Source organism: Triturus cristatus, chromosome 7 (assembly GCF_964204655.1).
Source record: "Triturus cristatus chromosome 7, aTriCri1.1, whole genome shotgun sequence".
In the NCBI taxonomy this organism is placed as follows: domain Eukaryota; kingdom Metazoa; phylum Chordata; class Amphibia; order Caudata; family Salamandridae; genus Triturus; species Triturus cristatus.
In genome coordinates this window covers 30,629,277-30,773,455 of record NC_140590.1, presented here as the reverse complement: position 1 = coordinate 30,773,455, position 144,179 = coordinate 30,629,277, and the positions used below count along the sequence as shown (strand labels likewise).

At 46.5% G+C, this 144,179-nt stretch overlaps 1 protein-coding gene across 1 annotated transcript; it reads left to right on the top strand.

Moving 5' to 3' along the window:
* Nucleotides 1–26,913: 26,913 nt before the first annotated feature.
* On the top strand, nucleotides 26,914–130,572 carry LOC146808736 (cell adhesion molecule CEACAM6-like). The gene is made up of 5 exons (XM_085614785.1): nucleotides 26,914–27,219; nucleotides 103,616–103,891; nucleotides 103,980–104,240; nucleotides 130,221–130,361; nucleotides 130,466–130,572. The coding sequence occupies exons 1-5, from the start codon at nucleotides 27,033–27,035 to the stop codon at nucleotides 130,570–130,572; spliced, it is 972 nt and encodes a 323-aa protein (XP_085470911.1). The 5' UTR covers nucleotides 26,914–27,032.
* The last annotated feature ends 13,607 nt before the right edge of the window (nucleotides 130,573–144,179 follow it).

Below are 144,179 nucleotides of genomic sequence, written 5' to 3'. Positions count from 1 at the left end.
TGACTTGGAGGGCCACACCCAACATGGCACACGAGTCAGACACATGTGCAATGTTGCAGGTGTGCTGAGCTTGCTGTCGGCATGCTTACTTTGCACATGATCAGTCACATTCACACTGCATACTCATTTTGGCACATGGGAGATGCGGCCTTGTGAAGATGATTTGGATATGTGTGGTGATGAGGCAAGGGGGACATTGTGACAACCCCATGCATGTACTACAAAAATGCCCCCTTGCCTGTACATGCTATGCAGTACTGCGTACAGCAAGATGAGAAAGTAACGAGTGACTCTGCATACCGACAACACATGCAATGTCACAACAAAAATACAGATTTAGTCGTGTGCCCTCCATTGCAAATTGTGATGCAGGGCGCACCATGAAATCCATTCAGTCACCCAAAGTCTACTTACCTGCATTCACACATATCCCTGTCCATACTACCCACCACCCTCCCCCATCCCACGTCAACGCCTGGCATGTACTATTTCCTCTTGCAAATTCAAAAACTCATTAGGTCTGAAAAAGCTAGATCTTGACATCTACCAGTATCACCAACCTAGTCCCTCTCCCCTCACTATGATGTGCAAGTGTCCGAGCATAGGATCCTTGGCTCGTTACTATGACATTTCTCCTCTACTACCTTTAAGATGAAGAACCATGTAATAAGGGAAATAACAACCAATATTCAACACAGGCCATATAAACAAACATCATTATCACAAATAAATCCATCCTAATGTCAATTTTACACTCCCTCAAGGCATGTCACAACCCATGTTGCTTTGTACTCTTTGATATCCACTAGCAGTGCGTACTCTGTGGTATCCAGAAGTTAAACACTAAAAACACAATATACAGGCTGCCGCTTTAGATTCTCCCATCATGCATGTCTACAATGGTGTCGAATGGTTACATCTACTTGCTATAAAGGCCCTACCCTGGTACCAGCTCACCTGGCTCAGTGTTGACATCGCTCTCACTGGCTTGGTCTACCAATAGTCCAAATAAATGTTACCATGCCCTAGCCGCCTCAAGTGATCCCTTGCTCACCGTACCCTTGACCAGTAGTAGCCTAACTTGTAGTAATTGAAATTGTCATTCTCAGGGTAATATAACAAAGAACTTGGCAAAGAAGCTGAAATATGAAAAGACATCTTTATTAAACTCAAATGAGTGAGACTACGTCTCCCAGAAGCTGACCTATAGCAACTGAAAGAGGCAGTCTCGAGAATGGTCTTAGCTCACACCTTTTATACCATTTATTATGCCCTAGGCATGCAAGGGAGTTGTACCAGTCACATTCCTAAACAAATGAAAAAGCTAGAGAGGCAACAGGTCAGTAGCCTTTGGGGTTTTAGCAGGATATGGGCATCACATTATAATTACAGGGTTTCATAAAGGTTACAGTTGACAAAGGTAAAAAGCCGGACAAAACCAACATTCTTCTTTAGACAAGCTGGACAAATCCATAATAAAATGGTCACCTCCCCATCGTAAATAGACCATAAAAGCAGGAACAGAAACAGATAGGAATAGGATAAGGCATGTTTGTGTGTAATAAATATTTACAATGTCCTGTGCTCTGATCCTTAATCTTGATCAGCTAAAGGGAAGGAACTGGCTTGGCAAGGTCGGCCTCAGGCCATAGAGCCAGCTTTCGCCAGGTCATGCAGGAGTCAGCACAAACCCAAGCTAAGGTGTATGTGTCCTAAATACTTGTTCAGCCACAGTCAGGGCCTATGTAAAGGGCAACCACAAAATGGCTGCCATGCACAAAATGGAACTCAAGGGTTCAGAACAAAACCTTCAAATACACAGTGAATCCATTGGTGTAACATGATGAAAACACTCATGCATACCGCACTTGTCATTTGCGGTTCGCTGACACCAAAATCGTCATGATACGACAACCTTTAACATGGGTCCGGAATTTTCAGTACCACAGACCCTCCTTTTGCCCTTACATAGGCAATAACCTATACTCACGCTAATCTGAATCCAGGTCTATATTCATCAGATCATCAAGATGTTGCTGGAGCATAATCCCATTACTTAGCAACTCTCTCTGGACACGTCTCCTTACACATGTAGTAGCACAAAGGCCACATATGGCAGGACAAAATAAAGAATACCTCTATCTGTAGTAGGTGGCATAAGATCACACACCCAACAATTAGTGATGTTTACTACTAACTAGTGTTGATGCAGAAGCTGTACAAAAGAATTGTGTACGAATTCTGATCTTCTAACCTGCTCATGTTCAGGAAAAGGGTGAAAAGAGTGCAAAGAAGCAGTAGTAGGAAAAAAAACATAGGTTGGGAAGTGGGTGCAGAAGTCAATTGAGTAGAGAAAAACAATCCCTCCCATAAATGACAACGTCATGTTTAAAAAAAAACACTAGAAAACACGTTATTAAGAACATATAGACAACGGGAGAAAGTAGTGACCACTATTACAAATGAAATAATGATTTTTCACAACCCTAAGCAAAAAGCAAATCCTAAAATTATCTAGTAACATTTTTAGGGCTCCTATACATTTCAGTCATTTTTGTATGTTCAGGTGAAACAGTGGTGACCCTCATCAATGCTCTGAGGTGAAAAGGGGGTACTCTTCCACAGAAAATGGACTTTATTCTGCTTTTACTAAACAGAAAAGTACTTTAAAACGATGCCAGCAAAACAATCAGTCTCCTAACACCTAGTCTATACAATCACACGGAAACCTCTTGTGAAACCAACTATGCCCAGAGTCCGTTCAAAAAGCCTCTCTGGCAGGCTTCTATTGTCCATCAAATCTTCTTTTGTTGTTTTCTCCCGCATGGGCCTCTTCATTCAAGCCTTTCATGATCCGTTGGAGTGCCCTCCTGGCAAACACTCATAGCTCATTCAAAAGTCTCAATGTCTCAAGGCAGTGCACCAGTATCTTTCCTTTGCGGCAGGCACTACAGGTAGTGTGCTCTCCATTGATCAAGGGCACAGGTCATCTCGTGCAGACCCGGGACCATTCTCAGACTCCAACACTCGTCATTCAGTGTCAGAGGACGCTCAGGCTGCTCTTTCATGGGCACCAGAATGTAGTGCCTTTTGTCAATCTTGGATCCGCCGGTGCACTGCCCTTCCATTGGAGCAAAGAAAAGGGGGGGTGTGGCCAAAACTCAGGCCAAGGGGTTCAAGGGACTGCACACTGTCAGAGGTTACCAGCACATGACAGGCGCTCTTTTGCACTGAAATTCTGGTTCTGTGGCAAAACCAGCTCCTCCTTCTTTTCTGATGTTGAACGCCTTCTGATGAAGCAAGTGCGATGCTTTAAACAGTTCATTGTATAACAAGGGGGCTGCAAACAGGTGGCCTGCGATCTTCAAAGGAGTGGCCACACGCCATGGGACAATTTTGGTTTAGAACACACTGTCATTCTCAAAAAGCAATACAAATATAAAGGCAGTAGGCAAAACAGTGCCTCTAGGCTTTTCAGTTGGGTTTCCGTGTGAGAGCCTCCATCATCTAAGGGTAGGTAACTACACGAGAATTCTATCTAAATGGATGTCTTCACATATGGTGGCATTGTCTAATGGGGCAAACACATTTTTTTCTCAATGATTACATATAGGTGTTTCTAAATTCCTTATCTAGAAAACCTCAAAAGAAAGATCACAAGGTACATTTTATCAGAGACATGTAGATACCTTCCTTTAATAATTGTGCATTAGGTGGACTATGCAATACAAAAGCTAATGATCAAGATGTGAAAACAAAAGACAAGAACTAGAGAGTCCTGGTATTTCCATTATTTAAAATACATCTGGGTCATCAAAAATTAAAGCAGCAGAAAAAGGAACTAAAAACCAAATTAGAATAGGCATTGAATTTGTCATATTCAAAAAAAAAAAACGGAAGGTGTCTCCTATTGAGGTGGAAAACTTATCTTACTATAATATTGAGTCAGTTAACCAGTCTATCGCTACCCTGACAGTCAGGCTGGAAAACATTGAAGCAGGCCTAAGGAAAATTCTTGAAAACCAGTCTGGTCATACAAAAGGGAATTATACATAACATGGGGGTCCCTGGTGCATCACTGCAGTCTGGAAGTGTGTACCTGAACAATACACCTACAATAATAAATGGGCTGACTGGTGAAAGGAATACGGAAAAGGGAATTGGAACTAGGACACAACTAAAATCCCCAATAACTAAGCATGATGCGACATCGTTCAGGGAAGTAGCAACAAAAGAAAAAAAAAATCTATAGGAAGAACAAGAATTTACTTGGGTGATAGTCAGGCATGTGACACAACACCAAGAGTACGGGTGATACACAAAAGGACAAAGTTACACACATTTTAACTCTACCGCTGGCGACTACACCATATACGATAATCCTAGGTAATGTTCCAGTTCCTTCTTCAGGGAAAAATGAAAACCTGGTTTTCTTTTAAGGAACAAAAGCCATATGCTACTTAGGAAGCAAAACATCATTAACTAATGTAATATAGAAATTAGGCCACCTTGAGTCACAGATCTATAATTTCATCCTTAGGTCCAATCAAGGATACATAAATGTAGGGCTGCCTGTTCCTTTAAGGGAAGGGGCAGTAACGTGACTAACTGCAGGTGACACACTTTGATCCTGTATATCTCTTTTTTTTTCCTTCAATACGATTATAGCCAAATAGACATGCACTGGTGAAGTGTTGTCTCTCATGTTCACAACATGAAATATCATTATCTGTGGAATTTAGTAACCATAACAAGTTCAACCAACTGTTGCGTAGCGATGGGCATCGTCATGACCATCCCCTCACAACACAGGTAAACTTGTAATAGTATCAAAGGCAGCAACAAAAAAACAAAAACATGCATAAAAAATAAAAAATAATAAAAACGCACAAAACGTCAAGCCATCAGATATACTTGCTGTATATCAAGCACAAAAAAAGCACAGACAAAACAATAGCATATGTGAATAAGCGGTGACACACAACACCATGTCATGTACTTTATGCACTGTAAACCTGCAGCCCAAAACCCAATATTTGGGCTTGTTTAATTTGTCAGGTTTAAAATCCTTACCCTCCTTTTGACAGTAGATCACCAGGCAATGGAAATCTGCTGTCAAATATAACTTTACTGTCTCTCTTCTAACATACAGGACCAGCAAGAACAATTCATGATAGGACCAAATACACAAAAATAAATTTCCATTACTTAACTGTTACCCTCTTGTCAGTTTTTGCAACATCAAGCCACCTTAGTTTTACCTTTCTAAAAGTAAAAAATTGTTACACTGACACTCCATATTAATTTGGCACCTACAATTTCCACTGTGAAAAATAATCCTTAATTGGCAAAATCGTTCTCACTGAGGCATGTAGCCTTCAAAATTTTAGAAAAGGGCTGCATTTTATTTTCTGTCTAAGACTTAATGCAACACTTCGTTTTCTGTCAAATAAAAGCAACTAGCAGGCATTATATATATTTTTTTTTAGAGCGGAGACACAAATGTATCAGTTCTGCAGAGCATTTAACATGATGTTGGGACTTTCAAAGAAACCCTTTTTCTATATTTTCCTTTTGGAAGTAAGTTCTGTAATTTTATTGATGTTCTTATGGAATAACCAGAAAGCCCACTTTTTAGAGGCCCGTAAGGTCATTCTGTATTTCACAGAGACAAGGCCCTAATTTAAAAGGTCACATGTGTCAACATGACAGCCTCCTCCATTGTTTACAGGAAAACTAAAGATAGCATCTCAGCAGCGCGACTTGAGCCAGCCTCTGCAGCTCTCCTAGCCCCCAGCTTCTGCCACTCTAAATTTGTCAAAGCCAGAAGGCCTTCCTAATTCCTCCTAGCTTGCAATAATTTACTCTATTTTGAAAAGTAATTTCTCCTTTTTAGGCGCTAACATTTTTTTATCTCTATCCCACATTATTAAACTACATTTACTGTGAATAATTCACAAAACTTAATAACACACATACCAGTTTTTAGAATAAATGCTTGTTACAATCCTATGCAATGGTACACATTTCATCAACCTTAAATGAATGAACGTCTCAGTAGGCCCAGCTGAAGTTAGAACCTTCAACCCTGATATTAAAACAAGCCTTTGTACTGGCACATTGACTCATTGAATCATAAGAAGGCACAACCTGTAAATATATATCAAACCTAAATGTATGCATTTACTGAAGCCTGAGACACTTTAAAAAGTACTCTGAATGAAAGAAAATGCATTTTAAACAGTGCTTTTACCCATATTCGACTTTGATATTTTAGGCATTAAAAAATGAATATCCTACAATTTTCTTGCATAATATGCATTACCAGAATGTCTATTACATAACCCATGAGTCAGGCATTGGAAATAATAACTTATACTTTATAAAAATGAGCTTGTTTGCGCCTGCGCCAAGGGAAAATTGTACACACGAATGCTTGTCATTTTAGTGATGCAACACAACTTAAATCAAATTTTGATGCTAGGAGGTCATAGTATGAGTATTAAGCTTTATAAATATTAAAAAACGATTTTGAAAAGCACTTTTTTTTTTTTTTAAATAATTTTTCCATGATTAATATTTTTCTTTAAAAAAAACAATTATTCGTTTTTGTGATAATTCCACATATAAAAGCAAGCTGCATCCCTTGCCTATCATTTTGGACACATTAACTCACAAGCCTAAGCGCATAAGCCCAACTTGAAACGCGTCACATTTTTGCGCCACTTTCATTTAAAAGGACGGTTATGCAAAATTCCACCCGTGTTTAACTGGGGAAAGTGCTGGTTGAATGAACATTCCTATCAAATATACTGCAGCTGAAAAGTTTGCCTGTGAACATCTAATACAATGCATCTAAGGAAAATGCTGTAAATTTATTTATTCTTCCAAAAATAGATAATTTCGTTTTTGGGGCCTTATTTATATCTATTGAATGTGTTTTCTAATTTTATCCTTTAAGCATTTAACGGCAGTTTTGTATATGTGCACAATTGCTCATTCTATAAATTAAAGAGCAACATATAGCTATTTTAGCACATCACATGGTTCATTTCTGGATTTGTTCCTAAGTTTCTACTTAATATTAATTAACCAACATTTTACTTAACAGACTGACCCACAAACACACATTGAGCTCATTTCAGACATAAACAGAAAGGGGTCAAAAACACAATACAGCACGCTTTAGCCATTTTTCATAAATAGCGCCGTCGCAATTTACTTACAGAAGTTACACAAATGGGAAAAAAAAACACAAACCAAATGGACATTTAACACACGTTTTAACCCATAAACCAACGCTTAGGACAGGTACAAGGGACAGCCCGCAGACTGTGCTTAAACCAAACCATTTGTTACTGGTTGTAAGTCATATTTACAAGAAAAAAAACTTTTTTAAATAGTTTTCTAAAAAAGCTGCAAAAAAAAAAAACAGCCTCACAGACCTTTATTTCCAAGAATAGCGGACCCATACTTTATTAAACGTGATGGGGCCCACGCCGTGTTTAAAATAGAGCTCATAAGTTGGAGTTCCAATCGGAGGTATCAGACATGAATCCTCCAATCGGGAATCGCTGTTGCAACAAAAACCAAACCAAGTACCTAATTTGCTATGATTAGGCATCTTCGCTCACTAACCGAGCTTCAAACTTCAAGGGGCTATCTCTATCGATACACTCGCAAATGTACGAGACCCTCGGTTTTTGAAAATTGCAATCTTCAAATAAAACTAAGGACCAATACTAAGAACCAATACTAAGGACCAAAGAACCAAACTAAGAACCACTGCAGAACCAAGAACCAAAAACTAAGAACCAAAGGACCAAAGAACTAAGGACTGGGAGCGACCCACTTATACTTCAACTAAAGCAGATGGAGAAAAAGTCTCTTCATTACCTGCCTACAAAAATTGCAATTCGCGTATACAAACCTATACAAACATATCAAAGCTATACCAAACAAAAAGTTGTCCAAATTCTAATTGCCAAGTTCTAACTGCCAAGTTCTAAATGACCTAACAGTCTTTTTTTTAAAATACTTACGCCAAAAACTTACGCCAAAAAGGTTCTCAGTCAGGAGTGACATCTTTTGGAGAGTCAAAGTCAGAAAGATCAGAGATATACTGGGCTGCAGAGACAAAGAATCCCCCTGAACCTCTGTGCACAGAGTACCTGCTTAGTGGATTTCTGTCCTGTTCTCCCCAGTAGATTTCTGTCCTCTGACAAGATCACTCCTCCAGATAGCCACTTCTGATGATGCCTCGCTGTGGGCGCCAACTGTAGTAAGTAAAATTGTCATTCTCAGGGTAATATAACAAAGAACTTGGCAAAGAAGCTGAAATATGAAAAGACATCTTTATTAAACTCAAATGAGTGAGACTACGTCTCCCAGAAGCTGACCTATATCAACTGAAAGAGGCAGTCTCCAGAATGGTCTTAGCTCAGACCTTTTATACCATTTATTATGCCCTAGGCATGCAAGGGAGTTGTACCAGTCACATTCCTAAACAAATGAAAAAGCTAGAGAGGCAACAGATGAGTAGCCTTTGGGGTTTTAGCAGGATATGGGCAACACATTATAATTACAGGGTTTCATAAAGGTTACAGTTGATAAAGGTAAAAAGCCGGACAAAACCAACATTCTTCTTTAGACAAGCTGGACAAACCCATAATAAAAATGGTCACCTCCCCATCGTAAATAGACCATTAAAGCAGGAACAGAAACAGATAGGAATAGGATAAGGCATGTTTGTGTGTAAAAAATATTTACAATGTCCTGTGCTCTGATCCTTAATCTTGATCAGCTAAAGGGAAGGAACTGGCTTGGCAAGGTCGGCCTCAGGCCATAGAGTCAGCTTTCGCCAGGTCATGCAGGAGTCAGCACAAACCCAAGCTAAGGTGTATGTGTCCTAAATACTTGTTCAGCCACAGTCAGGGCCTATGTAAAAGGCAACCACAAAATGGCTGCCATGCACAAAATGGAACCCAAGGGTTCAGAACAAAACCTTCAAATACACAGTGAATCCATTGGTGTAACATGATGAAAACACTCAGGCATACCGCACTCGTCATTTGCGGTTCGCTGACACCAAAATCGTCATGATACGACAACCTTTAACATGGGTCCGGAATTTTCAGTACCACAAACTATCCCATCACACTCTGCCCATTTGGTGATCTCTCACTTCCATTGATCTAAACTCGTGGCCCCACTTGCCTTCCAGTTCATCGTAATATCCTCTCATGGCCACTAATAATTTCCTATCCATAAACTTGCTGCGATCTCACTTTGAGCTGTGTGTGGGAAGCAATGCAGGATACAAGCCCCTAATGCCAGATCTACCTCCCTGTCCGTCAACACCTTCAAGAGTGCCATCACTACGGTCCAATAAGTAGCCCAAATTGGTCACCCCCAAATCATGTTAGGGAAGTTTGCTCCCTCTCCCCGAACCCTTGGGCATTCGTATGAGTCAGTGTTGAAACATGCATTGACTCTTTGCCGGTGTGAGGTAAGGCAATGTAAAACATTAAAAAGAAGCCATTGAAAGCGGGCGTGCCTGGTGCACCTCCACACTTACTTTACAATCTCAGCACAAGCCCTTTCCGGTATCTCTCTCCCTACATCTGCCTCCCATTTCAATTAAGTATGTCCAAAGGGGGCAGCTTCTCAAGATTCATGCGCATGTACAGGCATGTGACTGCCTTAAACTTTACAGCTGCTGTCAATATGTATTGGCACCCTAAAGAAACCTCAGGTTCTGCTTGGTCCCCTTTACAATGCGCACAAATATCTGCAGTGATCGCTGCATGGAGTAGGAAGTCCCCCCCTCTTAAATCAAATCGCTTATGCAGAGTACAGAAGGTCACCGCCTGGTATGATGCACAAAACGGCCCACCACTGCCACACACACTCCACATTTGGGCCCGAATTTGTGGGTAATGGGTGTGGACACTGTCTGCTCAGGCAGCAACAACAATTGCTATACATGCTGCACCATACTCTGAAAGGGTAATACAAAAGAAGTGCAGGAAGCAAACCATGCAAGATTAAACATGAGAGACGCAATGCACACAACACAAATCACAAGGAGCCAAAGCCACTTAGAGGCACATGTCTCCTATGCAGTGCAGCTGCGTAGAAAAAACACGGTGCATATAATCAAGGACGGTCTTAAAATTATCGCTGCTTCAGCGGCAGGAAACTGCCGCTAAAGCGGTGATAATGTGCCTGATAACATGCTGCAGAGAATTCCAATAGAAGACCATGTTCACACCAGAACATTTGCTTCTATTGGAATTCTATGCAGCATATTATCAAGCATATCATCGCCGCTTGTAGCGGAAGTTTCCTGCCGCTAAAGCAGCGATAATTTTAAGGCCGTCCCTGATAATATGCCCCCAAGTAGGCTCCCATTGTCAATATGCCAAAAGTGGGCCCTCCTCACACATAACTAATTGCACACAAAACACATGCACATGTGCAAGCCCCTGCAAAGCTGCAACTCCTTGACACACTGTCAAGGCAAGTGATAGGACATGATGGATAGCATGCCTGCAGGACAAAAAAATTTACATGGTGCAGGACACCTCACTGATGTTGCGGAGTGTGGAACACATCTTCAAGGGAGCATGTCACACCCTGACACAACCTTATGTACACACAACCCCTGATGTGAACAAGACACTTGATGACCTACAATACACAAGTGTCACAACTATGACAAGGACACACAATCCACACAGCTTTCCACATGACTGCATTGTACATACACAGAAGTCAAAGGCCCATTTCATGAAAGGGACAAGGGACAGCTAAACAAAAGCAGCAGGTGCCACCATCATACAATGCAGTGTACACACATACCAATCTGAGTACATCAACATTGCCTAATAGGTGTTCCGGACTGCATAAGTCACATAACACAAACCAGGATACAACAGGTAGCATTTGTGTGTAGACACTGTCAAGACACATTTCTCACATAGGTAACTTGTGATATTACAATGTACAAGTACATCCTCACATCCGTGATGTCTCAGAAATAATCACCATCCAGAAAATACCATGCATATTGTACAAAATATCTATAATGTACAGTCTCCCGCAGCCTGCTTGTTAAGTCAAATAATGCATGCCCATACATGTAAACCACTGTTAAACTGTATCTCCCATGAACATTGCAGAGGGAGAGACAACACCTCCTGGACAGCAGAACGACCCACTACGCCACGATGACTTGTCTGAAAACCCCACCATCAATGTGGATGAATTCCAACGTATCCTGGATTCCCTTGCCACACCAACTCCAGGAGCAGGGCCACCCAGCAGCATTGCACCAAACCCACCCCCTGCACAAACCACCCAGCAGCAAGCACCTCCCACCTCAGCTTCCTCACAGGACCCTGTTAACCCATATGTGGCCTTTCACCGCATGGTGCTTGAGGTCCAGCGTGAGACACGTGACTATGTGCGGGTGGGGTTGGAGAGCCTGGCAGCCAAATTTGACGACCTACGTGGGTGTCTGATTTTCATGCACGACAACATGCAGAGGATATCAGACATCCACATACCCCTCAATAATATCCAACGCACCGTGGATGACATTGCTGGGGTCATGATACGGAGAGCTGACACACTGTCCCAGCAGGCTGGCTCCAGTAGTGTCTGTGCCGAATTATCCAGACTTTCACAGATAATGGAGGTCAGGGAGCGGAGTGAACTCCAACAGATGGCTGCCACGGCTGAACACCAGCGCAATCTTGCAGGGATATGCCAGGCCCTGCTACATCATATCACATCTGCGCCTCCCCACAGTCTTGCGCCAACATCTGCTGCTGCTGGTGCATCCACATCCTCAGCTCTGCACCCTGATGTGTCTGTGCCTCACAGTGCTGCTCCCACCGTACCACCAACCACATGTGAGACACATGACACATCAGAGGACGAATCTGAGGATGAAACTGCCACACTGGTAAGGCGCAAGTACACCTACCAGTGACGTACAAAGGCCTGCCTCACCATTGGATTCTTCATAACATCATTTCACTGACCTTCCCCTTCCACTGTCTTCCGACGTCCACCAACACTCAGCTTGGACCCACACATGGACCTGCAGCAAATCTTCTTTTCATTGACAATGGCACTGCAAACTCCGCCTCTTCCCCAGGCTCTGTCACTCCCAATGGACTCTGCCTGCCACTCTAACGGGCATCCATCCAATCCTGTGTTGTATGGGCTACTTCTGGTCCAGTCTAACTCTTGTATTGTAAATAAATTCCCTAAAATCACACAGATGCGTTTTTCCATGACCAATCAAGTATTTAACTAAGGCAATACGTAAGGGGCTGTGAATACACAAGAAGGTCCAGCAAGGGAAATAAAATCAATGTACATGTGTCACCTGACACGGATAGGCAGGGAGATGACCGTGTATGTGCAAAAGAAATCAATCAATTATTTCAATCACAACATCTTTAAAGTGCACTACTAACCCGTGAGTGTCTCAAGGAGCGGGGGAGTCTGCCTCTCATTGAAAATCCCGGTTATGAGGAGTCTTATTAAGGTTAGCATGTCCTGGGTGTGCTGTAGGAGGGTGGGGAGAGTGTTCCAGTTCTTAGTGGCGAGCTGGCATACCGATCTTCCGCAGGAGCTCGCTCTTTAGATGCGGGGGACTGTGGCGAGTGCGATGTCAGCGGAGCGGACCTGCCGGTTTGGGGTGCAGAAGCTGAGTCATATGTTGAGGTATGCAGGTCCGGTGTTGTGGAGTGGCTTGTGTGCATGGTTCAGGATTGTGAAGGTGATCCACTTGTTGGCGGTGAGCCAGTGCAGGTCTCCCAGGTGGGGTGCTATGGATCTGATGGATGAGATAGTGACTTATATATCAGAAAACACCAATGATATAAGTCCTGTACCAGCAAATCGTACCGACCCAACGAGCGAACCCAATAATGAACCTATGAACTCTGCTCAAGATGAGCAACAGACTGCCTCTGTACAAAACAAGATACCAAAGAAAGATAAGAAAAATGGAAGGCTCAATCAGACACACAAGAAAAACTATGCAAAAGCAAAGGGCAGCTACAAAGAATACCAGGCAATGTTTCAACAAGACAAAAAGAAAATTGCCAGGATAATCACTGATGGGGCAGAAGATGCCATCTGCCAAATCAGTGCTGATGAAATCTTCCAACACTATAAAGACATAATTGAAAAAGAAAACAAGAAAAATCCCAAATTCATCCCAATTGATCGGATACCAGATGAATGGGAAATTTGAAGTCTGTGTAAAGAAATTACACTGCTCGAAATAACTAAAGCCTTCGATGAATCAGATTTAAAGAAAGCAGTGGGGCCTGATAAGATTGGTCTGAATGACTTATATAAAGTGCATAGCAGGCAACCAAGACTGCTGCCCAGAATCTTATCATCTTGGTTATCGATGAGAAGAGTACCAGACAGTATTAAAAAGAACCGGTTGATACTAATACCTAAGAATGTACCGATCAGCGAACTAAAAAAAAAACAGTAATTGGCGTCCAATTACCATCGGTACGGCATTCATGAAGTTGTTCACAAAAATATTAACTAAAAGACTCACATTTTTCGTTGAAATAAATACGAGACAAAAAGGCTTCATGAAGGTGAGAGGTTGTCTCGAAAATCTGACTCTTCTGCAAAACATTATAAAAGGGGCACGAATGAAGAGAAGCTCGTTGGCAGTGGTGTTCATAGATATCTCAAAAGCTTTTGACTCTGTCAGCCATGGTCATATTCTACAGAGTCTTGAAAGACACAGAGTTCCATCATGCATCAGAGACATAATAAAAGACTTATACACTGACTCAACAACATTTTTCAAGGGAAAAACAATGAAGCAACTCCAGAAATAACAATGAAGTCAGGAGTTAAGCAAGGTGACTCTTTATCCCCACTGCTGTTTACTATTGCCATGATCTGTGATCTTCAGAAAGACGGCAAGGGCTTCACATTCGGCTCCGATGATCTCATTAAGCAAATCACCGCTCTTGCCTTTGCCAATGACATCGCAGTACTCAGCAACACCTGGGAAGGAATGAGTACAAATCTGAAAATCATTGAAAAATTCAGTAAAACAACAGGATTAAAACTTAATGTGAAAAAAAAACATGGATTTTATATAAGTCACCATAAAGTGAAGATCCTGGTTACCAACTGTAAACCATGGCAATTTGAAAAACAAAATATTGAAAACATTCATCCAGGAGAAAGTGAGAGATACCTCGGACCGAACTTTGATCCACACACCGGTCACTCAAGCAACAATAAAATTAATGAGGTTCTTGTTGACTGGGCTCAAAAAGTCGACAATCTACCACTTAAGCCCACACAGAAAATAGAAATATTGGGGCAGATTTATGTTTCCTGGCGCATCCCTGCAAATCAGCAGGGATGCGCCAGGAAAGATGCGTCACACAAGTTTACCCTTGCGCCACCACAGATGCGTGGCATTTACAATGCAGCGCATCGTGGCACAAGGATAAAGAGATGCGTGACGCATCTGATGGAGTAAGGGTGGCGCATTGCTGGAGTCGTGTCGCAAGCACAACGCAACTCCAGCAATGTTTAGGGGCTGCCCATACCTAACATGCTGCGTCATGCCTTACGCCTGCTTCAAGCAGGCGCAAGGTTTTGACACAGCAGCGTCGGAAAAGTGACTCAGTGAAATCTTGTAGATTTCACTGCGTCACTTTTCCGAGGCTTTTTCCGATGGAACGCCCACCCTGCATACATTAAACCTGAAGCAGGTTTAATGTGGCGCAGGGCTTTACACCGTGACGCATTTCTATAGATGCGTCACGATGTAAATAGTGCGCAACGTGGCGCAGGGTTTACGCCGCTGCTGCGTCAAAAAGTGACGCAACAACGGCGTAAAAGAGGTGCAAGTCTAACATAAATCTGCCCCATTGTGTCAATATTTGATCCCTAAACTGTCATTTAAACTGGAAATGACAGGAACAGAAGCTAAAACTTTAAACATTCTGTATCAAACAATTAAAAAGTATGTCAAACATTTTCTACACCTACCTGCATACACATGTGATGGTGTCCTGTATTCAAAAAGATCCTTTGGGGGCCTCAGTATACCAAAGTTATGTACGACAATTGGTCTGAACAAAGTTAATAACTTATTGTATCTCAGGGAAGCTCCAGATCTGTACATAGCTCATTCATTCATGTATGCAGGAGAAGTAATCAATGAAAAAATGGATAGCATCATCAAAACACACAAACTGAACATTTTAGACAGTAGATTTCTGAGTCATGAATTGAATTTGGTAGCAACATATGATTGAAGGAAAGAGGAATTTGAGAAATGGGCAAATCTCCCTGTCCAAGGTGATGGTATAACATACTTAGCAAGTAATCCAACCTCAAATTTTTGGATCAGCAAACATACTAAAATAAAAGAAAATCAATACATAGCTACACTGATGTTGAGAGCAAATGTTCTGTATACTAGAGAAACCATCACTAGGGGAAGAAATCGTACATTTGCCACTTGTAGGTACTGCAAAGATGTATGGGAAACAATTTCACATATTTCAGGTGCATGTCCTAAAATCAAGGACATAAGGATAAAAAGGCATAACAAAGTGTTGGAATTGCTAATTGACAGAGCAAAAAGGTGTGGGTGGATGACAGACAGGGAACCTCATGTCAAAAATAGTCAAGGTGAACTAAGAAAACCAGATGTAGTGTTCACCAAAAATGGTACTGCTGTAGTGGTTGATGTTTCAATTTGTTATGAAAACTCACAGAATTCCCTTGAATTAGCGTATGGGAGTAAAGTTAAATACTATCAGGATCTAAAACAGCAAATCAATGATCTTACCAACTGTAAAATCTCATGGCTTTATTGTCGGATGTCGGGGTATTTGGCCTCAATGTAATGATGTTGCTCTGGCTGATCTTGGTCTGCAAATGTCGTTTCCATTCAAGAAGAATGTTTGCCTGACTACTTTAATGGACACTCTCAAAATGTGCCAAGTATTCATGGACAATTAAATTTCAAGCCAAACACAGAGATGTACACTATCGTACAGCACACATGTCACTCTTATATAAAAAGGAATTAGCCTAAAATGTTGATTCACTAATATTTACATGTGGTTCAACAGTTACATAATAGCTAATAGTTGACACAAGAATTAGTATAGATGTGGATTTTATAGATGTGAATTTTTATAGAGATGTATTTTCTAACTAGATGTGCAATTTATAGATGTGTATTTTTATAGTTGTGTGCTTATATTATAATAATTTAGATACAAATGTGTACATCATGACTATTGAAATGTCTTGAATGAAAAATAGGTCTCAAATAACTACATACACATAGTCACTACATATTGCATTGATTATTGATGTCCTGCTAAACAGGACTGTTCGTAGACAATTTTATATTGTTGGAATAGTCCTGCAGGGTGTACTATCTCTGGCCTATGCGTGATCTCAGGTCCAGTGAGGACAGCTTAACCCCTTCGCTGCTAGGCCTTTTCCCACCCTGTGCTAAGCCTTTTTTGGGCTATTTGGGGCAGTGCACGCTTAGGCCCCTGTAATTTTTTGACCACATAAGGTATCCACGCCAAATTTGCGTCCTTTTCTTCCAACATCATGGGGATTCTAAAGGTACCCAGGGTTTGTGGATTCCCCTGGAGGGGTCCCAGAAATTCGCCAAAAAACAGCAATTTTTTTTTTGGGGGGGAAATGGGAAAAACAGCCTGCAAATTAAAGCGTCTGGGTTTTTCTCTGCAAATGGTATCAAAAAGGGTTTGTGGGACTTTTGTCAAAAAACCAACATTTTTTACACAGTTTTGGCATTTTTCTGGGATATAGCTTATTTTTGATATTTTTTGTGCTTTCAACCTCCTTCCAGTTAATGGTAGAAATGGGTCTGAAAGCAATAATGGATCCTGGAAAACTATACGTTTTTGAAAAGTAGACAAAATTCTGAATTCAGCAAGGGGTCATTTGTGTAGATCGATCAAGGTTTCTTTATAGAAACTAACAGTTAAATATAGGAAAAATGAAAATTAGTTGAAAAAAACAGCCTATTGTGTTTTCACCTGTAACTTCTTCTAATTATGACAGCTCTTTAAAAGCAATATACCGTTACATCCGCTGGACCTTCCTGGTTGTGGGGATATATAGGACTTGTAGGTTCACCAAGAACCCGACGAACCTAGAGTCAAAAACTGAGCAGCAATTTGCAATGGTTTTTTATTATGTTCCGGGTATATAGCAATTATTGTGTGAAAATGTATACATGGAAAAATCGGTATGAAAGACACCTATGTATTTCTGAAATGGGAACAAATTATGGAGTTTAGAAACAGTACATATTTGCACATTTTCGAAATTGGGAACATTCATACTAGAATGAGAATTATCGGTCATTTTTCAAAATGACTTCTTTTATACCCAAAGTCTTTCATTTGGAAGGCAGAAATGCGTCAAAAATCAATAGGTAATAACAGTTGCTTTACAAATCTGAATTACCCCAAGTCTCCCAATAAAAATGGTACCTCACTTGTGTGGGTAGGCATAGTGCCCACGACAGGAAACGGCTCAAAACCCAACGTGAACACACCACATTTTCACAATGAAAATTTACCCTTTTTTTGCGAAGTGTCTAGCTGTAGTTTTTTAACACTAGCTCTGCCGGCACCTAGTGAAATGTTGCAAACCTATACATTTTTTAAAACTAGACACCCAGGAGAATCCAGGATGGGGTAACTTGACTGCCTCCCACCAGGTTCTGTTACCCAAAATCCCTTGCAAACCTAAAAAATTGTCAAAAAACCAAATATCCCCCACATTTCTTTGGTGGAAAGTTCTGGAATCTGCGTGGATCCACAAATTTCCACCCACCTCACGTTCCTCAAAGTCTTACGAGAAAAATAGTACCTCATTTGTGTGGGTCGGCCTAGTGCCCGCGACAGGAAACGGCGCAAAACGCAACGTGGTCACACCTCAGTTTCGCAGTGAAAAATGACCCTTTTTTGGCAAAGTGCCTAGCTGTAGTTTTTGAACCCTAGCTCTGCGGGCACCTTGAGAAACCTAGCAAACCTATACATTTTTTAAAACTAGACACCCAGGGGAATTCAGGGTGGGGTGACTTGACTGCCTCCCAAAAGGGTCTGCTACCCAGAATCCCTTGCAAACCTAAAAAATTATCAAAAAAAACACATTTTCCCCACATTTCTGTGGTGAAAAGTTCTGGAATCTTCGTGGATCCACAAATTTCCACTTACCCCGCATTTCCCAAAGTCTTACGAGAAAAACGGTACCTCACTTGTGCGGGTCGGCCTAGTGCTCGCGACAGGAAACGGCACAAAACGCAATGTGGTCACACCTCAATTTCGCAGTGAAAAATGACCCTTTTTTGGCAAAGTGTCTAGCTGTAGTTTTTGAACCCTAGCTCTGCGGGCATTTTGGGAAACCTAGCAAACCTATACATTTTTTAAAACTAGACACCCAGGGGAATCCAGGATGGGGTGACTTGACTGCCTCCCACCAGGATCTGTTACCCAGAATCCCTTGCAAACCTAAAAAATTGCCAAAAAAAACAAATTTTCCTCACATTTCTGTGGTGGAAAGTTCCGGAATCTGTGTGGATCCACAATTTTCCACCCGCCCCGCGTTCTCCAAAGTCTTACAAAAAAAACGGTATCTCACTTGTGCGGGTCAGCCTAGTGCCCGCGACAGGAAACAGCGCAAAAAGCAATGTGTTCACACCTCAATTTTGCAGTGAAAAATTACCCTTTTTTGGCAAAGAGCCTAGCTGTAGTTTTTGAACCCTAGCTCTGCGGGCACCTTGGGGAACCTAGCAAACCTATACAATTTTGAAAACTAGACACCCAGGGGGATCCAGGATGGGGTGACTTGACTGCCTCCAACCAGGGTCTGTTACCCAGAATCCCTTGCAAAACTAAAAAAAAAATTAAAAAACCATCTTTTCTCCACATTTCTGTGGTGGAAAGTTCCGGAATGTGCGTGGATCCACAAATTTCCACCCACCCCGCGATCCCCAAAGACTTACGAGAAAAACTGTACCTCACTTGTGTGGGTCGGCCTAGTGCCCGCGACAGGAAACGGCGCAAAATGCAACGTGGTCACACCTCAATATCGCAGTGAAAAATGACCCTTTTTTGGCAAAGTGCCTAGCTGTAGTTTTTGAACCCTAGCTCTGCGGGCACCTTGGGAAACCTAGCAAACCTATACATTTTTGAAAACTAGACACCCAGGGGAATCCAGGATGGGGTGATTTGACTGCCTCCCACTAGGGTCCGTTACCCAGAATCCCTTGCAGACCTAACAAATTGTCAAACAAAACACATTTTCCCCACATTTCTGTGGTGGAAAGTGTTGGAATCTGCGTGGATCCACACATTTCCACCCACCTCGCGTTCCCCAAAGTCTTACGAGAAAAACGGTACCTTACTTGTGCGGGTCTGCCTAGGGCCCGCGACAGGAAACGGCGCAAAACGCAACGTGGTCACACCTCAATTTCACAGTGAAAAATTACCCTTTTTTAGCAAAGTGCCTAGCTGTAGTTTTCGAACCCTAGCTCTGCGGGCACCTTGGGAAACCTAGCAAACTTATACATTTCTGAAAACTAGATACGCGTGGGCTTCCTGGGAGCTATGGCTTGTGTGGATCCCCCAATGTTTCCTTAGCCAGAATCCCCTGCAAACCTCAATTTTAGCTGAAAAAATCTAATTTTTCACACATTATTGTGTGGGAAAGTTGTGGCATCACCTGGCTCACTCAAGTACCAATGTAGTGAGGCGAAATCAACATTGCCTATCAAAAAATATTTTGGGCTCTTGCCTGTCACGGGTACTTGGGCCTCCCACACAAGTGAGGCACCATTTTTACCGGGAGACCTGGGGGAATACTGGGTGGTGGTAAATTTGTGTGAGCCTGGTGATGCCACAAATTTCCCACACAAAAAGGAGTGAAAAAAGTGATTTTTTCAACTAAAATTGATGTTTGCAGGGAATTCTGGGTAAGGAAACGTTGGAGGATCCACGCAAGCCATACCTCCCTGAAAGCCCCTGGGTGTCTAGTTTTCAGAAATTTATGGGTTTAGTAGGTTTCCCTAGATGGCCGCCGAGCACCGGGCCAAAAACCCAGGTGACCCCCCTTGCAAAACCAGGTGGTTTTGCGATAGGCAATGTTGATGTCGCCTCACTAAGTTTTGGGCCCTTGCTTGTGACGGGTACTTGGGCCTCCCACACAAGTGAGGCACCATTTTTACCGGGAGACCTGGGGGAATGCTGGGTGGTGGTAAATATTTGTGTGCCCTGTGATGCCACAACATTCCCACACAAAAATGTGTGAAAAAAGTGATTTTTTCAGCTAAAATTGAGGTTTGCAGGGGATTCTGGGTAAGGAAACGTTGGGGGATCCACACAAGCCATACCTCCCTGGAAGCCGCCGGGTGTCTAGTTTTCAGAAATGTATGGGTTTAGTAGGTTTCCCTAGATGGTCGCCGAGCACGGGGCCAAAAACCTAGATGACCCCCCTTGCAAAACCAGATCGTTTTGACATAATTAATTGTTTGTTTCTACAGCGTGAAAATTTCGGCACAATATTGCAAGGGAAATGTGAGAGACATTTTGTGGTTTGCAGGACATTGTGGATAAAATAACTTTTTGGAATTCAGAAGAAAGACATCACCATGAACTCCCAAGGGTTTACGACAATATCTACAGTTGGTGGGTTAATCTTACATGGAAAGTACACCTTGGCAGAGAAACTAAAAAGACAAAGATTCCTGCACAGCCATCTGTTCCTCAAACACACACACATACTGGTTGGATTTAGCACGAGGGCGAGTGATGGTTCAGTATATTAAATTTTATTAATAAGAGATTTCACAAAAATGAAATGCACTGTCAATAATTAAATGGACAAAAAACCGAACCAATGACTCGCAGCTTGTGAGCTGTAAAGCCACGGCAAGGCACCAAGCGCTTTACAGGCCATTCACACACCTTTCATACGTGATACACACAAGACCATTCACACCACCAGGCACAAAAACAACACATTACAACATTCACAAAAAGGGAAAAGGTACACCCGGCTTCAGAAAGACAAATATTACTGCACAGCCATCTAATCCTCAAGCACACACACACATACTGGTTGGATTTGGCACGAGGGTGAGTGATGGTTCAGGATATTCAATTGTATAAGCAAGTGATTTCACAAAAATGAAATGCACTGTTAATAATTGAAAGGGCGAGAAACTGAACCACTGACTCACAGCTCATGAGCTGTAAAGCCACGACAAGGCATCAACCTCTTTACAGGCCATTCATACACCTTTCATACGTGTGACACAAACAAAACCATTCCAACCGCCAGCCGCGGGCCCATCACATTACAACAATCACACCAGCAGACAGCGCCATTCAAGGGCCCATCACTTTCACACGCCCACATTCCAGACACAGCAACTACACAAGCTGACGGATTGCGTGGAGTGGCACTCAGCTAGCAGTGTGTGTAGTGACCAGCAGCAAGTCACTACTCACACACAGCCAGCCGAGCGCCAGTCCATGCACACCGCTAGCCGAGCGCCAGTCCATGCACACCGCTAGCCAAACCCCAGTCCACGCACACAGCTAGCCGAGCGCCAGTCCACGCACACCGCCAGCCAAGCGCCAGTCCAGGCACACCGCTAGCCAATCGCCAATCCACGCACACCGCCAGCCAATCGCCTATCCACGCACACCACCAGCCAATCACCAATCCACGCACACCGCCAGCCAAGCATCAGTCCACGCACACCGCCAGCCAAGCACCAGTCCACGCACACCGCCAGCCAAGCGCCAGTCCACACACACCAACAGCCAAGTGCCAGCCTACACACACCGCCATCACATTTAGGATTTTTTTTAGACAAAAATAAAAACACAAACAAATTGCAAATAGATACAAATTTACTAACACAAAATCAGAAACTAAATACATTGCACTAATGCCAACCTTGAAACAGAATCAAATTTTTTAAAGAATACAGACCAGGCAGTTCCCTTTACCACTCATGGATGCTCCCAAAAATTATTTTGCGTGTGGCACGCTCTAAAACAAGCAGGGACACACAGCCTAGGGTTAGAAGGACACTCGGGGCAGTACATACGAGTCTCCTTCCACGTGCCTCTTCGCCAACAGACTCTACATCTCCTACTGGGAAAGTCTTTTGAGTGTGCGGGAGGAATGTGATCAGGAAAGTGGCAATCTTTCAATCTAGCAACATACTCCACCACTCCAACTCTAGGAACACTTACCTGTTCCACTAAAACAAGGCAGCCTATTACAGACTCCTGAAACTTAGCAAAAGTCATCTTTGACTCAGGACAAGAATCCTGGAACACAACAAAAGCATTAAAGGTTGCCAAGTAGAAAAGATGGATAGCCAACTTCTTGTACCAAATGTAAGCCTTACGAAGAGCAGCGTAAGGTTCCAACCTCTGATCTACTCTGTCAACACCACCCATGTGCCTATTATAGTCTAAAATGCACACAGGTTTGCGCGCTTCAGCAACCTGACCCCAAACAGTCACAGGTGCAGTGCTTTCATCATGGATGGTAGTCAGCATGTAGACATCTCTCCTGTCTGAAAACTTCACAGCTAGAAGCTCCTCGCAACGCAATGCACTTGCACTGTCCCCGCACAAGCTTTTGACAAACAAGTTCTTTTGGGAAACCTTTACGGTTAGAGCAGATTGTGTCACAAACATCAGTGTCCACTTTGGACAGGTTGGTTTTACCCTACTGATGATGTGTTGTTGCAATAGTAATCCTGCTCAGTATGAGAGGAACCGCAGTTTCAGACATTTGGTGTATGTGCTTGGCTGAGAAGCCAATGGGGCGAAGCTACCATCTGTGCGATTATGACTGAACGCCTCTAAGTCAGAATCCCCCCTAAACCGTAACCATACCGCAGTGCCGTGGAGCCTCGGTTGGCCTGGGATAGCCGGCCTCTCTTGGGGGGGCCGGTGCCTAGAGCCGCTCGCTTTGGGACCAGAGCGTGGACAGAAGGGGGCCGCCTCCATCGCCCTTAGTTCACCACATGTTCGTGGGGCACCTGGTGCTAAATCAATCGTAGACGACCTGATTCTGGGTCCTTCTGACCTCCCCCTCCCATCCCTGCCCCACCGCGCAAGTTGTGCAGGGAGGCGAGGAGCAGCCCCAGGACAGGAGCCTCCCAAGCAGCTGGACAGCAAGGGCGACTGGGCACGGCACCCTCTCAGGCCACCTGGGTGCTGGGTCGTCCTGGGCCATCTGGTCGCCTGGCTTGGAAACAGGGGTCCACTGGGGCCCGGGGAGGCTCTCCCCGGCCTGGCTGCTTTCAGAAGTAAGGACCAGGCTGGAGAGCTGGGGTGGCTGGCTTTACCGCTACGCTGGCGGAGCGAAGTTTTCTGCCCACCCCTAATCACTACACTGGCTGCGGGTGTGACATCACTGCAAATGCTGCTGGTGTGTACTCTGGTTGCTGGTGACGGGGGTCCACCGGGGCCCTGGGAGGCTCTCCCTGGCCTGGCTAGGGTTCGGAAGCTGAGACCGGGCCCAGGGCTCGTACTCCGTCCGGCGGGCCCAGGTGTGCAGGAACCCCCTGTCCTGCAAGCCAGCCGTGGGTCTTGGCGCTGGGAAAGGGTGTCCAAAGGGGCCCGGGTAGGCTCTCCCTGGCCTGGCTAGGGTTTGGAAGCTGGGACCGGGCCCGGGGCTCGTGCTCTGTCCGGCGGGGTGCGGAAGCCCCCCATCTTGCAAGCCAGCCGAGGGTCTGGGCACTGGGAAAGGGTGTCCACCGGGGCCCGGGGAGGCTCTCCCCAGCCTGGCTAGGGTTCGGAAGCTGGGACTGGGCCCGGGGCTCGTGCTCCATCCAGCTGGCCCCGGGGTGCGGGAGCCCCCAGTCCTGCAAGCCAGCCGAGGGTCCGGGTGCTGGGAATGGGGGTCCACCGGTGCCCGGGGAAGCTCACCCCGGCCTGGCTGCTTTCAGAAGCAGGGACCAGCCCAGAGAGCAGGGGTGGCTGGCTTTATCCGCTACGCTGGCAGAGCGGAGTTTTCTGCCCACCCCTAATCACTACACTGGCTGTGGGTGTGACATCACTGCAATTGCTGCTGGTGTGTACTCTGGTTGCTGGTGTCAAATCATAACCCAACCTGACAGTGCATAACTTTGAAGATCCTATGTATCCTGTCAGCTGCCCCTTCCATGCCCATCTGTCCAGAGCAGTTGGTATATTCCCATCCCCATCCCTTGACATGAGGTATATTCCCATCCCCATCCTCTGACTTGTGGTATATTCCCGTCCCCATCCTCTGTATTATAATTAAGGCTCCCTATTTTCCATTTTTATGGATTTTTACAGATAAATACAGACAGAAAACAAAGTGTTTTCTGTCTGCATTTATTTTTAAAAGGGGATAAATACAGAAACGTGTGCTGCTTTAAAGTGACTCTCCGTGCTGTCTTTCATGATTTATAGCCCAGCAGCTGAGCAGATGGACAGCATGGGAAATTAAAAAACAGGTGGAAATTTCTTTAAATAACAACTGGTGTCAATATACATTTGAGTTATAATTCCAGTATTTACCAGTATTGTATTTATGTAATATTTGACGGCTTAAATAGGTAAAACACGACAGATATCAAAGTATGAGTGTGTGTCTCGCAATTAAATAAATATGGAAATGTACAGTTTTACAACTTAATTTAAAAGCAAAACATAAAATAAAATTGGATAAGTACAGATAAAATGGGCAAAAATTAAATATGGATAAATACAGACGGAAATGTTAAAAAAATAAATACCTTAAAACCGAGAACCCTAATTATAATCCCCATCCTCCGACATCAGGTATATTCCCATTCCCATCCTCCGACATCAGGTATATTCCCATCCCCATCCTCTGACATCAGGTATATTCCCATCCCCATCCTCAAACGTGAGGTATATTCCCATCCCTATACTCTGACATGAGGTATATTCCCATCCCCATCCTCTGACATGAGGTACATTCCCATCCCCATCCGCTGACATGAGGTATATTATAATCCCCATCCTCCGACATCAGGTATATTCCCATCCCCATCCTCCGACATCAGGTATATTCCCATCCCTATACTCTGACATGAGGTATAGCCCCATCCCCATCCTCTGACATGAGGTATATTTCCATCCCCATCCTCTGACATGAGGTATAGCCCCATCCCCATGCTCTGACATGAGGTATATTTCCATCCCTATACTCTGACATGAGGTATATTCCCATCCCCATCCTCGGACATGAGGTATAGCCCCATCCCCATCCTCTGACATGAGGTATATTTCCATCCCTATACTCTGCCATGAGGTATATTCCCATCCCCATCCTCTGACATGAGGTATAGCCCCATCCCCATCCTCTGACATGAAGTATATTCCCATCCCCATCCTCTGACGTGAGGTATATTCCCATCCCCATCCTCTGACATGAGGTATAGCCCATCCCCATCCTCTGACGTGAGGTATATTTCCATCCCCATCCTCTGACGTGAGGTATATTCCCATCCCCATCCTCTGACATGAGGTATATTCCCATCCCCATCCTCTGACATCAGGTATATTCCCATCTCCATCCTCTGACATCAGGTATGTTCCCATCCCCATCCTCTGACGTGAGGTATATTCCCATCCCTATACTCTGACATGAGGTATAGCCCCATCCCCATCCTCTGACATGAGGTATATTCCCAACCCCATCCTCTGACATGAGGTATATTTCCATCCCTATACTCTGACATGAGGTATAGCCCCATCCCCATCCTCTGACGTGAGGTATATTCCCATCCCAATACAGAGGGAGGGACAAACAGATGAAGTAGAGACAGGAAAAGAGAAAGAGAGACATGGAGAGAGAAATTGAGAGACAGATACAGACTAAGATAGTGAGAAAAATGGAGAGAGTGAGTAAAAGACATAGAGTAACAGAGAAAGAATGAGACATGAAGAGAGAGCCTCTAAGAGACAGGCAGAGACAGCCAGTGAGACTAAAAGAGAGCGAACGAGTAAGAATGGAAAGGGGGTGGGCTGCTCTGGACTTGTGTGCCTCGGGGGCATTCAGCTCCCACTTCGACTTTAGGGTCATTGTCCAGGATGTTCAGTCAATCATTCAATCACTCAAACAATCAATCAATCAATCAATCAATCAATATTTCTACACTGTGGCTTATCACCAGTGAAGGTGTGCTGAACTCTACAGGTAACCTATGACCTTCAGGAAGGCGCTGGAGACCGTCTGTGATTGGCCAGGCCTCATTTAAGATGAGTGTGAGACCCCCAAGTGTGGTGGGTGTGTATGCCGGCAGTCAGTCAGGACAGAGGTTCAGTGACCAGGTGTCTGCAGCTGCAGAAGAGAGAGGAGAGTTGGGGTCTCTTCCCTTCTTGTAAATAACTAGAAGCCAGGGCTGGTGTTAGTGCAGGTGACGCGTCTGCCTTGGATGGAGGGGGCAGGGTGGGGTCTACTTCTGAATAATGCAACCATTTCTAATATTTGACCTCACCCTCCAGCACATTTGTTCTAATCTCATCTCATCTCTTCTCTTCTCTTCTCATCTCTCCTCCTCCTCCTTCTCCCCCTCCTCCTCCCCACCCCCCTCGCCTCTCCTCTCCTCTTCTCATCTCTTCTCTTCTTTTCTCTTCTCTTCTCTGTTTCTTCTCTTCTCGTCTCTTCTCATCTCATCTCTTCTCTTCTCGCCTCTTCTCTTCTCTTTTCTTTTTTTCTCTTCTCTTCCCTCCTCCTTTTCACCTCTTCTCTTCTCCCTTGCAGCCTGGCTCAGTGTCTGGACCCAGTGGACAGCGGGTCAGGCGCCCTGGCCAGAGGCGTTCAATGCTGCGGTGGGACAGACAGTCGCCTTCGCTTCCCCGCTTACTACGGATATACTGGATTTTTCCTGGTACGCAGGGACAAGGGTGAATCCGTCACAAAAGATCATGGGTTACTTTTCGCCGACTTCCAGACAGACCGCTGGCCCCCTGTCCACGGGCCGGGAGAGCGTGAGCACCGACGGGACCCTGTTCATCCGAGACCTGCGGACGAACGACACCGGGAACTACACACTGTTTGTGTCACCAAATAATGCATCACCGAGAAAAGTCTACAGCCAGCTGCGAGTGTACGGTGAGTGCCACACTGGACGGGGTATTCACTCACTCCCTTCCTCCTCCTCCTCCCGGGGACAGCCCGAGAGGAGATCCGTGTCTGACGAGGCCCCGGGGTAGGGCTGCTCGTGCCCATTGTCCACCAACAATCTCTCACCACCCCCGCGTTGGGACCAGTGGGCGGGGTATCTCCACTTTTGTATACCTGGGGCGAGTCACAGCCAGTACTCTAAAAGTGCACACAGAGCTTGAAAGTACTTTTAGACTTTTTTATACTTCAGAAACATTCACGCCTATAGTGCTACACCAGGAGTAGAGTTCGATTCGCACACCTCGAGATGTCATGCGAGAGGGATTTTCCCCACTTTCGAATTGTAACTACTGTAAAGACACACACAGGGGAAATGACGTCACGTGTAAAAAAAACTTTTTTTCTCTTCTTTTTATTTCTCCACACAAAATTAATTTCCCATTGGTAAAACGTCTCCCCTTACGTAACCGCCAAGCTGCAGGGAGAGCCCTTTGCTGGCTGAATCTAGATCATTTCCATAGTGAGAAAGGGCTGGATCAAAGTTCGGAATGACCACAAACATGCATTTTAGGGGACTTTACCCAAGACTAACTGCACCCTGTTCAGGACCATAGGAAATAATAATACATTAAATTATTTAAAAAAATTAGAATTATAAGTACATATAATTTATTGTTAAAAACAGTACATATTTTTAACATGTTTCTAAAATATTTCAATATCCTTTTTTGCATGAAAAAATTGATGAAACAATACACTGTATTATATATAATCAAATTACTTTTAATTAAATTCATGACTCACTTTTATTATTTAATGCATAAGAATATGTTTTTACTCGGGTGAGAATGTATTTTTAATGTATATTTGGTGCAACTAATTAAAATGCTATTGAGAATATTTTAAATCATTTAAATTCTTAATCAAAATGTTGGGAATAGTGCTGTAGCATGTCTCCTCACTTTACATTTAAAGTAAATAAATGAAATAATTGACATTATTATTTAACATAAGAAAATATTTTAACATACTTTTCCAAGTTGAATAAACTTGTTTTACTTTGCCCCATACTTTACCACAGAGATATTCAACCGTCAGGGTGGATATCTCAACATGATAAAATATGTGCAAATTTTCCCCACTTCACCATAGAGCGAGCTAATCCCCATTGGCAGAAATCTCTTCATGATATAGGGAAAAGTAAAGAAAGTTTATAGGAATATTTTAATGTTCAATAGTAATGTAAAATAATGTTATATATGTATGATAAATGTAAATATATAAAATTACATTGAAAATATTTTATCATGTTTAAATAAAAATACTTCGTAACCAAAAGAACAAAACCTTTGCATTGATAATAAAGTGATTGTACATAAATAATTGCTAGTGATTTTTGCCTTTTTGAAATAATTTATTTTCAAATTAACATTATTTAATAGGGGTTTACATTGAAGTCCATTTTTCCATTCTGTTATATGGAGCTGTTTTTTTCTTGTAGGAGTTGGTCATGTGTGGTAGTAGATGCACTACTGTTTCTTTTTTTTTGTAGTGATTCACTTATGCAAGTTAGGCTCCTCCTCTTTTTCAGGAGGTGGAGACGTGCAACCTACACTTTTTAGTAACTTTGCACTCAGATTTTGTTAATAGCAGGCAGTAATAAAGTTACTTAACAGTGTAGGATTAAATGTATACGTGTAAATTACCCACAAGTGTAACTTCCTTTTGTGACTGGTCCTTATTCTGTTTGGCACCATACAATTGCATCTCAAAAATGTGACACCCCTATCCATAACCGCTGGAACTGACAACATGATTCAAGCAATTCTGCAGTAATGGCTGAGAGGTCCAGATGAGAAGGGAAACCTCTGTGTCACTGCAAAATAGGCCCACACAGGCTCCGGCAAAGTTGAGCGGTCAGGAATGGTCAATGGCGATGTAGGTATGGGAGCGTGCGGTACCCCCTAATGTTACACCTCAAAAGAATGCCCTCAGGTGGTAGATTGGGGATCTTTTTAGACCTCCACTTTGTGTGGCAATGTGTCTCAGAGACAAGGTATCAAACAGTAATTCAAAATACAGCCAATAAAGAAAGGACTGACACAGTACATCAGTTCCTGATGGGAATTTTAAAAAAAACAGAAGGTTTATTACAAAAATCATAAGAGTACAACTGAGAAATAATGACATGCAAACGCTGCTGGGTTACATAAAATCGAGTCCCATAAAAGTACTTAATGCAGAATAATAAAAAATAGTGACCATAAAAACTGAGAAATGCTTTAAGGCCCATAAGTTAAGGCCCATAAGTGCAGCAAAATCAGTAAGAAATTGGTCAATATCCCTAGTAGAACCCAAAGATCACCCGTTTCACCCAAATTCGAGGGTTTATATAGTAAATTTAAGTAAACAAAAATATGCAAAGTGCATCACGGTGATCTGAGTGAAACATTTTTTGAATAAACCAGAATAAAGACTTTATAATCGGCTTACGACCTTACTAGGAATGAATATTGATTCAGGCCTTCTGACCTAATATAATCTAGTGGTGTCAGAATAAATTAGTTACATAAAAGAATGAGAACCATTGTGAATAAATGCAATACTGTTTGCAAACTGAAGATCCTTGGAAAACTGTCCCAACAGTGAGCCCTGCGTGTGAGTCTTCTTTGAGAAGAGTGCCATCTACTGTTTGCTTTGGTACGTGCAGCAGAAACAATAACAAAGCATGAACATGATGAGACATCCATTGTGGGCAAGATTCCGTTGAGTCCTAACTGAGGCCTAGTTGGCACTTAGCCAAATAACAACTGTTAGAAATGGGGGTCTGAGGAAATTCGATTTTAGATCGCGATCGAATCGACCCGCCATTTTGTGCTCCGCCGCCATTTTGTGTTGCCCTCACTCAGGCAGCACGGCGAACAAAGTCATTTCTGCATTTCTGCTTTTTCTGCAACATCGTGTCGAAATAAGCCTTCTGCCTCTGTTTACAAAGCTGGTGTCAGGGACCGGCCGAGTGCACTAATCCCCGTCTGGTTTCCTTAATCCCTGTCTCAACTATCTGTTTGTTCACACTATTCTTTTTCTGACTCTATTTTATCATCTAGCCTTCGCTGTCCTCTGCTCGTATTCTCTCATTTCACAACTGTCCTCTAAAACACACAAATGTGTCTCGCCATCTGCAAAGTCAGTTACAGGCCCTTAGATTGATTAACTTGTGGGGAGGGGTGACAAACACGCATGGAGGAGAGGTTTCCCCGAGTTACATGACACTTCTGTTTACCAACTATCCCTATTGGTTCTGGTCTATTTTCTGACTTTTCTTACTGGCTATCCCTGTATGTTTTAGGTGTGTTCTTGGTTAATGTATATATCACCAATGTACTATAAAAGACTGTGCGCCACGCAGGAGAACCCCGGAGATTAAGGCGTACCCTGCGCCGCCAGGCCCATAAGGTTCTGGTTCTTCAACTGGCGCCCAATGTGGGGCGGCTTCAGTGGTAGTGGTTCTGCCTGAAGGTCGTGAGGAACCCCGCAAGAAAATTCTGGAGGAATCGCGAGCCACGTCAAGTGACCCCTGTATGTCGAAGTGGTCCGAAAGTCTTTTGCAGCGTGGTTACTCCTTCCTGACGGCTACTGAAGACTGCTGCCCTGACTGCCGCCCTGCCTCGGCCCTTCCTTTGGTGATGTATGGTAAAGCGAGACGATAGACGGACCTCTGTTGGCGTAAGAAGACGTCCTTAGTTAAGTATATTTTGGTGGGTCGCTCCCACAATTTTGGTTCTTAGTTTTGTTACTTTGGTTTCTTAGATTCGACTATTGCAATAGACGAAGCCGAGGGGTAAGTGCATTTGTACTGCGTAAATTGAAATTTACCCCCTTGAAGTTTGTGAACAGTCCGGAGACATTGCGAGATGTCTGGTCTGACTAAGTTTGGAAGATGTTGTTGCCTTGGTTGTAATAGGGATTTCCGACTTGAGGACTCTTGTCCGATTCCTTCGGTTGGAACTCCCACTTATGAGCTCTATTCAAAACATGGTGTTGGCCCCATTGCTTTTAACAAGGCACGGACCCGATACACGAAAAAAGATGGTGTTTTAAAATGGCCAGAAAATGGTAGTTTCGAGACTATTATTTTAGATAATTTGGAGACAGCGTTATTTAAAAGAAAAGCCCGGCCGGCAATGTATGACTCTTTCCGCCTTTGGCGTAAGGAAGCCAAACAGAGAGAAATTAAGCAAGCAAAGCGAGATAGGAAAACACAGGGTATGACGATTATACAGGCTGCCCAACAATTTAAAGATGACGAAATAAATAATGCAATGAAAATTTCAGAGAGACAGCATCGTATGGTGATAGATAAATGCTATCCAGTGTTGCCTATTTCCCCTCCCGATAAAAAGAAAGATCTAGAAGAAGATCCCCTGATGTCTCACCTATTGAGATTGCCTCCGCCCTATGTACAAGGTGCTAATGCACTTCCGTTGTTACAGCCTGTTCAGCCGCCAGCAGTACCTCCGCCTGCTCCGGCTCTTCCGAATTTGCCCCTTCCAGTATTACCGCCCCTACCAGCTTTACTTCTTTGCCCTCATCTCCTGAACTTCGATCTCCCTTGCCTTCTGCTCCTCCGGCAATTACTGGTTCTCTTTCTGTTAGTTCGCCTAATACCTTGTCCCCTTTCTTTATGTCCAATTCTCCGTCTGTGCGTAAATTGTAAATTGATACTTGTATAGCGCACTACTCACCCGCAAGGGTCTCAAGGCGCTTGTACGAATACCGCTGTGGAACCCATCCTGGCTTTCCCTGTGAGGCGTCCACTCCTGGGCACCCCCAAGGTGGAGGCCAGGCATCCTTAGCGTTGTGGGGGCCGTTGTGGAGATTAAGCAAGCTATTGCCCAGAGTTGCAGAGTGGGACTCCATGATTGGAATGGCACCTAGGCGAGAATTATCAGGTCCGTGGAATTTATGAGCCCAAGACCCGCCGAGGCGGGGAATTGAACCCTGGTCCCGGCTAGACCTCTGCATCAGGGTCTGCCGCTCTAATCATTGAGCCACACTTCTCCACAGAAGTAAGCGGCTCACAGACACTGTCACTGGTATCATATCTCCTTTCTTTGAAGCTTTAAATGTGTCTCCGGCTTTTGCTCGAAGACAGTCTCGTAGTCAGTTCCCAGCTTCTGAGGAACGAGAAAAATTGGACTCTCTCGCACGTAAATGGATCGAGAGGGGTCCCCAATATAGTGTGCTTGATATTATGTCCACCTTTTCACAATTGAATGCGCCTACGCAAAGATATGTTTTTAATTTAATGTGTGATATTCTTGCTAAAGAGTGGGAGGATATGAATTTAAGTTCGGTACCACAGGGTCTGTTAGATATTCAGGCTGACTTTGATAAAGGTCTTATTGTGGGTTCCAAGGTAGAGAATGCTGTAAGGACACTTGTTACCTTTAGAACTTTATTGTCCTCTCAGACTTTCCTTGATTCCGATCCTTCGGTTAGATTGACACTGAAAAATTACCCGATGAGAGAGGTTCCTCATCGGGAAGGAAGCGGTTGCAGCACAGGGTAATAATCCAGCTGTTCCTGCCCACTTCCAGCGTATATGGGTAAATGTCCCCTGGAAGAGATCTGAAGTTTTAGCACTCAAACAGTCTCTACCGGATCCACGGGAAAATCCTGCGGGTTATTATAAAGAATTGTCACAAACTGTTGACGCTTGCATCATGAACTTAGCTGATATCGATATGTTGATGGGAAATATAGTTCCACAAGCATTATGGGCTAAGATTCGTAAAGAAGATCACGTTCAAGAATTGGGTGGTGATTGGAATGCTATAATTGCCGTAGATGCAGCTCAAGTGGGTGGTGCGAAGCCTGGTGGTTTGATTACGGAACTCCCTGGTAGGATTATTACATTAATGAAAACGATGCAGCCTGCCTTGAGAGTAAATTGGGATAAACTGGCAGCATGTAAACAAAAGAGAGATGAGAGTGTCTCCGATTTCTTCACTCGTTTTGAGGAGACATTTATTGATCATAGTGGTCAAGATATGGCTACAGAGGGTGGACAGCGATTATTTGTAGACAAGTTTGTATTTAATTTGCTTCCTGAGCTATCACACAAATTAAAAGACTCCGAAAGTTCATGGGCTGTTTCTTCTTCAGCCCAGATATTGGCTACTGCTCAATATTATGAAAACAGAGATAAAGAAGAAAAAGAAAAACAAGAGAAAAAGACGAAAGAAGTAAAAACAAAGGTTCTCTTGCAACAGGCTTATCCTCCTCGCTATGTTCAGCCTCAGTTTCAACAGCCTCAGCAGTTTCAAAGGTTGTATCAAAAGCCTGAACCGTATGTTCCGCGACGTTTGTTAGGCCCTAATCAATGTGCCTATTGTAAGGAAGAAGGTCACTTTAAGAATAGTTGTCCAGTTTTATTGCAGCGCAATGGAGCACCATCTGCTTCACGAGGTCGTGGTGGCCTCCAGTCAGCAAACAGAGGTAGAGGTCGAGGTATGTTGACTCAAGAACAACGTTCCCTTCCTCCTCCAAATTCCGTGAACTACTTCGATCAGCAAAATGTTAGGTCTACACAATATTACAATGAAGATCATTATATTGAAGGCCAGAGTGAAAGTCTTCATGCTAACTAGGACAGCCATGGACAAAGTAAGGGAGTTGTGTCGATTCCAGTAGATCAGAATGGACCTTATGTTGATGTCACTACAATGGGTGTTTCAGAGCCATTTCTTTTAGATACTGGTTCGATGAGAAGTTCTATCATTCATTCTAAACTCCCTGGGGCACCTTTGTCTGGCTTAACGAATGTATCCGTAGGATTTTCTGGCGCCCCAGTTCGTAATCTTGTCTCTATCCCTTTGCCTATTTCAATTGGCCCTTATGATCTGGAAGCTACGCTTCTGTTAACGAATGGTTGTGGTGAGAATCTGTTGGGCTTGGACTTGTTGAAAAGAATGCATGCTACGATATATTGTTCTCCATCTGGTGTACATCTCACTTTAGGACAGAAACTGACTTCCCCAATGTATTTGTCTAAAGTCCAATTCCCACCTGAATTGCTTTCTCTCCCTACAACGCTTTGGGCTACAGGTCCGAACGATGTTGGTTGTCTTGAAATTCCACCTTATGTTGTCACTCTCAAACCTAATGTTGAATTGCCACGTATTCCCCAGTATAGAATTTCCACTGAAGGTGAAAAAGCGCTTTTAGAAATCATCCATGATTTGATTCAGAAGGGTGTGGTTGAAGAAACAAGGGGAAACATATGTAACAGTCCTATTCTTCCTGTTCTTAAACGTACTGATCCTTCTCAACCTCCAGTTTACCGTTTTGTAATTGATCTTCGAGAGGTAAACAAAATTGTCGTACCAAAGTTTCCGGTGGTCCCGGATATTACTGCTTTGTTGACGATGATACCTTCCACAGCGACTTGGTTTTCTGTTATCGATCTAAAGAATGCCTTCTTTAGTATTCCTATTGCAGAAGAAAGTAGGGATATTTTTGGTTTCTCTCTTGGAGGCCGAAGCTTCCGGTTCAAACGCACACCACAAGGCTATTGTGAAAGTCCCTCTATTTACAGTCAAGCTTTAAAGAGTCATCTGGATACCTTTCATTTACCGTCCGGTGCTGCTCTTTTACAGTACATGGATGACTTATTAATAGCTGCTGATTCAGAGGAGATTTGCAAAAATGTGACTGTTGCATTGTTACAACACCTGTTTGATCTGAATCACAAAGTTTCACCCTCCAAATTACAATATGTTCGTCAAGAAGTTACTTACTTGGGTCATCTCTTATCAAAGGAGGGAAGACGATTAACCCCAGAGCGCATTCAAGCGATTGCGCAGTTGTCTGTGCCATCCACACAAAGAGAAGTACGTGCCTTCTTAGGCATCACTTCTTATTGTAGGCAGTGGATTCCGAATTTCTCCTTGATAGCCAAACCACTATTGACACTTACATTAAAAGATACGCCTCAGCCTCTTCCATGGACTGACGAATGTCAGAAGAGTTTCACTAATTTACGCACTGCCTTATGCTCTGCTCCTGTGTTGGGTACTCCCGATTACAATAAGCCTTTCACGCTCTATGTCCATGAGAGAGAGGGTTGTGCATTATCAGTTTTAACACAGCGTTTTGGAGACAAACAGCGACCATGTGCTTATTTCTCAGCTACGTTGGATCCAGTAGCCAAAGCATTGCCAAGTTGTCTTAGAGCAACAGCAGCAGCAGCAATTTCTATTCGACAGTCTGCTGGAGTGGTGTTAGATAACACTCTTATTGTTATGGTCCCACATGCTGTGGATACCTTATTAAACAGAACGAAACACAGCATCTGACTAGTGCTCGTCTATCTGGATACGAGCTGACGCTCTTGGCTAGTCACGTGCATATCAAACGATGTAACACCTTGAATCCAGCTACATTATTGCCTCTTCCAGAAGAGAATGGTGTTCAAGAACAGCATGATTGTTTTGTCCGTACTGAGGAAGAGACAAAAGGAAGGATTGACTTGAGAGATACACCACTAGAAAATCCAGATGGGATTCTATGGGTGGATGGTTCTTGTTTCAAACTTCCTAGTGGAGAGACAGTATCAGCTTATGCAGTCACTAGTTTACATACAATTGTAGAAACAGCACGTGTTAGACACAATTCAGCTCAAGCAGCAGAGCTAATAGCCTTAACAAGAGAGTGTGTGTTATCAAAAGGGAAGAAAGTAAACGTATACACTGACAGTCAATACGCGTTTGGTGTAGCGTTTAATTTCGGGCGCTTATGGAAGAAAAGGGGATTCCTTACCTCACATGGCACTAAAATACAACATGGCCAGTTAGTGACTGATCTTCTTGAGTCACTTACTTTACCTGCTCAGATAGCTATCATAAAGTGTAGTGCACACAAGAAAATTACAGACAATGTTGGCCAAGGAAATGCATTTGCAGATGAGATAGCGAAAAAGACAACGAGAGATGTGACGAGTCGAATGTATGTTGCGGGTCCTGCGAATTGGGTCAGAGAGAGAGGAATGTACGAGGATACAGTGGAAAGCGTGAAAGCGATTCAGAAAGAGGCTACAGAGAAAGAATTGAGAAAGTGGAAAGAAAGTACGGGAATGTTAGATGAGATGGGATGTTGGGTGGAATTGTCCGAGCACCAACGTTGGTTGTTACCAGACGCCTATGTACTACCAGTAGTTACTATGGCGCATGGTCCAGCTCACCTAGGTGCAAAAGGCATATGCAAGCTTCTAGCTCCAGTGTGGCAAAACAAAGGAATTCCAAAGTGTGCAGACAATGTAGTAAAACATTGTATTGTCTGTCTGATGTATAATCCGGGTAAGGGAACTCCAACTCCAGCAGGTCATTTTGCTCCTCCAACATATCCATTTGAGGTAATACAAATTGATTACATTCATATGGAAAGGTGTAACAACCTCAAATATGTTCTGGTGGTAGTTTGTACTTTTTCAAGATGGATAGAGGCCTACCCCTTAAAAGATAACACAGCCCTGTCAACTGCTAAAATACTCTTGAAAGAATTCTTCCCCAGGTTTGGTTTGCCGCGCATTGTCTGGAGTGACAATGGGAGCGAATTTGTGGGCCAGGTTATGCAAAAAGTTTGTGCGGGACTTGGTATTAAGCAAAAGTTCCATGCGGCAAACCATCCACAATCAGCGGGTCTAGTGGAATGCTACAATGGTACTTTAAAGCTAAAGCTTGCAAAAGTGCAGGCTAGTACAGGACTAAATTGGCCCGATGCTCTACCACTAGCTCTTCTATCCACCAGAACAGCAGTACACTCTCGTTTGGGGCTTAGCCCTTACGAGGTGGTTTTTGGATGCCCAGCTAATATATGGGGAGTCCCTCGCCCTAAGAAATACTCAGACTTGCCATATCCAATGTTGGTTGATTACTTGCATGACCTGACGACAAAATTGCGTGTTCTCCATCAACAGGTTCAGAGTGCTTTGCCAGAGGCCTCCACAGACCCAGGTCATTCCATCCAACCAGGTGACTGGGTCTGCGTGAAGAATTTCCAGAGGACAAAGAACTTGGAGCCTCGCTGGAGAGAGCCTCGGTTGGTACTCCTTACCACAAGAACAGCAGTAAAAGTCGAAGGGAAGAAAAACTGGATTCACGGCGTGCATTGTAAGAAAGTGCCTTTGCCTTTACCGTTTGATCAGTGGGTACGTAAGGGCATTAGTGACTCAGAAAGCGAGAAGGTTCCACGTTTTGTACCTTTTAGTGATGCACGCCTGAATGGAACACTGTCAGAGAAAGAGGACGACGACATTCTCCAGGAAGCAATACCATCACATCGTCGTTTAGACACTACAAACCCACGAACATTGTTTCAAGAACAAATTGTCCCGAACAAGGAAAGATATAACCTGAGATCCCGACTAAATAAGAACACTTAAGATTCTCTCTCCTATGTAGTCTTCTGTCCCGGTTGCAGGGTCACGGTAGGAGTCTTAGTTGCGACCTGAGTAGTGGCAATAGGTCTGCAGGACTTGCAGTGTCATAGGACGGCAGACAATCATGACTTAAGTGATTGAGGAAGATTGCCGTGAGCATCCATTTAGAAAGATGGAAGCTACATTAGGTGAAAGAGAGAGAGAGAATGGAATCAAAAAGAAACAATGTAGATCTATGTACAATCGTTTTAGTATTGCTTTATGTATCTTTATATTATTGTGTATTCTTTTGGCGTGTATAGGTTGGATTGTTCATGCCATGCAGCAAAAAGTTGTCCCTCCTTCTATCTCTTTGTCTTTTACTGTCTCTCCGCATCTATTTCATACACTTCCTAATCATGAATTCGTTCGACGAACCGAGTATTATAATAATTCATTTATTCAATTATTGCATCAACACCAATTAGTAATAAATACAACCAACTGTTGGGTATGTGGAATTATGCCACAAACCACAGAAAATGGGATGCCGTATTTGGTTCTTCCATTCTCCTATGAGGGTTCTGCTTGGGCTTACGTCGTTATATTCTCTAATGCTTATCAAAGTAAATTTAGGCGACCTGTTAGCTCATATATTGGTGGTCCAGATTTCAGCCATAGTTCATTGATGAAGGGTATGGTGGCTATGGCTAAAATCATGGAAAATAGGAACATTTCTATTGATGAAAGAAATGCATACACCAATTGGAACGTCTTGCATTATATCACTAGCCTTAGTGATAAGGTTAAGCAGGGAAAGTCACTACCAATATGGACTATACCTCATCAGGGCAATTTCTGTCTACAGATAAATGACCGGTCTGCTGACACCAAACACAGAAATAGCTGTTCTCACACATACAGCTTCTCTTCTCAGAATTTACCGCCGTTAGTACCATCCCAGGGCACGTATTTTATCTGCCATGATTGTGCTTACACGTGGTTGCCGACTGGTTTCTCCGGTACTTGTTATATAGCTTTTCTTCTTCCCCCTACATATACTGCTTCTCCAAATCATCATCGGAACAGGTATGGCAGAGGGATTATTGATTCAAAGGACACAGCAGGACAAGAGGGAGGAGATTTCCTCAAAGGATTTCTTCCTTTTTAGGGTCCTATGGCCAATAGCAGAAATATAAGGCAACTGGTTTGTGTCGTAGAAACCACCAAAGACATCACTGTAGGAGCCTTGAGTAATATTACGGCAGAACTACAGGCGAATCGTCTTATGACTTTGCAGAACCGAGTTGCCTTTGTTCTTGCAGATCGCGGTGGAGTGTGTAGATTGATCGGGTCAAGTTGCTGTATTTTCATACCTGATGACCCTCCGACAGTATACCAAGCCATTTCTAAGTTACATATAATCTCCGAGTCTATTCATCAAGATGAAGGAGATTGGTCAGTATTGGAATGGTTTTGGGGACTACTGTCCAAATGGGGTTGGAAAATATTAACGTTCTTTGGAGTAGTTTTAGCAGTTATATTCTCTTGTTGCCTTTGTATGCACTGCGGGCCCGCTATCTGCGACCTCTGTGCTACAGTATGCATCCCTACACCCAAACCACAAAGAACAGAGAATATTAGAATGATGCTACAGCAACAGCTCGATGACCTCATGGCTATCGACATTGATTCAGATTGACATGAGTCTATGTACCTTGCCTGAGTTCTGGCAAAAGGAGGGTCTGAGGAAATTCGATTTTCGATCGCGATCGAATCGACCCGCCATTTTGTGCTCCGCCGCCATTTTGTGTTGCCCTCACTCAGGCAGCACGGCGAACGAAGTCATTTCTGCTTTTTCTGCAACATCGTGTCGAAATAAGCCTTCTGCCTCTGTTTACGAAGCTGGTGTCAGGGACCGTCCGAGTGCACTAATCCCCGTCTGGTTTCCTTAATCCCTGTCTCAACTATCTGTTGGTTCACACTATTCTTTTTCTGACTCTATCTTATCATCTGGCCTTCGCTGTCCTCTGCTCGTATTCTCTCGTTTCACAACTGTCCTCTAAAACACACAAATGTGTCTCGCCATCTGCAAAGTCAGTTACAGGCCCTTAGATTGATTAACTTGTGGGGAGGGGTGACAAACACGCATGGAGGAGAGGTTTCCCCCAGTTACATGACACTTCTGTTTACCAACTATCCCTATTGGTTCTGGTCTATTTACTGACTTTTCTTACTGGCTATCCCTGTATGTTTTAGGTGTGTTCTTGGTTAATGTATATATCACCAATGTACTATAAAAGACTGTGCGCCACGGAGTGAAGTGGCAGTCTCCTGGGAACCTACCTCGTGTACTTCTGGGATAACTGTACTAGCTGCAGCTAAATAAATCCGATCTTTTACGCCAAACAGAGTGTCCAGTGTCTCTGTGCAGCTAAGCACTCAGGGAATGTAATGCGTCAGTTCCTTGCTCCAGGGGAGGTGATGCATCTGTTCCTTACTGCTGCGCAGGGGAGGTGATGCGTCGGTTCCTTACCGCAGAGTAAGTTATGCATCTGTTTCTTACTGCGTGGGGAGGTGATGCGTCGGTTTCTTACTGCATCTCCCAATGATGCTACAGACTTGGTGCCTCGATGTGATGCTACGATCCGGGACGATGCGTGAGTTCTTGCAGTTGCACAACAGGGCTTGCGTCGGAATCGCTACGTGATCTTGGACTTCAGAGACCGGTGCACTTGATGCGGCGTGCAGCGATTTCTCGAGCTGCAGGCAGGCGCTGCATTGGTTACTTTTGCAATGCATTGGAAACAGAAGCGGATGTGTCACGCTTCTCATTGTTGTGTTGCTTTTCCAGCTCCCAATGTCCAGAACAACCTCCGGAGGCCCAGAACAGCTACAGGCGCCTCTTGGCAGGTCATAACTCCCAGCAAGGAAGTTCAAGGGAGCGGGGGTGAAGTCTTCATGTCCCTGAGACTTCAGAACAGGAGGCAAGCTCTTCTTCAAGCCCTTGGAGATCTTCCTCAAGTAGGGGACACAGCAAACAGCAAAGTCCTTGTTAGACCTGGCACCTTGGCGAGAGTCTCCCACTTTTTATCGCTGTGCCTCATGTGTTTTGCTGGTGTTAGCTTCTCAGAGCACTGTGCCCCTGTGCCATTCTGACTGACCAAGTGCACCCACTTGCCAGTCCCTAAACCTTCCCTTAACTTCATATTAGTCACCACTATGGTAGGCCTAAGGGCAGGGTGCATTGTAAGCATAAGGTAGGACAAGCCCTGATGTGTGTGGCATGTCCTAATAGTGAATTACAGCCATTTTCGTTTTTCACTATTGCAAGGCTACCTGTTCCCATAGGCCAGAATGGGCTGTTAGAATTGTTACATCCTATGATCCTAACAGGCCCAGGGAACATGGTAGAAATTCGAGTTTAGTATGCCTGAACTCAGAATAATAAAATACATCTTTTAGTAAAGGTTATTTTAATATTCTGGGTTTGCAAATACCACTTTTAGAAAGTTGGCATTTGCTTGCCTAACCATTCCAGCCCGCCTCTGCGATGATGTGTATCTGCCTGTCTGGTTTGTGTGAGTGACAGGGCTGGGGAAACCCAGAGGGGCAGGGCTAGGTAGCCTGGTGGTGAATAGAGAGATTGACATCCAGATGGGTGGGAGGAGTGCACCTGGACTCTGAATAGGGCTGTGCTCTGCCACCACAATGCTGGCTCCACCTCCTGTGGAGCGGCTGATGTCTCTGCCCTGCACCCTGAATAGAAAGTCAGAGTCATGTCAACAAAGTGCTCAGGAAGTGGTTTGGACTGGGGAAAGGCCCCTCTACACCAGATGAACAAAGGAATTAGGGGTATAAGTATTGGGACCCTGCTCCCAAGAAATTAGATCCTGCTTGACAAGAAGAACCTCTGCCTGAGGAGAAGGAACCGGGAAAGCTGTAAGGGGGAGTACTGTCCCTGACCTGGGGGATTGGCCTTTAGTGGTTGTCGTGCTGCTGAAAGGAGAGGAGAAAGACTACAAAGACTTTATTTCAACTTGTGCTTCAAAAGATCTCCAAGGGCTTGGAATAGAGCTTGCCTCCTGCTGAAGTCTCAGGAACAACAGACTTCACCCCCCAGCTCCCCAAAGTTCTATGGAAGTGCCTGCTGCTGTTGTTAGGCCTTCTGAGGGACTGCGTGTCGCAAGGAGCTGGAAGCGCAACTCAAGAAGGAGAAGCGTGCCGCCGTCAGAGCTGCTGTCGTTGCATCTCGTAAAGTGTGTCGCCGCTGCCGCATCGCCTCGAGCGGAAGCGTCTCGCATCATCCAAGAAGTGTCTCGCAACGCCGAAGAAGCGTGTCGCCTTCGCAGCCATCGTAGCTGATGCATCGCACCGCATCAAGAGAAGAGTTTCGCATTGAGAAAGAAGCGTGTTGCCATCGCAGCCATCGTAGCTGTCGCATTGCACCGCATCAAGAAAAGCGCCTCGCATCCACGGAGAAGCGTGCCGCTGTCGGAGCTGCTGTCGGAGCATCGCGTAAAGGGGTGTTGCCGCTGCAACATCGCATCGAGCGGAAGCGTCTCGCAAACGTCGCTGCCAAGGCCGCTGTCATCGCATCGCGTAAAGGGTGACGCCGCTGCAGCTGACGCGTCGAGTCTTCTCGCAACATCGGAGAAGCGTAACGCATCCAGAAGATCTTCACGTCTTTATTTCTTTGCACCAAAAACTTCATCGCCTAAGCATCGTTGCAACACTTTCGTTGCCCTGCGTGTCGCATTAAAAGTAGGGGTGGGCGGAATTTGCGTAATCGCGTTACGCAAATCTCCGCGAAACGGTAAAAATCTCCGAACACGCATAAAATCCGCGAACACGCGGAATTGCTTGTTCGCGAAACTTTTTTCCTGTTCGCGATCGCTGTTTGCGTGCTCGGGGTGAAATATCTCGCGAACACGCATATTGAGAACGCGAACAAGCAAAAAATTTCGCGAAGTCGCGGACCGCAGATTTTTGGGCAATTTCGTGTTCTCCGCGGAACGCGAAATTACCCTAATTACGCAAATTACGCGAACGGAACGGAATTTGCCGCCCAGGCCTAATTAAAAGGTACATTGACTTAAAGTGTCGCATTTAAGAACTTAAGAGAACTAAGCAAACTTCTACCATTTAAAAGTAACAGTATTGTGTATTTTTGTCGTTTAATGGTCTTGTGGTAACTCTATATAAAGAATCCTTATTTTTAATATAAAAACCTGTGTGCTGTCCATTTGTAGTGTTGTCACTTGGTTACTGTATGTGTTCACAAATGCTTAACCTATAACGCTCTGAGATAAGCCTTGTCTGCTCGCGCCAAGCTACTTAGAGGGTGAGCAGGGGTTATTTTAGGAGTGTAACCCCTTACTCTGAATAGAGGAAAGGTTCCCTGCTTGTCACAAGTACCTACCTGTGCCAACCAGAGAACCCGGATTCTAACAGACCTTTTCCATTTCCTTGGCAGAAAGTAGCCACTGCAGGCAAATCCCAGACAGCAAACAGCACAGGGTAGTATTCCTCCTCAGCTTCTCCTTGGCAAAGGTTCCTCTTGATTCCCAGAAGTGTTCTAAAAGTCAAGGGTCTGGGCCCCTCTTTTTATAGAGCAAATTCTGTTGTTGTCGGGTAGCAGAGAAGTCCAGTGCTCAGTCAAAACAGGTTTGTCCTCTCTGGTGCAGCTTCCTGGCAGGATTTGGAGACAGCAGTGTGGAAGGTAGACCAGGCTCATTCAGGGGAAAGGAAATCTCCTCCCCCTACTCTAAATGCAGCCCAGGTATATTTTGCACAGCCACGACTCTTCCACACTCTCCGGATCCACTGCACCTCCCCAGCTCCTGTCACTCCAAAGCCAGACAGTCAATACACATCCTAGCAGTGCATGGCTATGCAAGAAAATACCTATTTTCTAAAAGTAGTATTTCCAAACAAAGAATGCAAAAATCACCCTCACTAAAAGATGCATTTTAATTGTCTGAGTTCAGACAGACTAAACATTATTTTCCTACGTTGTTTCCAGGGGTAGTTATGTTTATAAGATGTCATGAGCAAACTCTCCATTCTATCCTATGAGAACAGGTAGCCTTGCAATAGTGAAAAATGAAATTGGCAGTATTTCACTATTGGGACATGCCACACACACCAGGGCATGTCCTACCTTTTACTTTGAGTGCACCCTGCCCACAAGGGTACTTTGGGCCTACCTTAGAGGTGACTAACATGAAAGAAAAGGGAAGATTAGGGCATGGCAAGTGGGTACACTTGCAAAGTCAACATTGCAGTACCAGACTACACACAGGCTCTGCAATGGCAGGCCTGAGTGACATTTACAGGCTGCTTATGTGGGTGGCACAATCAGTGTTGCAGGCCCACTAGCAACATTTTATTTACAGGCCGTGGGCACACACAGTGCACTGCACTAGGGACTAACTAGTAAATCAAATCAGCCAATAATGGAAACACCAATCTGTACATACATTTAACAGGGAGAACATGTGCACTTTAGCACCGATCAGCAGTGGTAAAATGCCCAGAGTCATAAAACCAACAAAAACAGGTTAGAAACAGAAAGCCAGAAAGCAAAAAATCTATAGATAAACCTGCTGTAAAAGCCAGGTCTAATAAACACACTTTAACAAGTGGTAGAAAATTGTTTTATCAACAATAGTTTTATTTTAACATATGTATGTGAAATCAACTGTAAATGAATATTCTGCTTGCATTTTTAATAATGTACATATATGATTAATGGGCAGAAGATCCCTCATAAGTGTTTAAAGCTTGCAATCTGTAATAATCTCTACATTTAGGTCAGTTGTGTCAAAGTGGGTTGAAAGATCCGTGTCACTTCTTTGATGTTACATGTTCTGGGCACTTTGTACCCTAACTTCAGTCTAATAGGCCTAGATCTTGTCTTTCTGATCAGGGAGCTGATCCTCTCCTCTATGGGAAGTGCTTATCCTGCTTCTTCCGTGGCAGGATACAGCAGTAGACCTCCTCAAAATCATCTGCCAGACCCAGGGACAAACAGCAACGAGAAGCTTCTAACTCTGGCCCTAGGTCTTCCAAAGCTTTCACACAAAGCCTACTTCTCAGTCAAGACTCATTGAAAAGCTACTGATTAAGGGGTGAGGTTCAGTATTTGTACTACTTTGTTGGCATTGACAGTGAAGGAGGCGGGTTCCACATTCTAGATCTGCTCTGGAGCCTCAGGTGGATGGTACTTTTTGTCAGCATGGAGGTGTGGAGGGGAGAGAAATCGTTAGCCAATCGAACATTTCAGGACCAATTTACCATGACTCCTAAGAATCACAGACTCCCAATTAGGTTTTGTTAGTTTATTACAAAGCCAGGAAGAGATGAGGTTAAGGCGATGCAGCATGCACAGGATGATTAGTTCGAGAATCAGAATACAGAAAATAACAGAGCAGAAATCGAGATTTCCCTTCATTGGAAGTTTGTGGGTATAAAGCATTAATCAGTCTCTATACTACCACCAGCGTTGCATCCCTACATAGCGTTTCCCAAGGCAAGTTTCATTAAGGTGTCAGCCTGTGAAGCCTTCCTAAGAAGTCTCTTCATGTCAGATGGGTCAAGTATTCTAAGATGTAAACTCAAGGCAAGGCAGACATCCCCAGACGCTTTCCCTAACTATGGTACTTCACTACCACAGGTAGTATCCCAAGATGCATTGCAACATCACGCCATCCGGTCAAGCCACCTCCTCATAGGTGATTTTCCATTATGCAGCAATGCTTTCAGGCCTTGGTGAGTTGGCCTTGATTTCCAAGTTCACTCCTATTCAAAAACAACTTAGAACTATGGTCCCCAATTCTCACCAGGGTCTTCGAAGCAGCCACTAAAATCGGCCCACCAGAGTCCTGGACAACTTCTATTCTTCTTCCTATCTTTAAGAAGGGCGACCGTAATAGTCCTGCCTGTTACCGACCCATTTCCCTCTTGGATTCTACCAGCAAGGTGATGGGTCGGCTGCTTCTTAAAAGACTCCAGGATTGGGCTGAAAGCAATCAAGTGGTTTCCGACCTACAGTACGGCTTTCGAGAGGAACTTGGGACAGTGGAGCAGGCACTAAACCTTTCCCTACTGATAGGTAAATACGTTGGGGCTAAAAAAGGGGAGGTTGCATTTAGCATACGTCGACTTATCGGCGGCATTCGATTGTGTTTCCCATAGTAAGTTATGGAAACTCCTTTTGGCTATGGGGATAGATCCTCTTCTGGTGAATTTTATTCGGAATCTCTATTCAGGGGCCTCAGCTAAAGTACGGTACGGTCTGGGGGGGGAAGTCACAGCATCATTTCCAGTACTTAAGGGTGTCAGACAGGGATGCGTTTTGGCCCCCTTTCTTTTTAATCTATATACAAACGGTTTAGAAGCTGCGATGTTGGCAGGAAGCCAGGACTTACCAGCGATTGGTCACCGTTCAATACCCGCGTTGCTTTACGCGGATGACGCGGTGATCATGGCCAGGACCCCACGCCAACTCCAACTTCTCCTCGATAGATACTGTTACTTCATGGCAGCCCTCGACTTAAAAGTAAACATAAAGAAAACGTTTGCCATGCACATGGGGAAACGCCTTAGACATTCCGGCTGTATCCAGATAAACAATACCATCCTGGAGACTGTTACTGCATACCCCTACTTAGGTATTCTGATAGACAATACCTCTAGTTGGGGTCCCACCCTCCAGGCCAGAAAGTTGGGGCTCCTCAGGACTACAACAGCTTTGGTCACATTCGCACAAAAACTAGGCCAGCGCCCTTCCCGGGAGTTGATTCAGATTTATGGGGCCAAGTGCCGTCCAGTGGCAATGTATGGGGCAGGGGTCTGGGGTTACATCGACACGGAACCTATCCAAAAAATAGAAAATGCTTTCTTGCGGTACCTTTTGGCCGCCCCCAAAAGTTCACCAATTTACGGTTGCCACATGGAGTTGGGGGAAGATTACATTTCGGATCTTATTGCAATCCAACCAATTCTTTTATGGCATCGTCTTTGGGTTACTCCAGAATGCAAACTGACTCGGCAGCTCATCTCTGACTGTCTCACCTTAGACGGTTGGAAAAATATCTTGTGGCTGCTGTATGTTTATAAATTTCTGAAAGATGTAAACCTGGAATCTCTTTTCATACTTCCTGAGTCTTCAGCGGACATTTCACGCAAAAATCTGAAAACCGCGTGCTTATCTCATCTACGTGAGCTGCGCCTAACATCAGAGATCTCAAAGCCCACAAATCTCCATCTTGCCGCTGCACAAGTCTCATTAGGAATTCAGCCATATTTACTAACCAGTGCCACCCATTATGAAAAATATCTTTTAACACGATTCCGGTTTAACACTTTCTATCGGTTGATTACCTTCCCGAAGACAAAAGATTGGTCCAGAAAATTAATTCCGTGTCCCTGTGATGGCCAATCTGAACAATCATTATTGCACGTAGTCCTATTTTGTAGTTATTATGATTTTCCACGTCATAAGTGGATTTTACCTTTACTAAAAGTCATAGGCTTACGCCAGTGTCGTCCGGCCCTTCTTGCATTACAACGTTTGGACACTGAGCATAGCATCTTTTTAATATCCAGTTTTTTAAAAGCTTGCGTTAAATATCGTGAAAACTATGACCTTTCTTAATTCGCTAGATTGTAATGAATTAAAAGTAATTATGTGTTATATACCTGTTGTATTTACAATCAATGCATATTAATTTTTTCATGATTTACTTGAACATTTTAAATTTCAAAACTTTGTTTTTAATTCTTGTATACTTTTATGGTTACAAATTTTGTATCCGAATAAAGTTTTAATTGATTGATTGATTGATTGACATATGTATGTGAAATCAACTGTAAATGAATATTCTGCTTGCATTTTTAATAATGTACATATATGATTAATGGGCAGAAGATCTCTCATAAGTGTTTAAAGCTTGCAATCTGTAATAATCTCTACATTTAGGTCAGTTGTGTCAAAGTGGGTTGAAAGATCCGTGTCACTTCTTTGATGTTACATGTTCTGGGCACTTTGTACCCTAACTTCAGTCTAATAGGCCTAGATCTTGTCTTTCTGATCAGGGAGCTGATCCTCTCCTCTATGGGAAGTGCTTATCCTGCTTCTTCCGTGGCAGGATACAGCAGTAGACCTCCTCAAAATCATCTGCCAGACCCAGGGACAAACAGCAACGAGAAGCTTCTAACTCTGGCCCTAGGTCTTCCAAAGCTTTCACACAAAGCCTACTTCTCAGTCAAGACTCATTGAAAAGCTACTGATTAAGGGGTGAGGTTCAGTATTTGTACTACTTTGTTGGCATTGACAGTGAAGGAGGCGGGTTCCACATTCTAGATCTGCTCTGGAGCCTCAGGTGGATGGTACTTTTTGTCAGCATGGAGGTGTGGAGGGGAGAGAAATCGTTAGCCAATCGAACATTTCAGGACCAATTTACCATGACTCCTAAGAATCACAGACTCCCAATTAGGTTTTGTTAGTTTATTACAAAGCCAGGAAGAGATGAGGTTAAGGCGATGCAGCATGCACAGGATGATTAGTTCGAGAATCAGAATACAGAAAATAACAGAGCAGAAATCGAGATTTCCCTTCATTGGAAGTTTGTGGGTATAAAGCATTAATCAGTCTCTATACTACCACCAGCGTTGCATCCCTACATAGCGTTTCCCAAGGCAAGTTTCATTAAGGTGTCAGCCTGTGAAGCCTTCCTAAGAAGTCTCTTCATGTCAGATGGGTCAAGTATTCTAAGATGTAAACTCAAGGCAAGGCAGACATCCCCAGACGCTTTCCCTAACTATGGTACTTCACTACCACAGGTAGTATCCCAAGATGCATTGCAACATCACGCCATCCGGTCAAGCCACCTCCTCATAGGTGATTTTCCATTATGCAGCGATGCTCTCAGGCCTTGGTGAGTTGACCTTGATTTCCAAGCTCACTCTGGTGAGAAAGTACAACAGCTCTTCACTATCAGTATCAGTGTTAAATGTATCCTCTTCACCCTGAGCCTAACTCCTAAAACAAAGACATTATTCTACCTAGAAAGGATGATTCTTCCACCTGCAACAGAAAATGTGAGAAAGAACAAATCCAACATGCACATTAATGCGAGAGCTTCCAGGAAAAATGCATTTCTGGCTCACAGGAATCGGCTAACATAAGAAATAGCACACAGGCCTTTTGAAACTACATATAAATGAAAACCTTTTACTGAGCACTTCTATAATAACATGTTACATAAGCACATCAAATACGTGAATAATTGTCAGCAGCATACACAATGTTTGCATGTTATAAAACATGTATGAGTTTCAACGTTAATTTCTTTACGTTTATGATAATATCTCTTATACACCACAATTCACGTTATTTTAGTTCACGGTTTACTGTCCCATGTTAATACGACAAAGGAATATATGAGGGGTGTTAGACCTGGCACCTTGGCGTGAGTTTCCCTTCCACTTTTTGATGGTGTGCCTCGATTGTTTTGCTGGTGTTGTCCGCTCAGGGCACTGCGCCACGGCTAATCCGTGCCGCAGTGCAAGTGCTCCCTAGGTAAAGTGTACCTGTAATTGATGTTCACGATTGGTTTATTGGATTCACTGTCGGTCCCCAGTAAAGTGTACCAGGGGTGCCAGGGCTCGTGAATGCCAATGCCGCTGGTGGGCTTGCAGCGCTGGTTGCGCCACCCACAGAAGCGGCCTTGTAAAATGTGTCTAGGGTCTGCCACCGCAGACCCTGTGCGCGTTCCGGGACCGTCGCGCTGACTGCGCAAGTGCCCCCACTTGCCAGTCCCTAAACCTTCCCTTACCTACATATTAGCCACCCCTCTGGCAGGCCCAAGGGCAGGGTGCATTGTAGGCATAAGGTAAGACATGCCCTGGTGTGTGCGGCATGTCTTAGTAGTGAATTACAGCCCTTTCCGTTCTTCACTATTGAAGGCTACCTGCTCTCCATAGGCCAGGATGGGCTGCTGGGATCACGCCAACGCTGTGACCCCAGTGGACTCAGAGAGCATGGTAGAGTGTCAAGTTTAGTATGCCTGAACTCAGGATAATAAAATACTTCTTGTAGTCAAGTTTATTTTGATATCCTGGGTTTGTAAATACTACTTTTAGAAAGTTACTATTTACTGACCTGACCATCTCAGTCCGCCTCTGCTGTGTGTGTGTGTGTGTTCTGCCGAGCAACAGTAAGGAGCAGGGTGGGGGGATCCCCAGAGACAGGTTGGCTGCCAGGTGGTGGGTAGAGAGATTACACCAGATTGGGTGGGAGGAGTACACCTTGACTCTTGAATAGACCTGTGCTCTGCCACCACAAAGCCGGCGCCGCCCCCTGTGGGGCGGCTGATGTCTCTGCCCTGCTGCTGAAAGGAAAGAGCAGAGTCACCATAACAAAGTGCTCCAGAACTGGACTGAGCCAGGCCTAGGCCCCCTGGCGCTAAAGAACAAAAGAATCATGGTATAAAAGTAGGAGCCTGGCTCCTAAGAAATCAGAATCCTGTTTACCACAAAGAACCTCTGCCCGACTAGAAGGAGAAGGAGACGCTGGAGGAGCTGGCCTGCTGCCTGCCTTGCTGAGAAAGGAGAGTAAGAGACTACTGAAAAGACTTTGCTACTTTGTGCTTGAACATTCTCCAAGGGCTTGATCTGAGCTTGCCCCCTGAACTGAACCCCAGGACCAGTGGGTTCTCTGTGCTTCTTGCTCGTCCTCCAATTCGAGCCGTGTGTGCATCCCGCTGGAAAAGAGACTGCGCCCCTCCTCGCCCCTCCTAGGGCCGTGACACTCAGGAGCTCGCCTGCCGCAATCCCGTGAGAGCCCCGCTCCGTCCGGAGCCGCTCTCTGTCCCCGGGCCAGGCCGCCTGCACCCCTGTCACCGCCTGCCATTGGAGTGCGCTGAACGCGCTATCACCCCTCCTGCCGGAAGCCGTCCGACGACTGTGATCTACGCCGGGTCATCCAGCTGCACTGACTGTGCCCTGTGACCCCGCTTCGCTATCCCCGGACATCTCAGGCCGCGCCGCCCCCGCTGTGGAGACCCTCCTGCACCGCCCTGCCAAAGGGTCGCGGGCCGCGCCTGCCTACTTGCCCACACCTGCTGATTGAGGACCCAAGAACACTTCACGAAGTTGAGAGTCGCACCGACTTGTGCCGACTCTCCTAATCACGAAAGAAGTCCAGTATCGGGCTCGGGGCCCGCAACGCCTTATTTCCCCGTTCGCAGGAACCGATCTCTGTGAGTACTGGAACTACAAGTAAAGAGACTACAAACTATCCATTTGAAACTACGAACCAAGAACATTTGCCTGCTGTATAACCTGGTGGCCTAGCGAAAACGTTATTGGTCTTGTGATAAGTCTGCTGAGATATATATACCTTATTTTTACATAAAGAAACGTATTTTTATATATATCCAAGTCTGGTGTCCGTTTCTGGGGGGATTGATGTATTTACTGTGTGTATGATTGTAAGTGCTTAACCAACAACGCCTGAGGAATCGCCTTGGCTGCTCACGCCACGCACCTAGAGGGTGAGCAAGGGTAATTCGCAAGGGGTTATCCTGCGCCCTGACGTGGAGGAGAGGGTTCCTGCTTGACACAAGGGCAACCTTGCGCCAACCAGAGATCCCCGACTCTAACATTGCTGGCAGCGGTTGGGATTTCGGATTTGCACTTGTAGTTTGCATACAGTGAATTATTAATCACCAGATAGTGAGAGCAGACCAAATAACGCAGCCACAGGTTTTCATTTGTTGAACTTTGTTGAGACATCTGCCGTTACTGCAACCATGCCTAGCTCACTCTCCGCTGGGAGAGCACTCTCTGTGATTTCTGGAATAGATGAGGTGGATTGGGAGAGACTGGAAGGCTACACGATAGAGCAATTGAAAGGCTACAGTGTAAAATTCCGAGTCCCCCATGCTGGATTCAAGAGGAGAACCCAGTACGCCAAGGCGCTGAGAGCCTGGAAGGAGTCACGAGACCCACGGAATGCGGGGGACATCGTTCCGCCCGACAACCTTGAGGAGCCCAGCAGAGTCCGGTCGCCAGAGGAGCTGGCAGACAGGGCAGCAGACAGGGCGCATGCAATGGAGATGGCAAAGTTGGCAGGACAAATGGAAATGGAAAAGCAGAAGTTGGCCCTGGAGGCACAACAACGCCAAATGGATCATGATATCAGATTGAAGGAGTTGGAGCTGAAGGCGAAAAGTTTGGACACCGCTCCTTTTGGTGGCAACACTCCACCAGTGCAGGTAGAGTCCAAGGTGTACATCCCCAAAGATGTAGTAAAGGAGTATTTTAGAAAGGATGACATAGGGCAGTGGTTTAGGGCCTACGAGGTGGCCATGTCCTCACACCGGGTCCCTGAGAAAGACTGGGGAGCGGGGTTGTGGGGAAGGTTCCTTGCTGAAGGGCGTGACACACTGTTAGATTTACCCTTAGATCTCCAAACCTCATACCCCCATATGAAGGAAGCTTTAATGACCAGGTATGGGTTTACTCCGGAGCTATATAGACAGCGGTTCAGGGAGACGAAGAATATCCCTGAGAGTACGTATGTGGAGTATGTGACCTTTTTCTGCAGAGCGCTGGATGGTTGGGTGAAGGGTAGCAAAGTGAATGATTATCAAGGGCTGCTTGATTTAATTGCATGGGAGCACTTGTCCAGTCAATGTTTTCCTGAGCTACGCCAGCACCTGATTGATAGCAAGCTGTCCAACCCGAGGAAGCTTGCTGAGGAGGCGGACCGCTGGCTCAGCACCAGGGTCCACAAGGGTCAAGTGGGAGACTCCGCCAAAGGTGGGCAGGGTCCCCAGCAGAAGAGTGGGGGGGACAAGGGTAAACAGAAGGGGTTCCAAAAAGGCCCCCAAAGTAATTCCCAAGGGAACCAGCAGAAGGGTTCTCAGCCTCCCCCACCCCCGCAGCAGAACGGGGCCCCGACAGGTAGACCTGTTCCAAAGGGGCCCTTCAATTGTTATAAGTGTGGTGACCCGGGTCACATTGCCTCTGATCCTAAGTGTCGCCTGTTTGGTAAGACCGCACCCACTGGTGCTCCCCCCGGCAAGTAGCTAGTGTTAACTTTGGGGAGGAAGTAGCAGTCCAGGAGGGTGGGGGTCCCGGGCAGATGACCCTAGTCTCGCTAGGAGACAGTGAGATGGTCCCTGTAACCTACCTGCCCTCTAACACTAAGAAATATGGGCAGGTGGTGACCATCAATGGAAGGAAGGTGGAGGCTCTTCGAGATACAGGAGCCAGCGTGACCTCGGTGAGGCAACACCTGGTGTCTCAAGAGCAGATTGTACCCAATGCCTACTGTAGGGTTGTCAATGCTGACAACGTAGAGAGTCGTTGTCCAATGGCTCAAGTTCCCTTTGAGTGGGGGGAGGTCTCTGGTACTCTTCAAGTCGCTGTGAGAACTGACATGCCTGTAGATTGTCTGCTAGGGAACGACCTGGAGAGCTCCCCTTGGGAAAAGGTGGAGAAGACCACGCATCTGAGGATGGTGGGTCTACCCGACTGGGCGTGCGTGACCACCCGGTCCATGGCAGCCGGTAGGGGTGTTGAGAGGGTCCTGGAGCCTGAGGGAGAGGTCCAGGAACCGGCCTTAGGGAGAAGGCGCAGGAGGCGCGGGAAACCGGCCCCCGAAGTTCCCACTGCCCAGGAGGAAGTAGACCCTGAGGGGGATGCTCTGGAGCCTACCGGGGAACAGATTGCCGAACTGGGAGACTTGCCTGAGCTGACCCATTGGCAGCAAGAAGGAGGTCCCTCCAGGGAGGAATTCTGCAGGGAGCAGAAAGAATGCCCTTCTCTCGTGGGTATGCGGCAACAGGCTGCAGACCAGGCCAATGGTGTTCAGGCCAAAACACACTACGTGTACTGGGAGAGTGACCTCCTGTATTCCGAGCCTAAGGCTGCTGAACCTGGGTCAGCCCGTGTGCTGGTGGTACCCCAGAAGTTCAGAACCTTCCTACTGGGGCTGGCTCATGATGTGCCGTTAGCAGGACATTTGGGGATGGGCAAGACCTATGACAGGCTTGTCACCCACTTTTACTGGCCCCAAATGCACAAGAATTCAGATTCCTACTGCAGAACCTGTCAGACTTGCCAGGCAAGTGGTAAGAGCGGAGGGAAGCACAAGGCTCCTCTGCAACCTTTCCCTGTGGTCGGTACGCCATTCCAACGAGTGGGTATTGACATTGTGGGGCCTCTGGACCCCAAGACAGCCCTGGGCAACAGGTTCATCCTGGTCTTGGTGGACCATGCCGCCCGGTACCCTGAAGCCATCCCTCTGAGGACAGTGATGGCCCCCGTGGTGGGACGGGCACTGATGGGAATCTTCTCCCGAGTGGGATTCCCTCTAGAGGTGGTGAGCGACAGGGGGACCAATTTCATATCCACGTATATGAAATCCCTGTGGAAGGAGTGTGGGGTAACTTACAAGTTCACCACTCCTTACCACCCCCAAGGAAACGGGTTGGTTGAGAGATTCAACCGAACCCTCAAAGGCATGATCATGGGCCTGGACGGTCCAATGAGGCGTAAGTGGGACGTCCTCTTGCCATGCCTGCTCTTCGCTTACCGAGAGGTGCCACAGAAGTCTCTAGGATTCAGCCCCTTTGAGCTTCTGTATGGTCACCCGGTAAGAGGACCTCTGAGTTTGGTGAAGGAAGGCTGGGAGCAATCTCCCAGGAAACCTCCCCAGAATGTATATAGTTACATGCTGGCCTTCCGAAACCAGACTCGGCGTTTCAGGCAACTTGCTGAGGCAAATCTGGAAGCCAGCCAGGAGGAGATGAAGCGGTGGTACGACCGGAATGCCACTCTGGTAGAGCTTCAACCTGGACAAAAGGTGTGGGTCTTGGCCCCAGTGGAGCCTTGTGCACTTCAGGATAAGTGGACAGGTCCATTTGAGGTTGTGGAGCGCAAAAGTCCTATCACCTACTTGGTGGACATGCAGACTCCCAGGAACCCTTTGAGGGTCCTACATGTTAACCGCCTTAAGCCCCACTTAGAGAGGACCGAAGTGGGCATGCTGCTGGCCACTGATGATGGAATGGAAGAGGAGACCGAGCCTCTTCCTGACCTCTTAGTGGCCTCTGAGAAAGATGGGTCAGTGGATGGAGTTAACCTCTCACCCACCCTGACGCCCGAACAACAGGAAGATTGCCGCCACTTGCTGGGACAATTTTCCGACCGATTCTCCCTGGTTCCTGGTGTCACAGATTGGTGCGTCCATGATGTGGACACAGGAGACAGCTTACCTGTGAAGCACAAGGCTTACAGGGTAACTGACAGGGTCAGAGCTTGCATCAAGGAGGAGGTCTCCAAAATGCTTGCGCTAGGGGTGGTTGAGTCCTCCCGCAGTCCTTGGTCCAGCCCCGTGGTCTTGGTCCCAAAGGCTGCTGCGCCGGGAGCCACACCTGAACTCCGGTTCTGTGTGGACTACAGAGGACTCAATTCAGTCACGAAGACTGACGCGCACCCCATCCCCAGAGCTGATGAGCTCATTGATCGGCTGGGGGCTGCCCGGTTCCTCAGTACGTTTGATTTAACGTCTGGGTACTGGCAGATCGCCTTGACCGATGGGGCCAAAGAGAGGTCAGCATTCTCTACACCAGATGGGCACTTCCAGTTCCGAGTCATGCCATTTGGGATGAAGAATGCCCCTGCCACCTTTCAGAGGTTGGTCAACCAGGTACTGGTTGGGCTGGATGCGTTCAGTGCCGCCTACCTGGATGACATCGCAGTGTTCAGTGCCACCTGGCCTGAACACCTGCGCCACCTCTGGGAAGTGTTGATGGCGCTGCGCCGAGCAGGCCTCACGATCAAGGCAAGCAAGTGCCAGATCGGGCAGGGTTCCGTGGTGTACTTGGGACACCAAGTGGGGAGTGGCAAGGTGGCACCCTTGCAACCCAAAATTGAGACCATCCTGGCTTGGGAACCCCCCAAGACGCAGACCGCAGTGAGGGCCTTCCTGGGGCTCACTGGGTACTACAGGAGGTTTGTCAAGGGCTATGGAACGATCGTTGCCCCCTTGACAGAGCTGACTTCGAAGAAGCAGCCCAGGAACGTGATTTGGACTGACACCTGTCAGAAAGCTTTCGACTCCCTGAAGACTGCCATGTGCACGGCGCCCGTGCTCTTGGCCCCTGACTTCTCCAAGGAATTCCTAGTGCAGACAGACGCTTCAGAGCATGGTGTAGGGGCTGTTCTTTCACAAATGACTGAGGAGGGCTGGGACCAACCCGTAGCCTTCATCAGTAGGAGGTTACTTCCACGGGAAAGTAGGTGGAGTGCAATTGAGCGAGAAGCATTTGCTGTGGTCTGGGCGCTGAAGAAGCTAAGACCCTACTTGTTTGGGTCTCACTTCCGGGTTCAGACGGACCACAGGCCCCTCAGATGGTTGATGCAAATGAGGGGTGAAAACCCGAAGCTGTTGAGGTGGTCCATCTCCCTACAGGGTATGGACTTCACGGTGGAACACCGTCCTGGTACAGATCACGCCAACGCTGACGGTCTGTCCAGGTATTTCCGCCTTAGTGAAGAGGAACCCCCTGGGCAAGGGTAGTTCTCCCCACATTTCAGCTGGAGGGGACACGTGTTAGACCTGGCACCTTGGCGTGAGTTTCCCTACCACTTTTTGATGGTGTGCCTCGATTGTTTTGCTGGTGTTGTCCGCTCAGGGCACTGCGCCACGGCTAATCCGTGCCGCAGTGCAAGTGCTCCCTAGGTAAAGTGTACCTGTAATTGATGTTCACGATTGGTTTATTGGATTCACTGTCAGTCCCCAGTAAAGTGCACCAGGGGTGCCAGGGCTCGTGAATGCCAATGCCGCTGGTGGGCTTGCAGCGCTGGTTGCGCCACCCACAGAAGCGGCCTTGTAAAATGTGTCTAGGGTCTGCCACCGCAGACCCTGTGCGCGTTCCGGGACCGTCGCGCTGACTGCGCAAGTGCCCCCACTTGCCAGTCCCTAAACCTTCCCTTACCTACATATTAGCCACCCCTCTGGTAGGCCCAAGGGCAGGGTGCATTGTAGGCATAAGGTAAGACATGCCCTGGTGTGTGTGGCATGTCTTAGTAGTGAATTACAGCCCTTTCCGTTCTTCACTATTGAAGGCTACCTGCTCTCCATAGGCCAGGATGGGCTGCTGGGATCACGCCAACGCTGTGACCCCAGTGGACTCAGAGAGCATGGTAGAGTGTCAAGTTTAGTATGCCTGAACTCAGGATAATAAAATACTTCTTGTAGTCAAGTTTATTTTGATATCCTGGGTTTGTAAATACTACTTTTAGAAAGTTACTATTTACTGACCTGACCATCTCAGTCCGCCTCTGCTGTGTGTGTGTGTGTGTTCTGCCGAGCAACAGTAAGGAGCAGGGTGGGGGGATCCCCAGAGACAGGTTGGCTGCCAGGTGGTGGGTAGAGAGATTACACCAGGATGGGTGGGAGGAGTACACCTTGACTCTTGAATAGACCTGTGCTCTGCCACCACAAAGCCGGCGCCGCCCCCTGTGGGGCGGCTGATGTCTCTGCCCTGCTGCTGAAAGGAAAGAGCAGAGTCACCATAACAAAGTGCTCCAGAACTGGACTGAGCCAGGCCTAGGCCCCCTGGCGCTAAAGAACAAAAGAATCATGGTATAAAAGTAGGAGCCTGGCTCCTAAGAAATCAGAATCCTGTTTACCACAAAGAACCTCTGCCCGACTAGAAGGAGAAGGAGACGCTGGAGGAGCTGGCCTGCTGCCTGCCTTGCTGAGAAAGGAGAGTAAGAGACTACTGAAAAGACTTTGCTACTTTGTGCTTGAACATTCTCCAAGGGCTTGATCTGAGCTTGCCCCCTGAACTGAACCCCAGGACCAGTGGGTTCTCTGTGCTTCTTGCTCGTCCTCCAATTCGAGCCGTGTGTGCATCCCGCTGGAAAAGAGACTGCGCCCCTCCTCGCCCCTCCTAGGGCCGTGACACTCAGGAGCTCGCCTGCCGCAATCCCGTGAGAGCTCCGCTCCGTCCGGAGCCGCTCTCTGTCCCCGGGCCAGGCCGCCTGCACCCCTGTCACCGCCTGCCATTGGAGTGCGCTGAACGCGCTATCACCCCTCCTGCCGGAAGCCGTCCGACGACTGTGATCTACGCCGGGTCATCCAGCTGCACTGACTGTGCCCTGTGACCCCGCTTCGCTATCCCCGGACATCTCAGGCCGCGCCGCCCCCGCTGTGGAGACCCTCCTGCACCGCCGTGCCAAAGGGTCGCGGGCCGCGCCTGCCTACTTGCCCACACCTGCTGATTGAGGACCCAAGAACACTTCACGAAGTTGAGAGTCGCACCGACTTGTGCCGACTCTCCTAATCACGAAAGAAGTCCAGTATCGGGCTCGGGGCCCGCAACGCCTTATTTCCCCGTTCGCAGGAACCGATCTCTGTGAGTACTGGAACTACAAGTAAAGAGACTACAAACTATCCATTTGAAACTACGAACCAAGAACATTTGCCTGCTGTATAACCTGGTGGCCTAGCGAAAACGTTATTGGTCTTGTGATAAGTCTGCTGAGATATATATACCTTATTTTTACATAAAGAAACGTATTTTTATATATATCCAAGTCTGGTGTCCGTTTCTGGGGGGATTGATGTATTTACTGTGTGTATGATTGTAAGTGCTTAACCAACAACGCCTGAGGAATCGCCTTGGCTGCTCACGCCACGCACCTAGAGGGTGAGCAAGGGTAATTCGCAAGGGGTTATCCTGCGCCCTGACGTGGAGGAGAGGGTTCCTGCTTGACACAAGGGCAACCTTGCGCCAACCAGAGATCCCCGACTCTAACATTGCTGGCAGCGGTTGGGATTTCGGATTTGCACTTGTAGTTTGCATACAGTGAATTATTAATCACCAGATAGTGAGAGCAGACCAAATAACGCAGCCACAGGTTTTCATTTGTTGAACTTTGTTGAGACATCTGCCGTTACTGCAACCATGCCTAGCTCACTCTCCGCTGGGAGAGCACTCTCTGTGATTTCTGGAATAGATGAGGTGGATTGGGAGAGACTGGAAGGCTACACGATAGAGCAATTGAAAGGCTACAGTGTAAAATTCCGAGTCCCCCATGCTGGATTCAAGAGGAGAACCCAGTACGCCAAGGCGCTGAGAGCCTGGAAGGAGTCACGAGACCCACGGAATGCGGGGGACATCGTTCCGCCCGACAACCTTGAGGAGCCCAGCAGAGTCCGGTCGCCAGAGGAGCTGGCAGACAGGGCAGCAGACAGGGCGCATGCAATGGAGATGGCAAAGTTGGCAGGACAAATGGAAATGGAAAAGCAGAAGTTGGCCCTGGAGGCACAACAACGCCAAATGGATCATGATATCAGATTGAAGGAGTTGGAGCTGAAGGCGAAAAGTTTGGACACCGCTCCTTCTGGTGGCAACACTCCACCAGTGCAGGTAGAGTCCAAGGTGTACATCCCCAAAGATGTAGTAAAGGAGTATTTTAGAAAGGATGACATAGGGCAGTGGTTTAGGGCCTACGAGGTGGCCATGTCCTCACACCGGGTCCCTGAGAAAGACTGGGGAGCGGGGTTGTGGGGAAGGTTCCTTGCTGAAGGGCGTGACACACTGTTAGATTTACCCTTAGATCTCCAAACCTCATACCCCCATATGAAGGAAGCTTTAATGACCAGGTATGGGTTTACTCCGGAGCTATATAGACAGCGGTTCAGGGAGACGAAGAAGATCCCTGAGAGTACGTATGTGGAGTATGTGACCTTTTTCTGCAGAGCGCTGGATGGTTGGGTGAAGGGTAGCAAAGTGAATGATTATCAAGGGCTGCTTGATTTAATTGCATGGGAGCACTTGTCCAGTCAATGTTTTCCTGAGCTACGCCAGCACCTGATTGATAGCAAGCTGTCCAACCCGAGGAAGCTTGCTGAGGAGGCGGACCGCTGGCTCAGCACCAGGGTCCACAAGGGTCAAGTGGGAGACTCCGCCAAAGGTGGGCAGGGTCCCCAGCAGAAGAGTGGGGGGGACAAGGGTAAACAGAAGGGGTTCCAAAAAGGCCCCCAAAGTAATTCCCAAGGGAACCAGCAGAAGGGTTCTCAGCCTCCCCCACCCCCGCAGCAGAACGGGGCCCCGACAGGTAGACCTGTTCCAAAGGGGCCCTTCAATTGTTATAAGTGTGGTGACCCGGGTCACATTGCCTCTGATCCTAAGTGTCGCCTGTTTGGTAAGACCGCACCCACTGGTGCTCCCCCCGGCAAGTAGCTAGTGTTAACTTTGGGGAGGAAGTAGCAGTCCAGGAGGGTGGGGGTCCCGGGCAGATGACCCTAGTCTCGCTAGGAGACAGTGAGATGGTCCCTGTAACCTACCTGCCCTCTAACACTAAGAAATATGGGCAGGTGGTGACCATCAATGGAAGGAAGGTGGAGGCTCTTCGAGATACAAGAGCCAGCGTGACCTCGGTGAGGCAACACCTGGTGTCTCAAGAGCAGATTGTACCCAATGCCTACTGTAGGGTTGTCAATGCTGACAACGTAGAGAGTCGTTGTCCAATGGCTCAAGTTCCCTTTGAGTGGGGGGAGGTCTCTGGTACTCTTCAAGTCGCTGTGAGAACTGACATGCCTGTAGATTGTCTGCTAGGGAACGACCTGGAGAGCTCCCCTTGGGAAAAGGTGGAGAAGACCACGCATCTGAGGATGGTGGGTCTACCCGACTGGGCGTGCGTGACCACCCGGTCCATGGCAGCCGGTAGGGGTGTTGAGAGGGTCCTGGAGCCTGAGGGAGAGGTCCAGGAACCGGCCTTAGGGAGAAGGCGCAGGAGGCGCGGGAAACCGGCCCCCGAAGTTCCCACTGCCCAGGAGGAAGTAGACCCTGAGGGGGATGCTCTGGAGCCTACCGGGGAACAGATTGCCGAACTGGGAGACTTGCCTGAGCTGACCCATTGGCAGCAAGAAGGAGGTCCCTCCAGGGAGGAATTCTGCAGGGAGCAGAAAGAATGCCCTTCTCTCGTGGGTATGCGGCAACAGGCTGCAGACCAGGCCAATGGTGTTCAGGCCAAAACACACTACGTGTACTGGGAGAGTGACCTCCTGTATTCCGAGCCTAAGGTTGCTGAACCTGGGTCAGCCCGTGTGCTGGTGGTACCCCAGAAGTTCAGAACCTTCCTACTGGGGCTGGCTCATGATGTGCCGTTAGCAGGACATTTGGGGATGGGCAAGACCTATGACAGGCTTGTCACCCACTTTTACTGGCCCCAAATGCACAAGAATTCAGATTCCTACTGCAGAACCTGTCAGACTTGCCAGGCAAGTGGTAAGAGCGGAGGGAAGCACAAGGCTCCTCTGCAACCTTTCCCTGTGGTCGGTACGCCATTCCAACGAGTGGGTATTGACATTGTGGGGCCTCTGGACCCCAAGACAGCCCTGGGCAACAGGTTCATCCTGGTCTTGGTGGACCATGCCGCCCGGTACCCTGAAGCCATCCCTCTGAGGACAGTGATGGCCCCCGTGGTGGGACGGGCACTGATGGGAATCTTCTCCCGAGTGGGATTCCCTCTAGAGGTGGTGAGCGACAGGGGGACCAATTTCATATCCACGTATATGAAATCCCTGTGGAAGGAGTGTGGGGTAACTTACAAGTTCACCACTCCTTACCACCCCCAAGGAAACGGGTTGGTTGAGAGATTCAACCGAACCCTCAAAGGCATGATCATGGGCCTGGACGGTCCAATGAGGCGTAAGTGGGACGTCCTCTTGCCATGCCTGCTCTTCGCTTACCGAGAGGTGCCACAGAAGTCTCTAGGATTCAGCCCCTTTGAGCTTCTGTATGGTCACCCGGTAAGAGGACCTCTGAGTTTGGTGAAGGAAGGCTGGGAGCAATCTCCCAGGAAACCTCCCCAGAATGTATATAGTTACATGCTGGCCTTCCGAAACCAGACTCGACGTTTCAGGCAACTTGCTGAGGCAAATCTGGAAGCCAGCCAGGAGGAGATGAAGCGGTGGTACGACCGGAATGCCACTCTGGTAGAGCTTCAACCTGGACAAAAGGTGTGGGTCTTGGCCCCAGTGGAGCCTTGTGCACTTCAGGATAAGTGGACAGGTCCATTTGAGGTTGTGGAGCGCAAAAGTCCTATCACCTACTTGGTGGACATGCAGACTCCCAGGAACCCTTTGAGGGTCCTACATGTTAACCGCCTTAAGCCCCACTTAGAGAGGACCGAAGTGGGCATGCTGCTGGCCACTGATGATGGAATGGAAGAGGAGACCGAGCCTCTTCCTGACCTCTTAGTGGCCTCTGAGAAAGATGGGTCAGTGGATGGAGTTAACCTCTCACCCACCCTGACGCCCGAACAACAGGAAGATTGCCGCCACTTGCTGGGACAATTTTCCGACCGATTCTCCCTGGTTCCTGGTGTCACAGATTGGGGCGTCCATGATGTGGACACAGGAGACAGCTTACCTGTGAAGCACAAGGCTTACAGGGTAACTGACAGGGTCAGAGCTTGCATCAAGGAGGAGGTCTCCAAAATGCTTGCGCTAGGGGTGGTTGAGTCCTCCCGCAGTCCTTGGTCCAGCCCCGTGGTCTTGGTCCCAAAGGCTGCTGCGCCGGGAGCCACACCTGAACTCCGGTTCTGTGTGGACTACAGAGGACTCAATTCAGTCACGAAGACTGACGCGCACCCCATCCCCAGAGCTGATGAGCTCATTGATCGGCTGGGGGCTGCCCGGTTCCTCAGTACGTTTGATTTAACGTCTGGGTACTGGCAGATCGCCTTGACCGATGGGGCCAAAGAGAGGTCAGCATTCTCTACACCAGATGGGCACTTCCAGTTCCGAGTCATGCCATTTGGGATGAAGAATGCCCCTGCCACCTTTCAGAGGTTGGTCAACCAGGTACTGGTTGGGCTGGATGCGTTCAGTGCCGCCTACCTGGATGACATCGCAGTGTTCAGTGCCACCTGGCCTGAACACCTGCGCCACCTCTGGGAAGTGTTGATGGCGCTGCGCCGAGCAGGCCTCACGATCAAGGCAAGCAAGTGCCAGATCGGGCAGGGTTCCGTGGTGTACTTGGGACACCAAGTGGGGAGTGGCAAGGTGGCACCCTTGCAACCCAAAATTGAGACCATCCTGGCTTGGGAACCCCCCAAGACGCAGACCGCAGTGAGGGCCTTCCTGGGGCTCACTGGGTACTACAGGAGGTTTGTCAAGGGCTATGGAACGATCGTTGCCCCCTTGACAGAGCTGACTTCGAAGAAGCAGCCCAGGAACGTGATTTGGACTGACACCTGTCAGAAAGCTTTCGACACCCTGAAGACTGCCATGTGCACGGCGCCCGTGCTCTTGGCCCCTGACTTCTCCAAGGAATTCCTAGTGCAGACAGACGCTTCAGAGCATGGTGTAGGGGCTGTTCTTTCACAAATGACTGAGGAGGGCTGGGACCAACCCGTAGCCTTCATCAGTAGGAGGTTACTTCCACGGGAAAGTAGGTGGAGTGCAATTGAGCGAGAAGCATTTGCTGTGGTCTGGGCGCTGAAGAAGCTAAGACCCTACTTGTTTGGGTCTCACTTCCGGGTTCAGACGGACCACAGGCCCCTCAGATGGTTGATGCAAATGAGGGGTGAAAACCCGAAGCTGTTGAGGTGGTCCATCTCCCTACAGGGTATGGACTTCACGGTGGAACACCGTCCTGGTACAGATCACGCCAACGCTGACGGTCTGTCCAGGTATTTCCGCCTTAGTGAAGAGGAACCCCCTGGGCAAGGGTAGTTCTCCCCACATTTCAGCTGGAGGGGACACGTGTTAGACCTGGCACCTTGGCGTGAGTTTCCCTTCCACTTTTTGATGGTGTGCCTCGATTGTTTTGCTGGTGTTGTCCGCTCAGGGCACTGCGCCACGGCTAATCCGTGCCGCAGTGCAAGTGCTCCCTAGGTAAAGTGTACCTGTAATTGATGTTCACGATTGGTTTATTGGATTCACTGTCAGTCCCCAGTAAAGTGCACCAGGGGTGCCAGGGCTCGTGAATGCCAATGCCGCTGGTGGGCTTGCAGCGCTGGTTGCGCCACCCACAGAAGCGGCCTTGTAAAATGTGTCTAGGGTCTGCCACCGCAGACCCTGTGCGCGTTCCGGGACCGTCGCGCTGACTGCGCAAGTGCCCCCACTTGCCAGTCCCTAAACCTTCCCTTACCTACATATTAGCCACCCCTCTGGTAGGCCCAAGGGCAGGGTGCATTGTAGGCATAAGGTAAGACATGCCCTGGTGTGTGTGGCATGTCTTAGTAGTGAATTACAGCCCTTTCCGTTCTTCACTATTGAAGGCTACCTGCTCTCCATAGGCCAGGATGGGCTGCTGGGATCACGCCAACGCTGTGACCCCAGTGGACTCAGAGAGCATGGTAGAGTGTCAAGTTTAGTATGCCTGAACTCAGGATAATAAAATACTTCTTGTAGTCAAGTTTATTTTGATATCCTGGGTTTGTAAATACTACTTTTAGAAAGTTACTATTTACTGACCTGACCATCTCAGTCCGCCTCTGCTGTGTGTGTGTGTGTGTTCTGCCGAGCAACAGTAAGGAGCAGGGTGGGGGGATCCCCAGAGACAGGTTGGCTGCCAGGTGGTGGGTAGAGAGATTACACCAGGATGGGTGGGAGGAGTACACCTTGACTCTTGAATAGACCTGTGCTCTGCCACCACAAAGCCGGCGCCGCCCCCTGTGGGGCGGCTGATGTCTCTGCCCTGCTGCTGAAAGGAAAGAGCAGAGTCACCATAACAAAGTGCTCCAGAACTGGACTGAGCCAGGCCTAGGCCCCCTGGCGCTAAAGAACAAAAGAATCATGGTATAAAAGTAGGAGCCTGGCTCCTAAGAAATCAGAATCCTGTTTACCACAAAGAACCTCTGCCCGACTAGAAGGAGAAGGAGACGCTGGAGGAGCTGGCCTGCTGCCTGCCTTGCTGAGAAAGGAGAGTAAGAGACTACTGAAAAGACTTTGCTACTTTGTGCTTGAACATTCTCCAAGGGCTTGATCTGAGCTTGCCCCCTGAACTGAACCCCAGGACCAGTGGGTTCTCTGTGCTTCTTGCTCGTCCTCCAATTCGAGCCGTGTGTGCATCCCGCTGGAAAAGAGACTGCGCCCCTCCTCGCCCCTCCTAGGGCCGTGACACTCAGGAGCTCGCCTGCCGCAATCCCGTGAGAGCCCCGCTCCGTCCGGAGCCGCTCTCTGTCCCCGGGCCAGGCCGCCTGCACCCCTGTCACCGCCTGCCATTGGAGTGCGCTGAACGCGCTATCACCCCTCCTGCCGGAAGCCGTCCGACGACTGTGATCTACGCCGGGTCATCCAGCTGCACTGACTGTGCCCTGTGACCCCGCTTCGCTATCCCCGGACATCTCAGGCCGCGCCGCCCCCGCTGTGGAGACCCTCCTGCACCGCCGTGCCAAAGGGTCGCGGGCCGCGCCTGCCTACTTGCCCACACCTGCTGATTGAGGACCCAAGAACACTTCACGAAGTTGAGAGTCGCACCGACTTGTGCCGACTCTCCTAATCACGAAAGAAGTCCAGTATCGGGCTCGGGGCCCGCAACGCCTTATTTCCCCGTTCGCAGGAACCGATCTCTGTGAGTACTGGAACTACAAGTAAAGAGACTACAAACTATCCATTTGAAACTACGAACCAAGAACATTTGCCTGCTGTATAACCTGGTGGCCTAGCGAAAACGTTATTGGTCTTGTGATAAGTCTGCTGAGATATATATACCTTATTTTTACATAAAGAAACGTATTTTTATATATATCCAAGTCTGGTGTCCGTTTCTGGGGGGATTGATGTATTTACTGTGTGTATGATTGTAAGTGCTTAACCAACAACGCCTGAGGAATCGCCTTGGCTGCTCACGCCACGCACCTAGAGGGTGAGCAAGGGTCATTCGCAAGGGGTTATCCTGCGCCCTGACGTGGAGGAGAGGGTTCCTGCTTGACACAAGGGCAACCTTGCGCCAACCAGAGATCCCCGACTCTAACATTGCTGGCAGCGGTTGGGATTTCGGATTTGCACTTGTAGTTTGCATACAGTGAATTATTAATCACCAGATAGTGAGAGCAGACCAAATAACGCAGCCACAGGTTTTCATTTGTTGAACTTTGTTGAGACATCTGCCGTTACTGCAACCATGCCTAGCTCACTCTCCGCTGGGAGAGCACTCTCTGTGATTTCTGGAATAGATGAGGTGGATTGGGAGAGACTGGAAGGCTACACGATAGAGCAATTGAAAGGCTACAGTGTAAAATTCCGAGTCCCCCATGCTGGATTCAAGAGGAGAACCCAGTACGCCAAGGCGCTGAGAGCCTGGAAGGAGTCACGAGACCCACGGAATGCGGGGGACATCGTTCCGCCCGACAACCTTGAGGAGCCCAGCAGAGTCCGGTCGCCAGAGGAGCTGGCAGACAGGGCAGCAGACAGGGCGCATGCAATGGAGATGGCAAAGTTGGCAGGACAAATGGAAATGGAAAAGCAGAAGTTGGCCCTGGAGGCACAACAACGCCAAATGGATCATGATATCAGATTGAAGGAGTTGGAGCTGAAGGCGAAAAGTTTGGACACCGCTCCTTCTGGTGGCAACACTCCACCAGTGCAGGTAGAGTCCAAGGTGTACATCCCCAAAGATGTAGTAAAGGAGTATTTTAGAAAGGATGACATAGGGCAGTGGTTTAGGGCCTACGAGGTGGCCATGTCCTCACACCGGGTCCCTGAGAAAGACTGGGGAGCGGGGTTGTGGGGAAGGTTCCTTGCTGAAGGGCGTGACACACTGTTAGATTTACCCTTAGATCTCCAAACCTCATACCCCCATATGAAGGAAGCTTTAATGACCAGGTATGGGTTAACTCCGGAGCTATATAGACAGCGGTTCAGGGAGACGAAGAAGATCCCTGAGAGTACGTATGTGGAGTATGTGACCTTTTTCTGCAGAGCGCTGGATGGTTGGGTGAAGGGTAGCAAAGTGAATGATTATCAAGGGCTGCTTGATTTAATTGCATGGGAGCACTTGTCCAGTCAATGTTTTCCTGAGCTACGCCAGCACCTGATTGATAGCAAGCTGTCCAACCCGAGGAAGCTTGCTGAGGAGGCGGACCGCTGGCTCAGCACCAGGGTCCACAAGGGTCAAGTGGGAGACTCCGCCAAAGGTGGGCAGGGTCCCCAGCAGAAGAGTGGGGGGGACAAGGGTAAACAGAAGGGGTTCCAAAAAGGCCCCCAAAGTAATTCCCAAGGGAACCAGCAGAAGGGTTCTCAGCCTCCCCCACCCCCGCAGCAGAACGGGGCCCCGACAGGTAGACCTGTTCCAAAGGGGCCCTTCAATTGTTATAAGTGTGGTGACCCGGGTCACATTGCCTCTGATCCTAAGTGTCGCCTGTTTGGTAAGACCGCACCCACTGGTGCTCCCCCCGGCAAGTAGCTAGTGTTAACTTTGGGGAGGAAGTAGCAGTCCAGGAGGGTGGGGGTCCCGGGCAGATGACCCTAGTCTCGCTAGGAGACAGTGAGATGGTCCCTGTAACCTACCTGCCCTCTAACACTAAGAAATATGGGCAGGTGGTGACCATCAATGGAAGGAAGGTGGAGGCTCTTCGAGATACAGGAGCCAGCGTGACCTCGGTGAGGCAACACCTGGTGTCTCAAGAGCAGATTGTACCCAATGCCTACTGTAGGGTTGTCAATGCTGACAACGTAGAGAGTCGTTGTCCAATGGCTCAAGTTCCCTTTGAGTGGGGGGAGGTCTCTGGTACTCTTCAAGTCGCTGTGAGAACTGACATGCCTGTAGATTGTCTGCTAGGGAACGACCTGGAGAGCTCCCCTTGGGAAAAGGTGGAGAAGACCACGCATCTGAGGATGGTGGGTCTACCCGACTGGGCGTGCGTGACCACCCGGTCCATGGCAGCCGGTAGGGGTGTTGAGAGGGTCCTGGAGCCTGAGGGAGAGGTCCAGGAACCGGCCTTAGGGAGAAGGCGCAGGAGGCGCGGGAAACCGGCCCCCGAAGTTCCCACTGCCCAGGAGGAAGTAGACCCTGAGGGGGATGCTCTGGAGCCTACCGGGGAACAGATTGCCGAACTGGGAGACTTGCCTGAGCTGACCCATTGGCAGCAAGAAGGAGGTCCCTCCAGGGAGGAATTCTGCAGGGAGCAGAAAGAATGCCCTTCTCTCGTGGGTATGCGGCAACAGGCTGCAGACCAGGCCAATGGTGTTCAGGCCAAAACACACTACGTGTACTGGGAGAGTGACCTCCTGTATTCCGAGCCTAAGGCTGCTGAACCTGGGTCAGCCCGTGTGCTGGTGGTACCCCAGAAGTTCAGAACCTTCCTACTGGGGCTGGCTCATGATGTGCCGTTAGCAGGACATTTGGGGATGGGCAAGACCTATGACAGGCTTGTCACCCACTTTTACTGGCCCCAAATGCACAAGAATTCAGATTCCTACTGCAGAACCTGTCAGACTTGCCAGGCAAGTGGTAAGAGCGGAGGGAAGCACAAGGCTCCTCTGCAACCTTTCCCTGTGGTCGGTACGCCATTCCAACGAGTGGGTATTGACATTGTGGGGCCTCTGGACCCCAAGACAGCCCTGGGCAACAGGTTCATCCTGGTCTTGGTGGACCATGCCGCCCGGTACCCTGAAGCCATCCCTCTGAGGACAGTGATGGCCCCCGTGGTGGGACGGGCACTGATGGGAATCTTCTCCCGAGTGGGATTCCCTCTAGAGGTGGTGAGCGCCAGGGGGACCAATTTCATATCCACGTATATGAAATCCCTGTGGAAGGAGTGTGGGGTAACTTACAAGTTCACCACTCCTTACCACCCCCAAGGAAACGGGTTGGTTGAGAGATTCAACCGAACCCTCAAAGGCATGATCATGGGCCTGGACGGTCCAATGAGGCGTAAGTGGGACGTCCTCTTGCCATGCCTGCTCTTCGCTTACCGAGAGGTGCCACAGAAGTCTCTAGGATTCAGCCCCTTTGAGCTTCTGTATGGTCACCCGGTAAGAGGACCTCTGAGTTTGGTGAAGGAAGGCTGGGAGCAATCTCCCAGGAAACCTCCCCAGAATGTATATAGTTACATGCTGGCCTTCCGAAACCAGACTCGGCGTTTCAGGCAACTTGCTGAGGCAAATCTGGAAGCCAGCCAGGAGGAGATGAAGCGGTGGTACGACCGGAATGCCACTCTGGTAGAGCTTCAACCTGGACAAAAGGTGTGGGTCTTGGCCCCAGTGGAGCCTTGTGCACTTCAGGATAAGTGGACAGGTCCATTTGAGGTTGTGGAGCGCAAAAGTCCTATCACCTACTTGGTGGACATGCAGACTCCCAGGAACCCTTTGAGGGTCCTACATGTTAACCGCCTTAAGCCCCACTTAGAGAGGACCGAAGTGGGCATGCTGCTGGCCACTGATGATGGAATGGAAGAGGAGACCGAGCCTCTTCCTGACCTCTTAGTGGCCTCTGAGAAAGATGGGTCAGTGGATGGAGTTAACCTCTCACCCACCCTGACGCCCGAACAACAGGAAGATTGCCGCCACTTGCTGGGACAATTTTCCGACCGATTCTCCCTGGTTCCTGGTGTCACAGATTGGTGCGTCCATGATGTGGACACAGGAGACAGCTTACCTGTGAAGCACAAGGCTTACAGGGTAACTGACAGGGTCAGAGCTTGCATCAAGGAGGAGGTCTCCAAAATGCTTGCGCTAGGGGTGGTTGAGTCCTCCCGCAGTCCTTGGTCCAGCCCCGTGGTCTTGGTCCCAAAGGCTGCTGCGCCGGGAGCCACACCTGAACTCCGGTTCTGTGTGGACTACAGAGGACTCAATTCAGTCACGAAGACTGACGCGCACCCCATCCCCAGAGCTGATGAGCTCATTGATCGGCTGGGGGCTGCCCGGTTCCTCAGTACGTTTGATTTAACGTCTGGGTACTGGCAGATCGCCTTGACCGATGGGGCCAAAGAGAGGTCAGCATTCTCTACACCAGATGGGCACTTCCAGTTCCGAGTCATGCCATTTGGGATGAAGAATGCCCCTGCCACCTTTCAGAGGTTGGTCAACCAGGTACTGGTTGGGCTGGATGCGTTCAGTGCCGCCTACCTGGATGACATCGCAGTGTTCAGTGCCACCTGGCCTGAACACCTGCGCCACCTCTGGGAAGTGTTGATGGCGCTGCGCCGAGCAGGCCTCACGATCAAGGCAAGCAAGTGCCAGATCGGGCAGGGTTCCGTGGTGTACTTGGGACACCAAGTGGGGAGTGGCAAGGTGGCACCCTTGCAACCCAAAATTGAGACCATCCTGGCTTGGGAACCCCCCAAGACGCAGACCGCAGTGAGGGCCTTCCTGGGGCTCACTGGGTACTACAGGAGGTTTGTCAAGGGCTATGGAACGATCGTTGCCCCCTTGACAGAGCTGACTTCGAAGAAGCAGCCCAGGAACGTGATTTGGACTGACACCTGTCAGAAAGCTTTCGACTCCCTGAAGACTGCCATGTGCACGGCGCCCGTGCTCTTGGCCCCTGACTTCTCCAAGGAATTCCTAGTGCAGACAGACGCTTCAGAGCATGGTGTAGGGGCTGTTCTTTCACAAATGACTGAGGAGGGCTGGGACCAACCCGTAGCCTTCATCAGTAGGAGGTTACTTCCACGGGAAAGTAGGTGGAGTGCAATTGAGCGAGAAGCATTTGCTGTGGTCTGGGCGCTGAAGAAGCTAAGACCCTACTTGTTTGGGTCTCACTTCCGGGTTCAGACGGACCACAGGCCCCTCAGATGGTTGATGCAAATGAGGGGTGAAAACCCGAAGCTGTTGAGGTGGTCCATCTCCCTACAGGGTATGGACTTCACGGTGGAACACCGTCCTGGTACAGATCACGCCAACGCTGACGGTCTGTCCAGGTATTTCCGCCTTAGTGAAGAGGAACCCCCTGGGCAAGGGTAGTTCTCCCCACATTTCAGCTGGAGGGGACACGTGTTAGACCTGGCACCTTGGCGTGAGTTTCCCTTCCACTTTTTGATGGTGTGCCTCGATTGTTTTGCTGGTGTTGTCCGCTCAGGGCACTGCGCCACGGCTAATCCGTGCCGCAGTGCAAGTGCTCCCTAGGTAAAGTGTACCTGTAATTGATGTTCACGATTGGTTTATTGGATTCACTGTCAGTCCCCAGTAAAGTGCACCAGGGGTGCCAGGGCTCGTGAATGCCAATGCCGCTGGTGGGCTTGCAGCGCTGGTTGCGCCACCCACAGAAGCGGCCTTGTAAAATGTGTCTAGGGTCTGCCACCGCAGACCCTGTGCGCGTTCCGGGACCGTCGCGCTGACTGCGCAAGTGCCCCCACTTGCCAGTCCCTAAACCTTCCCTTACCTACATATTAGCCACCCCTCTGGTAGGCCCAAGGGCAGGGTGCATTGTAGGCATAAGGTAAGACATGCCCTGGTGTGTGTGGCATGTCTTAGTAGTGAATTACAGCCCTTTCCGTTCTTCACTATTGAAGGCTACCTGCTCTCCATAGGCCAGAATGGGCTGCTGGGATCACGCCAACGCTGTGACCCCAGTGGACTCAGAGAGCATGGTAGAGTGTCAAGTTTAGTATGCCTGAACTCAGGATAATAAAATACTTCTTGTAGTCAAGTTTATTTTGATATCCTGGGTTTGTAAATACTACTTTTAGAAAGTTACTATTTACTGACCTGACCATCTCAGTCCGCCTCTGCTGTGTGTGTGTGTGTGTTCTGCCGAGCAACAGTAAGGAGCAGGGTGGGGGGATCCCCAGAGACAGGTTGGCTGCCAGGTGGTGGGTAGAGAGATTACACCAGGATGGGTGGGAGGAGTACACCTTGACTCTTGAATAGACCTGTGCTCTGCCACCACAAAGCCGGCGCCGCCCCCTGTGGGGCGGCTGATGTCTCTGCCCTGCTGCTGAAAGGAAAGAGCAGAGTCACCATAACAAAGTGCTCCAGAACTGGACTGAGCCAGGCCTAGGCCCCCTGGCGCTAAAGAACAAAAGAATCATGGTATAAAAGTAGGAGCCTGGCTCCTAAGAAATCAGAATCCTGTTTACCACAAAGAACCTCTGCCCGACTAGAAGGAGAAGGAGACGCTGGAGGAGCTGGCCTGCTGCCTGCCTTGCTGAGAAAGGAGAGGAAGAGACTACTGAAAAGACTTTGCTACTTTGTGCTTGAACATTCTCCAAGGGCTTGATCTGAGCTTGCCCCCTGAACTGAACCCCAGGACCAGTGGGTTCTCTGTGCTTCTTGCTCGTCCTCCAATTCGAGCCGTGTGTGCATCCTGCTGGAAAAGAGACTGCGCCCCTCCTCGCCCCTCCTAGGGCCGTGACACTCAGGAGCTCGCCTGCCGCAATCCCGTGAGAGCCCCGCTCCGTCCGGAGCCGCTCTCTGTCCCCGGGCCAGGCCGCCTGCACCCCTGTCACCGCCTGCCATTGGAGTGCGCTGAACGCGCTATCACCCCTCCTGCCGGAAGCCGTCCGACGACTGTGATCTACGCCGGATCATCCAGCTGCACTGACTGTGTCCTGTGACCCCGCTTCGCTATCCCCGGACATCTCAGGCCGCGCCGCCCCCGCTGTGGAGACCCTCCTGCACCGCCGTGCCAAAGGGTCGCGGGCCGCGCCTGCCTACTTGCCCACACCTGCTGATTGAGGACCCAAGAACACTTCACGAAGTTGAGAGTCGCACCGACTTGTGCCGACTCTCCTAATCACGAAAGAAGTCCAGTATCGGGCTCGGGGCCCGCAACGCCTTATTTCCCCGTTCGCAGGAACCGATCTCTGTGAGTACTGGAACTACAAGTAAAGAGACTACAAACTATCCATTTGAAACTACGAACCAAGAACATTTGCCTGCTGTATAACCTGGTGGCCTAGCGAAAACGTTATTGGTCTTGTGATAAGTCTGCTGAGATATATATACCTTATTTTTACATAAAGAAACGTATTTTTATATATATCCAAGTCTGGTGTCCGTTTCTGGGGGGATTGATGTATTTACTGTGTGTATGATTGTAAGTGCTTAACCAACAACGCCTGAGGAATCGCCTTGGCTGCTCACGCCACGCACCTAGAGGGTGAGCAAGGGTCATTCGCAAGGGGTTATCCTGCGCCCTGACGTGGAGGAGAGGGTTCCTGCTTGACACAAGGGCAACCTTGCGCCAACCAGAGATCCCCGACTCTAACAAGGGGGTGGACTACTCATGATTATGATGCACCCCTACAAAGGAAAAATAAAATGTGTGCTACATCAAAAGCAAGCCAAGTACAAAGAACATGTAGACTAGAAACACTCCGGCAAACTGAAGGGAGATCATATTATTGGGATCACCGCTCATCAGCCAGAATGTATGATGTCACAACGCATACATTTACAACCCATGCCTTTAAAACACAGTTTTTATATCGCAACATCCTTTACAATGCATTCATTTCCATCGCATGCCATTACAATTAATTTTTTTAAACTACATTTACAATGCATTCCATTACATTGCATTATACCTTTACAACGCAGACCATTACAACGCCTACCATTACATTGCATTTAAGGTAAGTGTTGGATAGTATTGGGGTAAAAATTACTATTCTAACTCCAGGGGGTGCAACAGTAGGGTAAGAGTTGGATAGGGTAGGGCTAAAAATTACTATTCTAACTCCAGGGGGTGCAACAGTAGGGTAAGTGTTGGGTAGTGTAGGAGTACTATGTGTTGTAATGGTATGCGTTGTAATGACATGCAATGTAAGGCCTGCTTTGTAATGACATGCGTTGTAGTGTCATGCGTTGTAGTGACATGCAATGTAATGGCTGCGTTGTAGTGACAGGCGTTGTAAAGGATGTTGCAATGTAATGACTGTGTTGTAAATGTAGTGTGATGTAAGGACTGCATTGTAAAGGTTGTTTCCCCTCAGCCAGGCTAGCTTGAATCTGGTGGCGCAGTGAGCACAGGGCCAATGTCTGGGCATACCCTTCCCACTTAGGCTCACAAAAGTTGAAAGGGTATGCCCATACGTGGGTGCCGTGCTCAATGTACAACTGGATTCAAGCTAGCTTGGCTAATGAGGGGTGATACACCGAAACCAGTCCCAGGATGTTTGTTTCTGGTTTAGGTAGGACTTGGCTTGGTAGTTTGGGCTGGACTGTTCCCATGAGGAGTAGGGTCAAGACTGATTTGTATATGACTGGATCCACACTGGGTTGGCATGGGGAGCAAAACAATGATGGATTAAACCCAGATCTTTGTGACGGGGGTGAATGTTTGCATTGTTCAGCATTCTGTCCATCATAAGTTCTTTTTGCATTTGTATCCACTGTGGAGCATATTTAAGAAATGCAACCACACCTCACATACCTCAGGTGTCAGAAGCATTTGCAAAAATAAAAGTGCCGCGATAAATTTGGAAACAGGAACGCCTCTAAAAAGCAGAATCAAAAACCTTCTGGTGTAACTATGATAAAACCTACAAAAAAACAAAGTGCGCTAGTGTTTGCAGAGAGTGCTCATCACAAGGGCAAATTAGAATGAATTTGGGGTTGAACTAGCCCAGTGGGAAGGAAAGTTGGCTCCTGATCTGACCCAGTCTGAATCTAGTCAATATTACCCTGTCCCAGGTTTTTGATACCATTTCCAGATAGGATTCCTTCCCTATTGTGGTTTGAGCCAGCAGGGACTCTCTGTTGGCAGGCTTCCTCAGCTCAGACAGTTCTCTTTCCCCTTTTCTATATTCTCTAAAGTTGCATTTAACCCAATGTTTATCCCTTGCAGCATTATTAGCCGGCATAGAGAAGATGACAGGGTAGCCTAGCTTGTTGCAGGTGGCCTTGATGCACTTTAACCTGGGGATATAGAGACCCTTGTTACATAGGAGGCAGTCCCTTTTGATCTCCCTTTTCTGGGAAGCCTCAGGATTAATGCAAATGGAGAACCATAACATTGGCAGAGTCAGATTAATGTCATCGACTACATACGGTAATTCGAGGTCCTTATGGGGAGAGTATGTGATTGTCCTTGGCGAAATGCTGAGGATATGCCTGCATACTCTGTTTTTTTCTTTTAGTTTTATTGAGCTGGAATTCGACCCTAGGTATCAGAGCACTTTACATGAGCACCAGTTATGTTACAGACGGACACATCCATTTTGTCAGCTACAGGGAGATTAAGTGATTTGCCAAGAATCACAGGATGTTGAGCGTTCCTGCTGATACTCGAACCCTGTTCCTTTGCTTCAAGGTCGACCGCTCCAGCCATTAGGACACATCCTCACCTCTCCTCCTGCAGAAGTTTGGCAACTTTATACCCCCACAGACCAGTACCATAAGTTAGAATGGGTACACACTTCCCTTTGTAAATGTCATCAAGGCGGGCAATAGAATAATTTCCTATTTTGGAGGCCAGGCAGAAAAGATAACCAATAGAGTTACAAACCTTAAATATTTTCTGTTCCCAGCAGGCGGACTGGGTCCCCTTAGAGTAAAATGTGACCCTAAGTATGGGAGGTCATGAGTTCTTGCAATAAGGGTTCCCCAAAGTGTGAGACATCGTGATTTCAGATTTCTTGGGCCACAGGCCATGACAAACGTTTTGGATAGATTTGCGTCCAAGCCTGGGCCATCCATAAAGCTACCAAAGGCATCTAACAGTAACTGCAGTACCATTAGGCGTTCTTGGCATTAAAACAGCATCATCTGCATAAAGAAGGACAGGGATGCTCCGGCCATTTACAGTCAGCATGTGCTTCCTCCTACCAACTAGGTTGGAATACAATTTATAAGTATATAACAAACTAAGATTGGGTCCAGAACGCATCCCTGCCAGACACCGAGACCCAGGCCGAAGCTCTCAGTACATTCACCATTCGGCCCAAATCTAATGGGGGCGTTGAGGTCTAGGTGGAGGGTACGTAAGAAGGACAGGCCAGTGTCAAGCCGCCTTGATTCCAACACTTCCCATAGATTGGATCTGACCAGGCTATCAAAAGTGAAGGCCAGATCCATAAAGATTATACAGATGGGAACAAATATAATTTGAGGCACTGTTCTTCGGTGCCCAAGCCAGGTCTACAACCATATTGGACATCAGAGATAATGTGGTGGTCAGTGAGAGTGCGGAAGTCAAGTTAATTAGATCAGTTGAACCATTAAACTTACAAGATTGTGTCCAGCTCTAAGCTATGTTGTTCTTCAGGCGAATTAATGGCTGCCACCATTTTAGAATGGAGCATAAGTCAAAAGCATCTTAATAAATGTAATTTCAGGCAAATCTTGTTCAGTCAATGATTAGAGTTTTGGATAAGTTTTAAAAACCTTTATTTCTCTTTTTATTTAACTGTGTGGTGGACATCACTTAGAAACGTATGGATATAAATGGTATTATTTATTTTGCTTCTTTTCTACTAGATGTTGAACAAACTTTGGGTGTGTTCAACTTACCTATGATACTTTAAATCAAATACAATAGACAAGAAAGGGAGATATTGTATTTAACACAGAGATACTGGACAACAATGAGGCCAGAATAGGCATACACATGCAGGTAAGCTGGAGGCAGTGTCATTCCTGCAATATAGTTCATCAGGGGTCTCCCATGCTGATAGGCACTCACCAGGCAGAGAGCATCCCATTGGTCAGGTCCCTGTGCAGGTTCAGCTCACTCCACTGCCCAGGCCGGGTGTGCGATGTCCACAACACTCTGTGGTCGTTGCCCCCGCTTACCTCTCCTATGATTGTGGACTCCTCTAGTGTGGACCGCTCACGTAGGCCAAGGCCACCTATTAGGGCTCAGGTCAGCTCTTGCCACCACCCACTATGCTCTTTATTCGCCATCCATGACGCCCGCTCCCTCCACCAGTGGTATCCACCAAGAGCAGTGACACCGTCTCTCTAATTAGGAAAGTGGCAGACCAGAACTCCCTGCCCCTCACAGGTCAGCCACTACGATTTGCACCATTCTACAAAAGAATGTTTTACCACTGGCCAGCATGCAGCTGAGGCCAATGTGGTGCAACTAAGCTTGACTTAGTATGCTACTGTTGTTAGAAATGGGATCTCTGGTTGGCTAAGGCTTGCGCAAAAGCCAGGCAAAACCACCACTCTAGTCAGGGCAAGGGAGCTACACGCCAAAGATAACCCCTGCTCACCCCCTTGGTAGCTCGGCACGAGCAGTCAGGCTTATCCCGGAGGCCATGTGTAAAGCATTTGCGCACGCACACAGCAAAAACATACCAGGCACACCACAAACGGAACCCCACACAAGGTTATATCAAAAATAGCCTTTGTATTCTCATAACACATTATGTTATGTTATGTTATGTATTGGCATTTGTAAGGCGCATATATCACCCGAAGTTCTCAGAGCGCCAGCAGATCCTCAGATGATATCCGTGCGTTCAAGTAGTATTAGAATAGCCATGTTTTCAAAAGTTTGCGAAATTTCTGATGGCTAGGTTCAAGTCTAATGTGCAAGGGAAGAGCATTCCAGCTTTCGGGGGCAATTTTGGAGAAGAATCTATCTCCTTTTCTGACAGTTCGTACTTTGGGGACAGTAAGAAGGTGCATGCTGGAGGATCTGAGTGTTCTGGTCGGGCGGTAGTCGGTCAGCTTATTTGCTAGATAAGCTGGACCCTTGCCGTTCAGAGATTTGTGAACCAGACAGCACATTTTGAACTTAATACGCTTATTAATAGAATAGTAATCACATAATATACATTGTGCCACCTGGCACTAGGTAATATCTACAAGGGAATATGTACACCTGACAGGGCCAACTGGACCACTGTCAGAACCATCACAAAAAGAACTTAGTAAAAGTAGGACATCACATGAACATACAATCAGTAATCACTGGTAACCACTGTACTCAGCATCATCCTGTAACATAAACCACATTATGCACAGTGTCACATTAGGCGCAAAATACATCATACACCAACCTAACCAGCATAAACACATTATGCAATCCTCTCATAAGTTTAAACGCATTAGACCCTAACCTCCTAAGCATAACTTACATTAGGGGTAAAACTCACAGTATGGAATGATCTCACTAGCATAAACCACTGCATGCAAATAACCTCATGCAACAAAAACCACATTCAGAGGCATAAAACAGTAGAGAATCACATTTCCTAGTATCACATTAGCACATACCCTCCTAATAAAAACCATTGGTAAGGCATAAATCACATAAGGGCATGGTGCCCTACAAACCTAACAGTCCCCCTGCCCTGTGTTCAAAATGTCAGGGCGCGCTGCCAATGCAGCAATATTCAAAAGCACGTCATTGCGCTGGGGCAGGAGTGCATCTCATTCTCACTCCTATCTCTCAAAACATGCCCCCATAGAGCTGTGGCCTAAACGTAGCAGCTGGCACTAAGTGCTGCGCAGCTGTACCTCCAGTGAAGGCCTGGCACCACTGTGCCACTTCTGTCCCCCCTCAGGGGCTCTCTAAGATGACACTGCGCAAAACTTTGCAACCACCTGCGCTCTCACAGGGCAGCTGTGATTAGCAGAAACACACGGACACCTCTGTGCCTCTGGACCCTCCACTGGGGCCCTACGAATAAATGTGCCTCCGTTGCAGCTGACCGCTACGGTGGCGCAGCTTTGACACTCTTCATAGAGGGGGCCCGTCACCTCTGTGCCCTCTGGACCCCCACGTGGCACTGAAAACATGCCCCCATCGTTGGATCCACACGGGCTCTGAAACCGGCACCTCTGGGCTTCAGGGGAGCATCTACGGGGCAGGCACCGGAGCATGTCTCGACACACACCCCCCTCGGTTCCACTCACCGGACTCTGCGCTGCTCCTTCGCTGGGAAGGCTTCATCTGGTCCAGGCGGTAGACACAGGAGAGCCCCCACTCCTCCGGGGCTCTTTCGGTCTCCTTCAAGGCGGCGGGTGCAGGCACCGACAATGTGCTTCGTGCCCCGGCGCCGCAATTACCACACAGCAGGGCTCTCCCTTCCACATGGGAGACCCGTCAAACCACCGCAGCGCCTCTCCTTTCTTCCGGCTATTCCGTAGGTGCGGGGCTTCCCTCAGGGAGGCGGAAGTCCTGCCCCACATAAGGCATCACCCTGCCTGACTTCGTGCCTGGGCTACCAGCGGCGATTTCACAATCCCTTTCACTGCCCACCCCGCAGACAACGCGGGGTGGGCACCCGCTTTAAAAGCAAACAGGAAGCGTCCATGTGGGGTTGGCACCCATCATTTAAACATCGTAATAAGCGACGTGGGCACACGCCGCTCTAGGCATTACGGGGGAATCCCTCACGTCGGGATTCCCCAATCAAGTTGAGCAGCCCAGCGCTCCAGAGCCCTCGTGCTAAAGAAGAATCCAGCACAGCGCCCACGAGGCGATGGACACAGCAACAGTCCCAGAAGTCGATAGGAATAAGGGGGGGCCATGCTGGGCCCAGGGAGTCGGCCCTCCTGGCAGGTCCTCCAGGACCCCAGCAGCAGCACCCCCGCAGGTTCTGGATCAGGCATGGGGTCACAGCCCCTACTTTTATACACCCTTTCTCCTTTGTCTATAGTGCAGGGCATGGGGGAACCAGATGCAACTACTTCAGGGGGGATTTGGAGCACTTTATTTTTCAAAGCTCCTCTCCCCCTTTGTAAGGCGGGGGCTCGTCATCAGACACACCACAGGGGGGCAGAGCCAGCATTCACCAGGGAAGACACCAGACTATTCAGACTCAGGGGATTACCCCTTCCACTACTCTTAACCCAGGTGTCCCATTCAGCCTAGTACTGACTTACTCCTCCTGGAGCCACCCACACCTCTCAGCTCCTGTCAATCACAAGCCAGACATGCAATTCACATCAGGCAGGCAGACACATGCAAACAGAAATGCCAACTTCTAATAGTGGCATTTCTCAACCAGTCATCAGAAATCTGCGCACACCATTGTGCAGCATTTATTCTCACGAGTTCATACATACGAAACTCGACCCTGCACTCCCCTCATACCAGGAATTACCATGGACATACTTATCCCCAATGCATTCCTTTGGGCGGGCAGGCCAACTTCACCAAATGTGCACAGAAAGTGCATGCACTTTACACTGGACCACAGTGCTAAAGTACCCAGAGGCCTAAAACCACCAACACCATGTCAGAGCTAAGGCAAAAAAGTTTAGGGGTAAACCTGCAAAAAAGGGCCAAGTCAAACAACTGGAATGTAGGTTAGGCCACACATCTTGAGTTTGATGAGAAGTGTATTGGTTAATAATTGCATTACCTTAATGTAGTATTCATTCAGGCTGCAAAGTTTTGCATTATCTGCCCTGATGTTTTAGGGCAGAGTCAAGTTTGAAATAGTCAAACTTGCTTCTGATGATGGGATGGTGTTTCTCAGATACATTGTAATGCCAGTGTGAAAAGGTGGCCTTATATATGCTGTCTACTAGTCCTAGTGGGCACCTTGTATCCGTCCAAACAGCCCATTATGGTGATTGGCTAAAGACAACCTTTATTGAAAGCTATCCTAGTGGCAGCTATGGAGAGCAGCCTTCAGGCTAAGTCTTGAAGGGATGTAAAGCAGCTTGTTTTACCAGTCTATAATCTCTCGAATGATCAAATAAAAAAGACAACCACACCAGGTATATATTCAAAATATATGTATTTAGGTTAAAACACACCCCTCTAGACTCTTTATGAGACTGGAGTTCAAAGTACTTTGTTAACAAGTTAGCAATTATCAGTAATAGCACATATACACATTTGGGCCCTAGGGGCGTACCAAACCATATACCAAAAAAGTGGTATAAGAACCACGACTGGGATAAACACAAGGACTAGAGCCTGTAGAATTGCTGGGACCCCAAGGAACCATGCAAGGTAGTGACACAGGGGACCCACGGGGACTATATGCAGTGTGTAAACACAACCGCGGGTTCCCGTTATCTTCTATAGGCAATGTCGCGTTGGAAATTTAAAGATTAGGAACACTTCTAATCGAGTCAGGACCAAACCCTTTTGGACTTAAGAAGTTCTAGGGCTAGCACCCACGGGAGCACCAGAGCACTCGAGTTACCTCACCCAGGGAAGCCGGGTGCATAGTTGTCTTTTGGTGTCGGGTAGTGTCGTTGATTGCAATGGAAGCTTGCAAAGAACTGCTGCTGCCGCGAAGAGGAGAAGTGTCCGAAGAGATCCAAGCCTGGAACTAGGATGGAAGGAAACTGAAAGCATAGGGGACAGAGTCTGGGTCACTAGCCAGTGACCAAGGGCAGGATGGACCAATGCCCACAGATGTTGGGTGCTTCAGGTGAGTTGATGGGTATCTTGACACTTCAGCCACGAGGTTCAGGAGGCGTCGAAAAAGTCCACGAGCTGGATTCGAGCTGCTCCATGAAGTTTGTTGAATGCTGCAGTGTCGCCGACCAGATTGGACCCAACAAGCCTTGGCAACAGCAAGTCACAGGAATTCAGAGAAAGGACTGTGGTGCAGACCAGCAAGGTCTGAGGGACTCACCCAGTGAAGGTAAGTCAGGGCACATCTGAAGCAACCAGGAAAGCCCAAGCAGAAAAGGAGTTGCCTTCGTGGGGACCTACTAGCCAACGGGCTAGCAATCGCAAAGGAGCCTCAAGCGGTCACGCTTGAAACTGGCCCACGGGTCACTCGTGGAGTGGAGGCCAACAATCTTTGGTGCAGGAGGTGCACAAGGCTGGGGCTACTTGTAGCCCAAAGCACAACTTCGAGGAAGCCCAGGAAGATGTTGTTGCTGCAAAAGATCACAGTGTCCAGGGGTCATGGTTTGACATCACCCACGATAGCCATGGGCCTCAGCTTTGCTGTGGACTCAGGGTAGCCTCAGGGAAGTCAGGAAATCCACATCTGGTGATGTAAAGACTTCGGCGTCTGGTGGAAGCTTCAGCGATGCAGACCGGTCAGTTGCTTCTTTGCCAAGCAGGGGAGTCACTCCTTGACCCAAAGGGAGATTTCTTCAGTCTTCTAGTCAGGATAGACCATCAAAGGTCCAGGATATATGTTGCGAAGTTTGGTCCAGGGTAATCTAAAGTCCTAGGGACTGGATTTCTATACTTATACTAAGTTTAGGGGATGGACTAACTCTAAGGCCCCACCTATGGGTGGGCTTGGAAAGAGGGATGGTTACACCCATTTCCTTTGTCCAGTTTCACGCCAGAACAGGGGCAGGTAGCCCCTGCAACCGGTTTGAACTGTACTATGCACAGGGACACAAAGTGTGCCCACAGTGCAGGACTTCAAAGCACCAGAGAGTGCTCCCGCCAGCCCCATTGCACATCTGCCTGTCTGGGGAGGTGGTTACACCTCCCTTCGACAGGAAACCTATTGTCCAGGCCTCCCCTGCCGGAGTTTCGGTCAGCAGCAGGATGCCAAACCGTGTCTGTGGCAGAGGCATCCATTTTGTGATGCCAGGACTCAGTAAAGTCCTATCGGGTTTCACCAGTGTGAACATGTCTCTCCCTCTAGAAGGCTGGAATGTTACCCCCGCTGCCAGAATTGGCAAGGGGGTAGTATTCCAAAGTGTTTGACACCAAACACGACATGTTTTGATGCAGCCATTCCAAATTTAGCATTTACCGCGTGGGTATAATGCACTTAAGAGTATATGGTATGGCTGTATCACAGAACAGCCATAAGAAAGTATTTCCGAAAGCTGCAGAGGGGCTCAGCTCATGCTAGGGCATCCTCTCACACAAAACCAAGCACTCTGCCTTCAGGATTGTTAAGGCCTGCCATAGGAGCGACTTATAGGTTTACATGTGTCTGTATATAAATGTGGATATAGGCAGCCTATACCACTGTAAGGGGTGCAAGCACACCCTTACCCAGGCTGCAGTAACAGACCTGTGGTGCCATATTGGAGTGCATCCCAGGGATGGCATAATATATGCTTCAGCCCCTGGTAGGCCTCTGAGGTACCTATGCCCTAGGTACATGGTATACCATATACTAGGGGTTTATAAGGCACTCCAGAATCCAATTAGATATGTACCTAATGTACATGGAAACCATTTTAGAGAGGAAACAGCTAGGCTGTGGTCCTGATTAGCAGGGAGACAGCCAGACTAAGGTCGAAAAACAGTGAAACACCAGCAAAAAGTGGGGATACCCATGTGAAGCAGATCCTACTCTCCTACACAACTCCCCCAAATGCAGGGACATTAAACTAACCTTGACCAGTTGAGTCTTCATGTTCTAAGTGGATATACCTAGAGAGTCCATCTGCATTGGCATGGTTACTCCCAGGTCTATGTTCCACTGTAAAGTCCATCCCCTGTAGGGAAATGGACCACCTAAGCAGTTTGGGGTTTTCACCCTTCATTTGTTTTAGCCATAAGAGGGGCTTATTGTCTGTCTGAACAAGGAAGTGAGTACCAAACAAGTATGGCCTCAACTTCTTCAGAGCCCAAACCACAGCAAAGGCCTCCCTCTCAATGGCTGACCAGTGTTTCTCTCTAGGGGTCAGCCTTCTGCTTATGAAAGCTACTGGCAGATCCTGACCTTCATCCTTCAATTGTGACAGTACAGCCCCTACCCCCAATTCAGCTGCATCTGTTTGGACAATGAACTTCTTGGAGTAGTCAGGACTCTGCAGAATGGGAGCAGTGCACATGGCCTGCTTCAGGTCATCAAATGCCTTTTGACAGCTAGCTGTCCACTGAACCTTTTTGGGCATCTTTTTAGAAGTTAAGTCATTCAAGGATGTCACTATTGATCCATACCCTTTGACAAATCTCCTATAGTACCCAGTCAGGCCTAAGAAGGCTTTCACCTGAGCCTGGGAATTTGGAGCAACCCATTCCATTATGGTCTGGATTTTGCTCTGCAATGGTTGAACCTGGTCTCCACCTACAAGGTGGCCCAGGTACACAACCTGACTCTTTCCTATCTGGCACTTAGTAGCCTTGATAGTTAGGCCTGCTTTTTGCAGGCCCTCCAAAACATTCCTCAGGTGGACCAGGTGATCCTCCCAGGTGGAGCTAAAGACAGCAATATCATCTAGATATGCTGCACTAAAGTCTTGCAGGCCTGTAAGGACTTGATTCACCAACCTTTGGAAAGTGGCAGGTGCATTCTTCAAACCAAAGGACATTACCACAAATTGATAGTGCCCACTAGGGGTAGAAAATGCTGTGTTTGGCTTTGCATCATTAGCTAGTCTGATCTGCCAGTAGCCAGCTGTTATGTCAAATGTGCTTAGAAACTTGGCTGAGGCCAAAGTATCTATCAGCTCATCTTCCCTAGGGATGGGATGGGCATCAGTCCTAGTGACTGCATTGAGACCCCTGTAGTCTACACAAACCCTCATCTCTCTTTTTCCACCACTGGTGTGAGGTTTAGATACCAGGACTTCTGGGCTAGCCCAAGGGCTAACTGAGGGTTTAATCACACCCAGATCCAACATCTTTTGGACTTCTCTCCTTATACAGTCCCTGACATGGTCAGGTTGCCTGTAGATCTTATTCTTCATAGGTAGACTGTCAGCAGTGTACACTTCACAAGTGCACCAGGTGGTCTGCCTTAGAGTCAGTTAAAACATATGTCTAAACTGGCTGAGAAGTTTTCTGCAGTCAGTTTGTTGCTGGGCAGTGAGGCTGCCTGCCAAGGCTACACAATCTACTGACGCATTATCAGGGTTCTGAGAAAGCAGGTCAGGGAGTGGGTCACTCTCTTCCTCCTGTCCTTCATCAGTAGCCATGAGCAAACCCATGTCTGCCCTGTCAACATATGGTTTCAGTCTTTTGACATGAAGTACCCTATGGGGACTCCTAGGAGTTCCAAGGTCTACCAAGTAGGTAACCTCCTCTTTCTGTTCAACAATAGTGTGGGATCCACTCCACTTGTCCTGGAGAGCTGCTGGGGCCACACACTCCAACACCCACACTTTGTGTCCTGGCTGGTAAACAGTCAGTACAGCCTTTTGGTCATGCCAGGCTTTTTGCAGTTCCTGGCTAGCCTCAAGGTTTTTGTTTGCCTTTTTCATGTATTCAGCCATCCTGGAGAGAAGGCCAATTACATAGTCCACTATGTCTTGCTTTGGGGGCTTGAGAGTGTAACTCCCATCCTCCCTTCACCAAACACAATGGACCCCTGACAGGGTGACCAAACAGAAGTTCAAATGGGCTGTAACCAACCCCCTTCTGAGGCACCTCCCTGTATGCAAGTAAACGGCAGGGCAAGAGCAGGTCCCATTTTCGCCTAAGCTTCTCTGGGAGTCCTTTGATCATGCCCTTTAAGGTATTGTTGAATCTCTCAACTAAACCATTGCATTGTGGGTGATAGGGTGTGGTGAACTTGTAGTTCACTCCACACTCCTTCCACATAGTCAAGTAACTAGACATGAAGTTTGCACCCCTGTCGGATACTACCTCTTTAGGAAAGCCTACTCTTGAGAATACACTCAAGAGAGCTCTTGCCACTACAGGTGCTGTAGTGGTCCTTAGGGGAATTCCCTCTGGGCACCTGGTGGCATGATCCACTACCACCAGTATAAATCTGTGCCCAGATGCTGTTTGGGGATCCATGGGACCAACAATTTCAATCCCTACCCTTTCAAAGGGCACCCTCACCATAAGTAGTGGTATTAGGGGGGCTTTTGTAGTGCCACCTGCTTTGCCACTGGCTTGGTAGGTTAAACAGGAGCGACAAAACTCCTTTGTGTCTTCAGACATGTGGGGCCAGTGAAAGTGAGGAACAATTCTGTCCCAAGTCTTGTTCTGGCCTAAGTGTCCGGCTAGGGGAATATCATGGTCTAGTGTCAATAGGAAACCCCTAAACTTCAGAGGTATAACCAACCTCCTGGATGCACCAGGCTTGGGGTCTCTACTCTCTGAGTAAAAGAGTCCATCATCCCAATAAACTTTAGGGGTGCCACTAGCATTCCCAGCAGCCTCATCAGCAGCTTGCTGTCTGAGGGTTTCAAGAGAGGGGCAGGTTTTCTGCTCCTGGCTCAGATCAGACCTAGAAGGACCCCCTGTCCCCAAGAACTCAACCTGGTCAGGTTCAAGCTCCTCTGGGACAGTTCCTTCTTCAGGCTCAAGATCATCTCCCTGAGGAGACTGATCAGCATTCTGAGTCAGGTGGGAAGTCTCTGCCTTAACCCTACCTCTCCTCCTCTTGTGAGGCACCTGGTCCATTATTCCAGAATCCAGGGCCTGTCCAGTTTTAGACATTTTTACCTGTGACCTGGTCACAGCAAAGACATGTGCAGGGATCCCTAACATTTCTGCATGTGTCCTGGGCTCCACCTCAGCCCAAACTGAAGTCTCTAGATCATTGCCAAGCAAGCACTGTACTGGTAGGTCTGCACTTACCACAACCTTCTTAAGGCCATTTACCCCTCCCCAGGAGAAGATAACAACTGCCAGAGAATGGTCTGTTCTGACATTGCTAGCATTGGTCACTTGGTACATTTCACCAAGTATAATCTGCCCAGGATCCACAAGATCTTTTGTCACCATTGTGACACTTGCTCCTGTGTCCCTGAATGCCCAAGCTGCTGTCTGTATTTGCCCAAGTTACTGGGACTCACAAAGTGGGACATAGCCATGCCCCCATCACTGACAAGCACAGCCTGAGTTGGTACTCTGACTAGGCCAGAGTCTATCTCAGAACCCATGGTCAACCCTACTACACCCTTATTCTGTGTTTTCCCACCACCAATTGTAACTATACTAGGGGGAGCAGGTGCCTTAGGGGCATTGGTGGGGGCTGGAGTATTCGCTTTGGCCTTGGTGCAGTCACTAGTCCAGTGAGTTTTCTGCTTACAGATTTTGCACCAAGGTTTCTTTTGGCCTTTACCCTTTCCTGACTGTGAATCCCCACCTGAAGAAGATTTTTGGGGCCCTTGAGAAGACTCCTGGTCTTTACCCTTGTCCCCACCCTTGTCAGAGTTTTTGGAATCTTGCTTCTTTGAGTCACCACCTTGGTTCTGTACCTTCTGTCTCACCCTGGTTCTGACCCATTTGTCTGCCTTCTTTCCCAATTCTTGGGGAGAGGTCAGATCAGAGTCTACCAGGTACTGGTGCAACAGCTGATTTTGACAGTTATTAAGAATCTGCTCCCTCATTATCAGATTGTACGATCCTATGAAGTCACACACTTTACTGCCCGATAACCAACCTTCTTGCCTTAGCAGCACAGTCAACAAAGTCAACCCTGTCTTGATTTTGTGCTTTTTGGGTGTCTCTGAACTTTAACCTGTATTGTTCAGTGGTTAGGCCAAACCCATCTATCAGTGCACTTTTTAAGTCTTTGTAGTCATCAGCATCCTCTTCTCTTACAGTGAGGAGCTTGTCTCTACCTTTGTCTGCAAATGAGAGCTATAAGATTGCTGCCCACTGACCTTGAGGGACCTTCTGTACTTTACAGGTCTTCTCCAAGGCAGTTATCCATTTGTGGATGTCATCCCCACTCTGGTAGGGAGGGACAATCTTACTTAGGTTTCTATGGTCATAAGACCTCGCCCTATCTCTAGGGAAATTGCTGCCACCAAGGGACTCTAGTCTCTCCTTTTTACCAGCTCTGTAGAGCTCTATGGCTTCCCTATCTAAGGCCATCCGCTGCTTTCTGAGGTTGAACTTGTCTTGTTCATACTTCAGCAGTCTCTCTCTCCTCTCCTGGGAGGTTTGCCTCCCTCTCTGAGAAACGACAGAGGTCCCTATGGAGGAGTTAGACTGGATAGATCCCCTTGATAGAGATCTATCCCTTCTAGCTCTGTTGTCAGGTCTACCTGGAGGAATAAAGGAAGGAGCATTATTGTCATCCTCCTCACCCTCATCCAGGAGATCTGGGTTCACCAGAGTCTGGTCATTGTCACTAGTCTGGTCAGCATCAGAGGTAGGGTCAGGGGAGTTTCCACCCCTAGGCCCACCCTCAGGTCCTGCCATACCCACACTGTATATCTCATTAGGCCCACGAGGCCCTCTGATATCATCCAGCTTAAGTATCTTTATGAGATGCTGGGTGGATGGACTTTTGCCTGTTTTCAGCTTCCTAATGGAACATAAGGCGCTAAGCTGAGCAAAGGAGAGATCCTCATATTTATAGGGAAGGAGCTCACTGGTTCCTGGTAGGGACCCACTGGTTCCTGGCTGGTTAGACATTACTAATGTGGTGTGGTGTATTGCACTACCTACACTTGTGTGGCCTACTAAACTCTCTTGAGTTGTAGAAAGGGTGTGTTATCCCTTAACATACAACTCTAAGTTCAGTAGAACTTACTGTAGCTAAACTTGATATTATATGTACCTCAGGTACCTTTCGTGGTTTTCAGTTGATCAATTCAATTGAGATTATCTGGTAAAACAATAGCAAGCTGGAATCCCACATGCTGCACACCAATGTGAGAATGTGGCCTGATATATGCTGTCTACTAGTTCTAGTGGGCACCTTGTATCAGTCCAAACAATCCCTTATGGTGAATTGGTTAAAGACAACCTTTATTGAAAGCTATCCTAGTGGTAGCTATGGAGAGCAGCCTTTAGGCTAAGTCTTGAAGCAATGTAAAGCAACTTGTTTTACCAGTCTATAATCTCTTGAATGAACAAATGAAAAACAACCACACCAGGTATATATTCAAAATATGTGTATTTAGGTTAAAACACACCCCTCTAGTCTCTTTATGAGACGGGAGTTTGAAGTTCTTTGTTTGCAAGTTACAATTATCTTTAATAGCACATATACACGTTTGGGCCCTAGGGGCGTACCAAACCATATACCAAAAAAGTGGTATAAGAACCACGACTGGGATAGACACAAAGCCTAGAGCCTGTAGAATCGCTGGGACCCCTAGAAACCACCCAAGGTAGTGACACAGGGAACCCACGGGGACTGTATCTGGTGTGTAAAAACAACCGTGGGTTCCCGTTATCTTCTATGGGCAATGTCGCAGTTGGAAATTTAAAGATTAGGGACACTTTTAGTCGAGTCAGGACCAAACCCTTTTGGACTTAAGAAGTTCTAGGGCTAGCACCCATGGGAGTACCAGAGTACTCGAGTTACCTTACCCAGGGCAGCCGGGTGCATAGGTGTCTTTTGGTGTCGAGCCGCGTCGTCGATTGCAATGGAAACCTGCAAAGAACTGCTGCTGCCGCGAAGAGGAGAAGTGTCCGAAGAGATCCAACCCTGGATCTAGGATGGAAGGAACCTGAAAGCAGAGGGGACAGAGTCTGGGTCACTAGCCAGTGACCAAGGGCAGGATGGACCAATGCCTACAGATGTCGGGTGCTTCAGGTGAGTTGATGGGTGTCTTGACTCTTCGCCACGAGGTCCAGGAAGCGTTGACGAAGTCCACTAGCCAGATTCGAGCTGTCCCACGAAGTCTGTCGAATGCTGCGGTGTCGGCGACCAGATTGGACCCAACAAGCCTTGGCAACGGCAAGTCACAGGAATTCAGAGAAAGGACTGCGGTGGAGACCAGCAAGGTCTAATGGACTTAGTCAGCAAGGGTAAGTCAGGGCACGTCTGGAGAAACCAGGAAAGCCCAAGCAGAAAAGGAGTTGCCTTCGTGGGGACCTACTGGCAAACGGGCTAGTGTTCGCGAAGGAGCCTCGAGCGGCTGCACTTGAAACTGGCCCACGGGTCACTCGTGGAGTGGAGGCCAGCAATCTTTGGTGCAGTAGGTGCTCAAGGCTGGGGCTACACGGTGCCCAAAGCATAACTTCAAGGAAGCCCAGAAAGATGCTGTTGCTGCAAAAGATCATGGTGTCCAGGGGTCACGGTTCCACGTCACCCACGATAGCCACGGGCCTCAGCTTTGCTCTGGACTCAGGGTAGCCTCAGGGAAGTCTGGAAATCTACCTCTGGTGATGCAAAGACTTTGGCGTCCGGCGGGAGCATCAGCAATGCAGACCGGTCAGTTGCTTCTTTGGTACCTGCCAAACAGGGGAGTCACTCCTTGACCCCAAGGGAGATTTCTTCAGTCTTTTAGTCAGGATAGAACGTCGAAGGTATGTTGCGGAGTTTTGTCCAGGGTAATCTAAAGTCCTAGGGACTGGAATCCTATACTCATACTAAGTTTAGGGAATGGACAAACTCTAAGGCCCCACCTATGGGTGGGCTTGGAAAGAGGGGGGGTTACACCCATTTCCTTTGTCCAGTTTCACGCCACAGCAGGGGCAGGTAGCCCCTACAACGGGTTTGAACTGGACTATGCACAGGGACACCAAGTGTGCCCCCAGTGCAGGACTTCAAAGCACCAGAGTATGCTCCCGCCCAGCCCCAATACACATCTGCTTGTCTGGGGAGGTGGTTACACCTCCAATCGACAGGAAACCTATTGTCCAGGCCTCCCCTGCCAGAGTTTCGGCCAGACCCGTGTCTGGGGCAGAGGCATCCATTTTGTGATGCCAGGGCTCAGGAAAGTCCTACTGGGTTTGACCAGTGTGAACACGTCTCTCCCTCTAGAAGGGTGGAATGCTACCCCGCTGCCAGAATTGGCGGGGGGGGGGGATAGTATTCCAAAGCGTTTGACACCAAACACGACATGTTTTGATGCAGCCATTCTAAAGTTAGCATTTACAGCGAGGTTATAATGCGTTTGAGTATATGGTTTGGCTGTATCACAGAACAGCCATAACAAAGTATTTTCTAAAGCTGCAGAGGGGCTCAGCTCATGCTTGGGCACCCTCTCACACAAAACCAAGCCCTCTGCCTTCAGGATTGTTAAGGCCTGCCGTAGGAGTGACTTATAGGTTTACATGTGTCTTTACATATATGTGGATATAGGTAGCCTATACCACTGTAAGGGGTGCAAGCACACCCTTACCCAGGCTGCAGTAGAAGACCTGTGGTTCCATTTTGGAGTGCTTCCCAGAGGTGGCATAATACATGCTTCAGCCCCTATACCATATACTAGGAGCTTATAAGGCACTCCAGAATCCAATTAGATATGTACCTAATGTACATGGAAACCATTTTAGAGAGGAAGCAGCTAGGCTGTGGTCCTGATTAGCAGGGCCACAGCCAGACTAAGGTTGAAATAGGGGCGCAACAAAGGCCCCCGCTGCCCCTGTGGTGCGGGGGGGGGGCCCCGAGCTCCAGGGGCCGCCTAAGCGCACTGCACACTCAAACCCATTACACTCACACAAGCGGCGGCCACAATAATTAATATATTCATCCGAAGTGCTTTGAAGAAAAGGCGTCCTCTGGGTCTTCGAAAATGCTTCCGCACAGCCCACGCAAACAAACATCAACATATCTGAGGCAGAGCCTGCCACAAAGCAGACTCTGTTCATGGTACCTTCCAAACGTTCTGCTACTTATACAGCCTTGAGACATCTCTGAAGTGTGACATCGCCTGTTTAACATGTTTTTTACGGTTCTTGTCTTAATGTGCAGCCCGCAAGTCAGAGCACCTAGTCCAGCACAGCCTCTTACCCGTCTATCTCAAATAGCACCGAGGGGATGGGGTGGGGTCCACCTACATGCCAGGAGGGCGGGATCCAGGGCCGAGAGCATGACCACGGACTGCGATTGAGTACATTAGAATCATTATATGCAAATTAATCTCCTAAGGCTTTCTCCTATGTGGTGTTCTGCAGAATGTTGAGGGTTTAGATATTCCTTGCTAGAAGAACATGAATCATATATGAATACTTATATGCAAATAGGAACATCTAAAGCAGGATCCGTTGCACTGAGCGCACCCCTGTTTTTTTCCCCACCTACACCTCTCAGGAGTCGACGCATATAGTGAATGAAATATGTGCATCACATTTAAACTTTCGAAAGTTCCCTATTATCACCTAATGTCATTAAATTGTATTTCCACATCCCTGTCAAATGAAAACGTTGCTACGCATGGCGCATGTGTAGTCTTACGCAAGTCAGTTTAAATGGCAAAAAGATACTGCTTCCGTCAAGGTGTGAGTGACTGGTGCAAAAGAAAAAAAATTGACTCACATATGAAAAGTGACTGCCTGCAGACTGCCCTAGGAAGCTAGGGAAGGGCAGTTTGCACTGGTCCTGCAAGCAACCTGGAAGTTACTTTTATGGATCTTTATTTGGTATCTATGACACCTCGGGTTCTACTGAGGAACCCTGGAGCTCTCCTTCGGCAACATCGTCCTGTAGTCATAATTGCCTAAATGCTAACAGAATTATGGGGCATATCAGCAAAAACTGGCGATAATTATTGATAAGCGCACTTAGCGCTAGGATAATTATTGCCGGCTAGCGTGGATTTTTATCGCTGAGATAGCGTGCTATTAGCAACACTTATCTCATCAGCGATAAAAATCCTAGCGCTAATTGCCTAACGTGAGATTATTGCTGGAAACCCAGAGATAATCTCACGTAGGGTGGAGTTAGTTTGTCGATAGGGACTCACAAACTTAGCCATGATATCCACCTTCCATCACCGACCTATATGCAAAAGTATCACATAATGTTCTTCTCTGCCCGGTAAATAAATATGCCACCTCACATTTTTCTGCAAACAGTTGTTGGCATTTTATTCTTGCCGATTTTACTGAATGAAGTTACAGTAAATTAAAACATTGAATTAACAATCTACACGCCCAGATTCATACTAGAACATAAGATTTGGGTTTATCGCAGCATTAACTCCTACTTTTCCATGTTACTAAAAGTACACATGTTTTACTGCATTTCAAAAACAAGCATTGGCATAGCCAATAGGTCTCGCTTTTGGGACCTTATAAGGATTTAGTTATGCAGCACAATAGCCTTGGTGCAACAACATCAACTGTTGCATGGCTAAACACTTATAAGGTCCCAAAGGCGAGACCTATTGGCTATGCCAATGCTTGTTTAAAAATCCTCCTGTGGTGAGAACCCCTTTGAACTCTCATGACGACGGTCAGGCTCGCTCACGGCACAATACTTACCTCTAACGTTTACGCCCTACCACTTTCATAAGTCACCAGCCGCCACTGAGTGCTAATAAATGTTAATGTAAAACACTGAGTGAAATTGCATTGGACGCGCATGGAGGATGCTTATTACATTACAGTTCATCACTTCTGCAATCCTTACTGAATTGCTGGTGGGTGTACGCATTTGGATGTAAAAAATGGTGATTGTTTGGGGGAGTGAATGTAGCATAACATCCAGAGCTGCCAACTGTGGAACAAGGGCACTGGGTTTGAATCTTGGCATGCTCTCCACGTGCCAATAAAAATAAAAACCAAAGGAGAGACATGCCGATATCAAAAATTTAAATACCGTATGGTTTTTAAAGTGCCGGTAGGGCTGGGATTGAATTAGTCATTTGTTAGACATTTTAAAAAAATGTAAACAGCTGCATTTGGATGCGAAAAAATGACGATTGTTTGAAAAAGAAGATGTAACATAACATCCAGAGCTGCCGTCTTTCAAAATGGGGAACCGGGTTCAAGTTTTGGCGTGCACATTGCTGCTTAGTAACAATCTAAAAGTCTGTGGGGCTAAAGTGAGTGTGTGCAAAATCCCGACCCTGTTTTCCACAATGTCAAACTGATTATCACCATCTGTAGTTCTTTTATTGCTTTTTCTGTGTTGATGGGGAAGGGGCCAATGGTGCCAACCAGGCGCGCAACACCCATTGGACTCACAGGGCTTCAGCCCCCCCCCCCCCGTCGTGTGTGGCAGCCCGGGATTAGACAGCTTCCCGGCGCACACACAGCCGCACCGAGCACTTCACAGGTCTTTAAAAGACCATTTGCATGTTAATGAGGCCTCGCTGTTGTTTCACCCCTTCTAAGATCCCCTGCAGCTCTACTCTGCCTATGGCTTAAAAGATTCAGCCCCCCCCCCGAAATTTTTCTTAGCCCCCCCCGAAATTTGGCTCTAGTTGCGCCTCTGGTGCCAACCATAATGAAAATCTCATAGACCAATATAACCCCTTTGTAATGGAAAACCCTCTGCTGACACCATCAAAGACTTCCAGAAATTGACCTCAAATGTTGGGTTTACAGGTACGCACTAATCTAACCGCCTACATGCAACACGTTTTTACCGTATTGCGGAACAAAACAAACTAAGGAAAGCTATAACGCCTTTACACTTTGACTTATATAACAAAAGTAATTCCAAATCCAAATTTAGTAAAAAATAAAAAAAAAATGAAGGTTGCCATTGGGTGTACGCTTTTTAAAAGGTTACAAATGTGCACACAATGAGAGTTTCACAAATTGTTTTTCTTTTAACATGACGGAGTCCTATTGAAGCATAAGACAAAATTACACAGCAACTCCAGAATACTTGCTAAACTCCCGTTAGGTGAACAAAAAGTGCATTCAATGTATTTTTGGGAAGCTTTTTACATTAAAGTTAATTTGAACTTTGGCAGTCTTTAGTGAACTCCCATCGGATGTACTTTCTGTTCACTCAACGGAACTTCAGCAAAGATTTCCGTAGTGCTAATAAATGTAAAATACGGAGTGAAATTGCATTGGACGCAGATTGAGGACGTTTGGTACATTAGTTTTTTTTATCACTACGGCAATCCTTACTACATTCCCATTGGGTGTACGCATTTGGATGCAAAAAATACCAATTGTTTGGAAGTGAGAATGTAGCATCACATCCTGAACTGCCGACTGTGGAACCGGGTTTGAATCGTGGCATGCTCTTAACGTGCCAAAAAAAAAAAAGTCTTGGCATCGGCTCAATAGCCCGTAATTCTGGGCAAAGCACTTAAACTCCCCTTGCTTTAAAAACAAAAAAGAAAGAATGGGACCTTGTGTAATGCAACATGTACTCAAGTACAGCACTCCAATTACTTTGGGCAAGTTTTTGCTTAATAAAACTGCACGCGAGATTCACCCTGCAACACAAATTGCAATTATTTCCAAATGTGTTTTTAGACATAATTTAAGCATAGCACTTTTTTAAAATATGCGCTGCTATGGAATATTGTAAAAATAGCTGGGGTTGGGCACACACTGAAACACAAGGCAAACATGAGCAGGAAACAAAGAAAGGACACGCACCAACATGGGAGGAGGTGGAAGAGGTGAATGCTTTAATAAACCGCTCCAACTCTGAATGTATCCGCACACAGATTCTGAACGGATCCCGGAGACCAGCCAATCCTAAACATTGATACGAATGATTTACGGGGAATCAAAGGCAAATAGGGGTACAGAAAGGCCAAAATAATGCCTGCAGCGATGAGTGCCACAAAGGAGATTCACAATGCCTTTGCGCTGCCACGAGGAAGATCCTCTCCTGGCCCCACCCACATGGTGACAGTGTTCAGTAAGAAAGACTGCCTTTTTAATCAATTTCACGCTCTTTGGTGTTGATTAGAGCAAGATACTCTTGGGAGAAGGGACCGAAAACAACAGACTGAACACCTAGAGGTAAGCGTTGGCTTAATATGGATGTGGCCACAACGCTTCATTCTTTTGATGGAAGTGCTGGCAACAGTAGAGGCCTGGTGCGCTCGTAACAAAGGCAGAGCGATAAATGAGAGACATGCTCGTGAGGAGACACGAAGTGTCTGATAGTAGCACAGTGTAGGCACGAGAAGAATGGCACGGGCAAATGCGCAATAGAAGGTGGCGCGAGTTCTGAGATGAGCTGTGAGGAGTGCGTGGTCTTCGAAGACAATGCAGAGCGTGGTAGACGGCAGGCACAAGCACTCATAAGGCAGTTGGTGGCATACGCGCGAGGTGAGCATAACCGGCAGCTTGCTTGGACTAATAAAAAAAATATATATTAAAAAAAAAATGCAAAACAGCAGCAAGGCAGAGTGGAGGTTATGGCAGACGGCAGGCACGAACAGTTGAAAGGTAGTTCAATCAGCGCATGGCAAACGCGTGAGACAAGCCCGGCGGAGCGTGGCGCGCATGCTTGGCAGGGGTGGGGGAGCGCATTCCAGGTGGGGGAGCGGACCCTTTGAAGTGCGATGCCAAACGGATTGCATGGCGGCACGATGCGTGTGATTGTGCGCGTGCTCGCCATGCAATCCGCTTTTGGGAGCACTTTTAAATCCCCCTTACAATAGTCTCGCTTTGAGATCGCTTACGTGATAGCAAGGCGAGACCTAAAGAACGTTTTGCTGTGTAGAAATCAAACACTTTTACAAGAACTTACCTCCTTTGTCCATAATTTTGATGATTAGAAGGGGCGTGCAAGTTCTTTTTTTACTAAAATTCTCCAATGGCAAGTGTGTGTGGTTGCTAGAGGTGTGTTAGTGGTGGTGTCGTCAACAGACGCAGAGATTGTGACTGTGGCACCCTCGCAGTCCCTTTAATTGCTACATTTAGGCGCTACATCTGTGGATGCTAGTGATCACACGAGGGGTGCTCGTATCTCACCCTCACAGACGTGTCAGGCTAAATCGACGTCTGTAGCACATGTTAGTGTCTCACGTGCTGTGTCCATACACTCCTGTGTGCCCCTTTCCTTTAAACACAGCGCCTCCACTAAAACACGCCATGTTTGCATCTATGTGTCCATTCAGTGCTAGACACGTGGGGACACAGTAGATGAACATTACCGAACCACTTGTCTGATGTGTCAGTAATAGACAACTGACCGCATGATGGGATCCAACATACATCAACAACAGTCACACATGGCAATCTGAAACCTTGGCAGCTATGCCCCCAGCAGCAGCCCCTGTTTTCCAGCCTCCAGGGGCCCCATCAGCACTCTAGTGCACACAGGCAGCACTACACTCTCTCGCCGTGGTTGGTTGCACCAGTGAGTTGCCTGATAGCAGTCCTACCTCATAAATTAAATGTTGCGTGCCGTGTGCAGTAAGTGCAGGTGACCTGAGCTTCCAGGCCCAGAAACAAGGGGGTTGAAGGCAACTGCCTCAAGGCCATAGACCATTTGTATTTACATACCTTTGTAAACTGGTTACAGAGGCTTAGTTTTTTCTGGTTCCAGCACCCCCTGGGCCTATTCCTTACATCTGAAATTTACATTTACTGCTGTAGTGTGAGAAGGCATTTCATGAAATGGAATATAAAGTAGGGTTGCCAAAAGAAAAATGCCAGCCATGTGCTGTTTAAAGACACTGAAAGACCTCGTCTTGACACTAAATAGGGTTATAAATAAAAATGTATGTTTTCATTTGTAATGTGACTTTTCTGTCTTAGTTCCCTTTAATTATTAGTCATGGATCATTCAGGCAGCCCTAAAACACAATTAAAAGTGTTTTCTATTTATATTTGCTGTTCGAAGTATGCACAGATAAGTGCTGAAAATACAGCTTTAGGTGACTGCTTATTTTTGTTCTGTATGGGGCATCAAAATAATGAGCTGGCAACCCTAATCATAAGACTGGAAGTTTGTTGCAGGATCAGCACATCATTTCCTACACCCTCGATCACTACTAATGCCAGAATAACAATAGTTTAACTTATTAATGAAACCCTACGCCGCCATCAATAACATGCTGAGTTACTCCAAGTGTCCGGGAATGCACCCTGCATTCAGACAACTCACTCCTCATTCTCGCCCTTCACTTTTACGCTCACCCTGCACTCGCAGCAATCACAATACGCTCACACTGACCACCATGCACTCACACCATTCACCCGCTCACCCTGCACTCACAGTCATCACTATGCACTCACAATGCACTTGCGCTGGTCACCCTGTACCTCACCCTGCAGTCACACAAGCACATACTCACCCTGTACTCATGTGACACTTCAATCACCTGTCCCCCTCACTGCTCAATCTGCAACTCACTCAAATAAGCCCATCACTAACCATGCATTCTTTCGTTCAACTCTGCACTTACATATGGTCACCTCACTCACCCTGCAGTCACTCCTCTTACCCTACTTACACTGTCGCATCACTCACTGTGCACTTTTTAATCCATGTCTAATCAGGACCCTTGGGCCCGATTCACAGAACTAACTTAAGACAAAATCCTAAACGTACTACTTTTGGTACGTCAGAAGGCATTTAGTAGTAGTAAAGTTAGGATTTTGTCTTAAGTCTGTCTTAAGTCAGACCCTCCAGGATTTCGCGATTTCGCGATTTGCAAAAAAAATCACGAAATCGGCAGTTTTGAAAAAATACCGCGATTTTTTCAAAACTGCCCGCGAAATCCGGAAAATTTAGAGGATGTATAAATAGAACCGTGATGGGCTGGGGCGGTGCAGGGTTTGTAGTGAGGTGAGAGTGGCTGGAGGCTTCAGAGAACGCTCCTCCGGTAAGCAAGTAACAACCAGCCAGCAGCAAAGCAGCTTTTCGAACCGGACGACATGTTTCAGTCACAATACACCAAATAACCGCTGATAAACAATGCTTACCTTCTTTATAAACCTGCTGCTTGTTGCCAGCTTGTTGTCTTTTTTAAACCTATGGAAATGTGGATAGAATGTAGCCTTACGGCACCTGGAGCCCTGGTGGATGTAGGGAACTCAAGTGGCATAACTTTAGGACCTGGCTCAGAGCGGAATATTGATATTCAGCCCCGTCGTGCTCCCAGTGGGTACTGTGTATCACCCGCCTCGAAGGTTGGCACCAACCTTCCTCTTTTATGCACCACACACCAGAATTAATCGCAAATCAATCGAACAAGGTACAACTGATCAGTAAACCAATTAGTAATTTTAGCTGTTCATCCTGTCTTCATTTACTTGGGACGAGGGGTATCTCTTTTGTGTTTTTGTTAGCATCTGGAAGTTGTTTTTCTTCATCCCGTTAATTTCCTTGCAAAAGCATTTCAAACAGATATGTTACACACATGTCAGCCATTCTCCTCATTTTCCTACTCTTTCATCATGTATACCTTTGCTATTTTATTGCCAGTTAGGGCAAAATGTATGATGACCTTTATCCTACTTTTGATGCGCATTTTGAAAGAAGATGCGACTGCATAGTTTTTCGAAAGGTTTGCAGGCTCCATTCACTATTGTTGTCTTTTCATACTGTAGAGAATGTGCTTTTATGGAATAGACAGCTGCCATGTTAAATATTCAATTTAAAGTGTAATTCTCCTTATATCGGAACCGGTCTTGCTTTCATGCTGAGCAGGTTGCTGTAACATAATAATTATCTATTTTATTTAGAAAAAAAATGCTCCAGCGTCTCTTAAAGGCATGGTTCAGGGGATTCACTCCTTGGTTTAGCATTGCCTCCAGAAATTTGATTTTCTTTTTTCTGTTAACGGGCATCTATAGGAAAGGACATCATATGGCACGATCAATCGCTGAGACGCTTGCGCCTGTAGGCATAATCATAAACCGCACACACGTTGGTATTCCACGTACCCTTCAAATTAAATAAGAAAAGTATTCTAACAAAAACACTGTTTTCTTTTTCAACATTTTCGTAGTCTTCACCACAAGTTATAAAGGGTATTATTAATAGAAAAATGTATTTAGATTCAATGCATTTATTTAGGATTACGAACTAGGGGAGAAGCAATGTGATATAACCTGCAATTTTCAGAATGCAACCAAATGTTAGTGTCTATACACACGTCATAAATAATGGTAAACATATCAGTATTTATAGTACTTCGAGAGAGTCACTTCAGTCACACAACTCAACATCATTCCTTTTCATTGACTCCAGGGGGAGGGGCTATAAGCTTAAACCTGGAGAAGAACAGGTTTGGGCCCTCAGGGTCTCATTTATGGGGAATTGGCACAGGGCAGCACCGCAAGTCTTCTTGCTGCGCTGCCCTATGCCGTTGTGAAAGGGCAGGTCTTCCCCCCTGCACTGGAGACCAAATTGCTGCCTAGCGCCATCACAGGCACCCTTGCACCATGGTTCAAGGGTGTCTGTGTTGCATGCAGGATTGATTTTGTACAGGAAGGGGCCCCTTCCTGCACAAAAACAATCCTGCGAGGTGTTTTTCCTCTTTCTATGTTTGCTGGAAAAAACGGGGGTGCAGGGTAAGATATTACAGAGAGATGTAAAAAGGTATGGTGTTACTTAGGGTGTGGTGTTACTGAAATAGGTATTGGGTGATATATTTCTGAGGGAGTTTTTTTTGGGGCAAGATGTTACTGAGGGGGTATTGGGTAGATGTTACTTAAATACGTCTTGGGTAACATGTTACTGAGTGGGTATTGGGTAAGATATTACTGAGGGGGTTTTGGGTAAGATATTACTGAGGGGGTATTGGGTAAGATATTACTGAAGGGGGTATTGGGTAAGATGTTACTGAGGGAGGTACTGGGTAAGATGTTACTGAGGGAAGGATTGGGTAAAATGTTATCGAGGGAGGTAATGGGTGAAGTCTGACAGGGAAACACCCCATGCATGGCATAATCCTTACATTGTTTACTCCCATCACAAAACTCCTGCCTGCCTGCATCCAAATGGAATCTTGATGAGCTAATGATTACGTCTCCACCTTCAAGGGGGAACTGAAACCAGCTTTCTAAACACAAGAGAGGATCTGATCACCCCTATAATTCAAGGTTTTGTATTTAATCTTATACAACTGGAGGTCCATGAAACTTTGGACATAATTAATCAAATAGTAGATGGTTTCACTCCTTACCTTTTTCTACCATATCTGATTACTCATGTCCGAACAGTGAGTAAGCAGGAGGTGACCTCCCTATGCAGTCCGTCGCACTTATTTGGATCAGCCACTACTATCCTGCACCCTAGGGTGCCTGAGGAAGAGGTGTCCTGACTCACGGACCCGGGAGGCAGCGGTGCCCCAACAGGGGTGCGTTCATGGGCACTAGAACATCCCAGGGAGAAATACAGCACCCTCTCACGAGGTTAGGACATGGAACTGTGCTTCTGCAGAGCTGCAGACACTTTAACATGCCTATTGCAAAGTGGAATACTTTGCTAAAAGAGTTTCCATTGATTTCAGGCTGAAAAGGAATGATTATGAGTAAAATAAAGTACCACAAAAATGCCACTAAATTTCCATAAATGTGCTGCTAAATTTCCATATTTGCGCCACTAAATTTGCTAATCCATGCCGCAATATCCTGGGGGGTCTGTTAAGTCTGTCTTAAGTCTGTCTTTTGTCTGTCTTAAGTCTGTCCTAAGTTTGTCTTAAATCTGTCTTAAGTCTGTCTTAAGTCTGTCTTAAGACTGTCTTAAGTCAAATTTAAGACAAAATCCTAACTTTACTACTACTAAATGCCTTCTGTGACTACCAAAAGTAGTAGGACAGACTTAAGACAGACTTAAGATAGACTTAAGACAAACTTATGACAGATTTAAGACAAACTTAAGACAAATTTAGGACAGACTTAAGACAGACTTAAGACAAAATCCTAACTTTACTACTACTAAATGCCTTCTGTGACTACCAAAGTAGTAAGTTTAGGATTTTGTCTTAAGTTAGTTCTGTGAATCAGGCCCATTAACTTTAAACAGTAGGCACAGTATTTTCAGAATGGACGACTGTTGAAGGTTTCAAATGAAAATATACTAGATTTCTGGGTGGTAGGGCAAAGTGTTAGGAATGCTGAGCTCCTCAGGGTCCGGGCGACGTAATAGGGGTCCACCTCCCGATATCCCCGGGCTCCAACCAAAAGGTTACAGAGCCCAAAGGCGATCAGGCGAGGGAAAACAGGAAGGGGGGAAGGGACAGCGGGGAATAGAACCTGAAAGACAAATGGCACAAAGGTTATATCGTAGTTACAACGACTAGCTACTCTCATATAATTCTCACTAAGAAAGGTAGTTACCATGTGTAGTGGGAATCCTTCCCCGCGATCACTGAGATACCTCTCTCAGGACCGCCAAAACCTCACTCCAATACCCAGGCGTAATCAATGTCTGACAGCCACCACACTTTGCTTCAGCCACACCCGCAAAGTCATGAGCCTCAGTCTTTCTTCAGACCCGAGGTGAAGTCATCCACTCCCTACGCGCTCATTCTGCTCCGATGTACTGACTGTTGGCTTCCACGGTTACTAAACCGCCGCCTGAGTAATACCAAATAGTTAGCGCTCCTTCACACCCGTGAGGATCAACACGCTACTTAGTCTTGCTTCCCCAAAAGTACCACTGCTGCTCGATGGTTAAACCTCACCACCAATACAGCAAGTGGGTTGCAAGGCTTCCCCTACGCATTAGTCCCCCTGCTCAGCCGAGCAAGGCTTGGTCGGGATACTCCTCCTCCGAACCCGGAGGGGGTCTGTGTGGGGTGAGTAGCACCCTCGAAAATAGTCAAGTCTGGTGCACCTCCTATGGTGCCCCCCAAGTGATAACCGCTCCTCGCGGACCTACTGTTCTGCACTCTCGCTTCCCCACTGGGTTACGAGCGCGGGAGTACTGGAAAAGGAGCCAGGGACTTACTTCCTACCTGCTCCTGAACGAATCTCGGCAGACGCTGGATGTTGTCCATCCGCCGTGCGCGGCGTCCGTCTGCTCGGTGCTTTAAACTCCAGGTGCTTTCTGAGGACAAAGCGCAGCTCCGCTCGTCTGCGGCGAACACGGAAGTTTCCTCTGGAAAGTAGAATAACGCACACCTTCGGCTGCGGGGGACGTCGTTATATGGACGTCCACTTCCGGGTCCTCGAGGCTGCTGGGAAATGTAGTCTAAACGCTAGGTAGGCGCGTCGGCCTACGAATCCTGACACAAAGTGGTAGGTGGTGGGCCGGGCCACCAGGGGGGGGTCCCAACATGTGCTTTGCAGGGGGGCCCCTTCAAGTTTCGTTACGCCACTGCCCATTGCACACCCCTTTCACACAGAAAACTATGTGGAAGGGTACCATATTTACAAAGTGGCATGAAGCCAAAAAAGTGGCTTATCGCCACTTTTCAAATATAGAGCAGGAATGTCGGTAAAAGCGGTCTCTGTGACGTAATCCCCTTATAATTAAGCCCCCCAATGCCTTGACGCTGGGTAACTCTCATACTGGCTCTCCTAATGCCACGGTGCTTCCAAACATTAAGCAAAGTTCCCAAAAACACATATTTGTTTTTTATATTGATCCTGTCCTGATTCCAAATGCAGCTTACACTGCGGTGGGCAGAGGACAACTACAGCACAGAACTGTCACCTCCTTCGCCTCCAGAAAATGTGAAGGAAGTGGTTAGTAAAACCATGGATTTTACATCATATTTTTCTTAAAAACTGAGCAAGACCCCACAGTTTTTGTATGCACTTCAAACACTCAAATTATACTGTTGACATGGCACCTATCATTTTTCTGAATGTGCTTGGTACATGCAGCTATATTTATATATGGGCCAACATCTGCAGATGTAAAAACTGCCTATCTTCACTTTCTTTCATTTTACCATTCTGTCCCCTTCAAGCAAATTCATTGTGGTGTCTTATGACTGAGAATCCACTGCTCCGCCATACTCCATCATCCAGAGGTCCGAAGGGACCTCCATTTAGTTCCTTCCTGACCCCCAATGCCAGGGTGAGCTCCGTTTCTCATGGATTAAACCTATTTTATTGTTCAAGCAAGGCTCTGTCTTGATTACTGCTGACTTGTGTGACTATCACACTCAGTTTACTTCTTCTCCTCATCCTGTCTAGTTGTTTATGTCCCTGACAATAGTGTTGTGAACGAAGGCAGCACAGAATGCTCCTGGAGAATGCTTGGTTAGAGCCATAATGTCTGGCTTGAGGGTGCTATTGTGCTGTGAATGGTCTGATGTCCTTATGTCAGTCTACAAGGACAACCTGTTAAAGGATGTAGCAAAGCATTTTTACCTGGGCTATTATCAGTGAATGGTGGGTTCACTCTTGGATGGGGCGTTTGAGATCCTGGGTCCCTCCGGCTCTCAATATATGCATTAGTTTGGGGCAGGTAGCAAGAGATGTGAAAGTGCAGGGCTTTAATGAGGCTTTAGTGTCACTCACCTAAGGCTCATTCCTGTTGTCTGTTTCCAACAGGAGGCGCCTCTTGGTATTATGGCACCCTTAATGTTTAATTGAATCCATTTAATAAAGCGCTGGACCCACGTGAGAGCGGGGAGAATCCCTCGGTAGAGTTGTCTTTCCATTGCCCTTTACCATTCCTTTTCCTGATTTATCCTAAAGGAGATGCATTGTACATGTCTCACAATATAATCCTGTCTCTTTATTCTGGTTGCAGAGCCGGTGACTAAACCGATAGTGAAATATATCAGCTCACAGCTAGTGGAGAACCGGGGTCCTGCAGAGATAGCCTGTGACACCTCGACCGCGGCTGTCACAATCCTCTGGTACTTTAATAGCACTTCGGCTCTACCTGGAAATGTAATTCAGTCTCCAAACAACAGAACTCTTACCATCACCAACCTATCCCGGGGGGATTCATGGATCTACCAGTGCAAGGCCCTGAATTCTGTCAGCAGCAAAACGAGTGACCCCCAGACTCTTACTGTCGCCTGTAAGTAACCCCAGAGCACCCTCCTTCCCGTCTCCAATCCCTTTCTCTGGTAAAGACGCTCACAGACCCTCTCTCTGTTCCATTACAGATGGGCCGGAGGACGTGAAGATTGATCCACCAGGTTCTCAGTCACTACAAGTGGGGGGTAAACTCTCTTTCTCCTGCACTGCGGAGTCCTTCCCAGCACCAGAGTACCAGTGGCTTCTCAATGGTACTGATCTAAAGAGACCTGGTAACACATACACCGTTGAGAAGGTGTCTTCACAAGATGATGGGAACTACACATGTATAGCTCACAACACAGTCACTGGCCTGTCGGGGAAGGCTTCTGTCTTTATTACTGTAAATGGTAAGTAGTCCAGGAATACATAGACTCCAAGCCTGCTTCTTCCAGGTCAAAACCACTTCTGAAATTAAAGATGTGAATTTAACACAGTTGAAGCCGCCCTCCACTGCTCAGCAGTGACGTCATGCCGCTTAGGAAGAATGGCTTTGTGGGCAGGTTATTCTGCGGGAAGCCAGTGATGGAAGCGGAGGGAAACCTGAGCCTGGTAGCAAGCAATAGCTGTCTCAAAACAGACAGCCAGTCCCTGCTGCTGCCGCTCGTGATTCTTGGTGGAGGAATGGGGTTGTGTAGGGGCAGCATGGAAATTTGTTGTGAGGCTGATCCCTCACGGTAAGTGCTATGATGTTGGACTCAGGTGAGGTCATGGTGTTGCCTTGATATCTAGGGGTGCTCAGCTCTGTTGGTGACTAGCCCTCTCTAGATTAGTGGTGGGTGCTGGTAAACTCTGTTACGCAGCTTAGGCAGAATTTTTGCTAACCTCCACCCTTCAAGCAGACTGCAGAGTGACAAAAGCTCCATGAACTCTGCCGGCGGAGCGAAGTTTACCGCCCACCATTACTAGTGCCACACAGGCAATATTACACCATGGTGCAAGGGTGCCTGTGTTGTAGGAAGGATTGTTTAACTGCAGGAAGAGACATCTTCCTGCAGGAAAACAATTCATTGAGGTGTCTTGCTCTTTCCATGTGTGTTGCAGAGTGCAGCACACATAGAAAGAGGAATAAACAAGGAGAAATAACGTTATTTCTATTTGTTATGCTTCAGCTCAGCAGGCATAAGGTTTTGGCGCATCCCCAGATATATAAGGTTTCTTATATATCTATGGAAGCATCAAAATCCATGGGCGTTGAGTAGAAACACTAACAACAATGCCCAAGGAACGCCTCTTTGCGCTGCCTTGCCTTACTTAATATCTATGAGGCCATTCAAAGTATGCAAAGTGGCTCTGGGAGGCCTCATAAATATGATCTGGTGGTTTGCCCCATCAGAGCATCACATAAAGTAATGCTACGGAATTGCAAGCGGCTCATAAATATGCCCCTTTGTCCTCATCCACAGAAAGCTCTGAGAAAATATAGCTTCATCCCAGTTCTTCAGTAGAGGAGATCTGATAAAGATCCCAAGAGATCTATTCTCATTCATGTCCTATGGATTCAGCATCTCTCCAACTGCGAGGGCCGTGCAGTGCAAGGCATCAAAATGAGAGAGCGGGAAAGAGCAATTGTCATAATACATATGGTTCGTCTAAATACACCTCATATTCTGCAAAAATATTGTGAGACATACATATCATGTCAAAAATATTGTAATGTCAAAAATATCATGTGACAGAATATAGAAGGTAACACTAACGCTATTTAAGCCTTTTATATTGTTTTTTAAATATAGTTGCAAATAATATCTTTTTTAACTATTTAGTTCAGTTTTTTAGATTTTGTGTTATAAGATGTTGTTTTTTAATATGCAGTATTTTTAATGATTTTAGAGTAGGACGAGGTCCTCGCGTCTGCTTTCCTTTGTGGAATTGGTTGGCTCTGTTATCCGTCTTTTGCCCTTCTGCTTGTTTAGCCTACTCGTATTTCCCATCTACCTGAATATCTTATTTATGTGGCAGTTATGTCACAGTTTCTGCTGTTCTGCCTTGTGTCTTTTACCCATTGTATTGCTGGTAGTCTGTCCGTTTTCCCAATTTACCTGATTGTTTTGTTTTTGTCACAGTTTCCGCTATTCTGTGTTGCTGTTCTGCCTTGTGTCTTTTTGTAGTGCTTACAGTCTCCTTGTTTTCCCCATGTGCCTGATTGCATTGTTTTTGTCACATCATTGCTGTTCAGTGTGCGGTTTTGCCTTTTATCTTTCTGCCCAGGGTATTGTTTAGTTTGCTCTCTTTTTCCAGCTCCCTCGCTTCCCTGTGTTTCCTCCATCCTGCTTCCCACCAGCCCCGCCCACCACTTTCCAGTGACCCTCCCACCTCCCAGGACCTACTTAATTGGGGTCACAGCATGACCCTACAGGGGATGTAAACGCGCCATGCATCCGTGCCTGGACCACGCCTAGCACCAGGTACTGTGGCCCTTCAGCCACCCACAGATACTTTGTCGCAGAGCTCAGAGCTCTGGACCCCAGACACAACAACAACTACTTCTGCATCGCATCTCCTTGTTCAACTATAGAAATGCTACAGTTTCATCTGCAACTCAGGACCTCCTGCCCTTACAGAAACCTGTGCCACACCCAACACACTGACCACGACCACCCGGGAACCACTTCACTGTCGCCTGTTCAATGTCCAGTTACTCTGCAAACACGCCACCTGATTTGGGACATCATCACTACCCTCCCCCCAACATTATCTTCATCCCAGAGACCTGGCTCAACCCCTCTTCTACCCCTGACATTGCGATGCCCAACAGCTACAAGATGATACACCCTGATCACTCCAACAATCACGGAGTATGCATTGCCGTCATCCACAAAGAAACCATCCGCTGCCACATCACCGAGGAAAACACCACAGTGATCATGGTGCACCTCCATATGCAAAACCAAACCGGCAAAACTACCATCAGAGCAGACCCTAAAGACCATGCCCCAGTTTCTAAAAAGCTATCCCTGAATTCATTGACCCTCTCGCCATTGACTCCAAGCACTACATCTTCCTTGATGACCTCAACTCCCACCTCTACGACTCCATACAAAGCACAGGATTAAAGCTCAGCCCGACAACCCGATCTTCACAGACAGTGACAGAGTCATGTTCAGTCATGTCACCAAACTCACTTGGACTGACCGCGCCATCATCCACTTCTCCATCGCAGATCCCCCATGCACCACCTCCAGCCCTCAAGCTCATTCCACCACAACTGGAGCAAAGTAGCCAAGACTCAATGAAAGTATGCTTTCAATACCACCTATCCCAACTTTGCAACAAGCTTCAAACAGGCCGTTCAGAAATTCTCTGCCTGGATCAGCAACCTCCAGAACATTGTCACACTGACAGACAGCACCCATAACCACCCGCTCACCACATGGGAGCAGCTCACCACTCAGGACACCACATCCACCATGAATTCCATCCACTCCATTGCCCCCACGGACCTCAGGTCCCATAATTTCTTCAGTCTCTGCAGCAAGGAAATTAGAGGCAAACTCACTGCCATTTTCATTGCTTCCATCACCATGGCCACATTCCCCGACAGATGGAAGCTCAAAGAGGTCAGACCCTTCCTCAAGAGACCCTACGCCGGCCACAGGGCCCGATTCACAGAACTAATTTAAGACAAAATCCTAAACTTATTACCATTTTCGTATTCACAGAAGGCACTTAGTCATTTTCGTATTCACAGTAGACACTTACTCACTTCGGTATTCACAGAAGTTAGGAGTCCTAACTATAGGACTCCTAAATGCCTTCTGTGAATACCGAAAGTCATAAAATTAGGATTTTTCTCAGTTTAGGAGTCCTAAAGTTAGGACTCCTAACTTTACTACTACTAAAGTGGGAACATTCCTAATTTTAAGGCTTTCGGTATTCACAGAAGGCATTTAGGAGTCCTAAAGTTAGGACTCCTAACTTTACTACTACTAAATTGAGAAAAATCCTAATTTTAAGACTTTTGGTATTCTCAGAAGGCATTTAGGAGTCCTAAAGTTAGGAGTCCTAACTATACTACTTCTAAACTGTGACAAAATCCTAATTTTAAGGCTTTCGGTATTCACAGAAGGCATTTAGGAGCCCTAAAGTTAGAAGTCCTAACTTTACTACTACTAAATTGAGAAAAATCCTAATTTTAAGACTTTTGGTATTCACAGAAGGCATTTAGGAGTCCTAAAGTTAGGAGTCCTAACTATACTACTACTAAACTGAGAAAAATCTTAATTTTAAGACTTTCGGTATTCACAGAAGGCATTTAGGATTCCTAAAGTTAGGACTCCTAACTTCTGTGAATACCAAAATGAGTAAGTGCCTTCTGTGAATACCAAAATGGTAGTAAGTTTAGGATTTTGTCTTAAGTTAGTTCTGTGAATCGGGCCCACAGAGAACTCAAAAACTACCACTTCAACTCACTGTTCCCCTTCCCACCAAAGTCCATGAGAAGGATATCAACCACCACCTCACCGAACACCTGGAAAGAAACAACCTGCTGGACATCTCCCAATACAGCTTCTCGCACTGATCACTGCCATTGATGACATCAGAACCCTCCTTGACTGGGGGGAAAGAGTGGTGCTCATCCTCCTTCAACTCTGAGCAGTGTTTGGCATCATATCCCTCCACACTCATCAAGAGACTACACCACATCAGGATACATGGAGACGCCCTCCAATGGATTGCATGATTCCTCACAGGATGAACCCAGAGAATCCGCTTACCACCCTTCACCTCGGAACCCAAAAGTGCCATCTGTGGCATCCCTTAAGGGTCATCACTCAGCCCCACCCTGTTTAACACTTAAATGCTGCCCCTAACTAACATCGTCAGAACCCATGACCTCAACATCATATTCTATACATACGACACTCAGGTCATCCTCTCGCTCTCCGACCCCTCCACCACTAGGACCAACTTTCACAACTGCATGACAAGTGTTGCTGACTGGATCAAGATGAACTGCCTGAAGGTTAACACAGACAAGACGTAAGTAGTGATCTTTAGGAACCGTACCTCTCCATGGAATGACAGCTGTCGGCCCTCTGATCTCGGATCTACACCCACACGGACAGACCACACCGGCAACCTCTGCATCATCCTGAACAGCCAGATCACCATGGAATGTCAGATCAACGCAGTCTCCTCCACCTGCTTCCACACCCTCTGCATGCTCCAAAAGATCTACAGATGGCTCTCCTTCAACACCAGGAAAACTGTCACTCAAGCTCTAGTTAGTGGACAGCTGGACTACGGCAATAAGCTCTAGGCAGGAATTACCACCCAACTCCTGAAGAGACTCAAATCATTTCAGAATGCAGCAGCAAGACTCATCCTCAACCTCACCAAACGTACTCACATCACCCTCACCTCAGGAACCTCCAGTGGCTCACCATCCACAAAAGATGCCTCTTAAAGATATTGATACACACCTACAAGTCCCTCCAGGACTTAGGACCAGCATACATCAACCACCACCTGAACTTCCACGAACCCTCCAGACACCTGTGCTCTGCCTCACTCGCACACACTCCCCACATCTTCCAAATCTACAGTGGAGGACAATCCTTCTACTACCTTGCGGCCAAGTGATAGAACAACCTCCCCCTCCACCTCCGAACAGCATCCTCCCTGCAGGAATTCAGCAAAGGACTCAAGACAAGTCTGTTTCACGGAGCCCTATAAATCTGAGTTGATTGATTGATTGATTGATTGATAGAGTGGTTTTGTTTTTATTTAATTTGTTATAATTATAAGGGTTTTCTTTTAATGTCATTTCTTTTGGTGGGTAGTGGGGTTTGTAGGGGAATATGGTGGGAAGTGTTCTAATTATTTATCTTTTAATTGAATATATCATTTTTATACATCTTAATTTGTTAATTTGATAATTATTTATCTTTTTTTTCTTCAAGTTCTGGAATAGATAATCTGTTAATTAATTTTATATATATTAATTGGTTAAATAGGAAATTGTGATAATTATTCGTGTTTATGAATTTGGATATTTCTTAATGATGTTATCTTTAAGCTTTTTCGTATAGTAATTCATTTTAGAGTGTTGCTATGGTTTAAAATAATGTGTTTTGCTAATTGTTCTATTATTTAATTAATTTGATTGCGTGCTTGAATTTTGGGATACTAGGGAGGCTAGTTATTTTAAGTATATTTTGTAATTTTGTTTATACCTTTTTAATATGATTCTATGTATAATTTTGTATATTGATTTTGTGTGTTTAATTTTAAAATATTTATATACATTATAGTGTTAAAATGTATTTGTCAAATGATTATCGAAATATAGGTTGTGTTTATTTACTATGTATAAATCTAATTTATTTTGAATTAAATTACCATAGGGAAAACTAAATATTAGCATTCTAAAGTTCAATATTTTCCCTACTACTGCTTTAGCTGAAGTAAATTTGACTCCTTCAAAATCCAACATTTGATTTGATTTGTTTTGATTTCTTTTTTGCTTTTGATATCGGTTTTTGTAGTTTTTCATTACTTAATTTTATATTGGTGTTGTTACTGTATATTTTTTGATTTTGGATATCTTGTAGTTGCAATTATATTTAATTTTCATTAGTAATTTTTTATTTTTTATGTTCTAATACTAATTATATATTTTAAATGTTGTTTTTGCTTTATTGGTATTATTTTAAAGTAAATATCTTTATTTTATGTTTGTCAGTTATAATTGTATGTTACTTCAAATACCTATCTATTTTGTTGATGCTAGTGTGGTATTCCATTTTTTTGTAGTTGATATTTTTGACTTTACATACAAAGGATATATTTAGCAAATATTCTACCATAATGGCAAGCTACCTTCCTGCGCTACAATGCCGGAAAGGGAGAGAGAAGGAATGCATCATATTTAACATTATACATCGCTTTTCTGCGCTCTGCATGTGCTGTTGCACAAACTGCTGCCTAGCGCCAGCACAGGCACCCTTGCACCAGGATTGCTTATGTGGCTTTCTGTGTTTGTTAAAGAATGCAGCACATGGAGAGAGAGGAAAAAACACAAGGAGAAATAAGCATATTTATCATTGTTACGCCTCCTGTGGGGAGTCGTTGCATTTTGATGCATTCCAAGGTCGACGACTAAAGGTAAGTCTGGTAATCCTCCAAATCCATGGGTGAATGCATGAGAACACCCACTTTCCACCCATAGAATGCCTCCCTGTGGCGGAGTAACACAAGGCTGTGACTTGCGCAGCCTTACGTTACTCCACATTTATCAAGCCACACAGGGCCACGCAAGGTGGCCTTGCATGTCTTGGTAAATGTCATTCTAGGATTTTTGTCACCCTTGCTCCACCTTCCGTGGTGCAAGGGCGACCCAAAACCATGATAAATATGCCACAAAGGATATAAAGTTGATATCTGTGCACTCAGTAATTTTGTTTGTCAAAAGTTTTGCGTATGATTATTTTGTCAGCAATATTTTCTCATGCATTCCTACATGCAAAAATGAAGGAAGGAGGTTAACAAAATCTGTTGGGAAAATAGGCCATGGTTACAGGATGGTTAGATGTAGTTTCCAGGTTTTCAAAAACATTTCAAATGACTAATAGAGAAGCAGAGTTCAGATGAGCGAGGGATGCTGTTTTTGTTTTGCCACACAGGAGAGTCTGTAGTGAGAATAGATTTCCTGTAGTATAATACTCATTTCTAAGAAGATGTTGCATGTATTGTTTGTATATGAGATGTCTTTGGTAAATGGATTTTGCATGATAACAGGAATATTTGAGAGCTAGTTGATTTGAGGTGTTGGAATACAGAAGGTAGTACATTGTTCTATGGTTTGAGTGAGCTGTAGAGGGACCTACAAGGATAGAATTCTCACTATTGATTTTGGCTTGAATCACTGACCGAACAGCAGCTCTAAATATGGTAGTTTCAGAAATGGTTACTTTGGGAAGTGTTCACTTAGGCGAAACATAGGAGACCTAAACTTCCATATGGATAACCACGACGTTTCAAACACCACATCCCTCCTATAGAACCTTGCCAACATAGGGTGAAACAACCAGTCACTACCCCCATGCACACAACAGCACACACACTCAACCCCGTCTTCACCTAAGGAAACAGAGGGGCATATTCTCAAGGAGATATAGCCCAGTTAACAGCACTTTATCGCAGCCAAAGTCACGATAAAGTTATCACCCCATTCACAAGCTGGTGCTAACAGCCCATAGCACCAGTTTACCTGCGATAGTAGACGCAAAAAACATCGCTACAGAAGAACCCCGCAACTATCGCTTATGAGATGCAGAGTAGGCGTTCCCGTGCAAAAAGCCGCATCAACACCACACCGCAACATTCTCAACGACCAGCCAGATCGGCATTAAGTCCACAAAACATGCGATATGGTGCGTAAGCAGCAGGAAATTAACACCTGCTCTGACCTGGTGCAAATTCGGACGACAGCCTGCACCACAAAAGGGAGCCCAGCCCACAGCCACACCTGAAGAACAAAAGATGCCATGAAGTCACTGATCATGCGGCCCGGGCACCCAAGAGGGCCACAACACCCACTGCCATCACCCCCAGGACCACCCCCGTGGACCCCCACCACCCCTCCCAGACCAACACTGAGGCAGCGCAGGCAAAGACAGCGACCCCCTGAAAATGCACCAACCTCACACACCCAACACCAGAAAATGACAATACACACCACAGGCACATTGGGACAACCAACATCCCACCTCAGACAAAGCTGCCGGTCGTGCTGTACCTGTTGGCCTCTAGTACCTACCACCCAACATCTGCCAGAGTTCGAGGAGCCCTATCAAAGTTCCACAAACCTGTCCAGGATGCCATCATCAGCTTAGCACCCAAGTACCCATACTTCCCACACACTGTGCAGGTACAGCTGGAGACCAAGCAAGGCATCTACCACATAACTGGCTTCTCGCACGTTGTGGGTGCAACTGACTACACAGCTGACTACACACGTGTCCTACTTGTGCCCTCTGGCAAGACTGCACACAAGAACCACAACAGAAAGCACACGCATCCCATCAATGTGCATGCAATAGCGGTCCCCCGGGAAATCTTCACGAACTTCGACGACAACCACCCAGGCAGTGTGCATGACTCCGACATTTCCTGTCCATCATCAACCATCGCTTCCAGGATGGCACCTAAGGAAATGCACTGCTCGTTGGCAAGTACCAATGGAACACAACACACACCTCAACTCCACAATCATGCAATGCACACCACTGGGAATGCACATGTTACAAACTCACATACAACATGGCAAACAACATGCCCACCAACCAGACACGACAGCACAACTTACTGTGGCCACTTGGGCCAGCCATGTACCTGAGCAATCAACGGCATGGCACTTCAGCCACATAATAGCTGAATGTGGGGAAAGGTGGGAACTAGGCATGTGAAAAGGAGGCAAGTGACCCATGAATGAGAAGGTACCCATTGCCAAGTGTGGCATGGATATGATGGCCAGACTGCAGTTTGCAAACAACATACATAACCATGACGACATACACCGCTGGTGTATGGAGTGTAGTGGACAGTGGATGCAACCATGTCACCCCAGTCAGTGGGGAAGATCTCGGAAATGCAGTTTGTCACGTCCCCCGTTAGCGTGAGCAGAGTGGGCTTGCCTGACATATGCCAGGCCAGCGTAGGGGTGTAAATAAAAAGCACGTAGCTCTGGGCGTAGTCCTCTTCCGGAATGCCCACTGTCTCTGCCAGGGCGGGGGCCTTTAGCCCGCTATGAGGCCGACACTGTTGCCGTAAGCTATGTTGCCTGTGATCCTGTGCGCCTGCTGCACCCCAGGCCGCTGGTTCCCGAACTCGACTTGCCCGCCCCTGCGCAGCCAGGCCTCAATACTCACCTGCTGACACCAGCGTGTGTCGAAGAGGGCCCACCACGTGCCGGTGTTAGCTCCAAGCCCGAGGCCCGTGACCCTGGAAACCTGCTACGACCATCACGGCCTCTGCAAGTAAGGCCCGCAGTATTCCTTTATCTTTGACATACTGTACGGGCATACACAGCGGACTCGTAGGTCACACGTTTGGAACTGAGTCTTGATTACACTATGGCAGGGAACATCAATTAAGGCTGATTTGATGTCACTATACTCCCTTCGATGTGGTGCCACCAGGTCTTAGTAGTGCATCACAACTGCACGTTTATGTGGGCCCACGCAGACTACTCCCCTCGGCCTACCCTGCACCCGAGTAGGTCATACAATTTGAACTGAGCATCGATTTTTCAATGGCAGAGTACATATCAGTGCACACAAGGAGAGGTGTAAGAGGATAATGCGTTGCTGTCCGGAGGGAATAGGATCATCATTGCTGAGGTGATTGAACACTACCGAAAACTGCCCTGGTGTCACTATCTGTGCATCGCGAGCCAACGACATGTGGCTGCGGGCCACTGCTGACCGCTGCCTCCAGCCTACACTGCAGTCAAGTAGGTCGCACATTTGGGACTGAGTCTTGATTTAGCAATGGTGGAGTGCATATCATTGTACCGGCATCATCGCAGACTGCATCCCCTCTCAGCCCCGGTGCCACTAAGTCTGTTCACCGACAGCCATGGACACTTTCTAGTTGAATTTTGGTGGCGGCTGAGTCTATGGACTGGTGGTTGTCATCATCGTCATGTACCTGATTCCTGAATGGTGGTGAAAACAAGACTGCAGTATTCCACTCCTCCATTTGCTGCTTCCGGATGGCTACTGCCCTCTGCATCATGCCCTGGAGGACACCCTTCACTGTCCATTGCAGCCCTCCACCTCATTCACCTCGGACATCGATGAGGACCCACTCAGTCCGTGTGGCCCAACCTCAGTGCACCGCAAGTCACCGTCCCATGACGGGGTGCCTGTGCCGGCCACTGTGCATCCGGGGCCACTAACTCTGTGCTGGTCAGGTCAGGGACCCCTTCTTCTGAGACATTGGATGGCCTCTGAGGCGATGGCCTTGGGGTCGTCAACGTCATGTGTCTGTGGCCCAGCGCTGTCCTCTGTCTCCAACCTCAACTCTGGCCCACCAGGGCTCATACATCAATTCGAGTCCTGACAGGCACGGATGTCGCATCACCGCAGGAGGCCCATGCCATCCCCGCCAGGACCAAATCCAACCGCCAGTGTCGGAATGGCAGACTGACGGAGTTGCTCGCACCTGTCGTAGATGCTATATTCCGCCTGATCCCCTGCTCAGCACTCCAGGTGCCACTAACTCAGTGCACCATGAATCATCGTCCATTACTGTTTTGGTTATGTGCTGTGGAGAGCTCACACAATCCTAGACATTTTCTTCACATGAGCGCGCTCAGTTCTAGTGCCCCAACCTCAGCGCACTGCAACTCATGGACACTTCTGTTTGCTCATTGTGTGACCTCTGGACTTGCTCTGGCTACCTCAATGATGCTCCGCAGCTGTCCCTTTAATGCTGGTGTTGTCTGTTTCCGTATTCATAGTGCCAGCACCAACAACTCCCTGAGGGCTGGCTTGCACTCACCCCACACACATCCAGCACAGGCATCACTGTACATGTGACCCTGCCAACAAAGGGGCCGGGCGCACGTGCCCGTAGCCAGTTGCAAAAACAATCTGCGTGTGTCTGTGTGGTCATGATGTGTGCAAGAGGGCCCCGGGCACTACAACATTACATTGTGCTGTGTACAGCAGACGCAAACCATAGTCATCGCAGACAGCGAGTTAGAGCTTGGCGATGTAGCTTCGTCATCAGCCACTTGATACGTAAGAGGGGTGTACTGGGCCATCATATGGAAGTCCAGCGTGGGTGTGTGGATGGTATTTACAGGGCTCTGGGTGTAGTTCAGTACAGGAAATGTGCAAATGCATTTGTCTCTGTTGCAGAGTGGGTCTCCTTTGTGGAGTGTAGGTGGTCCCTGATGGGACTTTGACACCCCGTATGTGATGTAGTTCGGATTCCATGAGCTCTGCCCCCACCCGCACCTGTTCGGCCACCTCCTTTTGGCATTCTGACACCTGACATTGGAATGCGATGTGTGCCTTGGTGAAGTGTTGGGAGCCAGCTGTGGTGGTGGGTGCTTCCTGCTGTGTGGTTTGTGCAGGGGCTGGGGTCTCCTCTATGTAGCTTGGCTGCCCTGCTCCTGGGGGTGGGTTGCCTGAGATGTCCATAAGCTGTTGTAGGGCATCGGTGTCGAAGGTTTGGTGCTCGTCTCCAGCATCACTGATGGGTTGTCTGATATGACCTGCTGGAGGTGTTTTTTGTCCCTGTGCAATGTGAAGGGGAGATGCATGTTGACATTGTGTTGACATTTATGTTGGTGCATTGTTCTTGTTGACATGCAGGCTGTGTGACAATGTACATTGTGAAGGTGTTGGGCGGAGAGTGGACATTTGGACTTCATGACGGATGTGAGGTTGTACCCGTACATATGCATCTCACAGTTCCCTGCTCTGTCGTATGTGATTAGCCTGTTTCTGCACATGAGCGGACTCAGTTGTGTCCCCTGTTCTGCAGTGTCGGTGTTGCACTTTGTGCCACATTGTCATGGGATGTGCTGTGATTGCTATGTGTGTGTGCTGCAGTGTGCCATGGGGATGAGGGACATGATCCTAGGTCATTGTGGGTGTGCAGTGTGCTATACTTAATTTTGCATGTGTGCCATTGTGTCCATCTCACCCTATCCCCCAGTCCCTGGTCATTACTCAACCTGTTGTTGTTGTGTCAGGTCCTTACTCCCACCTCCTTGCCCCATCTCCACACTGATGAATGGCCTCCATTTCCTCCAGCTCCTCCTGTGGTGCAGGACTCCCACCTCCTGTCGCTGTGCTGCCTTCCTGTTGGCAGGGTCTTTGTGCCTTGTTTAGGTTTTCATGTCATGCCAGCGCCTCTTGGCCTGCTCCATTGGCCTCCTCGACACTCCGGCTGCATTCAAGGTAGTCTGATTGTGGGTCAGTTGCTTGTAGTGTTCTGTCACCTCCGTGACCCTGATCTTGTTTTCCTGCAGACTGCACCCTGTCTTCCTCTCCCTCTTCTCCTTGGCATTCCACGACCCATTGTTCCTTGCTGGTGGTCTGTGGGGCTTGTGGGGTTTGCGTTGGCCTCTGCTCTCGGTCAGGGTGCATCCATGTTGCTAAACACTTTGGATTGTTCCTGGTGTGTTGTTTTCGTAGCTTTTATAGTGCATTTTCCAGCCAGACGTGTGGGATTTGCAGGCCTGCTGCTGGTTTTTGCTGCTTTTTGTATCGCGATTGGCCTCATCGCAGCTTATTTTGCATTCATATTTCGCATTTTTCTGGCGTGGCGTTGATTTTAATACGCCCATTTGACGCGTTATCTGGTGACGATCGCATGGTACCGCCGTGTTGTGAATACTTGGTTAACACGGCATAAATTTCCCGCAATAGACTGCAATGTTGAAGGTTGAGTTAAGTTACTTTTGCGATGGTTATCACACGTTCGTGAGAATATCCCCCAGAGTCTCCTACAGCCACACCACAGAGCTCCTTTGGACAGATTACCACTGCATCCACTTCTCCTTAAAAAAACCCACCGTACTCAAGCATGCCTTATGCCTCCCCCGCAGAAGGTGGAACAAAGTCACCAAAGACCAGCTCACCCCTGCCCTCATCAGCACCCCACCGCCGACTACGTCAGATGCAAACACCTCAGCATGCAACGACCACCTCTGGATCACGAACTGCTCCGACACACTCACCCTCCTCAAGAAAGCCACCAAAAGACACATCAAGAAAGCATGCTGATTCACCCCTGATCTCCAAGAATTCGGCCACTACTGCAGATGACTCGAAAAAACATGGAGGAACAACAAAACTCCAGAAACACATCCCACCTATAAAGCAGCCACCATCGCACACCACACGCAACCACTGCTCCCGATGACCCAACAAGCTCCACCCCTATCTGCGAGAATGGCATCTAAAACCAAACAGTTTTGAAGAACAACGAGTCTTGTAGCCTGAAGTTCGATTGGTCAGTATACCTGCAGTAGTATTAAAAACTCCCTCAACTACTCTAGCAAGACGACGAATATTACGGCTATTGAACATGGGACCCCAAAATGGCAGAATGCCCTTCATTATGGCAGTGAATTGCTGTAAGGAGGTATTTATCTGATCGATATCGTCTGTATTGACTACTCTCTTTAAATTGGAGGGCTAGGAAACCCCTACGCTATAGTCGATGAGTTTTGTGATAGTTGGGAGGGGCTATATAGACTGGGGTAATAAGGGTAATAAGGGTAGAAGCGCCCGGAACAACCCACAGCGAGCCACACATAACCATGAGCACCAGAAACAAAATAAATATTAGGTGGCGGGATCAAGGGCGAACTTTTGGGCATCCTCAAAATGGAAGTGGTGTTGCATCTACTGTCCCTGACCTCTATGTCTCCCGCCCCTTGAACACAAAAAGGAGCCAGTACTTCTACCACCACCAGAGGTATGGGCTTATCTTCGATGACATTGCGTGCTTGGAAGGATTGGTAATATTCTGATACATTGAACTGCGAGAACCTATCTCTGTCCATCTCTGTTCTGTTTGTCCTTCTACCTTGGTCTGCCACCCTGAGGCAAGAATTCAAGAATACTCAATCAGACCGCCCATCTCCTGGGAAGACACCAGGTGGGGACCTATGTTGGGAACACACATTCATTGTTAAAGAACGAGAACTGGTGCCTCTTTGTTCCAAGGAGTCAACTTGAGAGAATGAGCAGATCAAACTAAGTAAAGTGAACCATCCCTCACAACTATTAACATTGGATAAGGGCATAGGCAGCAAGTTCTCACTTCGATGCGTGATAGAGGGTAACAACCCACACACCCAACATTGCGTTGTATTATAAACAGCAAGCGTTGGGTGCAACGTCTGAATAAAAACATTATCCTTATAGGACTTCCGGTGCTCTTCTTTGTGAGGCGCTAAGGTACCAAAAATATGTTCAGTAGGGGTTGGCATAGTACTTATCCAAGCATGCACAGGATATTTCTCTTCTAAGAAGAACTGCTCACCAAATACGAATAGCAGGGAAAGCAAAATTATTACAACAAATACTAATTTACTCTTAGTAGACCAACAGGACCAAACTAGCCCATCTGAAGTGGGACATGGAGCCGCAAAGGGTTGCTCCTCATCATGGATAGGGCGACCAAAGGGATACATTTATAAAACTTCATGGGCAACTTATATGTGTCACAAGGGAGAAAATCACAAGCTGGAGCCGCAATTGCAACAACAGCACTAGGGCGGCACAAATCACCCAGTGTCCGTTTAGAGCCTCGCCGGTAGGCTCCTATCGTTCATCAACGACGGTGCTATGAAGCACTCCCAAAGAGAAGCTGCGCAATCGCAGCCCTTGCAGAAAACAAATCCTCTTCTTTTAGGATAGGGCATCCTCCCTCCAGGGCAAGTACCCTCAGCTATCCTGTGCAGTGTCCAGGGCAGTGCAACAGTGTAGCTCACTCCAGTCTAATACAGGCACCTTAGGCACAGCACCTGCGCCCTAAGCTCAAGTCCTTCCCTAACTCCTGGACTGTTCGGCTGGTGCACCGTCCTTCTTTCGGGCCTCAGATTATATTTTATCATTCCAGGCACTGTTTCATCAACAAAAAGGGGCAGAAACACAGGATCAGGCGGGCATCGAGACTGAGAGTCAGGTGTATTGGAAACGTGGACCCCGATTCACAGAACTAACTTAAGACAAAATTCTAAACTTACTACTTTTGGTATTCACAGAAGGCATTTAGTAGTAGTAAAGTTAGGATTTTGTCTTAAGTCTGTCTTAAGTCTGTCTTAAGTCTGTCCTAAGTTTGTCTTAAGTTTGTCTTAAGTCTGTCATAAGTCTGTCTTAAGATTGTCTTAAGTTTGTCTTAAGTCTGTCTTAAGTCAGAAACCAAGACCTCAGTGAATTGTGGTGTACCAACAACTCACCTCAGTACCCAGAACCCCTATCCGACCAGCATCAGTGTCTCATTCGCTCTTCATACCATATAGAAGCTACCAATGATTAGACAACCCAGAAAATGCGACTTTAGGAATGGCGGGAATCAGGAATACCTGTTCGTTATTATTCTCATATCAGTCCACAACAAGAGTATTCAGAGTCACAGTAAAGTTTAAAATGTTTATTTTATAAACTACGTGTCCTGAGATGCAGTACTTTGGCTAACATAAGCAGACAAATGATTAAAATTAAAACCATCAGCATTGTTACAATACCATAGAAAATGAAGGGAGAAATCATATTACAAATGATAGTGGAATACAACGACCCTCCCTTCGCTAGTAATCTAGTATTACTAAACTAACAGAAGGTCTCTAGGTTTGAATGGGGAACCCCATACCGTAAAGATCCGCTTAGGTGAATCACATCACAGGATCAGCTTTGCTCTGCACATGGAAAAGTTCTTCTCCAGAATGTGTGTCTAATGCATTCAAACTGCAATATTAAAAGCTCTCAACTTTCAGATATTTGCAGCTGTGTGCGTTTTATGGCTAGAGTGTGGGCCGATCAACCTGAACTCAAAAACAGACATTGTTTGGTGGCTCAGGCTGTTTCTGCACACAATGTTCAGACCAAGGTCACAGTGCACATCTAGTGATGTGAACAACAGACAGTTCACATGTGAAGAAAAGGCAAGAAAGCAGTTTTCAAATAATAACATCTATCTGCAGTGTCGTGTGCAAAAGCAGCAAAAGTGGCAAGATGGCGTTTCTAACATCTAAGGCGCTTATGCTAACATAGCAATGTATGCATCTAAAACGCTGCCTCCACTACAGGACTACAGGGTACTGGGGAACCACTATCTGATTCACCTCTCTAATGTCGATCACAAGGCGGTAAACATCAGGGTGGGCATCAGAAGAATCCAAGGGTGTCTTTTTAATAATAGGAAGAATAGGGCTATTACACACATTCCCCACTGTCTCTTCAACCACATCAGAATTAATAAAATCCTGTATTATTTGTAATAAAGCCTTTTCTCCTGCCTGCAAGATCTTGTACTGGGGAATGCTTGGCTATTTGGCATCGTCCTTTATCTGAATGGACACCGGTGGGATCTGGAGCAACTCCACATCCGTGTCCCCTGTAGCCCACAATGTGTGTGGCACGTTCTTGAACTCTGAGGGGAGAGGAGCATCTTTTGTGAAGCATTGCTTTGCATGGGCCATCTGTGGTCCAATAGTCATGTATACACCATCAGGAGAACAAAATATTGATGTATGTAACCTTTTTAACAAATCCAATACCAACAAAGTCTCCCCACAATTGGACGTCAATAAAAATGGTGAATCAACCGTGACGGGGCCAATAGTCAAGGCAAGATGTTTGGAAATGGGGCTAACAATTGGCATGCCTGAAAAGCCTACCCACGCATTATTTTGGCCAGACAGAGCTGCCCCCGGGACCAGTGAATGGGAAACTGAGCTATTCATAGCCCCTGTATCAACTAGAAATTTCTTTGTCGTACTCATGACCTTGGGTCCGTGCTGATCTACAGGCACCGGAACTGGTTCCTCACACCTAGGTATGGGACAATCCCGTCACCTCATCCATGTCATAGTCATCGTGATAGTACTGTCTGCCTCTGGGGTTATCAAAATAGTTCCCAATTTGTCGATTTTGTGATGTATTCTTTGACTGCATCTCCCCTCGGCCTCCTCCTTCTCTTCCACATCCACTAAACCCCCGACCTCTCGGGGCCTCACCTTTGTGCAACAACTCGGGACACTCATTCTGCCAATATCCCTCCTGCTTACAATACACACATTGGTTAAGCCCAAGGGGTGCACTCGAAGCACCACCCGTATTAGACCTGGGGAACCGCTGGGTCGAACCGAATCTCTGCCTCTCCCCATCACAACCTGCTGCATCAACACCCTCATCTTCAGATCCTTTCACTTTTTCTCCACCTTTTCTTTGTCCTCATTCTGTCTTTGCTCGTAGTACTGTGCCATACTCAAAATCACTGATGAGGATGAGGTTGTCCAAGTACTTTCCGAAGCCTGCAACCTAGTTGCAATCTCGGGAAGCAAATTAGTGACAAATCTGTTAGCAAACAAACAAACACCACCCTCCTGGGACAGGTCCTGACCACTAAAATCTAAAAACACCCCTTCAAATCTAGTAAAGAAATCAGACAAACTTTCATCCTTCTTCTGACAACACGCAGTCAACTAATCCCAATCCACTCACCTTGGTGGGATAAGGGAGTGCATGTAAGTAATAACACAGCCCGAAAAGCTAGGAGCTCCGCTTTCGGCTTGTCACCAGGCTTACACTCCTTATCCCATTCCTTGATCTCATCCCATGTGCCATCCAACTCCAGTGCATGATCCTGCATATGTACCTGCATCCATATATCTACCGGTACTAGCAGACTATAGAAAAATTCAATATCAGCTAATGTCATCACTGACGAGGAGGCTACCTCCGTCAATTCTTTATAATATGCAGTGGGGTTTCCGAGGGTCCGGCAGCTGGCTTTTTAAGGATAGGACCTCACTCCTCTTCCAAGGAGTATAGAGCCACTGTTCCTGGAAACGAGCATCAACCCGTGGCCTAATTACAGTGTCCATGGAGTCGCAAAGTTCTGATATTTCAGGATGCTAAATGGGATGGACCTCCCTCATAGGGTGCTGTGTCCCTATTGTCTGAACCTTTTGAGCAGTCTGCCACGGTAACTCACCAGTGTCATTTCATTGCTAGAAACCTCATTGGGAGCCATACCTGTAGCATATACCCTGACTCGTATGTCATAGATGATCTGCGGTGCAATACACTGAAAACACTGTTCCCACAGTCCTATCAGCATGGCCGACATGTGCATAAGAGCATGCTGCTGTGTGAAGGGTTCATAATCTTTTATCACACTCCACACATCTTCCACACTATAGATCGAGTTCCGAGCCCACTGCGCTGCTTGATTCTACACCATTTTCTTTTCTTCACCACCCACAGCAGAACTCACCTACACTTTCTCCATGCGGTCTCGGGCTGCTGCCCAATTTGCTTCATACATCCCACGCCTAGGCGTTTCAACATTTGACAGTGTTCGAGGTGTCACACCCAAGGGGGAAAGAGCAGACGCAGAGACAGGTACCATCATGTAGGGAGTCAGTGTAGTAGGGGTGAAAGGGGGCGTAGCAGTCGAAACAGAACTAATGGACAGGAGAGCTAACGGCTCCTGCCCCTGTGACTGGTGCGGGTTGAGGAGAAGCAAGCAGGGCTGAGGCAGTAGTGCTAGAGGCAGAAACACTAGAGAGAGCGGCACTAGGGGCCAAAGACTGGGACGTCAGAACTGTTGGGTATATCCGTTCAGGGGCATAAGGAGGTGGGGGGCGAGAATCCAATAGCTCTTCTACAAAATCATCAACTTCCTCTCTATTGACATAACATTTATCAGTCTGTAATCGGAACTTTCTATCTGCACATTCTATGCCTTTCTCTACCCTTTCCCGCTCATAAACCACTGCTTTCTGTGTTACAGTTTGCATCTATCTCTTCCAGGTCTCTTTCTCTGCTCTCATGCGGCAGTGCTTTGCTTCTTTCTGCCACACTCTTAGAGAATCAAACATCGACTGCCTGCTCTTTTTAGCGAACAATTTGTCCTGAAGGAAATTCAATTTCTATTCATCAAATGAGCCAGTAAGTGGCCACTGTAACTCAGCATTGTCCCTCGAATATTTATGCCGCAACGTGCTAAACATAACAGGGCCACTACCGTGTTTGACGTATATGTCGAAATTTGGAGAACCCTCCGGAGGCACAGGCTGGCTCTCTTCCAATCGAGCATCAGTAGAACAACATCGACATCCAAAACATCCTAACTTACTTAAACAAGGCATCTTAATATAAGACACATACGTTGTCCCCAACGGACAAATATATAACCCCAATGAAAATATTAAAAGAAAATAAACAAGAGAACATTTGTTCAAGAACCAAAAAAAAACGGTCTGCAAACCGCCCACTGCAGTCCGGAGACTGTACCAAGTTCAAGAAGACAGGCTCTAGCCCCAGACCTTTTGCGAGGAAAAAACAAATTACCAGTTGGTCTGGCAGATTTTTCCCAAACACTCTGCATCTTTCAAAAGGGTCCGCAAGCCCACCAAGTTCAAACCAAAATGGCCCAAAACACCGTACCAAGACACAGCCCGTCAGCTGTGCCATTCAAGCAAGGCAGTCTTGAAACTGCACCAAGACAGTCAGGATACTGTATCAGGACACAGCCCGCAGGCTCGTGCCGTTCAAGAATGGCGGCATTTTTTTTTCAAGAATCAAATCACTCACCTGGTGCATTCAGGTTGAGTCAAATTATTCTCCACTGCTGACTCTTCAGACCAAATGGTCAACTCCAAGGTTTCGCCTTTTCAGGACCCCAGCTGGTGACCGCCAGATGAGGAGTTGCCCGATCAGACGTGCAGGGCAGCTGCGAGAACCAAGCTCGATTGTGTGGGGCACCCCGATCCGCCCGATCGACCAGATGCACCCCGACCCTGCAAATCACCTTGTGGGGACCCTGTTCGGGTGCCAACTGAAGGAAGTGGCTCTTAGGGGCCACCCGGGTTACTTACAAAAACCTGCTATAGCCTTCCCAAAAATGAAGAGTCGTTCAGACAGTAGAAAATACAAACTTACATCTTTATTAGCAATACCCTGCAGAGGAGTCCATCTTGACCTGCACCCTAAGATGTCTGCCAATGGACTGGCACCCCAACAGTCTACAGTGAGTAATCATTCCTCTCGAGAACCCTCCAACCACGCCCACAATGGAAAACTACAGGTCTGGGCCGAACATAAACAAAGAGGGACTGTACGATGCGCTAACACGTGTCAGATGGGTACATGTTATCAGGGATTCAAGTCTACGGTGTTGGGTCTCAGCATCTCGTAACGTGGGAGCAGAAACTACACACTCGGATAGGTATGCGAGGGCAGAATGGCCTATTCTTTAACAAAAACACTTCAATTCCCGAGCTCCAGTCATTTAATAATCAAATACAATCAATTAATCCACGCAGGATTCTTGTCAATATATTTTCTTCTTGGTACTTTATTCGATGTTTGGTACATAAAGAATCATCTATTCTTCTATTCTTCAGCAACAGAACAGATAACCACAGATTATGCCAACACGTGTTTCGTCCAGGATTTCCCTAGGACTTTCTCAGGGCGCTAAATCTGATATATAAAGCTTAAGAGATGAGCTTCAAGGACCTTCATCAATAAAAAAGAGCATCCAATTGGAGCAGAGTCAAACGAATAGTCAAAGAACATCCTCAGTTGATAGAAGCAATATTATTAAAACCAAGTATAATCCTAAAAGTCTTTTTGGTGCTAACAGGAAGTATTCTTTCGCAAGTTTTGACTTTTCGTTTGACTCTGCTCCAATTGGATGCTGTTTTTATTGATGAAAGTCCTTGAAGGTAGCCTTTGAGCTCATCTATTAAGCTTTATATATCAGATTTAGCGCTCTGAGGAAGTCCGAGGTTAATCCTGGACGGAACCAAGAAGAAAATATATTGACAAGATCCCTGCGTGGATTAATTGATTGTATTTTATTATTAAGTGACTGGAGCTCGGGAGTTGATGTGTTTTTGTTCTAATTGAGTGGACTTTGTCTACGCTATTGACAGTGAAGGGTGGTCGCTGTACAATTTCCCTTGAGCTTTTTCACTTTTCATATTGTTTAATTTTACGTGTTTACTTTACCTTGCACAGTCTATACCCCACTACCTTTCTGTGTGTGCTTCTCTATTCTTTAACAAGTCGAGAAACAGCCTTGGACAGAAGAGAAAATAATAACGAAATACAGTGTTCTGCCGAGGCAAGCAATACGAGTAACAGGGCCTAGTTCAGGCACAGTCTAAGTAGCCTGTTAGGGATTACGAAATGCAAAATGGAGTCACACTTGCTAACTGAAGCCTGCACATTAGGGGGATAACTCGGTTGCAGAACGTGAATACAAATTTCATCTATTTAGCCACACACTGCTAACCTAATATAGCATGAAACAAGTGCGTTGCAGGGATGGGAATTTCAAACCTAACACAGCTCACAGCTGGTTTATGTTCATCACCACACATGGCCAACCACCGGAACTGCAACAATTTCCCCTAAAAAATAATGCTGATATTACTTTAGCAGTTTTTTTTAATGTAATCTTTAAAAATATATATTTATTTTCAATATGTTTTGCCTTTTCTTGCCGCATAATTTACTCAACCCTGCCACATAATTTGTACCTCTGCAGCTACATAATTCCAGTGGCCCTGATTATTCTACACTTAAAATAATATATAACTTTAATTATCATTAACATTTAACATTAGAATATTTTTCAAAATGTTAGGAACACTTAATATACTTTGTAACTTTTTCCTGTAAAACACCAAAGGGAGATTTCCACCCTGGTGGCAGACAGAAGCCTCATCCTTCATGTGTAAAGTTAGGTAGTAATAGTAACTTTATACTTGTAAATTTGGCTCAACCCCCTGAATTTTTGGTGTTTGGACTTGTAATTCTACACTACACAAAAGTGGAGTAAACTTACATGTGTAGATTTACTCATGTGTAAGTTTACCTTTGTGAATTGCCCCTTCTGTGTCTTAGAGTAGCCAATCAATTTAGGATGGATGCATAAACATGACTAGTAATGTATAATAAATTCAGAGCAACTGATCAAGGAATGAGGTTTTTCAGAAATTTGGAAAGGTATTTGAGGACAGGCTGGGTTTGGCTAAGGAATATGTTCACAAAATTCTATTGCAAAATAGAGCCTTGCCTTTTGGGCACAAGATTAGGAGAATTCCAGTGGTCATAAGAACTGAAGTGAAAGTTTTTTTAGACCAGATGGTCGCTGAAGGAGTCATGGAACCAGTAGAAAAAGCTGAGTGCCTTTCTCCCATAGTCATTAAAATATGATGCATTCTCACACACCATATATTACAAATAGAATCATATTGGAGAGCAACATGCAGAAGGTATTCATCTTGTTGCTAATAGTTATTTATTGATCACAGTTAATTACATTCCTTAAAACAATGCCAGAGATACTTGATATATAACGTGTAAAAAACATCAAATACAGATCAAAAAACTAATTTGCAACTGATGGACAATTGTTTGAGAAACATAAACAAAATGTCACAGACACATATTTGATATCACATACCCAATTAATCGATGCATGACATATATTAAATGTACATGAATTCCACAATATACATTTGTATACTGAAAAAGAGTTCACATGATATTGTCCCATACATTGGTATTCTTAGTGTTCGATAAATAAGTTGATGTCAGATTGAATTATGTTGAATAAAAGCTCATATAAATGTCACCAAGGTACTCCACGTTTAAGCCTACATGTTTCGATCTCTGTTGGGGTGACTCCAGTACAATGAGATCTTCTTCAGGGCTATTCCAAGGCAACTCAGGTATGTCTCGAGAAAATTAGATAGCAATCAGATATACTGAACTGCCTGAATAAATATTTTTTATACACCTCAAATAAAGTTAAATCAGAGTCATGCCCAAGGTTCCCTGTTTGTGCTTTTTTGATGAAAGATTAAAAAGGGGAAACATTTATTGGTACAAACTCTATTCATATTCCGTTCATCTTCAACCGCTGTCAGTCACTTTGTGTTCTCACCTGCTGTCACTAATCAATGATTGGCAGGTAGCTGCAGGGAAAGAGGCCTCATGTAAATGTGATTTTGGTTTGCTTCTTTATAAGTGTTTCTTGAAATTACATGTTAGTTGGTTAAATTCACTTCAAAGGTTTTACTTTGTGTATTCCTAGCACGCGGGCACTTCACTGATACATCCTGACCTTGTTTGTCAAATGTCCTGTAGCATGGGTGTGACATGTGTAGTAGTGTCTTTGGTTGCTCTTTTGTGTCAGTATATCGTGCTTCGTCTCATACCCCCACCTGCCTTCCAAAGACACTGGTCTAGTTGGTTAGTCCACGTTCAATGTCTCCCTCTTCCATTCAGTGGCAGCGTCTGGGCTCCCTTCAGTTGTTCTCATTTTCCATTGCTGATTCGCTCTCTTTCAGTATTCAACTACGCGCTAATGTCATCATTGACTGCTCGGATATGCAGCTTGCCTGCCTATCTCATACTAAGATGAAATGGCCATGAGTAACTTTTTTCTTGTGCTTGTCACTGTAGTACTTGTAATTTAAGGTGACACTAATAGATGTTTTGTAAGATATTCTTTCAATAGGATCAACGTTGGTTTATATGGTTGAGGGTGTGTTATAGGTATAATATGTGTCCCGCTGTCTTCATCCTTGTATGTGCATTGGACACTAAAGCCTGGCTATGGTAGATGCTGGGAACTGTAGTCCAACCGGCCATCACGCAACATATTGACTTACTTCTAAATGATGTGTGTTATAGTTTTTTATGTGTCTCATAGTCGTTATCATAATGATCCATGCTTGTGGATTGGTTATGGTGGATGCTGCTGTCATCACAAGAGAATCCAATAGGAGTCTGACAATGATAACACTACGACAGACTGTGTTCCTCTTCTTAGCAGGAACAACATGGTTTTGATGTTGACAGAAGGTAAAGACTTCTCAAAGTTATATTTACCAACAGATCAGGTTAGACAACTTATCTACTTCAGGATTAACCCTTTAGGAAAAAAAACAAATATTTGGAGAAGGAGACTTGCTAATGAAGGAGAATCCATATGTGAAGGGTGAAGGTGAACAATGTGTGTGAGGATGTAAAAGGAGCTATTGGTGGACCAGGTAAAGAAATAGGTGTTCAAATGTGAGGTGTGTGAGGAAGTGGGAAAGAGTTTGAATGTTGGTTTGAGTACTGTAAATCTTAACCAATATATAGATGATCCACGATTATCATGAAACAAAATGTGTCTAAATTTTATTGACATTTTTGTGGTCCTCACTAGTTCCTGCAAGAAATGCAGCCGTGGCTGTTGATCTGCATTCTAAGTTCTAAGTTGGTATTACTATTATTCATGAGTAATGTGACCATCCACACTACCATTAGGGCATTAAGGGCAATTTTCAATAGGGAGGGATTTTGTCTTGTTTGGTCTTTCGGAACGAAGAACATTTGGGAACAATGTAGAATTAAACATATACGCATATCCTAGAATAATGGGCAGGTAGAGAGGATGATCTGGTTAATTAAGAGGACCATGGAAATGGTGGTTAAGTCAGGCGGTTGAGAGGACACTGGAAGACATGTTGTGAGAACACCATACTGCAATTAATAGTGTAATGGTTAAATCCCGGATTGAGATAATGTGAGATAGATCTGCTGGAACAAAGGTGACTACAGGACGGTTGCACAAAATATATGGTGTTGAGATTAAGGCCTAACTCTTCCCATATCAAAATTCAGTTGAATGCCCAGTGTTGCTTCTGGTAGTTTACATGCAGAAAGACTGACATTACTTTACTACACAATTTAGGCATATATTTATGAAAATGTATTTAAAAATGTGCCACTCAAATCTTTGCAATACCCATGTTCTCTTGCTCATGTATGTCCCTTTAGTGCACGCACTCTTCTATCACAACCCCTAAGGGCCTGATTACGAGTTTGGCAGCCCATGAGACCACCAAACGTGCGATGGAGGTGCGGTGGCAGTCAGGGACCGGCGCACCAGTGGTCCAACCGCCTTATTACAAGTACAGTAGTCGGACCATTAGAGATTCGCGTAGCCATCAGGAATCCACGATCCCTGGTGCTGGAGCGGCAGTCTTGAGGCTGGAATAATATGCTTGGCGGTGCCGCTGCGTCCTGCCAAGCATATTACAAGTTTCCTAACTGTGACCCTAATCACGGTGGTGAGACCGCATTAGAAAGAGTGGCGGTGACTAAACAAAGAGGACCCCACAGGGCCTCCTGGTGCCTCAGGCGCTAGGGATGCATGCTGGGGGCACATGCTGTGCCCCGCTGTGTGCATTTCTGCCCTTCCTGCATGGCATGAACTTCACAGTCCATGCAGTGCAGGAACGGGCTTTGACGTTCCCATTGTGGTGCCTTTTTGAAAAGCACAGCTGTGGGAACTCCAATGGGCCACCTACCAGCCAACAAGGAACTTTGTCATCTGGCAGCTGTCGGGCAGTCACATTTGGCAGTGCGGGGCAGTGATGTGGTGCCCTGCTCTCTCACTGTCAAACTCGCAATCAAGCCCTAGGACTTAGTGAAATGACATTATTGGCCAGCACCTCCACTCTAAAATTTGTTGCAGCCCCACTGCATGTTCTCAGACCAAGTGTATATAATCCAGACACTCACTGGCTGCTTTCATTCTGCTTCCTCCCACAGGCAGCCCTTGCCCCACTCCCGACTCCTGCTGGCAGACCACACTAGGTGTGGCATGTGGAGTTCTCCTCGGTGCTGCAGTCATTGTGGCTGGGATGGCTGTTCATTATGAGAGACGCTTGAAACAGAAGGACACACAAAAAGGTAAAAGTCCATTACATGGCCCTTATTTTATCTCTCTGTATTTACATACTATATACTCTGCATATGTGACACAACAGTAATGCTTCCATCACTCTTTGTCTCAGATGAAAATGTGTACCAGAATCCCAGCGTTATCAAAGACGCTAATACCCAATGTGAGAACATGAGAAAAGGGCGCGAGGAACAGTCGGCGGTGAGTAGCAGGCAGTGATGAAGTCATGGATAGAATGCCTCATTATAACAAATCCATGGTATTCATATTGTTTTTGTTTTTAATTTTAATACTGTATGGAGAAACATACATGGGCCTTCTGCTCTGTTCAGAAGAGCATAGATTGGGGTGTGTTGGAGCCCTGATGCATACTAGACAGTTAGCTATGTCTGTCACATAAACTGCCTCCAACCCTCTGGAGTGACCCCTGAGGTGGCCTGATGTGATAGTCTGGGAGTGGTTACTGTCAGCTGAAGATCCTGCAGGAAATCTTCCTTCCTTGATACAGGGGGGGCCTTTGTTTCCTCTTTAGTACATTTCATTTTAGTAAGTGTAGAGGAGCTCCCTGCACTGGCCAGGAGGGTGCGACCCCTGCCTGGCTATTGAGCCTACATGACGCTGGTAATACACCTCGCTACATAGATTTTGAGTGTCCACATATATAGTCTCCATCATATAATGTGTGTTGAGGAAGGTTGTTCACATCACTTTATGAAAGGAACACACACTGCTTTTAAAGTCTGTCCCTCTTTTCATGGCAGAGGAAGTACTTTTGCACAAGTTGGCAGGTTGTATACTGTAAATAGATTAGTGGTTATGCCTCCACCGTGGATTCACTTAGCGCTGCAAACCAATCCTGGAAACAAGGTGTCCCTACCAAGGGAACATCCTCCAAGTAAGACACCTCAAAATTGGATAATTCGCATAAGGACGTGGGTTATTAGATGGGGGGAATTTGAGTTTTATCTAAGTAAGAAGTTCACAGTCTTGTCAGGTCAAAGTTTACTAAATAATCGTGTTCTCACCCCCTCAAGTTATGGCACTAAGAAGCCAGGCTAAATGTAGAGGAAATATGAAAATTAGGTAGCAGTACCAAAAAAGTTACAAAGTCAAAACAAACAAAAAAAAACCTCACAACTAAATTCTAAAAATTATGAAAAATGTATTAAGTAAAATGACACAAAAATGATTAAAATGGAAATATATATTTTTAAAGTTTTAGGTCAAAAATGACCAGGAAATAATACGGCATCCATAGGTGCAATAGACCGAGACCTAAGCTCAAGTTGAGGTCACTTGTGATGCTTCATTCACCACTAGGCCTGGGTGGAGTTCGTTGAGTCCTGCTATATGGAACTCTGTAAAGTAATGGAAAAACTTCACAGCGCTCCATGGAGTTCCGTGAGTGGAGGAGTGTGGTAAGTCTTGCTGATTTTTTGTGCTGGGAGTTTGTCCTGTACTTTACCATCAGCACAAAAGGCAAATCACGCACCATAAGAGGGCTTTCTGCCGCTCAAGTAGATGTTCTACTCGAGTGGCAGTTTCCTCTACGCGTGCGACAGGTTTCTCAAAGCTAGCGGTAGCGAACAGCTATGACCCCACTACATTGAGATATTACGCAGGGAGGTGGTCTAGCATATGATTTGCTCACTCATGCTCACCAACTTAACATTTAGGAGCCATGTGAAAGAAAGAACTCCATGCCGCTTTACCAGGTTTTTCAGAACTCCGCTGGTAGAGCAGAATTTATTGCCCATGCCTATCCACAACCAGAAAATCACCCTCTGCTGACCGCACCCAAAAATCTACTAAATGCAATATGGGTTCTCTGAAAGCTTGCCATTGCCCCTCACTAGGGGTTCTTCAATCGCAGGGTGGTAATGTAGGAAGGTCCTTCCGGCAGTTTGTTGGATTTTGGTTGTAACTGGCTTAATCTGTCATCATCAGCAGCTTCTTCTTCATGCAGGAAAAAGCCACCCTTCCTAGAGCTACTATGGAGTGTAGCTAAGTAAACAACATTTGCAAGAGCTTCTACTTTGAACCCTGCAACAGAGTGTAAGATCCTCCAGCTATCTGAGAGTTCATTCTTTACTCTATAAGTCAGCAAATTGACCCAAAATGTAGGTTAAAATGTCTGCAAAGGACCGCTAAACTTTTTAAAGTGTGGGCCTACGACACATTGTTTTTTTTTTTTTTTTATTTGTTTATTCAAATCAGCAAGTCAGTGACATTACAGTTATGGACATACATATCCGCAGCAAAAACCAGATAGGCTCAAGGCACTGTAAACAACATTGTAACAAATTTCGATTTTCGTTTAACCCCAAATCCCCTTTCCTACAAACCTGAACAGAACAAACGGTGGTACAAACGGAAAGCAGCAAATTAGGAAAAAACGTACTTCTCTAGCAATGGAGGAGCTACCGGGCCTACGACACATTGTTAAAAGCAATTTTCGTGCTCAGACGATATAGTAAAGAACATGTGTTATGGCCAGGAAAAAGTTTCAGCAACTTTATCAGGGCAAGAGAAGCATACTGTCACCCAATCATACACAACACCACACCCATTAGGATGCCACCCTAGCGGTGCTGGGACCGGCCACCAGTGGTGCGGCGGTCCTGCACTGGCAATTAGGATTCCACCGTCATGGTGGCGGTGGCATACTGCAAATATTACATTGTGGCGGGCGGTGCTGTAAGGAGCACCCGCCACAATGCAATATATGCATGTTGTGCATTGGCATGCACAATGTGACAGGCACCACAAAGTGCCTGCCACCTTGTGCATGCCAATGTTGGGGGGTACCATGGGTACCCCACAAGTGCAACCCCTAACCCCCCACCTCCCTGGGGTCCCGCAACGGGCCCCCAAAGAGAACTTTGCATGCCTTTCCAAGGTGGAGACTAAGGCATTGAAAATGCCACATCATAATATGGATTGCGGTGCCTGAAATGCCCCACCACCATATTATGGCCTTTTCCGCCCGGTAGGCAATCGTGACAATTGCCTACCGGCGGAAAAGCGGCGGACGGTCTTTCTGCCCACCGCGGTACTCCCCACCATGCTAATGTGGCTGGGTAAAAGGCCGTCCGTTGGGGTGTTTTGACGGGCGGATCGCCATGCTAATAGGACCCTTAGTCTTTTTTCTGTGAGCTGAAATACTCCAGCCAAGCAATGTTATAAGTTGTCCTCTTTAAGTGAGATATGCGTTGGATGAGGTCTCAAAAATCTGCAATTAGGAAAATCTCAAAGTCTTGCCATTGGAAGTCCTCTCATCAGTCCCATACATGAAGCGTCTTTACTCAGTCAAGTTTTCTACATTGGGACATGGTCAGGACCATAGCCACGGGGGTATTTCAGGGCCGGGCCAGCTCAGAACAACAATGAGCAATAAAAACTAATTAAAAATGATTTTTTCTTATTACATTTGCTGCGTGTTCCAACATATGTCTTCTGAAAAATTGCTGCTTATTTTTTTAACATGCAGATGTTTACTTATCTGAAGTCAGACAACTTTGTGACAATCTCCCTGGGGTACAGACAGGGCTCATGGAGTTATGAGGCAGGGAAGGCCTAAAATATGCAGCAATGTTGACTACATTTTGGGGCAAGAAAACACAAATGAAGTGGCTTCATGCAGCTCATATTTACAAATCAGCACTATCTGGGCAAAGCTTTCACTTTATTAGTACCAGTTCCACATCCAAATACAGCTCCAAGTAACTGAAACGTGACCAACCAACCTTCCACTGTACGACAGCATGCAGTGAGCATTTTTTGTAACATTTGATCTGTTACAGAAACAGATTTTTTTGTTAAAATCTGCAGATTATGCAGAAGCTCGATTATGTGGCAAATTTTGCAAGTTCGTAATTATTCAGAAAATACTGTAGCCACAGAATTGCATAATTCCAGTGGCAATGCATACAGGGAATGTGAAACGAAATAGAGTAGGATGTAATTTTGTTTCTGTTAGAAATGGGGGTCTCTAGTTGGCAATGGCTGGCCACTGTCCAAGTAGGGACCCTTTTTCCTAAGTCAGAGTAAGCAGCCTACACACTTTGATAACCCCTGCTCAACCCTGTGGTAACGTAGCACAAGCAGCTAGGCTTATCTCAGAGACAGTGTGTAAAGCATTTATGACCATACACAGTAACACAGTGAGGAACACTACAAAGGGACACCACACAAGTAGTTATAAAAAATAAGTATCTTTATATATAGACTTAACACAAGACCATTAACAGTAAAAAGCCACAATACTAGAAAAATAGGGTTACTCTTGAAATGCTGCAAAAATAGTTCAAAGTGTGCAAAGAGGAGTTCAGTTCAAAGCTGGGGTCTCTGCGACCCTTTTACTTACAAAGTACCTGGATTCTGTAGCAAAACAACCAAAATGTCGCTAAGGAGCTGTAGCGATGATTTTCCTCACGCGTGACCAGTGATGCGTTGAATCCTTGCCGCAAGGGAGGATGATGCGCTGATCTGTGTACAGGACAAAGCGACAAACTTCTCCACGCTAAGCCGGTGATGCGTTGAAATCCTTGCCGCAAGGGAAAATGATGCGCCGAGCCTGTTGCATGTGCGATCTTGTTGTGATGAAAAGAAATGGCGCTCCGCGAGGGAGCGACGATCCGGATGCGATGAGATGAAAATGGTGGACGCCCAGCATCCGTGCTGCGATGTCTTGAAGCGATGAACTTGATGCGATGATCTTTGGTTAGCGAGACCTTGGAGGTCCGCAAACGTGCGATGCGATGATCTTCGGGTTAGCGAGCAGTTGGCAGCCTGCAACCGTGCGATGCAATAATCTTGAGGTTAGCGAGCCTTTGGCAGCCTGCAAACGTGTGAGGCGATGATCTCCGGTAGCGAGCACTCAGCGGCAGCAGCGCGATGATTTTTCGTACGCACTTCAGCCACGGCGGCTCGCAAACGGGCGTTAGCGAAGATTTTCAGCACTCTTTTCTCTGTAGTAGAACTAGAGGCCCTGGAACTCACAGGAGCCTCACCTGCAGATAGAAATTCTCACTGGGAGGAAACAGGAGGCTGGTGGTGGAGTCTGATGTGCCTGAGACTCCAGCAGGAGGCTAGCTCTCTTCTAGCCCTTGGGTGATTGCTTTAGCAAGTTGAAAATAAAAGTTATCTTCAAAGTCCTTTTCCTCTTCTTCCAAGTCCAGTGAACTACTGCAGGCCAAGCCAAGAAACAGCACACAAGCACAAGGACAGTCACCTCCTGCAGATTCCTTCAGTTACATGGACAGAGGTTCTTCTTGTTGTCCAGGAGCAATACAAATTGTAGGGGTTTCAGCACAGATATTTATACCCCAAATGTCTTTGTTCTCAGAATCTACAAGTCACTGAACCCAGCCAGAACCAGTTCTGCTCAGTCCGGGAGCCCTTTGTTTACCAGGCTGCATCCTTCCTTACAGAGTGTAGGGCAGAGACATCAGACTCACCACAGGAGGTGGAGCCAGCATTGTGGAGGGTAGGCACAGCCCTATTCAGGTCCCAGGTGCAACTCCTCCCACCCATCTAGATGCAGATCTCTCTATTCACCACTGGGACACCTCACCATGTCTCCTGGAATTCACCAGCCCTGTCACTCCAGAACTAGACAGCCAATACACATAACAGCAGAGCACACTGGAAGGCTTAGGCAAGAAAATACCTACTTTGTAAAAGTGGTATTTGCAAACACAGAATATAAAAATAAACTTCACCAAAAGATGTATTTTAATATTCTGAGCTCAGGTATACTAAATTCGTTTTTCTACCATGTTCTTTGGGTCAGTTAGGACTATAGAATGTAATAGTCAAACCTCCGATTCTGGCCTATGGAGAACAGGTAGCCTCATAGTAGTGAAAAACGAAATTGGGTGCAATTCACTACCAGGACATGTTACACACATCAGAGCATGTCCTACCTTACACATACAATGCACCCTACCATAGGGGTGACTCACATGATGCCAAGGGAAGGTTCAGGGGCTGGGAAGTGGGTGCACTTTACAGCCAAGATGACAGTTCTGGACTGCATGCAGACTCTGCAGTGGCAGGTCTGAGACACACTTTACAAGGTGCTTCTGTGGGTGGCGCAAAACCAGCGCTGCAGGCCCACCAGCAGCATTTGATTTACCAGCCCTGGGCACACATGGACCACGCTACTAGGGACTAACAGGTAAACCAAATAAGCCAATCATGGATGTACCAATTCACATGTCATCTTTACAAAGGGAGCATTTGCGCTGTGGCACTGAATGGCAGTGGCACAGCACCCAGAGCATCTATAACCAGCAAAAACAGAGGAGACACAGCGAAAAATGGAAGGGAGACTCACGCCAATGGTGCCAGGTCTAACAGGTACTGACCACAGGGAATGGCTGGAGAGGAGCCTTCTGCTTCCTCCCACTCTTTCCACTTGCCTGGCAAGTCTGACAGGTTCTGCAGTGAGTGTCTGAACTCCTGCGCATTTGAGGCCAATAAAAGTGGGTGACAAGCCTTTCAAAGGTCTTGTTCTGCCGCAAATGTCCTGCCAATGGCACAGCGTGCGCCAGCCCCAGTAGGAAGGCTCTGAAGCTCTGGAGTACCACGTGATGTAACAGCAAAGCAAAATCTTAGTGAATATGCCCCAATGTTTAGTTCTGGGTCAGAACTGGCATTGTTGGAGGAAGAGTGAAGTTGAGATATCTGCTGGGATGTGCATTATTACTGTCATCTCATATCTAAAAGTTACTGTGTGATTTAAAGAAGCGGCCATAGTGTATAGATATTTGGGACCCGCAGTCATGGATTGGATTAAAGTCCTTCAATTAACCCACAGATCTCTTCAATTATTTCATGCCTGTTCATTTAGTGATGTCTGGTGTATTGACTGCACAGTCCTGGTGATGGGCGACCCTCATAGCATATGTGCCTCAATTGAATGTAAGAGGTCTATGTTACAGTTGGTTGCTGACTGTTGAGACTTATGGTATTGGTAGTTGTGTGGGCCAGAAATGTTATACACGAACGTACTTAACTGTATAATACCCTGGTGAAGCAAAGGTCATCTCTCCTTAACTTGCATGTCTATTAAAAGTAGTTTGATAGTTGGGTTCTTTCCAATCTGCGGCTTGTAAGCAAAAGATTGAGCTTGAGGGTGCGACTGTCTTTCCAGGTTTGGTTGCCGGGATGTGTGGTGGTTTAGTTGTCTTCGAAATAGCCATGTTTTCAACTGTCTTTGCTCCTGGATTTCTTGGATGCTGGCCGGTAGCATGTTTGAGAGCTTGGTGGCATGTGCTGAGAAAGCAGTGCCTCCTACGGATTTCTTATACGAAGGTGGTTGTTTAATAAGTGGTGCAAGACTGGAGCGTTGCACCCTGATTTGTTTGTACTACATAAATGTAGGGTGTAGCTATAGCAGTCCTTTTCCTAGGGACGCTCTGTGAATAATGCATACTCCCTTGAACATTGCTCTTGCTTTAGGTAGCCAGAGGAGTGATTGTGAGACTGTATTCATGTGTTCTCTTGGGTGAAGGCGGAGAACAAGTCTTGAATGAGTTGTATTTTGCGTATGATGAATGCCGGTGCGCCATGGTGCAGGGTGTTGCATAGTCAACCTTGGAGATTACAAGTGCGACAATGGCTTGTAGTTTCTGTTGGTATCCAGGGCATGGGGTGATGCATTGCGGTGTTTTATTGCATAGAAGGCACTTAGTTTTACGTTTTTAACATGGATCAAACATAGGCTCAAATCCATGGTTACCCCAATGATTCTGGCTTCTCTTAATATTGTTGGAGGGACCTCATGCTCCTTAGGCCATAGGGCACTAAACTGTTTTATATCACTGTCTGCAGATCGTAAGTTCTAGCGTTGGGGTATTTAGCTTTAGATGGTTATTCATCATCAATTAGTTTGCGGCCCGAAGGCAGTCGTCATGTTTTGAATGGCAGAGGTCTCCAGACCGTCCATTTTATCAATGATTTGTGTGTCATCCACAGAGCTGAAACAGTGAGGGTATTCAATCAGGTTTTGTAAAGATTTTAGGTAGATGTTGAATAATAGAGGGGATATGGAGGACCCTATATGATGCTGCAGTGTTGTGTGTGAGGAGCTCATATGAAAGGCGTTATCAACACTACTTTGCTGTCAAAGCTGAGAGGCCAAAAGGTTAATGGGCACCAGATGAACTCCCTTCTAAACTTTCACATCTGGTGAGTCAAACAAGAGGTTCCTGTGTGAAGAGATTGCACAACTCGACATCAAAGTGATTAATGTGTTCTTAAGCCAGCACCACACATAACATTTCCTAGTCCTATACAGAAGTGGTTGTCGCTGCCTAAACCTACCATTCATTCAGATGTGCTGTCCAATCAGGAAACTCCTAGATTCCAGTGGGGCATAGTGCTTTGATAAGCCTATTGAGCTGGGGTAGAGTTATAACAAGTCAGGTACAGAACCTATATTTGACTGACATTACTTCAGCCTATTGCTGTGTAATACAGCCTGTTGAGCTAATGCATCTGCCCTGGAGATCTTTATTTGGTTTGGAGAAGCCAGATAGTGTGTTAGGTTAATGTGCCAGCTGCAAAGGGCTGCAAATACCTGCCCTAGCAGTAGTATGACTGAAATAACCCAATATAGCCTGTCATGTCACAAATAGCTGCTATAACAGACTATTTTTCGAAAATTGTTAAATATTTAGATAACCTACCAGGGTCAACAAGCTGAGGATTCATCTCCCTGGAGCAAATATTATGGAAACCATAATCAGGGCAGCTGAAGCTGAAAGCATTTGCATTATAATTGACCACTCTGGACATCTCCTCCAACATTGAATAACATTTTCAGATGCTTTTATATTGTAATCTTAGATCTGTGCAGTTTGAATCAGTTTTTTAAAATCTAATGACTATTTAGAAATTCTGCTTTATCTTTCTTTTTTTCTGTCATAGTAAATACATTGCTGTTATGTTTCCTATGTAATTAATATACCAAGGCCCAGATGTACCTATATACATATGAGGTCTAGGATGTCGGTGCTACTCAGTCTGTACTGGTCATAAATCTCCTCTTTCTTCTGAAACAATGTTAGCCTGACTCTGAATATCCACTCCTGTCTCCGCCTCCCCTGCTGATCAGCCAGTATCGGCATCCTCCACACTATCACGAATGGGGCAGACATTGTGGAGAGGTTTCTAATGCATTCTGGGGCTGTTTTTATAGGTTGGACCAGGTTACCACCTTTTTCTGGTTAGTGGTAAATTGCATGTGCAATGGGTCTTATTGCACATAATCGCAATTTTTGACTGCTCTGTACATTGTATTTTGTGACTCGCAATTTGCGATTCACAATTTTGGAATCTCAAAAAACCGGTCGCATATTTGCGAGTCAGTATTTATTCGCAACGCTATTTTTTATTTTGCGAGTGCTTTTTGTACATTGGGTACAATTATTTTTCCATGTGCAAATCAATTTGCGACCACTTTTGCGCATGCAAAATGGTAGTACATCTCGGTCCAAAGGCATAATATTTGGTTAAAATTTGGAGTATTATTTTTATTGGGAGAAGCGTGGGACAGTTGGTTGGTAGGAATTTTAAGGGTTCGCAGGGATTCTGAAATATTACTTCAAAGAAATATGAGACAAATCTGTGATTTACCAATGTTTGGTGATTGCTATGCATTATGGATAAGAACAGGTATTGGGATCCACACAAGCTACTCCATCCGAGACTGCCCTAAGTACCTTGTTTTAAGAAATGTTTTGCCCTTAGCAGGTTTCCCTGTGTGCCGACCCTGGTCTAAATATCCCAGTAACCCACACATCACCAGAACGGGTACATTTTCAAGGTAGAACTCAATCTTTTCTTGTGTCTGATAGGCCTTAGGGAGCCTTTCCTTTCACAAGTGTTAGCTCAGTCACACAAGTGGGGTACTATTTCTATCGGGAGAAGTGTGGGAACGCTGTGTGGTAGGACACTTGCAGATTTCCACAGATTCTATTAGCACGGTCTGCTTTCAATTTTGATCAGCTGTGTAATGACAAAGTAAAACAAAACAAAAAACATCAAACTGTGCACTGGTGGGAAACATTTCCCTCTCATGCCGACTTTAATTTTGGAAAAGAAAATGTTTCTGGTGTTTTTGCCAGAAACATTTTCTTTTCCGGAATGATGGATGACCTGTTGAAGTCCACCTCACTATGAAAGTAGTATGGTGGATGTCAACAGGTCATTTAATTAAAGCAGTTAAAACCCACCACATCCATGCAGCTAGATGTCCTGACTAACAAGAACTGACAACAAGCAGCAGGGATATGATAGCCACATTGCGCTTACTTCTTTGTTCCACCATCGTAGGGTAATTCTCCAGTTCCAGGAGGACCCCGTTATAGTAGGCTTCTGGGATTGAAGAACAGCAAAAAGCACAGTAGTCAAATAAAGTTGTCTGTGATCCTAATGGCCATGCACAGCCTAAGAAAACGTTTCAATTTCCATATATGGTTTTCGAAGGAGAGGGCTGGAGAGAGAATACAAAGTATTAAGAAGTGCAAAGAAGATAGATGATAAAATAGAGCGAAGAGGTTCTAGAAAAGGAGAGAAGATTGAGAGAAAGAAAGGAAAGTAAAGAATAAAAAACAAGAGAGTACAATAGAAAGACAGAAATGGGAAGAAATTAAATGAAATGAGGAATTTAAATAGCGCTACAAATACCCGGAGGTGTCTTGATGCTAAATAGACAAGGAAGTAGAGGTTGAACTGTGGAGGTATGCTAGTAGAGACAGCTTTTTAAGAGCTTCCTGAATTGAAAAAAGTTGTATTCTTTTTTTAGAGTAATCGGCAGGGAGTTCCAGAGTTTGGCAGTGGTGTAGGTAAAGTTTTTCCTCCCAATTTTACTTTGTGTACCTTGGGAATGGTCATGTTGCCACTCTCTGATGATCTCAGTGATCTTGCCGGAATATAGGGTTTGAAAAATTGTGACAGTTGCCAAGGACCCAGACCATGTTAAGCCTTGAACGCAATACGTAAAGCTTTGCACTGAATGCATTTGCTGATGGGCAACCAATGCAGCTCTGCGAGAGCCTTGGAGGCCGAATCATAGTGAGTGAGCCCAAGCAGGACTCTAGCTGCAGCGTTCTGAGTCATCTGGAGTTTATGTACACTACGCTTGCTCCCATTAGTGAGAAGGGTGTTGCAATAGTCAAGCCTAGAGCCAATTAAAGCTGTGACTACTGTTTTCCTTAGCTCAAATGGAATAAACGGAAGCACTTTTTTCAGGATTTTAAGAATGAAAAAGCCAGCCGCTGTGGTGTGAACAATCTGGGTATCAAAGGAAAGCTTGGTGTCGAAGAGAACTCCAACTTTCTTTACCTTGCTAGCTGGTGTTGGGGGAGGACCCATATGATTCGGCCACCAGCTGTCTGACCAGATGGCTGGCATGTTGCCAAAAAGCATAACTTCAATTTTTGATGTGTTGAGTTTTAAACAGTTAACCTGTATCCACTTCCCTGTGTGGCTCATGCAGTCTTTAAATCGAGAAGGAGCATCTGCGGACGAGCTGTTAATGGACACAATTATCTACGTGTCATCCGCATAGGACACTAGCGTAAAACCAAAGCTTCTTATCAGCTTGACTAGGGGGGGGTAACATACAAGTTAAAAAGGGTGGGGCTCAACAATGAGCCCTGTGGGACTCCACAAGGTAGTGAGAAAGCCTGGGAAACAAATGCATCATGTGCCACTGAGTGTGTCCTATTGGACAGAAAGGATCCAAGTAGGAGGAGCGCTTTAGCCCTTATTCCCAGCGAGGTGCTCAACCAACACATCGTGGATGACCATGTCAAATGCCGCTGAGAGATGTTACAGGATAAGGGCAGCGCTTCCCCCTCTGTCGAGAGTTTGCCTAAGTTCTTCTTTGGTCGTGATTAGTGCCAATTCAGTGCTGTGGTGGGCCCAGAAACCATATTGCAAGTGGTTCCAAGGTTGAAAGCTAAAAACTTTCTTAGATACAGTAAAAAGCCTTTTAGGTGGCAAGGTGATTTCAAACATTCTTACCTTATGGTCAGACCAGATAGGTGGCAACACTCTGTTCCATACTAGATTAGGGTGGTCAGAGAAGATCCAGTACAAACAATGCCCGGCCGAGTGTGTGGCCTCCTTGACCAGCTGATCGAGTCCTGTACTAGCCATGTGGTCTAAAAGGGCTTCAGTGTCTGTGTCAGCAGTATTTTCAATGAAGGTAAATGCTGAAATCACCTAAAATAGTGAAGTTGGACTGTTTTGCCTTAAGCTCCAGGAGCTGACCTACGGAATTGAAAAAGTTGGATTTGGCTGTTGGTGGACGATAGATAAGTGTGCCATTGAAGGTGTTCTGGCTATCGAGCCTGATTTTAAAGGTAGCTACCTCGCTTTCTGTGTAATCTGAAATTGGTTTAAACCATAGATGAAAGCCATTTCTGGCTATAAGAGACATGCAGCAGCAAACAGAAAGAGATGGGGACAAAATGTTTGCGAGAGACTGCAAGGGCATACATTGAAAGCTTACAAGACAATAGAGACAGTAAAAGAGAGCCTAAAAGAGCAAACTGTTAACTAGGTCTATGTAGAGGACTGGTGATTGAAGATTTTGAGTAGAATGTATAGCTTATCCTGTTTTGGCCAGTACACCTGGCTCACTGTGATTTCAAAGTACCATTTTGCACTTTATTTTCTTCCATGCATAGCGGTCTTTAACATCCAAATAAGGTCTAACAATTGTTACATGATCCACATTGATTTTTTGTAATTTGCTTAACAATGGCACCCCTTGCTATTTGTTAATATATGCTCCTGGTGAGAAGTGCTGTCGCTTCTCATTTAATTCTCTTTTCTCTTTTAATCAGCCATGTCAGCATTTGCTTTTACAGTCACTGGAAAGTAGAAACTACTTTCTGAGAAGTCCATGACCTATTAAGGAGGCGATTTGGCTTTATTGTGTACATATAAATACAGCAGTCTCTTAATTGTTTCATAACATGAAGCTTGACTTTTATTAGCACCTGCAGTAACACTGAACAATCCCTCTATAAGTAAATATTTTACATATCTGGTATCCATGGCAGGCTTCCATTATTTCTACATTCCCTACTCAGAAACGTGCATGCTCATCCATGCAATGTTAGTCAAATAGAGGGTGCCACTTTGAGGATCCTATGGAAGGAGTCTCCTCCATGTGAAAGAGTAGAGGATGCGTATAATTATTGAAGCGGAGGACTCTGCAGCATCCAAATGGGAGGTACCATGCACGCAGCATCAACGAGAGATGTAATCGCAGAGCAGTATCCAAAATACAAACCATTACACCAACAGTCTGAGTTTTAGAGGCAGTGCTGCTGCCTGCCCATCTATGGTTCCTCTAACCGGAGATGGAACTAGTGTCAAGACCTGGGAAGAATTTTGATTATACCAGAGTAATCAGCATAATTGTGATATCTCTGCATGTGAGATCTGGCATTCTTGGCATGGAATACCCTCCTTACCTTTTGCCTTCAACCCTCTTGTTTGCTGACTTCGATTTTGCTGGCTTTAGGCTCTGTGCACTTTACCACTACTAACTCCAAAAATACTTGTGTCTCTTCTTACAGACATGCTGAAATTGGCTTGTATCCAAATTTGCCACATTTGATTTGCTTGTAGGTCCCTAGTAAAGTGGCACTACCTGTTCCCATGGCCTATAAATTAAATGCCACTACTGGGCCTGCAGAGCTGGTTATGCCACCCATCTAAGTAGCACTTTAAATGTGTCTCAAGTCTGTCATTGCAGCCTGTGTGGGTGACAATTTTAACTGCTATTTCAACCGGAC

Excerpts from the sequence above, each read along its gene's own strand:
- LOC146808736 (XM_085614785.1), top strand. The coding sequence starts at position 27,033 with ATGGGTTACTTTTCGCCGACTTCCAGACAGACCGCTGGCCCCCTGTCC. Across the intron at positions 27,220-103,615 it reads CAGCCAGCTGCGAGTGTACG|AGCCGGTGACTAAACCGATA; the intron begins GTGAGTGCCACA and ends TTCTGGTTGCAG. Across the intron at positions 103,892-103,979 it reads CCAGACTCTTACTGTCGCCT|ATGGGCCGGAGGACGTGAAG; the intron begins GTAAGTAACCCC and ends GTTCCATTACAG.